The 144,179-nt window shown below is 42.7% G+C and overlaps 3 protein-coding genes across 4 annotated transcripts; all 3 read left to right on the forward strand.

Moving 5' to 3' along the window:
- Nucleotides 1–303: 303 nt before the first annotated feature.
- LOC110537469 (protein EURL homolog) lies at nucleotides 304–30,745 on the forward strand. Its single transcript, XM_021623530.2, has 5 exons — nucleotides 304–809; nucleotides 6,850–6,977; nucleotides 25,445–25,972; nucleotides 26,918–26,980; nucleotides 27,353–30,745. Exons 2-5 carry the CDS (start codon nucleotides 6,851–6,853, stop codon nucleotides 27,526–27,528), a joined length of 894 nt encoding a protein of 297 aa, XP_021479205.1. The 5' UTR covers nucleotides 304–809; nucleotide 6,850; the 3' UTR covers nucleotides 27,529–30,745.
- A 12,231-nt stretch (nucleotides 30,746–42,976) lies between these two features.
- Nucleotides 42,977–50,715, forward strand: btg3 (B-cell translocation gene 3). 2 transcript variants are annotated; one of them, NM_001165080.1, is given in 5 exon segments: nucleotides 42,977–43,064; nucleotides 43,664–43,873; nucleotides 44,063–44,200; nucleotides 49,704–49,887; nucleotides 50,019–50,712. In NM_001165080.1, coding segments are annotated over 4 exon segments (714 nt in total). In that variant the 5' UTR covers nucleotides 42,977–43,064; nucleotides 43,664–43,697; the 3' UTR covers nucleotides 50,235–50,712.
- Nucleotides 50,716–51,114: 399 nt separating this feature from the next.
- Nucleotides 51,115–111,049, forward strand: cxadr (CXADR Ig-like cell adhesion molecule). Its single transcript, XM_036937414.1, has 7 exons — nucleotides 51,115–51,297; nucleotides 91,007–91,176; nucleotides 99,178–99,382; nucleotides 107,285–107,440; nucleotides 108,049–108,171; nucleotides 108,345–108,483; nucleotides 110,651–111,049. Exons 1-7 carry the CDS (start codon nucleotides 51,246–51,248, stop codon nucleotides 110,934–110,936), a joined length of 1,131 nt encoding a protein of 376 aa, XP_036793309.1. The 5' UTR covers nucleotides 51,115–51,245; the 3' UTR covers nucleotides 110,937–111,049.
- Nucleotides 111,050–144,179: the final 33,130 nt, after the last annotated feature.

Raw genomic sequence — 144,179 nt, forward strand, 5'->3', positions numbered from 1 at the left:
ATTTGTTCTTAACTGACTTGCCTAGTTAAATAAATAAATAAAACATCTTTGTTAGAAATAATACTACATTTCCCTCAATGGAGTGATGCTGAATGTAAAAATTCTTATTTTACCACACTACAGTATAATTCTAGCATGGAATAGGTGTCATTGTTCGAAAGGAGTTCTTCTGTTTCCTTGTTGACAATAATGGGAATCCACCATAGTTCTTTTCATGAAAGGAATCCCCACGTGTGACTTCATGTGAAACGAAAATGAAAGGGGTGTTGGACAGTCCGGTCGTTGATAGATCAGTTTCTCTTCTCATATTTCGCTCGCTTCGTTATTAAAATCTGAATACCAAATTATAGCGTAAACATTTCCCCTATGTAATCATATTAGGTCATACATGTGGCTATTATTCTATTGTTCGAACAATTTTCCTCTATTCTGTTGACGATTGTTAAATATACCAAGTCTAAAGGGGTTTAATCAAGCGGAATACATTTGAAAAGGCTAATATAGAGCTCGAATAATGATGATCCTAGATCATACATCGACATAAAATTGTTTATTTATTTCAAAAGTGTGTAATGTATTATATATGCAGAACGATTTGCATTTAATCTGTATTGATATAATAACACACCCGCTGATGTATAAGTAGTTCGTTCCGAAAATGTGGGGGGTTTCCCCTCCACTGAAAGTAATGTGCTGTTCTGCGAGCTACCATCAACAACACTTTACTGCCCTACAGGCGCTCAAGGACTGAGGTAAAGGGAAACCAAATACCCGCGAATTCCCCTGAAGATTTGACAAAGGATTACAAGGTAAATGGCCGTTAAACAGAATAAATAGCTAGCTACATTGTATTACATTGCCATGTTTAATCGCTACTATAATTTTGTTTGGCTCCTGCTGGACATTATTGAACTTGACGACCAGATAATGGGTCACGATTCAGTTAACGTTATCTATGTTGGCTAGCACGGCTAGTCAGTACTGGCAGCAGTGTCAGAACAAGGTTTTGCTAGCAGCAACCTAAGTCGTCTACAGTAGCTAGCTGGTTAGCCATTCACTCAGCTAACTACGTAACTAGTTCAATGTGTTGGTATCTAGCTAGCACTGTAACGGACGCCGCCCGTACTATGTAGGGCTAGCTAGCTAGATGGTTAGTTTGGGAGCTAGCTAACTCTTGATCAGGACTCCGTTCAATAACAGTACGTTACACATGCCATTGAAAGAAGGGGTCTTTTATAGGGTTAGTGTTCCAACACAGTCATATCATCCACGCAGGGCCGGTTCTTGCCTTTCTGCAGCTCTAGGCGATAATATACTAGTAATAGTACAAGCATTTCGCTACACCCGCAATAACATCCGCTAAACACGTGTATGTGACTAATAAGATTTGATTTGCTATAGGTAAAAAATAACTGTTTTCCAGATGTTAGGTTAAATGTTGGTTCTGAATGAAAGGTAAAAAGGTATGTTTAAAATGCACATTTTCCAGGACATTGAAGATGCATCTTTTCAAGATGTTGAAATCGGTTCATATTAGGTTCTGGATGAAAGTTGAAAATACTCATTTTAAGGGGTACTAGAGAGTGTGCTATGGAATAGACGTGTTTTGTTAGAGCTCTGCAAAATTGAAACATACATATTTATCTTAATCTCTCACGGCCTATGATTTCAAATCATTGTCTGACAATATGACTAAAGGAAATGCCACCAAAAAAGGGGTCGTTAAACAAGATAATTTGGACGAGACACAACGAACCGATGTCAACATCGCTGACATACGATGTACGCACACTCAAAAGGTTCTACAGCTGCAACATCGAGAGCATCCTGACCGGTTGCATCACTGCCTGGTACGGCAATTGCTCGGCCTCCGACCGCAAGGCACTTCAGAGGGTAGTGCGTATGGCCCAGTACATCACTGGGGTAAAGCTGCCTGCCATCCAGGACCTCTACATCAGGTGGTGTCAGAGGAAGGCCCTAAAAATTGCCAAAGACCCCAGCCACCCCATTCATAGACTGTTCTCTCTACCACCGCATGGTAAGCTGTACCGGAGTGCCAAGTCTGGGACAAAAAGGCTTCTCAACAGTTTTTACCCCCAAGCCATAAGACTCCTACCCGGACTATTTGTATTGTGTGCCCCCCCCCCCAACCCCTCTTTTACGCTGCTGCTACTCTCTGTTTATCTTATATGCATAGTCACATTAACTGTACATTCATGTACATACTACCTCAATTGGCCCGACCAACCAGTGTTCCCGCACATTGGCTAACCGGGCTATCTGCATTGCTAACCAGGTTATCCGCCACCCACCACCCCCTCTTTTTACGTTACTGCTACTCTCTGTTCATCATATATGCATAGCCACTTTAACGATACCTACATGTACATACTACCTCAATAAGCCTGACTAACCGGTGTCTGTATATAGCCTTGCTACTCTTATTTTCAAATGTCTTTTTACTGTTGTTTTATTTCTTTACTTACCTACACACACACCTTTTTTTTCTCGCACTATTGGTTAGAGCCTGTACGTAAGCATTTCACTGTAAGGTTGTTGTATTCGGCGCACGTGACAAATAAACCTTGATTTGAGTTAGCTGAAGATACTTGCGCCCCACAGAACCTACCCCGATTGACCTACTAGCTGCTATAAACTCACAAAGCGGGAAGGTGGACACAAGGTTGGCTCATATCTCAGAGTCTTGGGACTTTGACTGAAACTGTGAAGGCAATCAAATAAAACTAAAACGTTTTTATTTAACTAGGCAAGTCCGTTAAGAACAAATTCTTAGTTGGGAATCCCTGTCACGGCTGGTTGATACAGCCTGGAATCAAACCAGGGTCTGTAGTGACGCCTCCAGCACTGAGATAGTGCCTTAGACCGCTGTGCCACTTGGGAGCCCGAAGTGCAGGGTGCACGAGGTCGGGCAAATGACAGTGGATCACGAGGCCAAAGTTCCCCCTTAACTACAACGGAGCCAGGGTGTCTTTCTGTCCAGATCTTTGGAGGTGATAAACCAACGGAAAGAGGATAATGAGTTGCACAAGAAATGCAGGGCTGCCAACATCCGATATGGATTCCTCTTCCCAGACCGAGGGATCAACATGCACGTTTGACACCCCAAAAGAGGCTGAACTGTTCTTTTCATTCAAGCTCCCTGGCTGAGTATACATAACTGCTGTGCCAAATATAGACCAGGGATGTTTGAATTTCCTGCCGATATCGGTCTTATCCATCAGAAGATCAGAATTTGGAACTTATAATGATGGGTGAGATTGTATTGTTTTATATAGCATTGTTTAGCCACCGACCCACTAACGTGACAGTTAAGTGTTATTTAGTCTTTGTTTACATGCAGAAAATCTATAGATTTAGATTAGGTTTTATGTCTTGTCACCCTAAGCTATGTTAGTTAATCAAGGAGTGCTTCATTTGGGGAAGTCACTCAGTAATGGGATGGGGTCTGTGTTTTATGTTCACTTTTAGTACAGGTGGCATGACAAGATCCCACATGTTTTGGGTTTCATATAACGGCAAGAATTTGCTCTAAAATAAGTAATGCCACATAGTAACCGGGCACAGCCATGCCTTCTTGCCTGTCCTACATTTCCTCATCTCCCAGCCCTTCTAATGTGATTAGCCCCAATGCTCCTCGCTCTTTTCCCCTTGCCCTGCTACAGTTTCTCCCTGCAGGCAGTCACTGAGTCCGAGGTGCTAAAGGAGCTCCTTAAACTTGACCCCAAATTAACATCTGGGTCAGATGGTTTAGATCCTTTAAGGTTACAGCCCCTATCATTGCTGAGCCTATCTCTGACCTTTTTAACCTGTCTTTACTCTCTGGGGAGGTTCCCATTGCTTGGAAGGCAGCCACAGTGCATCCTTTATTTAAAGGTGGAGATCAAGCTGATTCTAACTGTTATAGGCCAATTTCTATTTTTTCCCTGTTAATCAAAAGTTTTGGAAAAACCAGCCAGTTGACTACTGAGAAGTTTTCTTGATGTCTCTAGTTTCCGGTCAGGTTATGGATGTGTCACTGCAATCTTAATGGTCCTAAATAATGTCACCATTTCCCTTGATTCTAAGCAATGTTGTGCTGCTATTTTTATTGACTTGACCAAAGCTTTTGATACGGTAGACCGTTCCATTCTTGTGGATCGGCTAACATGCTGACTAGACCGCGCACATACATCTGCATTTTGATTTTGGCCCCCCACACCAGACACGATCAGGACACGCAGGTTGAAATATCAAAACAAACTCTGAACCAATTATATTGATTTGGGGACCGGTCGATAAGTAACCATTTCTGGCAACTGTATCTGCAATATATGCTGGGGACAATAAAAGGCCACTAAAATGTGCAGTTTTGTCACACTACACAATGCCACAATGTCTCAATTTTTTTATTTTTTGTATATATTTTTTTAGTTTTACCCCTTTTTCTCCCCAATTTCGTGGTATCCAATTGTTGTAGTAGCTACTATCTTGTCTCATTGCTACAACTCCTGTACGGGCTCGGGAGAGACGAAGGCTGAATGTCATGCGTCCTCCGATACACAACCCAACCAGCCGTACTGCTTCTTAACACAGCGCGCATCCAACCCGGAAGCCAGCCGCACCAATGTGTCGGAGGCTACACCGTGCACCTGGCAACCTTGGCTAGCGCGCACTGCGCCCGGCTCGCCACAGGAGTCGCTGGTGCGCGATGAGACAAGGAGATCCCTACCGGCCAATCCCTCCCTAACCCGGACGACGCTAGGCCAATTGTGCGTCGCCCCACGGACCTCCCGGTCGCTGCCGGTTACAACAGAGCCTGGGCGCGAACCCAGGGACTCTGATGGCACAGCTGGCGCTGCAGTACAGCGCCCTTAACCACTGTGCCACCCGGGAGGCCCCACAATGTCTCAAGTTGTAGTGTGCGATTGGCATGCTGACTGCAGCAAGGTCCACTGGAGCTGTTGCCAGAGACTTTTATGTTAATTTCTCTACCATAAGCCGTCTCCGTTGTTTTTAAGAGTTTAGCAGTACGTCCAACAGGCCTAACAACTGCAGATCACATGTAACCATGCCAACCCAGGACATCCACATTCTGCGTCTTCACCTTCCTCACCAGCCACCCGAACAGCTGATAAAACTGTTTGTTTGCACAAACGGCAAATTTCTGCACAAACTGTCAGAAACCATCTCAGGGAAGCTCATCAGCGTGCTCGTCGTCCTTACCGGGGTCTTGACATGACTGCAGTTAGACGTCGTAACCGACTTCAGTGGTCAAATGCTCACCTACGCTGGAGAAGTGTGCTCTTGAGGCCCATTGTCGTGCCATTCGTCCACCGCTATCACCTCATGTTTCAGTATAATGCACAGCCACATGTCGCAAAGATCTGTACACAATTCGTTCAAGCTGAAAATGTCCTAGTTCTTCCATGGCCTACATACTCACCAGACATGTCACCCATTGAGCATGTTTGGGATGCTCTGAATCGACGTGTACGTCAGCGTGTTCCAGTTCCCGCCAATATCCAGTAACTTTGCACAGCCATTGAGGAGTGGGACAACATTCCACAGGCCACAATCAACAGCCTGATCAACTCTGCACGATGTGTCGCACTACATGAGGCAAATAAATGGTGGTCGCACCAGATACTGATTGGTTTTCTGATCCACGCCCCTATCTTTAAGGTATCTGTGACCAACAGACACATATCTGTATTCAAAGACGTGAAATCCATAGATTCATGGATTTATTTAAATTAACTGATTTCCTTATGAACTTTAACTCAGTCAAATCTTTGAAATTGTTGCATGTTGTGTTTTTATTTTTGTTCAGTGTAGAATATTCAGATGAAAATCTGTCGCCAATTGGATGGGAACCTAGCTACTGATACTTGTTTTTTCCTGACTCTCTTGCCCCTCTGCAGGAGACATATGGTGAGCAATATGTTTGGAACATTGAATTGCAATAAAATCTGTCGTATCGCAATTGCTTATAGATTCGGAAGGATTGCAATACATATCGTATTGGCAATTAAAGTATCGTGATAATATCGTTTCGTAAGGTCCCTGGCAATTCTCAGTCCTATTACATACACATTTTCACTTTTTACCAGGAGTCGTTTTCAAATGTCAAATGATGCTGATAATATTTAGAAACAGTGTGAAAGAAGAATGGAAACCTAAAATGTGTGCCCCTGCTTATTCATTTTAATCTCATTTTGCAGTTTTGTTCTGTAATCCTTAGATAAACGCAGGGAAGACAAGTGTCCTGGAACAGAAATACTAACATTATATGCACATTGTAATGAATAACCCCCTTGGTTATCACATTCTGGAATGGTCACCTTATGTAAGCCGGGGTAAGCTAATTTACCATTTACATGGGTCACCAGACACACTATTTTCTTTCTCTGTGAGAGATCACTGTTGGGTCCTCGTTTACATGCCAGTACTCCTACGACTTTTTCATACGCGTTCTAAAAGTTGTTCCATCCTGTTGTCACCTGAAAATCAGCAAAAATCTCTCCTCTCAAAAAATTTGATTCCTATCTTCTTCAATGTCTTGATATTTCATGAGGCATAATGCTTACAGGGCACTGCCTTGAGCAAACCATAACTCTCGCTACTATCAGCATAGTAATGACATTCTCGTGATGAGCCACTAACGTGAGTGTTATTTTTCCATCTAACTAATACAAGCCAAGACGTTAGTTTGAAAGAGATTCTGTTCAAGAATGAAGGAGGACTCTTGACTTCCAACATTTGTTTTGACATTTAGATGTTGTGCAAGCCCTTCATGCCTCATGTCTTGCCATGTGCTCTTGTCTCTGTTTGTTTTTCAATTTGAGACAGTATGGACAAAGCGGAGCAGTTTGTCAACATCGACCTAAACGACGACAACATCTGCGGTGTCTGCAAGCTGGAGACCGACACGGGGACCATGTCCTTCTGCCATGTCTGCTTTGAGCTCAGCATCGAAGGTGAGCGAGGCGCCAGTCCCCAGGGCTTGTTGAGCAAGTGGGAATGAAGAGCAAACAAAAGTGGTCAATATACAGTGGGGTCTGAAATTGACACCCTTGATAATGATGAGCAATATTGACTGTATAAAATAAGTAATTATTTTAATCTATTACAATAGTTTTAGTTTAACAAGTAATGTATTTATTTTTCTCAAAGGTAGGTAGGTACTGGTCAAAATTGACACCCCTAAATATTCTTATAAATAAAGTAGTCAAGTTAAGTATTTGGACCCATATTCCTAGCACGCAATGCCTACATGAATCATGAATAAGGATGAGTGAGAAAGTTACTAAGGGGCAAAACTTGACATAGTTTTGTCTTTTTTTTTTTTACTGGCTACTTCTGCATTCTTGCAGGGCAGTACTTCAACCACTAGAAACTGTGTGTAGGCCAACTGTCGCACGCATGTTATGAGGCATATTTTGTACGTACGTAGCATTTATAAATGAGGCCCCGGGCGTTTACATTTGAAAACAGAGGTCTTTGGCCATGCACACCAGTGGTGAGATTTGCATCGAAAGAAGGATGCATAAGCAGGAAAGACCCCATACCTTCTGTAAAATATGGTTGTGGATCTTTGATGCTATGTGGCTATTTTGCTTCCACTGGTTGTTAAAGTCAACAGCATCATAAACTTGACCAAGTACCGAGACATTTTTGCCAAAAACCTGGTTGGCTCTACCAGGAGGCTGAAACTTGGTAACAAGTGGATCTTCCGGCAAGACGATAACCTCAAGCACACATCAAAATCCAGGTTTTTAAAATTTGATTGACCACAAAATCAACATTTTGCAATGGCCGTCTGTCTCCCGACTCAAATCCCATTAAAAACCTGTGGAATGAATTGAAAGGGCAGTCCATAAGCGCACACTAAGGATATCAAGGATCTGAAAAGATTTTGTATGGAGGAATGGTCTAATATCCTTCCCAATGTATTCTCCAATCTCATAAAACATTTGAGAAAAAGGCTCAGTGCTGTTATCCTCGCAGGGTGAGGTATTGTTTATAATCATTTTGACCCTCTATGTTTTTGAGAGAGAAAAAGTATTGTTAAACAAAATCTTACTCTGAGCAATTTCCCAATTTTGTTGCGCATTCAACATACACTATAGATAATCAAGTCTGTGGACACCCCTTCAAATTGGTGGAGTTGGCTATTTCAGCTACACCCGTTGCTGACTGGTGTATAAAATCGAGTGCACCGCCATGCAATCTCCATAGACAAACATTGGCATTAGAAACGCCTTTCTGAAGAGCTCCGTGACTTTCAACATAGCACCGTCATAAGATTTGGAGGATGCCAGGGGAAGACTACCTGCCCCAATGCGTAGTGCCAACTGTAAAGTTTGGTGGAGGAGGAATAACGTTCTGGGGCTGTTTTTCATAATTCTAGTGAGGGGGAATCTTAACAGAACAGCAAACTTTGTGGTAACAGTTTGAGGAAGGCCCTTTCCTGTTTCAGCATGACAATTTCCCCCGTCCACAAAGCGAGGTCCATACAGAAATGGTTTATCGAGATGACCTCAACCCCATTGAACACCTTTAGGATGAATTTGAACACCGACTGCGAGCCAGGCCTAATCGCCCAACATCAGTGCTCGACCTCACTAATGCTCTTGTTGTTGAATGGAAGCAAGTGCCCATAGCAATGTCCCAATTAGAGTTCAGCAGATTATGATTTTTCAATGCCGCTACTGATTATTGGAGGACCAAAAATTTTATAAGATACGTTTAATGCTAGCTAGCAACGTACCTTGGCTCCTTGCTGCACTTGCGTAACAGGTGATCAGTTTGTAGAGGCGTCCAAAAATGCTGATTACCGATTGTTGTGAACTTGAAATCGGCCCTAATTAATCGGCCATGCCGATTATAGCAGAAAAGGGGAGACCAACTCAATATTAATGCCTATGATTTTAGAATGAGATGTTCGATGAGCTGGTGTCCATGTACTCTTGGTCATATAGTGTAGCTCAGTATGTGTATTTTATGTAGTATTTTTTTTTGTTTGTTGCTCATCTTGATTAAGTGAGACAATAATTTTGGACCTGACTGTATGTACTTTGCATGCATTGAGCCTTTATCGAATCCCGGAACTGTGGGAATATATCCTGACTGAGAAAAGGGAATATATCCTGTTTGTTCCAGGTGGAGTTTTTATTGATTATTCTACTGCAGTAGAGTCCCAGAAAGAGCATGATTGTGGAGTTGAACATCATGTGCAGATGCCCCAGTCTGTCACAAAGTGTTACCATTGTTGCTCCACTGTGTGTCTGTATCCAGATAAGCCTGTATAGGCTATTGTCGCAGAGATTTGGATACAGCCTGTGCAGCCTCTGGCCATTTAGCAGTAGTTAAGAGGCAGCCAGGGATGGCACATGGGTGTGGGGTGGGGGTGAGGGCAGCAGTAATAATAGTGATATATGGGAGGGATCTGTGACTAGGCCCTGCTTTCTGTTGAATTTCTCCCTGGCCACGCTAGATGCCCACTGATCTTCTAGGTTAAATTCCTATCTAGGCTAATGCCCACGGCTCATCTGATTCTGCTTGACTTCATTAAGGTAGACCGGGAGGGAACTGCTCTCTGTCCAAGTTGCTCAGAGTAGAGGAGGCCACGCGTAAGTACAGGGTGTTTCTCAATATGCATACTAGCATGTTCCACACTCATGTTCAGAGTACACTCTCTGAGGAAGTTCTGTTTAGTACGTTCTTGTTAGGACGAGAGTGTGGAGAACGCATAAAACATTACATTTGAGAAGCAGTTAACTTTTGGGTCCTCCTGCCATTCATATTTTTTTACCAGCCAAAATATTTTTTCCCCTGTTTAGAATTACACCAACAAAACACATAAAACAGATGAGCACGCTTTGTAATGTTTATACAATTATTATAATACTAGTAAGAAGTAATGTGGTATATTTTAATTACATTTAAAAAAAACTTAACCAAAATAACACGAGTCAAACATTTTCACTTGCCCCTTTTAATGGTGGGAGGTTGTGGTAGCGTGACTCTAGTCATGGTTGTGCCTGTGAGATTGAGTCTGACTTGTAGAAGTGTGGTCTTCTCTTCCATAGCAGTTGAAACTCAAACATAGAAAAACAACCTAGCTTGTGAACAAATTAATGTAACTAGCCAAGAAACACAAGGACAAAGTCTCACTTCAGTAGACTTTCGTTTCAAGTAAATTAGACTAACTTTTATGCCTGTGCGCAGCGCTTATGAATATGAATCTTTCACTCAGCTCTTCATGTTCGCACAGTCCCCAGGCAGTGTTTCAGCGCGAGGTGGAATAGGCTATATAGGATTTGTAGTTATTTGACTTTGTGCGATTTAATTGACCAGCTATGAAACAAAACAACAGAAATACTTTGAAACCAGCTACTTTAGCATTTACTATAAATGTCATCATACTTTACTATTTTTATTCACATATGCCAGTGAAATGCTCACACTGTGGAGCCCTACCCGCAGGTGTCGGGTGTTAATTTTAGGCCCTGGTTGGTAGTGATGTTAATCGGTTAGCTGCCAAAAATGCATAAAAAAATGCAAAAATTGTCATCCTTGTTGGTCTATTGGGAAATCAATTGGCACGTGTGTATTTTTGTTGTCGTCGTGCATCTTATTTATCACGCGCACATCATACAGAGTCAAGTTTGAGGAGTGGAATAGCGTACCACCTGTCAGGCAGCTCGAGAACTCCTCAAAAAGCCTGTAGGCTACTGGAGTGAAACCTGCTGAATTAATTAATTTTTAAAAATGTTCGCGTCAAATTGGCAACCCCATCCTTTATGGGATTAATTGACAAATAAACAAACCATTGCAATAATTCAATATGGTTTTAAAATCCAGTCATTGCGCAACAATGCAATCACGTATTAACTTTGGTGGCTATGATTTACAAGGAGCTATTTTATTTCTCAATCTCAATTCGTCATTAAAACACGCATACCATTAATCTTTCGGGTACATAGGCTATATACAGTTCATTTGGAAAGTATTCAGACGCCTTGACATTTGACAAAGTTGTTTTTCCTCAATCTACATACAATACCCCATAATGACGAAGCAAAAACAGTTTTTTAGTAATTGTTGCACATTTATGAAAAATAGCTAATTCACATAACTTTTCAGACCCTTTGCTATGAGACTTGAAATTGAGCTCTGGTGCATCCTGTTTCCATTGATCATCCTTGATGTTTCTACAACTTGTTTGGAGTCCACCTGTTGTAAATTCAATTGATTGGACATGATTTGGAAAGGCACACACCTGTCTATATAAGGTCCCACAGTTGACAGTGCATGTCAGAGCAAAAACCGAGCCATGAGGTTGAAGGAATTGTTTGTGGAGTTCCGAGACAGGATTGTGACGAGGCACAGATCTGAGGAAGGGTACCAAAACATTTCTGCAGCATTGAAGGTCTCCAAGAACACAGTGGCCTCCATCGTTCTTAAATGGAAGAAGTTTGGAACCACCAAGACTCTTACTAGAGCTGGCCACCTGGCCAAACTGAACAATCGGGGGAGAAGGGCGTTGGCCAGGGAGGTGGCCAAGAACCCGATTGTTGCTGACAGAGCTCCAGAGTTGCTTTGTGAAGATGGGAGAACCTTCCAGGATGACAATCATCTCTGCAGCAGTCCACCTTTATAGTAGGGTGGCTAGATGGAAGCCACTCCTCAGTAAAAGGCACATGACAGCCCGCTTGGGGTTTGCCAAAAGTAACCTAAAGGGCTCTCAAACCATGAGAAACAAGATTCTCGGGACTGATGAAACCAAGATTGAACTTCTTGGCTTGAATGGCATCTGGAGGAAACGTGGCACCATCCATACGGTGAAGTATAATTGTGGCAGATTCATGCTCTGGGGATGTTTTTCAGTGGCAGGTACTGGTAGACTAGTCAGGATCAAGGGAAAGATGACTGGAGCGAAGCACAGAGATCCTTGATGAAAACGTGTTCCAGAGCGCTTAGGACCTCAGACTGGGTCGAATGTTCTGCTTCCAACAGGACAACGATCCGAAGCACACTACCAAGACAACGCAGGAGTGGCTTCGGGACAAGTCTCAATGTCCTTGAGTGGCCCAGCCAGAGCCCGGACTTGAACCCGATCGAACATCTCTGGAGAGACTTGAAAATAGCTGTGCAGCGAAGCTCCACATCCAACCTGCCCGAGGTTGAGAGGATCTGCAGAGAAGAATGGGAGAAACTCCCCAAATACAGGTGTGCCGAGCTTGTAGTGTCATAGCCAAGAAGACTCCAGGCTGTAATCGCTGCCACTGTTCGATAATGTCCTTTTATATCCATAAAACTTAGTTTTAGCTGGCGCGCTCCAGTCAATAATCCACCCAGTTTCCCTCCATCAAAATGCATACAAAATGAATCCCAAACGTTACTAAAACTTTTCAAAATAAGTCAAACAACATTTATAATCAAACCTGATGTACCCTAATACGTTAATAAAATTATAACATTTAAGACGGAGAATCGTTATTGTCTTTTACCTGAGAAAAATACCAAAGAACGCGCTCTCTTCCATGTGCTTGGAAACACTACAGCTATTTTTTGGGATGGTTTGTCCTCGCGGTTTCGCCTGCCATATCAGTTCTGTTATACTCAGACATAATATTAACAGTTTTGTAAACTTTAGAGTGTTTTCTATCAAAATCTACCAATTATATGCATGTCCTAGCTTCTGGGCCTGAGTAACAGGCTGTTTACTTTGGGCACACTTTTCATCCGGACGTCAAAATACTGCCCCCTACTCAAGAGAGGTTAAACAGTCAAAAATGACCTAAAACTAATGTTATGCAAGGTAGATGTCAATTCTACTTAGGTAGCTAGCTACAAATTCTTTGTGGCTAGCCAGTTAGCCCTATTGAATGGACTTACCATTCACTAAACCTTCTTCCAGCCAGGACAATGGCAATAAAGACAAAACAAGATTATTCATAAAGCAAACGTTTTACTTCATAATTATCAGCTAGATATATATGTGGATCAAGCTGACAAGATAGTTTAACAGGCGAATATGACCTACAACTAATGTTATGCAAGGTTAGATGTAAATTCTTTGTGGGTAGCTAGCTAAGTAACAGGAACGTTAGAAGCTAGCCAGTTTGCCCTATTGACTTACTATGTGCTTATGATTTACGCACACTACAGTCGGTATTGTAGGCAGGTAAACATGCCACCATTAACACAGTATGTATTTATTAACGTATCAAGATAAAATATTGTAGTCAGGCAACATATGAGATGTGAATGCACAACATTTAATTCAGAAATCAGTTTATTTTCTCACGCTACAGCTCAAATAATCAGCAGCATTAATTTCAAGAAAATTTGCATTGCTTTTACGTGATTCCGTCATATTCCTGTGACTACTTTCCGTTGAAGCTTGCATCTATGCATGCTTCAAAATATGTACAAATGGAGTACACATCCGAGAAGTGCCCTCTGTGCTCTGTTTCTCATACTTTGATTTGGACTCATCCAACCCTCCCATGCTCCAGTTTGCGTGCTTGCAGCACGGTAGTATGCATTTTGAGTAACACCCACAGTATCTCGCTCGCTCGGACTGTACCTCATGGGTGAATTAGTGCTGCTAAATATTCATCAACGCGACACCACATTCTCATCTACTAGGATAGATTTGATAGTTCAAGACAGATGATATCTAGGCCTACATGCTTGCACTGTTGTTGGAGGGTAGGTCTATAGGGCTGTTTGTGCGTGTCTAACCACTTTCAACTCCACACCCACAGCTTCCCCCTAACGTAGCACGAAGGATAGATGTTCAGGCTTGTCTGTTTTTAGCTGCTGACACGCACACTCCTTACGTGTAGCTAGAGTCAGACAACACACTGCACCGACACACAGCACTAACAAGCCCCCCCCCCCCCCCCCCCCCCCACACACACACACACACACTGTAGCTAGCAAGAAGACTTGTCAGGGTCCAGTGACAACATATCAACTAAAAAAGAGGCTGACGTTGACAGAGACACTTTCTTTTGTGGTCATTGAGTTATTGACTGTGGAAACCACACAGACAACAGGGCAGGTCCAGTAGGAGCAGTAGCAGTCTGTTGTTTTGAATAGGTTGGAAGAGGGAACTGTGCAGCCTGTCTGGCCCCTTCAGTGTGAAGAAAGGATATGAAGATCAAGCTCTGTTCTGTCATGTCTGAGTGTGCTTGCTTATGTTTGGTCTTAGAGGTCTACATGACATTTAATGCTCATGACATTCAGGCCCTACCCTACCCAGTCTGATTGCTTCCTCCAAATTTACGGCCCTGCCCTGCTGAATCAGAAATAACTTCCCCCATATCCATTAGCTGCTTGTCACTGTCTGTCCCCTGCTCCCTGAGCTGCCGCTCTGCGTGTGTGAGTGTCCATAGCAACGGCTCTGCTTTGGGCTTCTCAATGGCAAGACGTGAGAGAGCTGTTAGCTAGCTACTTTTCGTCACTCTAAACTCACAGAACATTTATTTTCTGTGTAAGTCTCCCCTGTCAGCTCAGACAGTGTTCTCAGTTATGATCTTAGTCAGATGTGACTGTACAGATACATTGCACAGCAGGGCAGAAGCAAATGTGTGATCAATTTAGTAATTCTTGAAAATGATATCCAAGAGCATTTGATGAAAGAACATGCCCTACCTGGCCCTAACCCAATGTCTAGTGTTGGGGGCCGTCCAGCTCAGGTCCGGTAGCAAAGCGCTAGTATGTTTGTGTCCATGTGCTTCTGTCAGTGGCTACAGCAGTAATGGTAGTGGCTATTTATACACTGCTACTTCAGTGCTAGCTAGGTGTTTTTCCTCTCCTCTGTTTCCTCCTGCACCAGCTGTGTGTGGCGATGCTTCATGGAGATTGGTTGCTGCACTGGGGCCCAGAGTATTAACACAGTGCAGACTAGAGGTCGACCGATTATGATTTTTCAACGCCGATACCGATTAAAAGCCGATACCGATTAATCAGCGTTTTTTTGTAATAATGACAATTACAACAATACTGAATTAACACTTATTTTAACATAATATAATACATCAATAAAATCAATTTAGCCTCAAGTAAATAATGAAACATGTGCAATTTGGTTTAAATAATGCAAAAAAAAAGTGTTGGAGAAGAAAGTAAAAGTGCAATATGTTCCATGTAAAATATGTGCCATGTAAGAAAGCTAACGTTTAGTTCCATGCTCAGAACATGAGAACATATGAAAGCTGGTGGGTCCTTTTAACATGATTCTTCAGTATTCCCAGGTAAGACGTTTTAGGTTATAGTTATTATAGGAATTATAGGACTATTTCCCTCTATACCATTTGTATTTCATTAACCTTTGACTATTGGATGTTCTTATAGGCACTTTAGTATTGCCAGTGTAACAGTATAGCTTCCGTCCCTCTCCTCGCTCCTCCCTGGGCTCAAACCAGCAACAAAACGACAATTAGCGCGCGCTAACTAGCTAGCCATTTCACTTCGGTTACACAAGCCTCATCTCGGGAGTTGATCAGCTTGAAGTCATAATCAGCGCAATGCTTGACGCACAAGGAAGAGCTGCTGGCAAAACGCACGAAAGTGCTGTTTGAATGAATGTTTACGCACCTGCTTCTGCCTACCACCGCTCAGTCAGATACTTAGATACTTGTATGCTCAGTCAGATTATATGCAACGCAGGACACGCTAGATAATATCATCAACCATGTGTAGTTAACTACTGATTATGATTGATTGTTTTTTATAAGATCAATTTAATGCTAGCTAGCAACTTACCTTGGCTTACTGTATTTGCGTAACAGTCTCCTTGTGGAATGCAATGAGAGAGAGGCAGGTCGTTATTGCGTTGGACTAGGTAACTGTTAGGTTGCAAGAGTGGATCCCCCGAGCTGACAAGGTGAAAATCTGTCGTTCTGCCCCTGAACAAGGCAGTTAACCCACGGTTCCTAGGCCGTCATTGAAAATAAGAATGTGTTCTTAACTGACTTGCCTAGTTAAATAAAGATTAAATAAAGGTGTATTAAAAATAAGAATGTGTTCTTAACTGACTTGCCTAGTTAAATAAAGATTAAATAAAGGTGTAAAACGGCACCCAAAAATACCGATTTCCGATTGTTATGAAAACTTGATATCGGCCCTAATTAATCAGCCATTCCGATTAATCGGTCGACCTCTAGTGCAGACAATGGAACATGACTATTACTGCAGTCCTTCCCTCACACCCCCAACAGTCTTCCAGGTCAGACAAGCTACAGTTTGATGTTCCTCTGTGGGAGAGATGAGGCTGTTTTTATAGTAGTTGTGGTTGGCTATAGCCTAGCCTATGTTTTGTCTCTGTCTAAGCCTTTTTATATTTGAGTTTAGGGGACATTTGAGCCATCTTTTTTTGTTTTTAAAGTGTTTTTTTGCACCTCTGAGTGCCACTCACCACAGCAGTGCGTGCTCATCCCTCTATGTAAATGGGATCCTGGGAGCTCTTTCAGAAGAGCACTAAACGCATTCAATATCCTTTGAAGATTTAACCAGCTATGAGTCAGAATACATACGTTTCACAGCTGGAGTTTGTTTTTCCCTGTAGCTGACAGGCCTCCGGCTGCTGAGTCAGAGTAGGCTAACCACCTGAGAGAGCCGCCACTCTAACCTGAGCCAACGTCAGAGACGAGAGAGGCTCAGTCGGACTTAATACAGTGGAATGATGGAGCTGATGCTGCCGCTATGTGCTGCTGTTAGGGGTCATTGTGCTGCTCTCTGGTCTAAACGAACTTCTCACCTTGAGGTGTAAACTGCTCTGATTAGCCTATGTTAAAGGCTGATCCCTCTGGTGACCTGGAAGGAGTTATGTGATCCTTCCTTAACCCATACGAAGTCCCATCCAGTTGACCAGCTCTTCAAAATGATGAATGTCTTAAATGGAGCTGCTAGGGTTGTGCATCTTTCCCCTTCAAGACGATTCGATAGATATCTAGGTACATTGGTTCCGATACGATACAGAAACTATACGTTTTAGTTTGAAGTGATTCAGTGCGATTCAGTTAGATTAGAGGAACGAATTGATGTGATCCGATGCACTAAAATTTGTTCCATAAACACATTCATCTTTCATTCTAAATTAAAATCTACTGCTGATGAAGCTCAGGAGCTGGCCCTCTGAGCTGGCATTTATTTATTTATTTATTTGTTTTTAGATCTATGGTCATGTAGACCTTAGCTGAGCCATAAGGGAAACTGGGAATCTACCACACCATCAGATAGGGGGAGCAACTTTTGATTTCAAATCACCATCGCCCACTAGCTCCTTTGTCATTTTTAGAGAGTAAAAGTGTTTATATAGCTAGTAATGTATTAATATTTATCTTTAAAAATAAACTATGACATAGCCAATGAGAGTATATACAGTGAGGAGAACAAGTATTTGATACACTGCCGATTTTGCAGGTTTTCCTACTTACAAAGCATGTAGAGGTCTGTCATTTTTATCATAGGTACACTTCAACTGTGAGAGACGGAATCTAAAACAAAAATTCAGAAAATCACATTGTATGATTTTTAAGTAATTGATTTGCATTTTATTGCATGACATAAGTATTTGATACATCAGAAAAGCAGAACTTAATATTTGGTACTGAAACCTTTGCAATTACGGAGATCATACGTTTCATGTAGTTCTTGACCAGGTTTACACACACTGCAGCAGGGATTTTGGCCCACTCCTCCATACAGACCTTCTCCAGATCCTTCAGGTTTCGGGACTGTCGCTGGACAATACGGACTTTCAGCTCCCTCCAAAGATTTTCTATTGGGTTCAGGTCTGGAGACTGGCTAGGCCACTCCAGGACCTTGATATGCTTCTTACGGAGCCACTCCTTAGTTGCCCTGGCTGTGTGTTTCGGGTCGTTGTCATGCTGGAAGACCCAGCCACGACCCATCTTCAATGCTCTTACTGAGGAAAGGAGGTTGTTGGCCAAGATCTTGGGATTCATGGCCCCATCCATCCTCCCCTCAATACGGTGCAGTCGTCCTGTGCCCTTTGCAGAAAAGCATCCCCAAAGAATGAAGTTTCCACCTCCATGCTTCACGGTTGGGATGGTGTTCTTGGAGTTGTACTCATACTTCTTCTTCCTCCAAACACGGCGAGTGGAGTTTAGACCAAAAAGCTCTATTTTTGTCTCATCAGACCACATGACCTTCTCCCATTCCTCCTCTGGATCATCCAGATGGTCATTGGCAAACTTCAGACGGGCCTGGACTTGCGCTGGCTTGAGCAGGGGGACCTTGCGTGCTCTACAGGATTTTAATCCATGACGGCGTAGTGTGTTATTAATGGTTTTCTTTGAGACTGTGGTCCCAGCTCTCTTCAGGCCATTGACTAGGTCTTGCTGTGTAGTTCTGGGCTGATCCCTCACCTTCCTCATGATCATTGATGCCCAGACCGATGGTGATTGACCGTCATCTTGAACTTCAACAGTTGTTGCCTTCTCACCAAGCTGCTTGCCCTATTTTCCTGTAGCCCATCCCAGCCTTGTGCAGGTCTACAATTTTAGCCCTGATGTCCTTACACAGCTCTCTGGTCTTGGCCATTGTGGAGAGGTTGGAGTCTGTTTCATTGAGTGTGTAGCTAATCCAAGTTGATAATTTTAAAAGACTAATTGATCATTAGAAAACACTTTTGCAATTATGCACAGCTGAAAACTGTTGTCCTGATTTCTTTAGACTAGTTGAGTATCTGGAGCATCCGCATTTGTGGGTTCGATTACAGACTCAAAATGGCCAGAAACAAAGGACTTTCTTCTGAAACTCGTCAGTCTATTTTTGTTCCGAGAAATGAAGGCTATTTCATGCGGGAAATAGCCAAGAAACTGAAGATCTCGTCAAATGCTGTGTACTACTCCCTTCACAGAACAGTGCAAACTGGCTCTAACCAGACTAGAAAGAGGACTGGCAGCTTCATTAAATAGTACCCGCAAAACACCAGTCTCAATGTCAACAGTGAAGAGGAGACTCCGGGATGCTGGCCTTCTAGGCAGAGTTGCAAAGAAAAAGCCATATCTCAGACTGGCCAGTAAAAATAAAAGATTAAGATGGGCAAAAGAACAGACACTGGACAGAGGAAGATTGGAAAAAAGTGTTATGGACAAATGAATCTGAGGTGTTCGGATCACAAAGAAGAACATTCGTGCGACGCAGAAAAGATGCTGGAGGGGTGCTTGACGCCATCTGTCAGTGCATGGTGGAGGCACTGTGATGGTCTGGTAGTGCTTTGGTGGTGGTTTAAGTGGGATATTTGTACAGGGTAAAAGGGATCTTGAAGAAGGAATGACCCAAAGCACAGCTCCAAACTATGCAATGACTATTTATGGAAGAAGCAGTCAGCTGGTATTCAGTTTGTGCTGGCCACTCCATTATAGTCACCAGATCTCAACCCTATTGAGCTGTTGTGGGAGCAGCTTGACTGTATGGTATGTAAGAAGTGCCCATCAAGCCAATCCAACTTGTGGAATGTGCTTCAGGAAGCATGGGGTGAAATCTCTTCAGATTACCTCAACAAATTGACAACTAGAATGTCACAGGTCTGCAAGGCTTTAGTTGCTGCAACTAGACAATTCTTTGATGAAAGCAAATTTTGAAGGACACAATTATGATTTCAATTAAAAGTCATTATAACCTTGTCAACATCTTGACTATATTTCCTATTCATTTTGCCACTCACGTCATGTGTGCTTTCATGGAAAACAAGGACATTTCTAAGTGACCCCTGACCTTTGAACGGTAGTACACATGCATGTTTGCATACAGATTGTTTCAAGCAAAACTATTCAGGTTCACCCTCAGCGATAATCTAAATGTAATGTAAGCCCTGATCGGCATGTAGCCTTCCTATAATTACGTTGGTTGTCACTCAACAAATAATGCCTAATATTGCGCAAGTCATTTTTATAAACATTTGACCGCTGTAGGTGATGTGCAGATGTGCCAAATCAGGAATATACCTCCCTCTCTTTGGTCAAGGTGCGACTCTACGCATAGCGCACAGTTTGACTAAGCTACTGATATTGTCTGGGGTTGTTTGACATTCAAAATAAATTGCAGATCAATGACTGTCAACATAATTACATACTTAGCTTGGCACTGGAGTGGACGCAGTTGTCACAAAAGATTAGGTATTTTCGGAAGGTAAAATAAGTAATTTGAACAAAATAAATTGTGGACCAGCGAATTGTAACACAGATTTTCTGACCGACGCATGCAACATTTGGATCGTTTTGGGTCCCAGGGACCAATGCACTCATATCTTAAACATTTGAACCCGGGGACTGATGCATATCGGTGAATCGTTACATCCTTAGGTGCCGTCCATGCTAAAATTTTTGGGCACTAGACCTCTCTCTATAGTTGGAGATTGAGAAACATGCTGTCTTTGCCGTAGCTGTGCCCAGAGCTACTATTCCACCACTCCACTGAGCATGAATGGCTTTCAGGGTATTTATTTTGGGGTGGTAAAGTGTAATCTGTGGCTTTCAGTACTAATTCCAGCTTTGGACCAAATGCCTTTTATGAATTGTGGTAATAGGCCAATGTTTTTGGAATACAGTAGAATATTTAGGCTAATACATTAATCATTTGCACCATATGCTGTTCAGCTCTATCTAGATGGACCTGCCTAAATACACTATCACCAGCGTATATGAATATGAATGCAACTTAAAAAGGTAATAGATGTCTGCTTAACCCACTATATGAACCTCTTGGGTTAGTTTTTGTTCACCCCAACCAGTTAAAAGCCCCTCTTCTTCCCCATCCACCACTTAGTAGAGCAGCGGCAGGACCAAAGTGTGACTAATTAACTCTGGTGTACTGTACAAATGTGAGCTCTGTCTGTGATCCAGGCTTAGCTCTGCAGCTGTTGACATCTGCGACACTTTCAGCCATGTCAAGTTCTATTTGGACATGATATCACCATGACCCCTGCCCCATTTTTTTACTACCAACCTGGCCCCAACGACTCCTAAACTGTGTCAATAATCGAATGTCCTTGCCCAATGTAGGCCTACACACACAAAAAGCAGTTCCCTATAGCTAAGGGAGTGTTACTAAGTAGGTTAAACCAACGTCACATCATGATAGAATTCAACTCATTTTGCCAAGAACACTATAAGGAACCGTGAGTTGTTTTCAGAAAACAGAATTTCCGTCACCTTTTGTTCTAAATTGCCTGTTAGTGACATTTACAGTAAACAACTGCACGTCTACAGTAGATTTACAATGGTGATATTCTATCGATCCTCTGAAACTAAGCCTGGCCATACCTCTAGAGACATAATCAGAGGTGTGGCCTACTATCTCCAGTCTAGGACAGCATTGATGAATAGTAGAGAAGGGAAAGAACAGGTTCTGATGGAGTGAGCGAGCCTGAGCCATGAGAATACAGGCTGTCTGGTCTTAGATTACATATGTTAAGATTAGGCCTACGGTTTCCATGACAGCCCCCACATTCACTGACCCTCCCGGCCTCCAGTCTGGAGAGTTGTGGCAAAGTGTGTTTGCTAAATAGACAGAGCATGATTAGATCAGATGGATAGAGCACGACTACTTTAGCGCCGAGGATTAGCGTTTACGATTGTCGTTAGTTACTACTAACCATGGCATGGTGACGCATCATTCTTCATGTAATGTTTGCCTGCTCTGTATATGCTCCCTTAGCTTTTACTCTGACACCATTCAATTCAAACAGGAGTTACCCTACTCACTGATTGTTTGCGTTTGCCTATCTATGCTCCCTTAGCTTTTACACAGACCGATACCATTCAAACAGTACTCTGACTCTGAGGGCATGGTGGATAGTTCACACAGTGCTCAGATGAGGTTGTTCTGTGGCTGCTCTGTGGCTTTGTTTCTCTGAAGGCCAGGTAAACGGCTTCCACTGGAGATGTGCTAAAGCCAACAAAAGGATGATTCACAGGCCTGTGTTCTGGAGCCTATTTCTCATCAGTGTCGTGCTTATGCCTCTGACGAGTTGACTGCCACTGCCGAAGACATTGACTCACCTCTGAATTGTGTGTGTGATAGAGAGTAGTGCTAGCTAGCTGCTAAGCTGCTTAGCACATGGCTGGGAGCTTAGCTCCACTCTGTTTGGCTGGTGGTACACTGCTCTGGTTGTCGGCCTGTGTTATTTTGTGATGGGACGAACCAGTCGGTGGTCGAAGCCTGATTATCTGATCGCTTAATACATGGCTTTTGGCTTGGTGGTTTATGAAGCCCCTGGTAACTGGTATGCAGGTTGGACTTTAGGAATGTTCAGTAGCCAGGGACACACACACAGTCCCAGACCAGCTCTCCAAGCCTCTAGAATTTTCTAGCCTCACAGCTTCCTCATGAGACTAATTCACCTCACAGCTGTCTGTTTCAGGGTACACACCAATATTATTGTATAGGCATAATTTGTCTTGTTCTTTAGTATAAACACAGTGTGCTTGTGTGCCGGTTGGTTAGCACAAGCTAGTCAGCTGATGATCATGTCTTAAAGCCTACAGCGTTGAACAACTCAATGCTTTTCTGTTTTCTGTGACAGGCAGCCACGCTGCCCACAGTGTCTGCGTTTTTTAGGGTTGGATGATTATATTGTGAATGGGTATAGATCCACGTACCGGTATGGATTTTTACAATATCATTTTATAACAATATTTTGATAGTGCTAAATTATACTGAACAAAAATATATAAACGCAACATTCAACAATTTTACTGAGTTGCAGTTCATATAAGTAAATCAGTCAATTGAAATAAATAAATTGGGGCCTGATCTAATGGATTTCACATGACTGGGCAGTGGTGCAGCCACCCACTGGAGAGCTAGGCCCAGCCAATCAGAATGGGAGTTTTTCCCCACAAAAGGGCTTTAGTACAGACAGAAATACTCCTCAGATCCATCAGCTGTCCAGGTGGCTGACCTCAGACAATGCCGCAGGTGAAGAAGCTGGAAGTGGAGGTCATCGGCTGGTTACACGTGGTCTACGGTTGTGAGGCTTGTTGGACGTACTTACAAATTCTCTAAAACTATGTTGGAGGCGGCTTATGGTAAAGAAATTAACATTAAATTCTCCGGCAAAGGCTCTGGTGGACATTCCTGCAGTCAGCATGCCAACTGCTGGGGTGGCAGGTATCCTAGTGGTTAGAGAGTTGGGCCAGTAACTGAAAGGTTGCTGGTTTGAATCCCTGAGCTGACAAGGTAAAAATCTGTCTTTCTGTCCCTGAACGAGGCACTGTTCCCCGTAGGCTTTCATTGTAAATAAGAATTAGTTCTTAACTGACTTGCCTAGGTAAAAGGTTAAAAATATATATATATATATATGCACATTTTAGTGGCCTCTTCTTGTCCCCAGCGCAAGGTGCACCTGTGTAATAATGATCGTGCTTCTTGATATGCCACACCTGTCAGGTGGATGGATTCTCTTGGCAAAGACAAATTTGTGCATAAAATGCGATAAATTAGCTTTTTGTGCGTATGAAAAATGTATGGGATCTTTTTATTTCAGCTTATGAAACATGGGACCAACACCTTACATTTTGCATCCATATTTTTGTTTAGTATGAATGAAAAGTTCTACAAATTGGACAACTTCGCTGTCAGTTTTGTCCAAGTTTGGTCCGAGTATAAAACTATAAGAATGGAGAAAAAAACAATATCACTAATTTGTTGCCATTCTAGGATCATGCACTAATCTTAACATATATTTAAAACTTTTATTATTCAGAAACATAAAATACTGCATCACCGCCATAAATTAGAAAAATATTGTGATATGATATTTTGGCCATATCACCCAGCCCAAGTGTTTGTTTGAGAACTGGGCTTGGCTAAAGTTCTTGGCCTCCACTTCCTCTTTTGTCTGGGAAATGGCTTCAGTTAAGTGTCTTCCTGTTGGCCCTGACATGAATGTAAAAGAGCAGGAAATAGCCTTATCACGTTGACATGATTTTAGTTTGAGCTTTCGTTTTTTTCATCCTTTATCTTAAAGCTGAGGCGAATGCTTTCTGATGACTGATATTGACTGAACTTTTGGGGGGTACGTTTATAGGCCTAGCACATTTAGACTCGCCATTTGGTGGCCGCATGCCATTACCTCTTCTATCTTTCCTGGAGAAGTGTCTGAGGTGAACCTACCTAACGAGCATCCGTCTTACTGCCTTGTACTCAGTCTTGACCTAGACCAATCCCCTAGCTGCAGGTTCCAGCACGTCTGTCTGCGTGATATGTAGGCTGAAGACGAAGCCTGTACAAACATGCTCGCTTGTTTGCTCACTTTCTCTCTCACAACACATGCACAAATGAACACACAACACTGTGTGCGCTCCATTCAGTGTTTACATGATTGCCAGTGTCCCTGGTTTACTTCAAGGTTAGTTTGACTTTGGATGTGGGGTCTGAGGTAAATTCCCCTGCATTTTCTCTGTGTGTTAAATGCGTTAGAGAGAATGGCCTCTTGCAGTCCAAATTGAGGAAGTGTTGTTAATCCCAGGTGATCCTTTCCCTCTGGGGAAGCTGGAGGTTCTAATATGACCCAACACTCAGTCTCTGGAGCGCTCACCGTCTCTGGAGCGCTCACCGTCTCTGGAGCGCTCACCGTCTCTGGAGCGCTCACCGTCTCTGGAGCGCTCACCGTCTCTGGAGCGCTCACCGTCTCTCACACCACAGCAGAGCAACTTCTCTCTTAATAGTTACTCAATGAGATTCTTCAGAATGATTTCAGAAACATCCTTAAACAGGAAGGTCTGCCTAAAACATTTATCTTTGAAAATGATGGTACTTAACTCTGTTCTTTTTACAAATTCGGTTGACCTGAAATGCATTAATGGGCTAGTTTCTTTGAAAAGCTGTTTTAGATATTGAGAAGATGATAGCTAGTCATTTAGGTTAGTCTGTGCTGGCAGGTCACTGCAATCTTTAGATAGTCCCTATTAAAATTGTAAATTCAATCCAGCATATATCTGTCCATTTTAAGATTGGTCAATCTCCCAGCCCTGCTCTCTCAATGGTTCAGAAGCTAAGCCCACTATAATCAGCTTTCCACTGGACATAAAAACACTTAAATCTGCCCATTTTAGGCTGCTTTCAATGGGTTTATTCCAAAAAGGAAATGTTTGTCAAATGCGGTAAGTCAGTACTGTAAGAGCGTTATAGTTTTATGTCCTTCTAGAACAGCATATAGAGCAGGAAATAATTGAAATCTGCAGTGACTTGACTTTGAAAAAAGAGCAAAGCCAACAGTACCTTTTCTTTTTTTACTGTATCATTTCAGTTCTTAGTCCTCTGTTTCCTAGAAATATGTCCCTCAGTTCAATACCTTGAAATACATATAGTATTTATTGCTAAACAGAACATGTAGCTAATTGTCTTCTCTGACTGATTGCTATGTGTCTCACTCTTGCTCTGCTTGCTGCAGGTGTGTCCCATGCGACCCTCCTGCACTCCAAATCCCTACGGGGTCACCGGGAGTGTTTTGAGAAGTACCACCTCATCGCCAACCAGAAGCTGTCCCGCTCCAAGGTCTCCCGCAGTGCCTACGAGGGAATGAAGCTAGCCCTGAGCCAGAAGATCAGCCGTATTGTTCAGTACGCCCAGAACAAAGACTCTGTCAGCTTAGAGGGAGGTCCGGGCCGCCGGGGGGGCAAGCACCAGCTCCTTTGCTACAGCCAGAATGGAGAACGTACACTTCTTCCTCAGTCAGACGCCCAAGTGCCTCGCTATACCCCATGCTGGAACCAGGGGACGGGGGCAGGAGGGCTGCCGGACTACGCCACAGGCATGCTGGAGTGCCACTCGGCCGAGGGGCTGGGGCTACTGGAGGACGGGCAGGGCCTGGGGGGCCTGTGGGGGTCCACAGGGAGGAGGGGTCTTCATAGCCACAGCCAGTGTTCTGGAGGAGACCACCAGCTGCTGCACTCAAACAATGGCCACAGCAGAGACGAGTGTGAGTTCTTTATACCAACTGTAATGAACACTAACTGGCTTCCTCTATTCCCAACACACCACACTGGCTGTGGTCAGATGTTCTACCCCTCTGTTCTCCAGAAGTGAGCTCTCTGCATACAGAATAAACATTGTATTGATGTTGCCTAAGCATGGGGCTAGAGGAAGCCTCTGGGAACGAGTGCACCATTTTAGGAGGGTAGAGAAGTCAGACTGTAGCCAGTGTTATTTAGCCCAGTCATCACTGGAGAGGCTTCAGGGGATCTGCCTTTCCTGCATACAGTCCCTTCATCAGAGACATCTCAAGGCTGGATCAGAAGGTGTCTGCCTCTGTGATGAATGGCATTGAGTGGGAGGAGGCGTGTTGAAAAGGGAGGAAACGTGGGAGGGAGACAGATGGGATGCGCCGCGTCCATTTCTCTCCTCCTGATCTGTTCTCTGATCTTTTTTTATATGGACTCCCATCTCTTCCATCTCCCCTACTACTCATTAATGGCACACAATACAATGTAGTGATGCAGGCAAGGGCTCAGTTTTTAGAGCATCCTCCTCACACATTCCTCCTTGACCACCACTTTCCCCCCTTTCCCCACACCATCACACTCCAGAGAAAAGCTTTCTCTCTCCTACCTCAGTGTCCACGTCCCGTCCCTGTAACAGCACCAATGTTTTTTGTGCCTGCTGCACGTCCTTTGGGAGAGAGGAGGGATAACTCCCAAGGACGGTGGCTCTTTCATGCCGTTGTTAGAATTCCATTCCTTTAGTAAATGATGACAGTGTAGCTATATGACTCTTCGCTCTGCGTAGTTCGTTGTTGCTATGTGTCAAGTCCCTGAGGTTGTGTTAGTTGTTTAGTTAGAGGACTGTTCTGAACAAGTTTTCTTTACTTTATCACACATGCTGTGTTGCTCTTGTTTTGTGACCCAATCTGTGTTTTATCTTCCAGTGATTAAAATGAGTGTGGATGAACTCCACCAGCTGAATGGCCAGCTCCTGCTACAGATTCAAAGTAAGAAATTCACTAGATGGCTATTAAAGTGTAACTGTGAATTATATATTTGAGTGCATGGGTTTGAAATGTCTCTTGTTTTAAATTAAATGGAAGGAAGTGAATATGTTGCATTATTGTTTTGTAGCGTCTCTACTGTGCTGGTGTCTTTGTCTTTGTGAGGTGGAATTATGTTTTGCTGATACTGTGTTGTTATTGCTGTCTGCCCTCTCTGCTTAATCTGTTTAATTGATTTCCTTGTTTGTCACAAATTGTTGTCTTTGTGTGTGGTCCCTGTTTTGCAATATACTGCTTTGCTCTGTGATCTGTCATGCCATCCAGTGTGTGTGTGTTAACCCTGTGCCATACTGATCTCTGCCTCCCCCTCTACAGAGGTGTTTGAGGAGCTGACGGTGGCTGTACAGGAGAAAGACTCGCTGGCGTCGGAGCTGCACGTTCGTCATATCGCTATCGAGCAGCTCTTCAAGAACTGTGCCAAGCTTCCCTGGCTGCAGATCAGCCGAGCCGGGTCCGGGGTCAAGGCCAGCAGCAATGCCCCCGTGGAGTGAGGGGAGTCTGGGGGTACCTACCTGGCTTGGCTGCCTCTCTCAGGGGGCTGGCTGGCTCACTCCCAGGGCTACAGACACAGGCTGGCCTCTAGCCAGTGCCCTTTGTATTGTGAAAGACTTGCTGCGTGGTGTGGTTTGTCGCAGATGAGTGAGAAATGGACTTGGCCTCCTCTCATCATGCTTAAGGCTTTCTGACTGCAGTACTTGAATAAAGGGCTTGAGGAAAGGCAATAAAATTGAAGGACCTTGGGAACCATCTACTTCCAAATGGAAACTGTGGGTTTTTGATCCCCTCTGTTGGTGGACCTGTTGCCTATGCAGATAAAGTATTTTTGAAAGAATGTCTATTCAAATGCATTTCATTCAGTGACGTGAGCAAGATCTTGTTTGCATATCTAGCTAAAGTTGTTTTCGTTTCACCAACATTAAATTTTTTGGTTTTCATCTTTTACATTTAGCCTTCTTTTGTTATTTTCATTACACCATTTCCTTCGCTCCTCAGCAAATATTTTGTTGACTTATTCTGCAGCTGTGGTAACTGTTTCTAAATGACGAGTGAGATTTTATTTTGTAATCTGTGCAGTGAAACCCACTCCTGAGGTTTGAAGATTCTGTTACATCACCCACAATCTAGTTCTAAGTGGAGGTGGGATTTTAGCCGTTTTGGATTAGGGTTGAATTGATATTTTTTTGGTTTTGTATTTTCATTTTTTGTTAGTGGCATGCTGCAAATGCTATTTTCTGATAGTCTTAACTTAAGTTCTCTCTCTTTTCAACTGGTAAGGTATTTTATGGCTGTCGAGCACAAGTCATGCCTGTAGTTGAACAAGGGAGTGACATGAAATACATGCTGAAAGCAGAGAAGGCCCGACTCTAAGCGTTATATGGTCCAATCGCCAAACCAAAGTATTTTATTTGCTTCAAGGCAGCAAATGTCAGTATTTATTATTTTACTTGTGGCCTACAAGTATAGGCCTCGCTAGACCAACTAGAATTGATAGTGAAATGCAATAGAATACACTGATACCAAATTCACCTGAAATGTGGCTCAATGACAAATGTGTGATTCTATAACATAGGTTTAGCTGTAATGTCCTCTGTTATGAACCGTTCAACACTTCTCCCCTGGTTTCATGGTCTGTTATGTTGTGTTATGAATGTATGCAATCAATTATTTTAATATTGTTTTTCTCTTCTGGTTTTGGGTTTCAAATGTGATTTGGTTTGTACTTATTTTATTTATAATTTTAGCCAATTATTTTCTGGGGGTAGGCCTATGCCTTGTGGAGTTCAAATTTATGGATATGTGAACTCAAACTAGACTGCCGAGTCCTGTTTTATCTTAACAGGATGTGTCCAACAATTACCCTTGCCTCCTGCTTTAAGGGCACTGATTGGAAGGAACCAATATAGCTGAAAGAACCCAAATAATGATTTGTTTCACCTATCCAGCCTGGTCAGATCGGTGATTTTGAGAGAGAAAAAAAGTGACAAACAAGTGAACTATTCATGAACATTTGGGTAACAGCTGTAGTAAGAACATGATTTATTTATGTTTAGACACCCTCAAGTGGTGGTTTAAAATTACTGCAGAGGTTCTTACCACTGAAGTGGAGCCTCTTGGGATAGTTCTATAATTGGCCCAACATGAATTTGTATGTTTTGGGAAGAAAGAAACACTTATAATCAGGTTGTGATGTATTTGAACCTCCCAATGTCAGTCACCCTCTTTATAAGAGATAAGATTTGACCCCTTTGGGGTTTACACAAAAGGTTTTTAGCTCTGCTTTGTCTCATCCTGGTTTTGTTTGGATTAATAGGTGTGTTCTTCTGAGCATGAGTTACTGATTTCTAGATACACTTAAAATAAGGGCTGTTTCTTGTAGACTTCCCCTGGTGTGACATTTTGATAACCAGGTAAATCTCTCAGACAAGGTTACTTATCAATATATTCGGCTCTATTTACTCTGAATCGAAAATGCTAATTTGCGTCAAAGTAGACATGCAAAACTACAAATCCCTGCAAGCTCCTGCACGTCATCTCAAGCTGACACGTTTGCTAACATGTATTGTCAGTTTAAAACTTGCTCGACAGTTCACAGAATTGTCGATTTTTAAAGAAATGTAGCCAATTTATTAATTACTATATTTAGCTAACATTAGATACTTAATCCAGAGATTCTTACCTTTGCCTCGATTCTGCAGTCTCACCAAGATCATGCCATTTGTAGTTCTTCATGATAGCCACATTAGCAGCTAATTTAGCATTTCGTTTTTGGGAGGTAAATACAGGTGAATATATTGTTAAAAGTTGCCTTGTCTTAGAGAGATTTACATGGTTATAAAAACATCACACCAAGGTAAGCCTGCATGAAACAACCCTTATTTTTAGTGTTTCTAAAAATCCACTACGGGGAAAAATTAATGGTAGAAGAACAATATGAAACATTTCCCTGTTTGACTGCTTGTCTTCATGGGTATTATGACTCATACTGTGGTACTCTATAGTGTACTTATACCAGGGGATGGGGTGCCATTTCAGATTTGTCCACTGAGTGGTTTGTAGGTTTTGTAAAAGTATATGTCTGAACGGTTGCTTCCCTGGTTGGAAAGACCTGTGAGCCACCTGTGTCTGTCTGGGGTAAATGTCCATTAGCTGTGTGTGTATCTGGAAATGTATACATACATACCCGTTACATTGCTTTCCCCTTTCTGCTAAATTTGACTTGACTCATTATTTACTTGGTCTGATATACATTAAAGGGATAGTTATACCAAATTACAAAATGACATTGCTTTCCTTACCCAGTAAAGTATGACAGCAATCCATGTTTTGTTTTTACTTCCCTGTCACTGTTTCCCGCATTTGGCATATTAGTTTTTTTGCGCATCATTTCGATAGTATCTCAAATGTAACTTTTATAGATGATTTGAACATGATGTGCAAAAAATGCTAAAGTCAGTACCAGGACTTGAATGGGATTTGTGCCACAAATGCAGGTGCCAGGAAAACTTAACCGAAGCATGGATTGTTGTCATACATTGTCCAGTATGCCATTTGGGTGAACTATCCTACATATAGTAATGTGTGAACTATGCCTGTGCTGTGTGGGTTTCTTTGTAGAAAATGTTTATTTGTGGAGCTGACTGCCTATATGAATTGTCTAAATTGTTTTGTATTTTTTCCAAAATATTTCAATAAAATATTTTTCATACATTTTCTGTTTGTCATATTGTCTGAATAGATGTAGGCAAGGTATGACAACAATTGAGTTCGCTACAAAACAACTTATGAGATCATGTTATGGAATCTAGTAAATTAACAATTGTCTCTAATCAGAGCCCCCAGTCAACAAGACTAAAAAAATGCGAGTCCAAATCAAGACCATGATTGTAATTTTGTCAAATCACCACCACAGAGTTCAACATGTCTAGTATTTCTGTGTTCATATTTCAGAACATATGGATTATTTAGACATTCTATATTGTGAAAGAATGCATGCTGAGGGAAAATAATCTACAAATAATTGTTCCCCACTGTGTTTGGGTTAATAATGAGTGCCTTCTACACCTTCAGAGAAGGGCTAGGGATTTATACAATTGTTATTATAATTACAAAATGATTTTCAATTATGTTCTGATTTAATCTCTTCAGTTTTTTCTGTAAAGGAAAGGGTTGAAGAGAAAAAAAATCCAATCAGGATTTTTCTTTGCTGGTCTCTATGGAGATACACCTAGCTAGCTAAATCAGCCATTGGCTAGGCCAATAGAAGCTAGATAAAGGCATCTGCCATTCAACTGTATTAGGGAAACATTTTGGAGTGACAGTGGAATCAACCAATCACATTTTGACTTAATGGATGGGACCGTTTTTACAAAAATGTATGGAAACTGCGGCCTTCTTGAAGGTCAACAGGTCACTGCGCAATAGTGAGCAGTAGTTTCCCACAGTCTAGCTAGCTTTTGTTGTCGGCTAGTTTGCAGCGGCTGCAGCAGGTGTTGTCAAAGAAGATGTTGTTGCTAGTTTGTTAGCTTTTCCCTTTTCAAGAATAACAGTGCATGCTGTTAGCCATCTCTTTGAAAATAACTTGTGTGTGAAACATTGTTGCATTTAATGTGGAACTGACCATTTTAGCAACATGAAATCTTATTTAAAAATGTTCATATACACCCCAGAGAAGAATGACACTTAAAACAGAAAATCTGACAAGCGACCACTTAGATATGGTAATTTTAATAAATTCTTAGAATGTTTGGGAATTGTGTATACTACATTTGGACAGTTAATAGACACTGCAGTAAATAAAACCGAATAAAAACATCTGTCTTGTCAGGACCAGAGTCTACACAGACCAGTGCGCTATAGCCAATCTGAGCTACCGTAGGCCTTTATTCAAACAAGTAATTTGCCTCACGGGCCTGACATCATTCACTTTGAACCATACTGTGTGTTTACAGGCAGTTGCAATAGCGCGACTTTAGATCATTAGAACACATTCACCAAAAGCCACAAAATACACCTGAATGGATTTAATGCAAATATGTAAACAACTTACATATTGGAACTTTACAGTCCTATGGATCAAACAACTATGAAAAGGTAGACTCTCTCTCCCTCAGTTATGGACATCAACAACAACAAGATCAACAACTAATGCTAGCCAGAGTAAGATGAGTTCAAATCTAAACGAAGGAAGATTAGATAAACCCTCTCAAACCTTTTCATCTAGTTGGCCGTCAAAATGCACTGATAAACAAAAAAAGTTAGTCACTCACCCACTCCTCTAATGGAATGACATGACATCCTCCTAGCAGTATGTGGACACCCCTTCAAATTAAGGGATTTGGCTATTTCAGCCACACCCGTTGCTGACAGGTGTATAAAATCGAGCACACCGCCATGCAATCTCCATAGACAAACATTGGCAGTAGAATGGCCCGTACTGAAGAGCTCAGTGACTTTCAACGTGACACCGTCATAGGATGCCACCTTTCCAACAAGTCAGTTAGTCAGATTACTGCCCTGCTAAAGCTGCCCTGGTCAACTGTAAGTGCTGTTATTGTGAAGTGAAAATGTCTAGCAGCAACAACGGCCATAGCAGCTCACAGAAATGGACCGCCGAGTGCTGAAGCGCGTAAAAATCGTCTATGGTCAGTTGCAACACTTACTACCGAGTTCCAAACTGCCTCTGGAAGCAACATCAGCACAATAACTGTTCGTCAGGATCTTAATGAAATGGGTTTCCATGGCCGAGTAGCCGCAACACAAGCCTAAGATCACCATGCGCAATGCCAAGTGTCTGCTGGGCTGGTATAAAGCTCGCCGCCATTGGATTCTGGAGCAGTGGCAATGTGTTCTCTGGAGTGATGAATCACACTTCACCATCTGTCAGTCCGACGGTCAAATCTGGGTTTGGCAGATGCCAGAAGAACGCTACCTGTCCGTATGCATAGTGCCAACTGTAAAGTTTGGTAGAGGAGGAATAATGTTCTGGCGCTGTTTTTCCATGGTTCGGACTAGGCCCCTTAGTACCAGTGAAGGTAAATCTTAACTCTACAGCACACAATGACATTCTAGACGATTCTGTGCTTCCAACTTTGTGGCAACAGTTTGGGGAAGGTCCTATCCTGTTTTAGCATGACAATGCTACCATACACAAAATGAGGTCCATACAGAAATGGTTTGTCGAGATCAGTGTGGAAGAACTTGACTGGCCTGCACAGAGTTCTGACCTCAACCCCAGCGAATATCTTTGGGATGAAATGGAACGCTGACTGAGAGCCAAGCCTAATCGCCAAACATCAGTGCCCGAACTCACTAATGCTCTTGCGTATGGAACGCCGTTTGGGTCTTTGCATGTCAAAAAAGATACCCATCAAAATAGCACCATTTCACAGTCAAATAATATTTTAATTTGACAAGTCAAATAACACAACTATATTGTAGAATGTTGTGTGCTGAATTTGCATGTGCGCCACCAAGCGCCACCATTACGATCACTGTCAAAGCTGTACAATACTGCGTTGGTAATATGGCATTATTTGTTCTACCGAACTCGAAAACGTCTGTGTGAGCATTTGAAATTAGATCAGTTTCAAACGAGCAGGATTAAACATTTTGGCTAATATCTTTGATACAGATGTTATTATCAACTTCTAGGGTAGCTAGCTAGCTTTAGCGTGCTACCTAGCAATCACCAATGCAACCAGCCTGAAACTGCAGTCATTTTAAATATTCTTAGCAATGGTTTAGGAATCTATGTGACTAAGTATTAGCTAGGGGGCCACTTGTTGTTCTCCAATTAAAATAACTAGCTAGCCAGCTACTTAACTCTGTTGCCCAAAACGAACGTTATAAACAGACAGCTAGCTTAATCAGGCTAGTATGGCTTTACAGGACTGGGTTATGTGTTGTGAAGCTAGCCACAATAAGGATTAGCCACAATAGTGGAATTTGCATTTTGCCTTCAAAATAAAAGTTTATCTTTTAAAGTGATTCATGTCATATTTAGACTAGATAATCTTAAACAAGGTTGGAGTGTTGGAATGTGGAGTATTAAAATGGAATATGAGTCTACTCGGTGACACCCACAGAACACAACTGTGAAGAGTTTACGCAAATATTAGCATCGTAGTAGCTCTTATTGAGGGACTTTGACCCACAAGGGTGTGTGCTCAGCCCCCTCCTGTACTCCCTGTTCACCCATGACTGCGTGGCCATGCACGCCTCCAACTCAATAATCAAGTTTGCAGACGACACAACAGTAGTAGGCTTGATCACCAACAACAACGAGACAGCCTATAGAGAGGAGGTGAGGGCACTTGGAGTGTGGTGTCAGGAAAACAACCTCTCACTCAATGTCAACAAAACAAAGGAGATGATTGTAGACTTCAGGAAACAGCAGAGGGAGCACCCCCGTATCCACATCAATGGGACAGCAGTGAAGAAGGTGGAACGTTTTAAGTTCCTCTGCGTACACATCACGGACAAACTGAAATAGTCCACCCACACAGACAGTGTGGTGAAGAAGGCGCAACAGCGCCTCTTCAACCTCAGGAAGCTGAAGATATTTGGCTTGTCACCTAAAACCCTCACAAACTTTTACTGATGCACTATTGAGAGCATCCTGTCGGGCTGTATCACCGCCTGGTACGGCAACTGCACCGCCCACAACCGCAGGGCTCTCCAGAGGGTGGTGCGGTCTGCACAACGTATCACCGGGGGCAAAGTACCTGACCTCCAGGACACCTATAGCACCCGATGTCACAGGAAGGCCAAAAAGATCATCAAGGACAAAAACCACCCGAGGCACTGCCTGTTCACCCTGCTACCATCCAGAAGGTGAGGTCAGTACACGTACATCAAAGCTGGGACAGAGAGACAGAAGCTATTTTTCAGTCTCAAGTCCGACTGTTAAACAGTTATCACTAACACAGAGAGGCTGCTGCCTACATACAGACTTGAAATCATTGGTCACTTTAATAAATGGATCACTAGTCACTTTAATAATGCCACTTTAATAGTGTTTACATATCTTGCATTACTCATCCCATATGTATATACTGTATTTTATACCATCTATTGCATCTTGCCTATGCCGCTCAGTCATTGCTCATCCATATATTTATATGTATATATTGTTATACCATCCCTTTACTTAGATTTGTGTGAATTAGGTAGTTGCTGTGAAATTGTTAGATTACTTGTTAGATATTGCTACACTGTCAGAACTAGAAGCACAAGCATTTGGCTGCACTCGCAATAACATCTGTTAACCATGTGTATGTGACATAACATTTGATTTTGATTTGATTTTTGACTGTGGGAAATCACCTCCCCAGTCAGCCTATTGTGCGTATTGACATTGATTTTGCACTGTACAGCCTTACCTAAGGATTGGGGATCAATGAAATGGGATATCAGTCTACTCAGTACCAAAGTGCTTTTTTCCCAAAGTCATCCTCAGAGTTATCAGGCTCCAAAACATCCAGGTTGTATTGTTTTTCCTCTGGAATCGTGTTCAATACACTTAGTAGGTTGACTGGTATAATACATGTGGCTCAATTCACAGTGGTTTCAGAGTCCCACAATACGAGCTATGACGCTAATGTTCTCTGGGTGTCACTGAGTAGACTGATACCCCATGTCATTGATCCACAATCCATAGGTAAGGATGTACAGTGAAATAAGTATGCCCCCAATGCAATTCTAAAGTCTGATTTTTATCAAATGAACAAATTATTGTCTTTTGGTGCATTTATATAAGAACATTCCAAACTTGTAGCATGATCTATTATTCCATTATGGCATGATTCCACTATTTGTATTCATCTGTATGACTTTCAATTAGATAGCTCTGCATCTGTCCTCGTGCTGCTTTTGATACCATCGATCACCACATTCTTTTGGAGAGATTGGAAACCCAAATTGGTCTACACGGACAAGTTCTGGCCTGGTTTAGATCTGGAAAGTTATTAGTTTGTCTCTGTGGATGGTTTGTCCTCTGTTGTTTTCATTATATATTTTATCTCTTGGTGATGTCATTCAGAAACATAATGATAACTTTCACTGCTATGCGAATGACACACAGCTGTACATTTCGATGAAACATGGTGAAGCCCCAAAATTGCCCTCGCTGGAAGCCTGTGTTTCAGACATAAGGAAGTGGATGGCTGCAAATGTTCTACTTTTAAACTCGGACAAAACAGAGATGCTTGTTCTAGGTCCCAAGAAACAAAGAGATCTTCTGTTGAATCTGACAATTAATCTTGATGGTTGTACAGTCGTCTCAAATAAAACTGAAGGACCTCAGCGTTACCCTGGATCCTGATCTCTCTTTTGACGAACATATCAAGACTGTTTCAAGGACAGCTTTTTTCCACCTACGTAACATTGCAAAAATCATAAACTTTCTGTCCAAAAATGATGCAGAAAAATGTATCCATGCTTTTGTCACTTCTAGGTTAGACTACTACAATGCTCAACTTTCCGGCTACCCGGATAAAGCACTAGAATCTTGACTAGAACCAAAATATCTGATCATATTACTCCAGTGCTAGCCTCTCTACACTGGCTTCCTGTTAAGGCATGGGCTGATTTCAAGGTTTTACTGCTAACCTACAAAACATTACATGGGCTTGCTCCTACCTATCTTTCCGATTTGGTCCTGCCGTACATACCTACACGTAAGCTACAAGACGCAGGCCTCCTAACTGTCCCTAGAATTTATAAGCAAACAGCTGGAGGCAGGGCTTTCTCTTATAGAGCTCCATTTGTATGGAATGGTCTGCCTACCAATGTGAGAGACTCAGACTCGGTCTCAACCTTTAAGTCTTTACTGAAGACTCATCTCTTCAGTAGGTCCTATGATTGAGTGTAGTCTGGCCCAGGAGTGTGAAGGTGAACGGAAAGGCACTGGAGCAATGAACCACCCTTGCTGTCTCTGCCTGGCCAGTTCCCCTCTCTCCACTGGGTTTCTCTGCCTCTAATCCTATTACAGGGGCTGAGTCACTGGCTTACTGGTGCTCTTCCATGCCCCCCTCGGAGGGGTGCGTCAATTGAGTGGGTTGAGTCACTGATGTGATCTTCCTGTCTGGATTGGCGCCTCTCCTTGGGTTGGGCCGTGGAAGAGATCTTTGTGGGCTACACTCAGCCTTGTCTCAGGATGGTAAGTTGGTCTCCCGACCCCTCCTGTCTCAGCTTTTATGCTGCAGTAGCTTGTGTCGGGGGGCTAGGGTCCGTCTGTATTTCTCCTGTCTTATCCGATGTCCTGTGTGAATTTAAGTATGCTCTCTCTAATTCTTTATTTTCTTTCTTTCTCTCTTTCTCTCTCTGAGGACCTGAGCCCTAGGACCATGCCTCAGGACTACCTGGCCTAATGACTCCTTGCTGTCCCCAGTCCACCTGGCCGTGCTGCTGACCTGTTTACCGGACGTGCTACCTGTTCCAGAACTGCGGTTTTCAACTCTCTAGAGACAGCAGGAGTGGTAGAGATACTCTGAATGATCGGCTATGAAAAGCCAACTGACATTTACCCCTGAGGTGCTGACCTGTTGCACCCTCGACAACCACTGTGATTATTATTATTTGACCCTGCTGGTCATCTATGAACATTTGAACATCTTGGCCATGTTCTGTTATAATCTCCACCCGGCACAGCCAGAAGAGGACTGGCCACCCCTCATAGCCTGGTTCTTCTCTAGGTTTTTTTCTAGGTTCTGGCCTTTCTAGGGAGTTTTTCCTAGCCACTGAGCTTCTACACCTGCATTGCTTACTGTTTGGGGTTTTAGGCTGGGTTTCTGTACAGCACTTAGAGATATCAGCTGATCTAGAAGGACTTTATAAATACATTTTATTTTAGTTAATTTTATTTTGAGAGCAAAAAATGGATGGTCTAAATCCACAACAATGCTTAAACCACATCACCACCATTCACATGTTAGGGGGCACTTAGAAATGTCTGTGTTTTTGAAAGAAAAGCACATTTTTGGCCATTAAAATCACATCAAATTGATCAGAAATGCAGTGTAGACTTTATTAATGTTGTTAATTACTATTGTAGCTGGAAACGGCTGATTCTTTTAATGGAATATCTACATAGGCGTACAGAAGCCCATTATCAGCAACCATCACTCCTGTGTTCCAATGGCATGTTGTGTTAGCTAATCTAAGTTTATCATTTTAAAAGGCTTGATCATTAGAAACCCCTTTGAAGTATGTTAGCACAGCTGAAAACTGTTGTACTGTGCTGATTTTAAATAAGCAATAAAACTGGCCTTCTTTAGACTAGTTGAGTATCTGAAGCTTCAGCATTTGTTCGTTCAATTACAGGCTCAAAATGTCCAGAAACAAAGAACTTTCTTCTGAAACTTGTCAGTCTACTCTTGTTCTGAGAAATGAAGGCTATTCCATGCGAGACATTTCCAAGAAACTGAAGATCTCGTACAACGTTGTGTACTACTCGCTTCACAGACTAGAAAGAGGAGTGGGAGGCCCCAGTGCACAACTGAGCAAGAGGGCTAGTACATTAGAGTGTCTCGTTTGAGAAACAGACAACTCGCAAGTCCTCAACTGGCAGCTTCATTAAATAGTACCCACAAAACACCAGTCTCAACGTCAACAGTGAAGAGGCGACTCTAGGATGCTGGCCTTTTAGGCTTTTGTTTTGTACACTGCTGCTACTCACTGTTTTTCTATGCATAGTCACTTCACCCTACCTACATATTATACAAATGACCTCAACTAAGCCCTGTACCCCCTGTACGTAGCCTCATTATTGTATTACTTTTAATTTTTTTGTTTTCTTACTTGAGCTTATTTGGTAAATATTTTCTTAACTCTTCTTTAACTGCACTGTTGGTTAAGGGCTTGTAAGTAAGCATTTTTCACGGTAAGGTCTACACTTCTTGTATTCGGCGCATGTGACAAATAAAGTTTGATTTGATTTTAATCTGACTGGGTGGACTTGTCATATCCAACCATTTCTATGCCACTGATGCAAACAGCACATGACGAAAATTGCTCATCACTAATAGCTTACTAACCAACACTTCGGACTTAACATTTTCAATACCTGGTTTGCATACTAGGCTATGTGTGCGGCGCGGAAGTGAATATATTTCACGTGCTTTGCAATTGTGTAGGCTACTTTGTGCATGATTTCTCTGTTGAACTACATAATTGATAAATCGTATACCTCCACGACATACTTTGATACGCATCAATAGGGAATAAGAATGGACTAAATGCAATGGCCACTAAAACAAAAGTGGGCATACGGTTTATACCTGCGTAAACCCTACATTACACCCTTCGTGTTTAGAAAAAAGTGCTCTCCTACATGAGTGCGCTGGTATTACGGTTGCTGTCCTTTCAGAATCACGAACCTGTCACACACTGAAGGCCTATAGGTTCGCCACTGCGCAAACATGTCTACAAAATATATAACGGCTGATAAGATAATGTTTATTTTTTTCCTCGCCAATTTCGATTTTGCCTCATCGCTGCAACTGCCCAATGGATATTAAAATTATATTTTAAGAAAGGAGTGCATATACGGTCTGGCGAAGAGGTTTCATACGCTAACTGAATGGAGACTGATAATTAGCTTCCCTATCAAATCTAAAAAGCTCAAATAGAAAACCGAAGAAAATGAACATCAATGACAAATGGTTTGATGAAGAATGCAAAAATCTAAGAAAGAAATTGAGAAACCTGTCCAACCAAAAACATAGAGACCCGGAAAAGCTGAGTCTACGCGTTCACTATGGTGAATCACTGAAACAATACAGAAATACACTACGGAAAAAGAAGGAACAGCACGTCAGAAATCAACTCAATGTAATTGAAGAATCCATAGACTCTAACCACTTCTGGGAAAATTGGAAAACTCTAAACAAACAACAACACGAAAAATTATCTATCCAAAATGGAGATGTATGGGTAAACCACTTCTCCAATCTTTTTGGCTCTATAACAAAGAATAAAGAGCAAAAACATATACACGATCAAATACAAATCTTAGAATCAACTATTAAAGACTACCAGAACTCACTGGATTCTACAATGACCTTGAATGAGTTACAGGACAAAATAAAAATCCTCCAACCCCAAAAGGCCTGTGGTGTTGATGGTATCCTTAATGAAATGATCAAATATACAGACAACAAATTCCAATTGGCTATTCTAAAACTCTTTAACATCATCCTTAGCTCTGGCATCTTCCCCAATATTTGGAACCAAGGACTGATCACCCCAATCCACAAAAGTGGAGACAAATTTGACCCCAATAACTACCGTGGAATATGCATCAACAGTAACCTTGGGAAAATCCTCTGCATTATCATTAACAGCAGACTCGTACATTTCCTCAATGAAAACAATGTACTGAGCAAATGTCAAATTGGCTTTTTACCAAATTACCGTACAACAGACCGTGTATTCACCCTACACACTGTAATTGACAACCAAACAAACCAAAACAAAGGCAAAGTCTTCTCATGCTTTGTTGATTTCAAAAAAGCCTTCGACTCAATTTGGCATGAGGGTCTGCTATACAAATTGATGGAAAGTGGTGTTGGGGGTAAAACACATGACATTATAAAATCCATGTACACAAACAACAAGTGTGCGGTTAAAACTGGCAAAAAACACACATATTTCTTCACACAGGGTCGTGGGGTGAGACAGGGATGCCTACTGTTTGCTGATGATCTCGTGCTTCTGTCACCAACCAAGGAGGGCCTACAGCAGCACCTAGATCTTCTGCACATCTTCTGCACAGACCTGGGCCCTGACGGTAAATCTCAGTAAGACCAAAATAATGGTGTTCCAAAAAAGGTCCAGTCGCCAGGACCACAAATACAAATTCCATCTAGACACTGTTGCCCTAGAGCACACAAAAAACTATACATACCTTGGCCTAAACATCAGCGCCACAGGTAACTTCCACAAAGCTGTGAACGATCTGAGAGACAAGGCAAGAACGACATTCTATGCCACCAAAAGGAACATAAATTTCAACATACCAATTAGGATCTGGCTAAAAATACTTGAATCAGTCATAGAGCCCATTGCCCTTTATGGTTTTGAGGTCTGGAGTCCGCTCACCAACCAAGACACCAAATTGAGACTCTGCATGCAGAATTCTGCAAAAATATCCTCCGTGTACAACGTAGAACACCAAATAATGCATGCAGAGCAGAATTAGGCCGATACCCACTAATTATCAAAATCCAGAAAAGAGCCGTTAAATTCTATAACCACCTAAAAGGAAACGATTCCCAAACCTTCCATAACAAAGCCATCACCTACAGAGAGATGAACCTGGAGAAGAATCCCCTAAGCAAGCTGGTCCTAGGGCTCTGTTCACAAACACAAACACACCCCACAGAGCCCCAGGACAACAGCACAATTAGACCCAACCAAATCATGAGAAAAGAAAAAGAGAATTACTTGACATATTGGAAAGAATTAACAAAAAAACAGAGCAAACTAGAATGCTATTTGGCCTTAAACAGAGAGTACACAGTGGCAGAATACCTGACCACTGTGACTGACCCAAACTTAAGGAAAGCTTTGACTATGTACAGACTCAGTGAGCATAGCCTTGCTATTGAGAAAGGTCGCCTTAGGCAGACATGGCTCTCAAGAGAAGATGTGCTCACTGCCCACAAAATGAGGTGGAAACTGAGCTGCACTTCCTAACCTCCTGCCCAATGTATGACCATATTAGAGAGACATATTTCCCTCAGATTACACAGATCCACAAAGAATTCAAAAACAAATCCAATTTTGATAAACTTCCATATCTACTGGGTGAAATTCCACAGTGTGCCATCACAGCAGCAATATTTGTGACCTGTTGCCACAAGAAAAGGGCAACCAGTGAAGAACAAACACCATTGTAAATACAACCCATATTTATTCTTATTTATTTTCCCTTGTGTACTTTAACCATTTGTACATTGTTAAAACACTGTATATATATATATATATATATATATATATATATATATATATATATATATATATATATATATATATATAACATTTGTAATGTGTTTATTGTTTTGAAACTTCTGTATGTGTAATGTTTACCGTGAATTTTGATTGTTTATTTCACTTTTGTATATTATCTACCTCACTTGCTTTGGCAATGTTAACACATGTTTCCCATGCCAATAAAGCCCCTTGAATTGAACTGAATTAATTATGAGTTTTTTACTCGGCTGGTCTTGGGAAGAAATTACGAGTCCTGAATGTCCCGAGATCGAGTCAAGCCCGAGTACAAATGTGTCCGAAACCGAGACACTCAATATATGGTCTCGAGGACCTGGAGCCCTCTAAACCTTTTTTGATAACTCATAATCCAAACTAAGTACAGTCTTCTACAAGGGTTCTACCCACTCTGATTTGATACATACAGGCCGATTTAGATGAAGGTTGACCACCCCCCTGTGGATATTTAAAAAAAAATGTATTTCACCTTTGCAGTTGTATTTTGCTTCGTATAGGACGTGTACTAATAAGGAAGCGCAGTGTAATTTTGGAGCAGTTAAAATATAGTACGCTTTTTCATAGTTTCAAACAACATTATTACATCCCCATTTACATTCTTTAACTTTATTTTGTAGCTGAAGGATGATTTCAAGTCAGCCATTTTAGTCCCGTTGCTCAATGGGGATGACGTCAAACCGTCACTAGTTACCACAAAATAGGCTATATCGTAACAATTCATTAAAACAAAAACGTGCTTTTTTGTCTTAATTTAAGGTCAAGGTTAGGCATAATGTTATCAGTTTGGTTGCAGTCTGGTTTGTAAATCATAATAAAAAGAGACATTGTAGAAATAGGCGGGGTTTAGCCACAATTATGACTCTGTGACTGTAATAACTAGTGACGACCGTGACGTAAGGGCTAGTCCAGAAAACGCGCGCACCGCTTCCTGGGGCAGGTTATGCTCTCATGCGGAGGTTCAGACTTTCATGAGCTAAACTGGCAACAGTTTTCCATATGGTGATGAACAGCAATTACGGTAATATGATGGCCTTTTAATTGTTATTTTGGATAATCAAATAACATGTTTTGATGTGTAGTTTACAAAGTTTACTTAGCTAGTTGCCCGAAGAATGTATTATTAATAGCATGTTTTTTTAAAAACTGTTTCTCTTGAGCTACAGTAGCTAGCTGGGATGACGTTAAGGATACTTCACTTGAAAAGTTTTGTCACAAACATCTGCAATTAATATAAACATCGGTTATGTATATAGTTTTTACGTTTTTGTCTGGGTTTTGTTGTTGGCGAACACTGAGTTAGCCAGCTATGAATGATTGATTGGCAGTCACATGGCTAAACGGAAATAATGCATCACAGCGCGCCTTTCTGGAAAATGTCCCGCCAGACTGGAATGTCGTTTGGATTCAGCAATGGTTAACCCACTAAATTAGCTGAATATTTACTATTCAACGAATTCTTGTCGGATTGTTTTGCGTTGCTAGGTAGGCTTTGCTTGCTACATAGTTCATGTATTTTGGAGATTAATTGATGGATGAAACTGCTGTTTCTAGGCTTTTAACTTGTTTGTGAGTTTACTGTTTCTAGTCAATTTGTGCTACTATTCCTCATATTTCCAGAAGTTCGACCATCGTTACAGCACATCAGTGAAACATGATGAAGAAAGAGATTGCAGCAGTGGTGTTTTTCCTGAAAAGACTGATCAAGAAGGTGGAAAGGTTGGATACCCAGAAAGTGGACTTGTTTGTGGAGCGGTTGACTGTTGCCCTGCAGGAGAAGTTCAGGGGGCATTGGTATCCTGACAACCCCAGCAAAGGACAGGCCTTCAGGTAACTGACTATGAATCAGATGCCGGTCTGTGGCCTTGCTCCCCCTATCTTGATTACCATATCAGTAGCTTTATCAACCTCTAGTCTAGGGCATCATGCCCTATGAAGAATTAGGGTATATTTTGGATATGCAGCGATATGAATGATTGGAGTTATTGAAGGTCTATTGCATACTCTACTACTTTGCAGGTGTATTCGGGTGAACAGGTTGCAGAGGGAGGATCCAGAGCTGCTGCGGGCCTGCCAGGAGAGTGGGGTTCAGTACAAGGACCTTGGCCTGCCCAGAGAACTCACCCTGTGGGTGGATCCAGGGGAGGTGTGCTGCAGGTCAGTCTTAAAAGCATTGGCTGGAGGGAGTGTACACTTTGGGAGATTGGCAGTCTCAGGGTTCGCACAAGGTGCTCGAAGTACTCTGAAATTCAAGGACTGGAATACCTTGAAAATCAGACATTTTCTCAAGTTGGTACTTGAATAAAAATGAGCAGGAAATCTTAAAATATGTTAATATAAATAATATTACATGTATTGGTCTTAAGAATTAATTTCCAGAAGTTAAATATTTTTTTTTTTAGCTCACGTGATTTGTGCTCAGGTTGCCAGGTGAGTGCTCATACCACTCACACTGCCACTCAACCAGGCAGGTACAGAACTGACTGATGAGGCGCCGCCAAAACGTCACATCGACAGCTAAAATGCCGGACAAATGTAGGTTAAATCCTGCTTGGCAGGATATTGATGTTTTATGAATGGGTTTTGCCGGACCCAACCAACCCACATCATGCAAGGTGTAAAAAAATGCATCAAAGATGTTGACATTGTGAGCATGGGTGAATCTGCCCCGAAGAGCTACATGAAGGGGGAAAGACCTAAAGCTGCAGCCCGGGCTGGCATCAGTTCTACATTGAGACTTTTTCTTTGCAACAACCTCCAGAGCTTTAGCAGCAACAGCACAACCAGACTAACCGGCAAAGAAACGTTTCAAATGTGAATGACTTCTGTTAGCTACATTTGAATAATGGAAAGAGCTAGCTAGCCTACTAGCTAACGTTAGCAGGCTAGAGTTTACCAGCTAGCTAGTTAGCTAATAAAACTATGTGAACTGAAGCTGTAGTATTACTACATTTCTAGGTAACTATAGCACTTTATCTATGCCTCGTTCAAGGCTGTTGATCTGGGATATTGAGTGTTGAATGATTTTTGTGCACACTGATGTTAGCCAACTTGGCTAAAATAGTGAGCTAACTAGCATTGAGTAGTCTGTTTGCAAACATTTGGCTAGCTAGTTAGCTTGCAAACTCTACCACTGTGAATTTCTGGATACAGAACAGTACATTTTTTCCATCAAAGCCAGCCAAGATCTGCTGACTAATGAACTAGCACCATGATTCAGCAGCATTGTTTCTGAAAGTAGTTTCCACAGCTGCACCTAATGGCAAGCTATAACGTTAGACATTTAATACATTGTTTAAAGATAAGTGGTTTTAATTACCATTGTTCTATTTGTTTGTTTAATGTCTGTTCTAAGGTAATATAGCTACAGGCATTGGTTTGAAGGGGACATTTAAAATGTATGTAGCATAGGCTGTGTTTAAGGGTTGAAGATTAAATGTAAGAGGTAGTTGGATATACACTGAGCGTACAAAACATTAAGGGGATCTTCCTAATATTGAGTTGCACTACCAAGTTTACATACACCTTAGCCAAATACATTTAAACTCAGTTTTTCACAGTTCCTGACATTTAATCCTAGTAAAAATTCCCTGTTTTATTTTAAAAATGTGAAATGTCAGAATAATAATAGTGATTTATTTCAGCTTTTTATTTCTTTCATCACATTCCCAGTGGGTCAGAAATGTACACACTCAATTAGTATTTAGTAGCATTGCCTTTAAATTGTTTAACTTGGGTCAAATGTTTCGGGTAGCCTTCCACAAGCTTCCCACAATAAGTTGGGTGAATTTTGGCCCATTCCTCCTGACAGAGCTGGTGTAACTGAGTAAGGTTTGTAGGCCTCCTTGCTCGCACACACCTTTTCAGTTCTACCATACATGTTCTATAGGATTGAGGTCGGGGCTTTGTGACGGCCACTCCAATACCTTGACTTTGTTGTCCTTAAGCCATTTTGCCACAACTTTGGAAGTATGCTTGGGATCATTGTCCATTTGGAAGACCCCTTTGCGACCAAGCTTTAACTTCCTGACTGTGTTGAGATGTTGCTTCAATATATCCACATAATTTTCCTACCTCACGATGCCATCTATTTTTGTGAAGTGCAACAGTCCCTCCTGCAGCAAAGCACCCCCACAACATGATGCTGCCATCCCCGTGCTTCATGGTTGGGATGGTGTTCTTCGGCCTGCAAGCCTCCCCAATTTTCCTCCAAACATAACGCTGATCATTATCGCCAAACAGTTCTATTTTTGTTTAATCAGACCAGAGGACATTTCTCCAAAAAGTACAATCTTTGTCCCCATGTGCAGTTGCAAACTGGTCTGGCTTTTTTATGGCGGTTTTGGAGCAGTGGCTTCCTTCAGGTTATGCAGCCTTTCAGGTTATGTCAATATAGGACTTGTTTTACTGTGGATAGAGATACTTTTGTACCTGTTTCCTCCAGCATCTTCACAAGGTCTTTTGCTGCTGTTCTGGGATTGATTTGCATTTTTCGCATCAAAGTGGGTTCGTTTCCAGGAGACAGAGCGCATCTCCTTCCTGAGCCCTATGACGACTGCGTCCTCCCATGGTGTTTATGCTTGTATACTATTGTTTGTACAGATGAACGTGGTACCTTCAGGCGTTTGTAAATTGCTCCCAAGGATGAACCAGACTTGTGGAGGTCTACCGTTTAAAACATGTTTTTTCATTCTGAGGTCTTGGCTGATTCCTTTTGATTTTCCCATGATGTCAAGCAAAGAGGAACTGAGTTTGTAGGTAGACCTTGAAATACATCCACAGGCACACCTCAAATTATGTCAATTAGCCTATCAGAAGCTTCTAAAGCCATGACATCATTTTCTGGAATTTTCCAAGCTGTTTAAAGGCACTGTCAACTTAGTGTATGTAGACTTCTGACCTGCTGGAATTGTGATACAGTGAAATAATCTGTAAACCATTATTAGAAAAATGACTTGTCATGCAAAAAGTAGATGTTCTAACCGACTTGCCAAAGCTATAGTTTGTTAACAAGAAATATGTGGAGTGGTTGAAAAATGTGTTTTAATGACTCCAACTGTGCACTCAGTATGAATGTCAAGTAAAGGGGTATTCCATTACAAATACAACCTAACATGAGTAGAATTGTATTGCTTTCGGAATCCTCCACCTGAGTTCAAAGCTCTCTTCACGGGTCCGAAACAATGATTCATGATGCGCAGAGATCCTATGGTCAATGAAGTGTCGCCCACTACTCCTGCAAAAGTGCAGAGGACAATGCCACAATTTTCCCCTGGATGTTTCCTGACAGTGCTAATGCCAATTCATATGCCTGTACGGAGGAGAACTGCCTACGTGATCAATCATGGTCTTGCGCCTTACTTTCGGCACCACCTCCTGGACAAGTTGCTGAAAAACGATGGTTATGTGCTGCTTTTTGACGAATTGTTGAAGAAGAAAAAAACCAGTTTAGCTGAAAGATGTCCACGTAAGGTATTTAGACCCTGCACGACCAACAAGGTTACCACACTACCTGGACTCATCCTTCAAGGGACATGGCACAACTAAGGACTGTCTCTCCAGAGCAGACAGATAAACTTAACATGTCTCACCCCCTATACATTTCGATGGATGGACCAAATGTTAGGTTTTTACAGAGAATTCACATCTGCAAGGACATATTGGGCCATGTTCCTTGCGGTGTCCACAAAGCGTTTTGAAATGCATTTGACTGATGAATGATGTCCCTGCAAGACGGGATTATTTTGTGACAAATCACAGGCTTCTCATTTTTCCCTAAAGTTGTGTGGACATCGTTGGGTAGAAAACAGAGGTTTCAACCAGAGGTTTTGCCAAACCTAATAACATTTGTACAAGCAGTCGAAAGCAGAAAATCCTGCAGAACACCGACATGCTGTAAAGGAAGTGATAGCAGACACTTATCCTACAGGGTTCGCACAAGGTGCTTAAAGTACTTGAATTTGGCACTCTGGAATTCAAATACTGGAATACAGTTACAGTATTCATCCCCCTTGGTGTTTTTCCTATTTTCTTGCATTACAACCTGTAATTTAAATGGATATTTATTTGGATTTCATGTCATGGACATACAAAATAATCCTAATCTTGTGAGAGAGAAAAAAAAATGTTAGCCCCCCCCCCCCCCCCCCCCCTTTAAGTGTCACATGATCTCTGTATGTATGTATGTGTGTGTGTGTGTGTGTGTGTGTGTGTGTGCGTGCATGTATGTTCTGAAACGTACCAGAGTCAGAAACACCAACAAGCAAGGGGCACCATGAAGACCAGGGAGCTCTCCAAACAGGTCAGGGACAAAGTTGTGGAGAAGTACAGATCAGGGTTGAGTTAGATAAAAAAAAAATGAAACTTTGAACATCCCACGGAGCTCAGTTTTTATAAAAATGAAATATGGGACCACAACAAACAAGCCAAGAGGGGGCCGCCCACCAAAACTCACAGACCAGGCAAGGAGGGCATTAATCAGAGAGCCAACAATGAGACCAAAGATAAGCTTGAAGGAGCTGCAAAGCTCCACAGCTGAGATTGGAGTATCTATCCATAGGACCACTTTAAACCGTACACTCCATAGAGCTGGGCTTTACAGAAGAGTGGTCAGGGGAAAAAATAAGTAAACATGCTTGGTGTTCGCCAGAAGCCATGTGGGAGAGTCCCGGTACTCTGGTCAGACGTGACTAAAATTTGATCTTTTTGGCAATCAAGGAAAACACTGTCTGGCACAAACCCGACACCTCTCACCTCTTCAATAATTTGTGGCTTCAAATTATTGCTGCTACAGTTTATAAATAAAATGATTCACATATTGTGATATCAATTAAACAATGTTACATGGCATCAGTGGTGTAAATTTCTTAAGTAAAAATACTTTAATGTAGTTTTGGGGAGTATCTGTACTTTACTGTTTATTTCTGCCAACTTTTACTTTACTACATTCCTAAATAAAATAATGTACTTTTTACTCCATACATTTTTGACACCCGTTTTGACAGAAATGGTCCAATTCACGTACTTATCAGGAGAACATCCCTGGTCATCCCTACTGCCTCTGGTCTGGCGGACTCACTAAACACATGCTTTGTTTGTAAATTTATGTCTGAGTGTTGGCGTGTGCCCCTGGCTATTCATCAAATTAAAAAAGATATATTTGTGCCCTCTGGTTTGTTTTAATATAAGGAATTTGAAATGGATTATACTTTTTACTTTTGATGCTTAAGTACATTTTATCAAATCTATTTACTTTTGATACTTAAGTATTTGGTTTTAAGTATACTTAAGGCTTTTACACAAGTAATATCACTTTTACGAGTCATTTTATATTAAGGTATCTTAACTTTTACTCCAGTATGACAATTGAGTACTTTTCCACCACTTTTTCCACGACCTAGAAACAACTGCGTAATAGGAACTACTACAAATTTATGGTCCTTAAATAAATATTAGTGCTTCAAAAAGTACTTAAGCCCTTGAATTTGACTTGCCACTGTCTGTACAATCCCGAGTCATTTTTGAAGCCTTTGTTCCATTGTTTACCACTTTAACTACACCATTCATGTTCAATCCCTCTGGGTCACCAGTCGAGGCACTAAATTGTTGATATACATTCAGTGACAAAGAATTGTCTTGTTGGCTTCTTTTCCTCGTGCAGATATGGAGAGAGAAACCTTGCTTTCACTGTTGCCAGTTTCTCTGGTGATGACAAAGAGGATGTGACCAGCGCTGTCGAGAGGGTGACATCTGACTACCACTCCTGTTCCTCCTCAGACGAGGATAGTGGCCTCAGGGAAACCCGTCCTCCCCCTACCTTCCCTCAAAATCGCCATAAATACCAGGTACAACCAGTAACGAATATAGAGGTTGCAACAATTTCGTGTTCCATACAGTCTTGTCTGAAAACCTCCTTGGTTGGCTCTGACAATGGGGGAAATATAATTGAAATTGACCAATGTTTTATTGTTCAAAGGTGATCTACCCAGCTACTCCTTTGTGGCGTCCTCCAGTGCCCAAGCAGAAGATGTGGCCGGGTAAAGGATATAATGGACCTCCACGTCCTCCTCACTATGACTTCAGAACTCAAGGTAGACCCACCCAGCCCTTCAGACACAACGACTGGGCCCCACCTGGCCACAGAAGGTGGCACGGATACTGGGGTGGCACTCCAGGCCTGGCTCACTGTTAGGGACCACGCAAGTGTTGCTGTTAGTGTTAGCCTGTTCCAGGTTCCCTGAGCTGTGAAAGGGTGTCCACTAGAGCAAGCAATATAGTTCTTGTTAGAGGAGAATGAGAGGGCAAACTAAAATTCACTAACATGACTGACCACATTTTTAAAAACTATTTTAGTAGTTTAATAGTCACTCTGGAAACTCTTGAATTTGTTTAATTCTTTTTGTGATAAGAACATTAACTCTTTGCACTTTAGATCATTTGTAATCGTGTGAGTAAAGGAATCTACAGTTGTAATGGAGAAGGAATATTGGAATTTGTATTTTCATGTATTTTATAGCTATGAAGATATATGTACTGTATTTATATTTGATGGATAATTGTATGTTACCTACTGTACTGTCCATCAGTTATGTTCTGAACTTATTTATTCAGTTCACTCATGAATTGTGCCAACCTCTTAAATTATGAGACATTAAACAAATTTTCAAATCATACTCTGTTGCTGTTTTTATATATATTTGAATGCTTGTTGCCTTCATCCCATAGGCTTACAGTAAATACCATATTATATGCAAATACAATGATTGTCTATGGCAGACAAATAATGTACATATTTGTATTACACCTGTTGAATTCAGACGTTCTGATCAAATGTGTGCACTGTCATTATAGACCTACATTGTAAAGCTTTTCACAACTATATTTTATAACTTTAACTTGTCTTGTTCTGTGTTTCAAAGTTCAGTAAATGTACTATTTCTATAACCATTGATTAGAAAGCTGTCCAGTGTTGTGAACGCATGTAATACGGCAGGGGGCGTGAAAGTGCCTTCGAAAACACGACTTTGGTACCCTCCGGAAATCACGTGTCTGGACTCCAGCTCTCCTATAATGCACCTGCTGAGGCGTAGAGGGATCGGATAGTTTTGATGCTTCGGGAGAGTGCTCTGACAGTCGGAAGCACCGCATAAGTTTATTTTTCACCTGTGTTTTGAAAGAAAATTATTGGAATAGACCGAAAGGAATGGATTTCACGATACCCCACCTCTGCTGTGTATTGATTAGTCTTATCGCAGGTAAGTTTGGCGTCCACCGGCTACTTAAAAAAAAATCTTACATTTTCATAAGCGCGAGCGAAAATGGAGTGCTGGCTAGGAGCACCATGCTAAAAAGTTACATATTTGCGAATAAAATAACGATCTGGTTGTCTGTTCTATTTAATATGTCAAATAATTACTTTATACTAATTTGCTTACGCCTGTTTTTACTTATATCGAAAATGTCTAGCTAGTTTAGCATAGGAAGTTTGATAAAATTTTGAATAACGTCAGCTAACTAAATAACACTTGTCAAAATGTGATAACACAAATTATATCCTTGAATTCTGGAATCCCAAATGTAGACGCACTGTGCATAAAGTAACGTAGATATTTATTATTGAAATGACTGGAAATGCGTTTGACTTGAATAACATGTATATGCTTCAACACATGGTTTATTGAACTCACATATTATGGATAATATGCTAGAACAGTATTTATTTTTTACAGTAAACATATTTGCTAAATTGATATTGGTTGCATCGTGGTGAGATTTGTTTTCCCTACAAGCTGCAAAGCATTTTTTAACGCTACCTAGTTGTTTTTGTTTTGCAACTGGTAGTTAACACACACAATAGCCTGATCCGCCTTAAAACCTGTAAAGGGCTTCAAAGTGCTGCGTTTTCTGTCTGCCATCTGCCAAGACAATTTAAACTGTATTTCCCCCCCTCCCTCCCGCGCTAGGCAGGAGTCTGAAGGTCTTTAAATGACTTTTAGGTGCTTTCTAAACCCAGACAGAAATGCATTTTAATCACATGTTGGTCGCTGAGTATCGACCAGATTTATGTCCCTGAAGTATATTCTTACTGTATGTGAGTGGGAACTTTCTACGATTAGGCCAACAGTAAGTGTAGCCCATTTGGTATTAGTTTTCTTTAGTCTCATGGATGGAAAACAGAGGGCCTAATTCGTTTTAATTCACAATCCTTCACCAGTTATTTGTTGAGGTCCATTTTCTCCTGACTGCTAATAATATCCCACACTTCTGTCACTATTCCTTCCCAAAGTAATATGCCACTACAACACACAATGTCCTGCTTATATGAATCAGTGATGAAAAAAGATTGAGGCCATCGACTCATGTAGGTGGCTCTGATTGAGGCGTGTTAGATGCATTGGTATCATAAAACTGTTGAAATGGGTTTTGGCTCTCACATCATCTAGTTGGGATGGAAATCACCCTCTTATCAGCAGGTCAGGCGATTCAGATGGGTTGTTAACATTGATTACCTATAAAACTAAACAATACAGCTAAAACGTTTGTCAACTGGGATGCACTTTAGACAGTGTGTATTATTGAGAGTGGGGAGCTCACTGCTACAGGGGAATTCAGCACTCCTATTATTATTTGTGTGTCACTTGTAGCTTGTTGCTGTCCTGGAATTTCGACTGAAACCAGCCCCTCCCTCTCTCACCACAAAGTGAAACTATGGTACTGTAGATGGATTGTGTTACTATTAGTATCAGCCTGTGTTCTGTAGCTCAAAGGTTCCCTGCACTTTTAAAGTGGAGCTGCCACTGTGGATGGAGCCATGGTTATAGGGCAATGATATCCCGCACCACTGGTTACTGATAAACCCCTGCAATAATGAAGTGCTTCGTTTACACAGGCAGGCACAACTCTTTCTGCTGTGTTAAAGCCCTGGCACAGTGTGGGTAATGTTTAAAGGTCTGGTTAGGGGTGTCGTTATACTTGCCCACCAGTGCATTGTTCTGTAATGCAATACATTTTTGTACATGAGTAGAGGCTCATTACCATAATAATGTCTTCATGTGCTCATCATTTGGGGTGCTCATCCTCTTCCAAATGGTGATTCAATGCAACTAGGACATTTCTAGCTTATATGTTAAACTTCATGAAGCTTTCATTATTTTATTAGGTCGACCTAAATGCTTCAACAAAAACATTTACAAGCAAATATCATACTATATAAAGCAAAGGATGTCTAGCAGGGTATAGTTAGTTTCCGGAGATGTGATCTAACGGTTTCTTAAAACCCTTCATATAGACTAGCTTTGCCTACTGAAACAAATACGTTTTTACAGGGAGCTCAATGTCAAAGGTGATTCTCTTTTTGAGGCTTGTGTCAAGACAGTGTCCAAGGCACTTCTGTGTTTGTCATATCAGAGACACATTCTCTATATCTTCTCCATAGTCCCTGACAGCCCTGTCTAGTCCTGGCTGAATTAAGCAGATGCCAGTAGACATCCTCCAGCCAGTCAGCACTTTGATGTTTGTTTAAGTTGTGGGGCCTGGATTGTTATTTTCTCTGAAACCTGAGGAGGCCTCCTGTAGAGCCGGCTCTGGCCAGCTCTGGTCTCCCCCCCTTCACCCCTGGCCTACTCTGCTCCCCTTCATCCCTGGCTGTGGACTGGTCATTGTTGAGTGAAGCTTGGGACCTAGGATAAGGTAAATTCAGAGAGACTCAGAGTGCAGAAGACCAAGGATGTTGTTGTTACCTGATAAGCTTGCTGCACTCCACTCCCCGCTGGGAGCTCATTGCTAGGATACCTTTTCTAAACATGCAAATCAATTATAATTTGTGGGCCGAGTACTATAGGTGTCAACTTTACAGTGAAATGCCTACTTACGGGCCCTTTCCCAACAATGCAGTTAGTAATGAGTTAAAAAGTAAGACAAATTTGCTAAATAAAATAGTAACACAATAAAATAACAATAATGAGGCTATATACAAGGATTACCGACACCGAGTCAATGTGCAGGAGTACAAGGTAGAGGTAAAAGTGACAAGGCAATCAGGATAGATGATTAACAAAGTAGCAGCAACATAGGTGAAGAGTGTGTTTGTGTGGGGTTTGTATTCTTGTGATTGCGTGTGTGTGTTGAAGTGTCAGTGTAATGTGTGTGGGTAGAACCCAGTGAGTGTGCAAGAGTCAATGCAAAAAATGAAATAAACCTGTCAGTACTAATAGTCTGGGTAGCCATTTGATTACCTGTTCAGTAGATCCTGGGGGTGTCTGTTTATATTGGTGGGTCTGAAGGGATTCCTTTTGAGTCACTCATCAAAACAAAATTCTTTGACACAAATGCATTTTTTAATGTTCACTTAGTCTATTGTTCGCTGATCATGGCCAGGGTGAGGTTCTTTTGACCTAACTTAAACTCACCCTTTCCGATTTCGACTCACTACATTATGATATGCTTGTTTATCTCAAAAAGTATTATGGGGTTTCAGGCATCCAGCCAGCCTAGTTTTCAGTTCTGCTGTCTGAAAGAAATTGAGATATATTTGTTCAGAACATATTGTTCAAGAACATATCATTTTATATTTGATGGTTTGGAAAGTCTGGCCCTTGGAAAAATCTAGAAAGTGACATGGCAAGAGCGATAAGAGAAGGCATTTCTGTACTGTTCAACCTGCGCTATGCATGGACACAATGTAGACGAGCAGCTTTGGCTTGAGGTCATGATTTCACATTCAGTTCTTGTGTCCTGGCTGAAACAGACCCATCCCTCCTCTCACTTCAAATACGCTCTGGTAGCAGCCAGCTTCCCCTCCAAACCAAAATCTGCCCGCCCGGTCCCATTCACTCTGCCCGAAGCTCCTTTCTTTATTAGAAAATAAAGCAAGAACACGTAGAGTCAGATTGCACTCCAGGGACACCGCTGCTGTGTTCTCCACAATCGAATGATGAGAATGAAAGCACATGAATATTCAGAGACCCAGGCGGACCCTAAATATTTTAACATGCCGAGTCGCGCAGGCTCCTTGTCGAGTGACGACTCTTGTTCCCTCGTCTGCTTGGGAGTGCGAAACGATGCTGATCCCTTAACCCGAGCAAACCCGGTTCCTTTAAAATAAAATACATTTTCGATTTAGAAAGCAAGTGGACCATTTTAAGGCATGCCGATTGCATTCCATTACGGACAATGATAATGATTTAATAGTAGCTCATGTTTTCAAGCCCTGTTTTTAAAGGCTGGTGGTGAGGCCAATGTTTTCAGAGTTATTCACTGGGAGCAACAATTCTGCCTGCCACTGGGCCGGCATCCAAAGCACTACACGGAGAGATGTTGGTAGCCCTTCACTTGAACCCTCCTGGTCATTTTTGTATTAACAGATGGTGTTAGTAGTCATACCAAACTTGTTTGAACTTCTGGCCAATTATTGAAGAGTTGGTCATCTTGACCATCAATGTTTTAATGAGGGCATAAAGTGATGTGTCACTAAGATGTGATTGGTAAGAGAGAAGGTGAGATTGGAATGGGGTCGTGCCAGGACAACAACCTCAACGTGAGCAAGACAAAGGAAACGATCGTGGACTACAGGAAAAGTAGGGCTGAACACGTCCCCATTCACATCGACAGGGCTGTAGTGGAGCGGGTCGAGAGTTTCTTGCTGTTCACATCGCCAACAAACTATCATGGTCCAAACACACCACGAAAGCCATGAAGAGGGCACGACAACGCCTTTTCCCCCTCAAGAGACGGAAAATAGTTGGCATGGGTCCCCAGATCCTCAAAAAGTTCTACAGCTGCACCATCGGGAGAATCCTGACCGGATGCATCACTGCCCGGTATGGAAAATGCTCGGCATCCGACCGCAAGGCGCTGCAGAGGGTAGTGTGTACGGCCCAGTACATCACTGGAACCAAGCTTCCTGCCATTCAGGACCTATTATACTAGGCGGTGTCAGAGGAAGGCCCCAAAAATGTTGTGGTAAGGTCCTGTTGTATTCAGCGCATGTGACAAATACAATTTAAGTTGATAAAACGTACTGAAACAGGGAGGGACTACCTGGACTAAAATAAACACTCCTTTTATTTTTGTTTATTGCTTCCCTAATGATCACAATCCAGATGTGCCAAGTTGGTGGACGTGCACTTATGAACGGACCAGGAGGCAAGAATTTTTCTGCTCTCTCCCCCTCCCATAAATAAAAACAAGGCCACGGTGCTGCTGGCTCTCTCCACTCCCATCAGTCATCATTAGGCCGTCGGTCTGTTAAGACGATAAACACCCCGCCACATGACTGGGCCACTCGATATTCACATATGCACAGCCCCTCAACGCCCTCATCCCCTAATGAGGAATAATGGTCACCCTGACGGATAAATGGCTAACTGTGACGGAAATGGGATTTTTCAAATAAATCTCTTTTGATATTTATCACACAAACTGCCCTACTGTAGTTGAATGAATCAGCTAAAGGACCCATGGAGCTTTATCTTGCAGAACTTCTTTGCCATATTTGGGCCATCTTTTGTTATCCACTTCTCCTTTATTTAAAGATGGCGCATGGATTTACTGTCAATGGCAGAATCCTGAGGTCAAGTGTGCAGGTCTCTAAAAACCTTAAATAAATCTGCCTCTTTTCCTTTTATTCCTCGATAGAATTTCTGGTAGATTATACAACGAGTGGGTCTAATGCTGATTGGTTAAAAGTGCATTCCAGCGGGTGTCTATTCCACAAATTACCACCGGCTAAATCTATGAAGTTAAAATGCCTATTTACTCTGTTCCATCTGACTGCGCAATCCGCTGTCTCATCAGCCCAGGCAGGGAAGTTATAAACTTAATCTCCACTATAAAAAAACATCTAGACATTATCTCACATTTCTTTTCGACTAACATCTCATTTTTCAACAGCAGAGATTTGTATAAACCTTTGTGTCGCTAGGAAATTTGCAACATTGTTTCAATTCGATCTCCAACTGTCCCATAGTAATGAACGTGTAGGGGTCGGGACGAGAGGCAGGCAGCGCTTCTCAGCCAGTCGAAATCATGATTCAGCTGGCATAATATTTATGGATATATACAAAGAAATGTCAATTGAAAAAAAGGTAAAACGAAACAAAGTGCAGCTAGTTTGCAGTCTTTCCAGCTACAGTTGTTGAAGTTATTGTGTCCTAACAAGAGAACACATTTTCTATGCCAGGTGAAATCGTGCCTCTTTAGCTCATTGTTATGGATGTATCCAAATGAATGCCTCCAGAAAACAGCTTAAACAAATGCAGCTACTGTTGTTATTCTGTCTGCACTGTTTGATGTGACTAACACTTCGATCACACCGACAACGTCATTGCATTTTGGTACACCAGAATTACATTGATTTCCAATAAAACGCTGCGTTTGCCTTGCAGCATTGCGTTGCAGAGGCAGTTGCGAACCAATAGAACGAACGACCAGCCGGCTTGTGTAGCAACCCTAGATTTTTGTCGGGACTATTTATTGTGGAAGGATGAAATAGGATGAATAAATCAAAATAACATTTTGAAAATGAAAATATGTCAGTCATATGTTGGTAACCCGTTGTTTAAAAGTGATAATGCCCGAGAAGCCGGTGTTTGGAGGATATATCGACTTTCTCTGGCCTAACAACACCTGTGCTACTATATCCTCCAAACACTGGCTTCTCAGGCATTATCACTTAAAGGTAGGCCTACACAATGGATCTGAAACTTAAAAGATGCTGTTAATAGCTTGTGGAGTGTGGAGTGAGACAAACATAAGCCTTTCTAGATTGTTTGTGTTTAGTCTGAGAAGATGGCAAACCTCAAGTCAACACACAATGTACAGGTAACTGCCAACATAATGGAAACACTTGAGTAAATGAGGGATACAACATGTATTGAATGCAGGTGCTTCCACACAGGTCTAGTTCCTGAGTTAGTAAGTAATTAACATCCCATCATGCTTAGGGTCATGTATAAAAATGGTGTGTAGGCCAATATTTTGGCAAGAGATGACAATGCCCCCATCCACAGGGCATGAATGGTCATTGAATGGTTTGGAAAGCATGAAAACGATGTAAGCCATATACCATGGCCATCTCAGTCACTAGATCTTAGCCCAATTGAAGACTTATGAGAGATTCTGGAGCGGCTCCTGAGACTGCGTTTCCACCAACAAAACACCAAATGATGGATTTTTTTTTGTGTGGAAGAACGGTGTCTCATCCCTCCAATAGAGTTCCATACACTAAGCCATAGACAAGTTGCATTGAAGCTGTTCTGGCTTGTGGTGGCCCAACACCCTATTAAGATACTTTATGTTACTGTTTCCTTTATTTCGGCATTTACCTGTACATTATTTTTGAGGAGTGCTTTCAGAAGCAAACAGATCAGTAATGTCCCCAGCTGGCTGTCATATTAAGGCTCTTTGTGTTTGTTTAATCCTCTCAGGGAATGTTGCTTTTCTGAAGATGATGTTCATCAGTCCAAATGAAGTGTCTTCAGATGAGTAAAAGGAACAGGACTCACTGCTTTGAACAGGGTTGATTTCTAAACATAACTTCAGCCCAAAGGCTAAGGACAGCCCCTCCCGATCCGCTTGGTTTAACTCAGGTTGTTCGGCTTATTAAGGACATTCATGTACATGATTCTAGTATTCTAGGTTAATACAGGTCTCTTCCTTCGCTGTGCATGTTGGACCACCACAGTGTGATGGTACACAATGCGACAGGCCTTGCCCCAGGGTTCTGCATCTGCAGGTGTTTGTGAGCAGTCAGCTGCTCCCTCCCTACCTGCCAGCTAGATCCTGACCAGGTCTCTCCTGCACAAAAAAAGACTAACCCGGAAAAATAAAAATATAATAAAACGGTTTCCACAGAAGACTACCTCTATCTATTCCCTGGCATATTCAAAGCAGGAATCCTAGCCATGCAGTCATTGAGCAGCCTTTTAAGGTGTGTGTAATATTGTTAACATGTCCACACATTGTCTTTTACACAGCGTAGGCTATTATATATAATATCATAATACTATCTCTTCCAGCGGTAAGCCCCTCTCCCACTAAGAACAGCTAATTGCAAGTCTAATCTTAAAATATGGCTCAGAAAATAAGCAGCGCAGGCAGGTGGGGCTGGATTAAAGAGTGGAAGGGGGAGTTGAAGCAGCTGTTGGAGGAGCCATTTTTAGCGCCTGTATCTCATTGAGAAACATTATGCATTGTTGACTGGCAGCACACGGGGGAGAAAGGCAAATATGCACAGACTAGGTTAAAAGCTTCTTCCTAGACTCAAAGCTCCCCCTCTACTCCTACCCTCTGGCATTGGTTTTCAAGTCATTCCTTGTTTAGTGTTAAATCGATGCAAATGATTATTATTACGTGTATGTATCTGTAAATGACCCCTGTTTTCATGCCAAAGTGATTTGTTTCCCCCAGATGACTTTTAATATGCTCACATTTCCTTTTTTGTCCTTTTTATTCTGATTACTCTCCACGAGTGTGATTGCGTTCACTCTTTAGCTGTGATTCCACAAAGCTGGGTAACTGTATCATGACATTTTACAGTATAACCTTTTGTTAAGAGCTCTAATCTGTTCTGACTTGGGAGTATAAATAAATCAGGCAGAGCTTTCATGTACTGTCATCAAAGAGCATTACATTTCAATTTCTGATTTCTTGAATTCAAGGGAGGTTAGCTTTAGAGTGGCAGAGTGAGTGTGGAGTACAAAGCCCTGGTATAAATGTTTAATTTCACCTCTTAATGGGTTTTCAGTGCATTTTAAACAAGTTTCATTCGAATATATTAGTACTCTATGACCTTAATCACTTGCATGTTCTCTGGTTTTGTAACATAATAGTAATATATTTTATTGCAGACACTTGTCGAACACGACTAACTGTACAGTGAGTATTTGATCACTATGGAAATAAGAGCTTGGCGTTGGTAGTGCCACACTCTTACCAATTTAGCCACAATGTAATATGAAGGCACAAAGAGGTGACTGGGTGGAAAACATAATGTGTGACTTAGCCTATGGAATTATTTACTGGAGTTGAGGTCAGAACAGAATTTGGTATATTCCAGTTAGCTGGGGACCAAATGTTCACTCGCATCAAAACAAAAATGATAACATTTTATTGTTCTTGGAATTCAGGGAGTTGCTATCGCAACATGGAACACTGTTTATTACGGTCAAATGCCAAACAATGAACAAGGAGTATTTGACAAATATTTCTGTAAGTAAACTCAGTGTATCACTTCTGAAATGGGTAGAGACCCATTATTTTAGAACGTTTTGCCCATGTATTTATAAGTGGGGAAAAATAGCCAAGGTCAACAACACAATAGCTGATTACATGTGTTACACAAACATCACACGTGTTACACGTACGTTCCATTTCTTTAGATTGTCCAGGGTAATGTTACATAGTTTACAAAACATTCATAAAACTATTCATGTTTGCTACATTCGGTAGCTTCAGTGCTTTCAGAAAGTATTCACATCCCTTTACTTTTTCCACATTTTGTTGTTACAGCCTGAATGTAAAATTGATTCAATTGAGATTGTCACACAATACCACATAATGTCAAAGTGGAATTATGTTTTTAGACATTTTTGATAATTTATAAAAAATGAATTACATTGAGTCAAGTATTCAATCCCTTTGTTATGGCAAGCGGAAATAAGTTCAGGAGTAAAAATGCACAAAACAAGTCCACATAAGTTCTCTGGACTCACTCGGTGTACAATAATAGTGTTAAAATCGTTCTTGAATGACTAACTCCTGTCTGTACCCAACACACAATTACTGTATCTGTAAGGTCCCTTAGTCGAGCAGTGAAATTAATACACAGATTCAACCACAAAGACCAGGGAGGTTTTCCAATGACTCGCATCGATGGGTAAAAAAAAGAAGCTGATATTGAATATCCCTTTGAGCATGGTGAAGTTATCAATTACACTTTGGATGATGTATCAATACACAGAGTCACTACAAAGATACTGGCGTCCTTCCTAACTCAGTTGCCAGAGAGGATGGAAACCCCTTGGGATTTCACCAAGGCCAATTAGTGATTTTAAAACTGTTAGAGTTTTTAAAGGTGCTACACACTTTTTGCACTGTAATTTCAGAAAATATCCATAGTATATGCTGATAGTAACAGTGTTTCACAGTATTACTTATCTGCCAGTGAAGTGATTGGCTGCGATATTCGCCTATTGATATTTTGCAGAAATTTGACGCTTTTTCCATTTCAGTTTATGTAAGGAAACAAACACTGAATAGTGTAAGTAATCATTGTACCATCTACATTGCTGTGAAATATATTTTCAGTAATGCAAAATATTGTTTTTACAGCTGTTTTGAAGCTGATGGATCAAAACACAAGATAGACCTAAAGAATATTTGCGTTCTTCATTTCCCATCACACAATGTTTCATTATGAAGCTTACCCATAGTCCCCAGTCATGTGGTGTTTGTTTACAAGCAGACAACATCGAGAGACCGGAGACTTGTGAGTCGCTCACTGTTGTGCAGCACTCTCCAGGTGATCTTATTGAATTACGGAATTCACAACTAAATGTTTGCCAGCTAGATATTTTATAAGTAATAAGTAACGGTCTAAAATGTGCTAAATGCTCTGCAGTTGTGCATTTGGTTTGCTAATTTAGTAGCTATTTAGCGATCTAGCTAAGTGGTTAGCTTCTTACAAAAAGTTAATTAACAAATACAAAATCAAGTTTATTTTGGTAACAGCAGAGAATCCCCCCCTGGGTCGAGCCTTGCTGTCTAATATTTGTTTTGTGTGTACAGCAAACTGTGAGTAGCATTTTTTAATTACTTGTATAACTTTGAGCTGGGATGTCGGTCTTGCAAGTACTTTAGGTCAGAACTGTGTAATCTCTGCAATGCGCTCGTTAGCATTCTCTATGGGATTTTACATGTACTTTATAGCATTGCTAACCTTCGGATTCCAGAGGCTGTGTGGTTTCAAAATAACAAATTCACCTTTCAGCTGTACAATAACCTAAAACACAAGGCCAGATATACACTGCAGTTGCTAAACAAGACGACATTGAATGTCCCTGAGTGGCCTAGTTACAGTTTTGACTTAAATTGGCTTGAAAATCTATGGCAAGACTTGAAAATGGCTGTCAAGCAATGATCTACAACCAACTTGACTGAGCTTGAAAAATTTGTGCAAAGCCTTTACAGACTTACCCCAAAAGACTCACAGCTGTAATCGCTGCTAACGGTGATTCTAACATGTATTGACTTGGGGGTGTGAATACTTATGTGAATGAGATTTCTGTATTTCATTTTGAATACATTTGCAAAATTTTCTAAACATGTTTTCACATAGTCTTTATGGGTTATTGTGTGTAGATGGGTGAGGAAAGAATCAATTTAATCAATTTTGAGTTCAGGCTATCACACAACAAAATGTGGAATATGTCAAGGGGTATGAATACTTTCTGAAGGCACTGCTACATGCGCTCCTCATACAGTTGTATAGTATGTTTATGCTCCTTTCCTACCTGATGACTAACTTACCAGACTGACCCAGGGTGCTCTATAATCAGTGTAGTGTTGTCTGTCTGGACCACTCACGGCTCAGCTCTTTTAGATGTCATTAGACCTGGAGAGTTACCAGATTGTCTGGGAGTGTTGAGCTGTGTGCACCCAATGTTAAAGCAAAGCACTCATACCTGGCTGCTAGATTTTTTTCTATCAATTAATATAGTTTCAGATTGAGGCATAAAACTTCAAGGTTGGTAGGTTAGCTGCACTGACCTTGTGAATTTTGTTTCTGTTGTTGCTGTCCAAGCATAGGTATTTCATACAATGGAGGTTTTTTGCCTTGATTGATGAGTGGGAGGCTAACATTGTTAAATTGTGTTGGACAACAACGGCTATCTCGGTGGGTGTTCCCTGGGGTGTTTGACAACATTTGGCTAGTAGTAATTCAGGTCATGGCGGGTGTATTTTTAGTGAGTAATGCTTCACTGTGAGGCTGTGAAAGATCAATTTGTTTTTCAGTCTTGTTGCTGATAAAAATCAGTGTGTGATGACGTAGTGCACACAATGTACGTTTTCTCTTAAGTTTTCATATGCCGAATAAAAATGTCAGGATGTTTCCATCGCATTTTTAACTCTACCAATGGCTTTGTCACAAATTGTTGCGTTAAATGGCAAATATACCTACTCTGGTCTTGGCACGTGCGCTCTAGCAACCGCTTGCAGATACAGTGTGAGTATAGCCTACTTGATGACATTATTATGGTCAAACGGCAGCCAAGCATCGCTCATCATGTCACTAGAATAAGACTCTCGATATTCATTGTAAAGGAGCATCAAAATCACTATGCACTTTCACCACCCTGTGAAGTTCATAACTTATTTCATCTGTAGCCTAATAAACTGCATGGTTTCCCGTGTTGTAGTTGGAGGACCATACACCAAGTTTACTTCAATAGGATGGTAATTATACAGTGCATTCGGAAAGTTACCAGACTTTTCCCACATCTTGTTAGGTTACAGCCTTATTCTAAAATGTATTAAATAAAAACAAATCTTCATTAATCTACACGCAATACCCCATAATGACAAAGTGAGAAAAAAACCCAGATACCTTATTTACATAAGTATTCAGACCCATTGCTATGAGACTTGAGCTCAGGTCCATCCTGTTTCCATTGATCGGCCTTGATGTTTCTACAACTTGATTGGCACATTCAATTGATTGGACATGATTTGGAATGGCACAAGATCTCACAATTGACAGTGCATGTCAGACCAAAAACCAAGCCATGAGGTCGAAGGAATTGTCGAGGCACAGGTCTGGGGAGGGGTACTAAATCTCTGCAGCATTAAAGGTCCCCAAGAAAACATTGGCCTCCATCATTCTTAAATGGAAGAAGTTTGGAACTACCAAGACTATTCAAACTGAGCAATCGGGGGAGAAAGGCCTTGGTCAGGGAGGTGACCAAGAACCCGATTGTCACTCTGACAGAGCTCCTGAGTTCCTCTGTGGTGATGGGAGAACCTTCCAGAAGGACAACCATTTCTGTAGCACTCCACCAGTCAGGCCTTTATGGTAGAGTGGCCAGATGGAAGCCACTCCTCAGTAAAAGGCACATGACAGCCCGCTTGAAGTTTGCCAAAAGGCACCTAAATGACTCTGACCATAAGAAACAAGATTCTCTGGTCTGATGAAACCAAGATTGAACTCTTTGGCCTGAATGCCAAGTGTCACGTCTGAAGGAAATCTGGCACCATCCCTACGGTGAAGCATGGTGGTGGCAGCATTATGATGTGGGGATGTTTTTCACTAGCAGAGACTGGGAGACTAGTCAGGATTGAGGGAAAGATGAACAGCGCAAAGTACAGAGACATCCTTGATGAGAACCTGCTCCAGCGCACTCAGGATCTCAGACCCGAGCGATAGTTCACCTTCTAACAGGACAATGACCCTAAGCACACAGCCAAGACAATGCAGGAATGGCTTCAGGACAAGTCTCTGTATGTCCTTGAGTGGCCCAGCCAGAGCCCGGACTTGAACCCGATCAAACATCTTTGGAGAGACCTGAAAATAGCTGTGCAGCGACGCTCCCGATCCAACCTGACAGAGCTTGAGAGGTTCTGCAAAGAAGAATGGGAGAAACTCCCAAAATACAGGTGTGCCAAGCTTGTAGCGTCATGCCAGAGAAGACTCAAGGCTGTAATCGCTGCCAAAGGTGCTTCAACAAAAAACTGAGTAAAGGGTCTGAATTTGTATGTAAATGTGGTATTTCAGTTTACATTTTTTATCAATTCTAAACCTGTTTTGCTTTGTCATTGTGGGGTATGGTGTGCAGATCAATGAGGGGGAAAAACAATGAATACATTTTAGAATAAGGCTGTAACTTAACAATGTGGAAAAGGCGTCTGAATACTTTTGAATACACTGAATACAAATATTTGCGCATAAAGGCGTTTCCACTGACATTTCTCACATAATAAATTTGACTTTAATGGACAAAAAATGTGCTTTTCTTTCATAAACAAGGACATTTCTAAGTGACCACAAACTTTTAAATGGTAGTGTATATTCTACAGAGACTCGTGCCCAGAAAGTGTTTCACTTCCAAATGTATTTGATTTGTAGGCTTGGGTACATCACCTTTTCCTCCTTCCTTTATCCAGTAGACTAGTGTCAGTTCTGCTTTGCTAGATAATAAAATGGCATTTCTACAGCTCCTAATTTCAGAGGCAATTCTAAGCAAATTTCATGCTCTGGAGTCCATTTGAAATGGCTACTGAATGTCAATGTATATTACTTTCTGTGTATTTGTCATGGAACATGTTGCCCCCTGCGGCTAAAGGGTAATTGCCAGCCTTTTACAGGGTTTCCACAGCGAACCACTGAGATAGGGTCAGCCCGTCCTATAACGTTTGTCAAGACTGGGATCAAAACCACAACCTATAACCGATTCACCGGTCATATCCTGGACCTTTGTGCTCCCTTCAAGCTCTGAGCTCTGCGGCTTTAAGGGTCTTAGTGCGTTTATCTCTGCCGTCCAGATTCTCCCGTCTCCTCTTTATATCAGTCTGACAAGCCTCATCTCACACACGCTGCAATACAACGCAACATCAAGAATAAATACATCAAAGACTAGATGTCATGACAGAATCACAGAGGGAGGGGGGAGCGGACAGTGGGAAAAATATTTTTGCAATATCGCTTTGTGCAAGATTGCTTAATTAAAGCTTAATTAAAGATTGTTTTTCTTGCTTCTTGTCACTCACTCACTGAATAAGCCAGGCAAGGGGGTGGGGGTTGGTACATTCAGGCCTTCTCGTCATGTTCAGGCTGACAATGAGAGCTGGAGGAGGGATGAATATACCCAGTGGGCTCAGCTATAATGGCAGCTGACAGACTCTGTGGCTCTACGTAATGGGCCTGAACACTGGGGTGTGTTTAGTTTAGTCCACCTGGCTGGCTGATGCCTTGGAGTCCACAGAGTGGGGATACTACGGTACTCAATAGCGTAACGGGAGCTTGAGTTTCCCTAACTGTGAAGAGAGAGGAAAGGGATACTGCTGTAGTCATAATGATTATCAGGACAGCTTAAAGCGGGCCTGTTATCTTTTGACAGAGCTTATCTTGATGTCCTGTTGTATTTTTTTTTAGTCCAGGTCCCAGAGCATGCATTCACCCTGGTTAGAGAGAGTCTGGAAGAGACTGGATGAGTGGGCTTTGAGAGGGAGGGATGCTGCACATCCATTTTGAGGTGATATTGATCTTTTGTGCTTACTAGGTACTTTATCAATACACCATTTGCCAAAGCCCCATCATTGGAAATACATTTTTTTAATTGAATTGTGTAGGGTCCATTTCCATCTAAAAAGACCCATGAGAACCAACAAGTGAAGTAAATTAGAGCATGTCAAATGATAGCAGAGTTTATATTTTTGAGAAATTAAGGCATATTTTAATTTTTCTACCATTTTCCATCCAAAAAATTATGAATAAGGCTTTGATTTTTGGTCAAACAGATGGAAACGGGGTCTTAGACAACATCTACCAGAAAAACTATTTAAAAGGTATTAGAAATAGATCAAAGCATAATAATGTAAGTAAAGATCCATATTTGGTTTTGGATAAATTATTTGCCTTCTGTAAGTTTAAGAAACATTGCCTTGTGCCTTGTAATTCTGTTACCAATAACCGTCATCTTAAAAGTAGGTACACCTACCAATTAGTTCGTTTTATTTAAACTCATAATTATTTTACAAACTCGGTAATGGAATTAGAAGTATCTGTAACAGAATTACTGCAGTTGAATTGTCATCTGGTGTTCAAAGCGGGACTGTTTTTCAGTCGGGAAAACTCCTTCCTCTCTCTCTCACACACACTCGCTCTCTTGCTCTCTCTCTAACAAGCATCCTCACCCCCTGAGCACCGGACATCCATGGACGTAGAAATTTGGTCAGTCCGCCCTTGTCGGATGAGCTCTGAACCAATCATATATATTTCACAAGTTTGGAGAGTACAGTAGAACACATTGGACAGTGTAGTGGACAGTGTAGTGTAGTGTACTGAACATATGTGCTGTGATGTCCAAACTTGGGAAACAGATGACTATGATTTTGTCTGATCCGGACCAACCAAATGTGATCTTGTTTGGGGTCATTGCACATTACAATAATAATGTGTAGGATAATGCCCAAATACGCAAAAGAAGGATATTGCATATTTCTGCCTTTGTGTATACATATTCACCATGAAGAGAAGGTTGTTCATATCCATATTTATGCATTTCTGTATAGTACAAGTCAGGGGCCCATGATGTCAAGTCAAATCGTAATTCCATTGCCAGATGTAAATCCACTTCACCTACTGTAGGTCAATGTGTCGTCATAGCTGACACCCCACCCCATTCTTTCTGCAGACATATTTTGATTCTTAATTCGGAGCAGATATTTAAGAGTTTTTGGAAAACGTGGTCGCCTAAAAAACTGATGGAGATTTTACCTTAATTCCAAACTTTTGCGCAGTTGTTTCAGTAAATGTGTTTACCGTGGAATTGCCCTAAGCTATATGTTGCCAATACTAGTCGTAGACTACCTACCTAGCCTACGTCACATGGACACACACATTCATGATGTTGTGTGTATTTTGTCTGATTATGTCCAGAGGACCATCATGCAACAACCTGGGGTGTGGACCTATATTTAGACCAGAATCTGGGAGGGGGAAGCATGAGGAAGACGGACTCATCCATTGACTGCTCCTAGCCAAACCGGCTGACAGTAATGGATGCTCCTCTGCGGTGTAAAAATAGGTTACTGTGTAAAATATGCATAGAATAGATGTTAATAGCTTAATCTGCATGAAATAATATGCATAATAATGTGTTTTAACAACATGAAACACATAAGATTTCTGTTGCCCTAAATATTTATATTAAATTAAATCAATTTAGTTAGACACCCTGGACCCTCTCCAATTTGTAAACTGCTACAAGCAGATCCACAGATGGCTCTGTTGCACTCCACACGGCCTATGTCCTGACACGTAGCACCCAGGCGGTGAGGGTAAGCAACAACACATCCACCATGCTGACCAACACTGGGGCCCCTCAGGGGTGTGTGCTTAGTCCCTCCTGTACTCCCTGTTCACCCACGACTGCGTGGCTGCGCATGACTCGCAACACCATCATCAAGTTTGCTGATAACACGACGGTGGTAGGACTGATCACAGATGACGATGAGGCAGCCTATAGGGAGAAGGTCAGAGACCTGGCGGTGTGGTGCCAGGACAACAACCACTCCCTCAACATCAGCAAGACAAAGGAGATTATCGTGGACTACAGAAAATGGAGGGGTGAGCACGCCCCCAAAGACATTGATGGGGCAGTAGTGAAGCGTGTTGAGAGCTCCAAGTTCCTCGGTGTTGGCATCACTAATGAACATGGGCCACAAGCATGTCTCTTCTTCTTTTTGGCATTCTTTAGTAGTGGTTTCTTAGCTGTAATTCATGCAGTCTCCTCTGAACAGTTGATGTTGAGATGTGTCTTTTACTTGAACTCTGTGAAGCATTTATTTGGGCTGCAATCTGAGATTAAGTTAACTCGAGTGAAATTATCCTGTGCAGCAGAGGGGTCTTCCTTTCCTGTGGCGGTTCTTTAAATTTTCCGGATTGACCGACCTTCATGTCTTAATGTAATGGACTCTCATTTCTCTTTGCTTATTTGAGCTTTTCTTGCCATAATATGGACTTGTTTTTTTCTAAATAGGGCTTTCTTCGGTATACCACCTCTACCTTGTCTCAACACATCTGATTGATCAAACACATTAAGAAGGAAAGAAATGCCACAAATTAACTTTTAACAACGCACACATGTTAATTGAAATGCATTCCAGGTGACTACCTCATGAAGCTGGTTGAGCGAATGCCAAGAGTATGCAATGCTGTCATCAAGGCAAAGGGTGGCTACTTTAAAGAATGTGTTTAACACTTTTTTTTGGTTACTACATGATTCCATATGTGTTATTTAATAGTTGTGATATCTTCACTATTCTACAATGTAGAACGTAGTAAATATACAGAAAAACCCTGGAATGAGTAGGTGTGTCCAAACTTTTATAGATCATTTTTTTTTATCTTCAACTCTGCATTGTTGAAAAATGACCTGTAAGTAAGCATTTCACTTTTAGTTTTACTAAGCATGTGCAAATAAAATTTGATGTAAAAAAAAGTATGTGTTCTTTAAAAAAGATAGAAGAGATCCTGCCGTAGTTGTCTCTAGTTGAAGATTCCTCTTCCCTTTGGGAGTATCCTAGTTCCCTAGTAGTATTTGGATGGAACCAGTTGTGCTTAGTACATCAAGTCTTTGCATACCTCTGTACTGCACTCTTCACATAGCCTAGGCCTCCCATCCTTTGTGTTTGGCAACCAACCACCACTGTCTTTACCCCTCCCTTTGTTTGTGTGTGTTGACTTCCTCATAATTGGGCTTAAAGGGATACTTCGGGGTTTTGGCAATGAGACCCTTTATCCACTTCCCCAGAGTCAGATGAACTTGTGGATACCATTTTTATGCCTGTGTCCAGTATGAAGGAAGTTAGAGGTAGTTTCGCGAACCAATGTTAACTAGCGTTAACACAATGACTTGAAGTCAGCATGCAGATACCCATAGACTTCCAGTCATTGCGCTAATGCTAGAAAATTCAGAAGTATCCCTTTTAAGTCAAACTGTAGGGTCTTAGTGGACACGTGTAACCTGAAAGCCCTGTCTGTAAGTATGCTTCATCTAGCAAACACTGCCGGCATGCCTCAGTTTCTATCATATCACGTAAAGGAAAAAACTAATCTCAAAAACTGACCTGCCCTGCTATAACCTGACCAATTGCCTTTTTGCTGCTTGTTCTATCAGAGTAGATACCGTGGGGATGAGTAAAAGAGTTTGACACATTTCAGACATGGCTGACCTGTGTCTGTTGAGCTGCGGAGATGTCTGAGGTTAAGCCGAGACCCCTTTTCAGGCCAGCCAGCCCGTCGGTCTGTCCCCCTTTTCCTAAACTTCTGTTATTAATACGTTTGAGAACCAGGCTTGTTATGGGTGCTAGCGAGGACTCTTAATCCTTAACTGAGCCCTGCATTGCAAGGATGAATGTTCTGGTATGATATTCACACTTCGTCAGTCTAAGTTGGTTACGTCTCTTCTGCCCCCTCCTCCAACATCCATTAGGGACTGTCTTGAGAAACATTTTTCACAGCATTCCATTTTCAAATGAACCCACAGATTGCACACAAAGTTTTAATAGAAACACAAGGTCCAATTTCCCTATTCCTCTAAAGGGGTTCCGGAATACATTTTTAATCATCTGTACACTACAAATTGACCACAAGTAATCCCAAAAATAGATTTCAAATAGTATAATATCATATCTTGATTGTATTGAGACACAATCACAAAAAGCACATGGAATCGGATATTTCAAGCCACATTTCAAGCCACCTTTGTAGGTGGCTTGAAGTCAGATACAAATCTGATTCCTGACCATATGACTTGTGGCTGAATGGTCAAAGCTGATTTATTTCCCCTTAAGACTGTTATTTGACATTTTATTTTGTTGCTTGCTAGCTGCTCTGTTGACAACTACCACATTCTTGTCAAACTAACTAGTTTCATTGTTTACAAGCAAATTAGTGAATGAGCTAAACAGCTAGCTAGCCTGATCATATTGTCTTTTTGAGGCTAATTATTCTTACACTATGATTTTGAACATTCAGAGCAACTGGGAAACGTCTATGACAGGCATCGTTGTTATGTAGCAAGCTAAGGTGACATCTGAGTGATAGTAACCACGAGCACCACCACCAATCAGTCTACACTACCCGTCATGACTATGACAACTAGCGTAGCCATATGACTGCTGTCTGAACACACACACATCCAATTTGGTCACTTGTAACATGCTGTTTAGACGGTCAGTATTCCAAAACTGATTTGAGCATTAAGGCCTGCAATGTGCACAAGGCTTTTGTCGACTGCCTGTTATTTTTTCAACTCCCTGTCTGTTGTCTGCGTTTCCCTCTCTGATGTAGCGCGATGTTGTGTGACTCCATTGGCCCTCTGTCTGAATGAGGCGACTGCGGTCAGCAGTATGGCTCTGTGTTTGAACAGTGACGCTTAGGGCATTGTGCCTTAAGGCCCGGACAAAGGCTGGGGGATAGAGCTGAAGGATAGTGCTGGGGTGCAGAGAGTGACAGACCTGGGCCCTATCAGGGACTATTTGTTTTGGGGGATGGGAGGTAATCTAGGGTGAGCAGAGGAGGGATCTATTTTACCCCCTGTCCATAGCTCTTCCTGTGTCTGGAGAGAGCTATGGGATACAGGCCAAAAACACGTGGCTCTCATTTCTGCTCTAGTTGGAATTGTTGAAGCATGAGTCAGAAGGTGCCTCACCTCCTGGAAATTCTCTCTCTGCCTGCTTCCACTTCCCCAAAGTTGGTAGTCATGGATTCTAATTCTCTTGCTCACTGTCTCTTTCACTCTCCTTTCTTTTTCTTGTTTTTTTTAATCGCCAATAAATATGTGATCCTTTACCAAACTTATACTGAACAAAAATATAAACGCAACAATTTCAAAGATTAAACTATGTATGTATGTATGTATGTATGCGTGTATGTATGTATGTATGCGTGTATGTGTGTATGCGTGTATGTATGCATGTACAGTGCCTTGCGAAAGTATTCGGCCCCCTTGAACTTTGCAACCTTTTGCCACAGTTCAGGCTTCAAACATAAAGATATAAAACTGTATTTTTTTGTGAAGAATCAACAACAAGTGGGACACAATCATGAAGTAGAACGACATTTATTGGATATTTAAAACTTTTTTAACAAATCAAAAACTGAAAAATTGTGTGTGAAATTATTCAGCCCCCTTAAGTTAATACTTTGTAGCGCCACCTTTTGCTGCGATTACAGCTGTAAGTCGCTTGGGGTATGTCTCTATCGGTTTTGCACATCGAGAGACTGAAATTTTTCCCCATTCCTCCTTGCAAAACAGCTCGAGCTCAGTGATGTTCACAAATGCTCTCCATCCAACATCAGTTTTCAGTTCTTTCCACAGATTCTCGATTGGATTCAGGTCTGGACTTTGACTTGGCCATTCTAACACCTGGATATGTTTATTTTTGAACCATTCCATTGTAGATTTTGCTTTATGTTTTGGATCATTGTCTTGTTGGAAGACAAATCTCCGTCCCAGTCTCAGGTCTTTTGCAGACTCCATCAGGTTTTCTTCCAGAATGGTCCTGTATTTGGCTCCATCCATCTTCCCATCAATTTTAACCATCTTCCCTGTCCCTGCTGAAGAAAAGCAGGCCCAAACCATGATGCTGCCACCACCATGTTTGACAGTGGGGATGGTGTGTTCAGCTGTGTTGCTTTTACGCCAAACATAACGTTTTGCATTGTTGCCAAAAAGTTCAATTTTGGTTTCATCTGACCAGAGCACCTTCTTCCACATGTTTAGTGTGTCTCCCAGGTGGCTTGTGGCAAACTTTAAACAACACTTTTTATGGATATCTTTAAGAAATGGCTTTCTTCTTGCCACTCTTCCATAAAGGCTAGATTTGTGCAATATACGACTGATTGTTGTCCTATGGACAGAGTCTCCCACCTCAGCTGTAGATCTCTGCAGTTCATCCAGAGTGATCATGGGCCTCTTGGCTGCATCTCTGATCAGTCTTCTCCTTGTATGAGCTGAAAGTTTAGAGGGACGGCCAGGTCTTGGTAGATTTGCAGTGGTCTGATACTCCTTCCATTTCAATATTATCGCTTGCACAGTGCTTCTTGGGATGTTTAAAGCTTGGGAAATCTTTTTGTATCCAAATCCGGCTTTAAACTTCTTCACAACAGTATCTCGGACCTGCCTGGTGTGTTCCTTGTTCTTCATGATGCTCTCTGCGCTTTTAACGGACCTCTGAGACTATCACAGTGCAGGTGCATTTATACGGAGACTTGATTACACACGGGTGGATTGTATTTATCATCATTAGTCATTTAGGTCAATATTGGATCATTCAGAGATCCTCACTGAACTTCTGGAGAGAGTTTACTGCACTGAAAGTAAAGGGGCTGAATAATTTTGCACACCCAATTTTTCAGTTTTTGATTTGTTAAAAAAGTTTGAAATATCCAATAAATGTCGTTCCACTTCATGATTGTGTCCCACTTGTTGTTGATTCTTCACAAAAAAATACAGTTTTATATCTTTATGTTTGAAGCCTGAAATGTGGGCGCGCGCACGCACACACACACACACACACACACACACACACACACACACAGTTGAAGTCGGAAGTTTACATAAACCTTAGCCAAATAAATTTAAACTCAGTTTTTCACAATTCCAAATATTTTAATCAGAGTAAAAATTCCCTGTTTTAGGTCAATTAGGATCACCACATTTTAAGAATGTGAAATGTCAGAATGATTTATTTCAGCTTTTATTTCTTTCATCACATTCCCAGTGGGTCAGAAGTTTACATACACTCAATTAGTATTTGGTAGCATTGCCTTTAAATTGTTTAACTTGGGTCAAACGTTTCGGGTAGCCTTCCACAAGCTTCCCACAATAAGTTGGGGGAGTTTTGGCCCATTCCTCCTGACAGAGCTGGTGTAACTGAGTCAGGTTTGTAGTTCTCCTTGCTCACATGCTTTTTCAGTTCTGCCCACAAATTTTCGATAGGATTGAGGTCAGGGCTTTGTGATGGCCACTCCAATACCTTGACTTTGTTGTCCTTAAGCCAATTTGCCACAACTTTGGAAGTATGCTTGGGGTCGCTGTCTATTTGGAAGACCTCTTTGCGACCAAGCTTTAACTTCCTGACTGATGTCTTGAGATGTTGCTTCAATATATCCACATCATTTTCCTACCTCATGACGCCATCTATTTTGTGAAGTGCACTAGTTCTTCCTGCAGCAAACCTGCCACCCTCGTGCTTTACAGTTGGGATGGTGTTCTTTGGCTTGTAAGCCTCACCCTTTTTCTTCAAAACATAACTATGATCATTATGGCCAAACAGTTTCATATTTGTTTCATCAGACCAGAGGACATGTCCCCAAAAAGTACGACCTTTGTCCCCATGTGCAGTTGCAAACCGTAGTCTGACTTTTTTTATGGCAGTTTTGGAGCAGTGGCTTGTTCTTTGCTGAGCGGCCTTTCAGGTTATGTCGATATAGGACTTCACACGATCCTTTGCTGCTGTTCTGGGATTGATTTGCACTTTTCACACCAAACCACTTTTCACACGTTCATCTCTAGGAGACAGAGCGCGTCTCCTTCCTGAGCGGTATGACGGCTGCGTGGTTCCATGGTGTTTATACTTGCGTACTATTGTTTGTACAGATGAACGTGGTACCTTCAGGCGTTTGGAAATTGCTTCCAAGGATGAACCAGACTTGTGGAGGTCTACAATATTTTTGGATTAGTTCTTTTGATTTTCCCATGATGTCAAGCAGAGGCACTGAGTTTGAAGGTAGACCTTGAAATACATCCACAGGTACACTTCCAATTGACTCAAATTATGTCAATTAGCCTATCAGAAGCTTCTAAGCCATGACATAATTTTCTGGAATTTTCCAAGCTGTTTAAAGGCTCAGTCAACTTACACTGAAGCCAAACCGGCTGTGCACCATTGTGCATACATTTTATTTTGTCCCCCTACACCAAACGCGATCACGACACGCAGGTTAAAATATCAAAACTAACTCTGAACCAATGACATTAATTTGGGGACAGGTCGAAAAGCATAAAACATTTATGGCAATTTAGCTAGTTAGCTTGCACTTGCTAGCTAATTCGTCCTAATTAGCTAGCTTGCTGTTGCTAGCTAATTTGTCCTGGGATATAAACATTGAGTTGCTATCTTACCTGAAATGCACAAGGTCCTCTGACAATTAATCCACACATAAAACGGTCAACCGAATAGTTTCTAGTCATCTCTCCTCCTTCCAGTCTTTTTCATCTTTGAACTTATATGGTGATTGGCATCTAAACTTTCATAGTATTACTACACCGTCCGGCAACACAGTTCGTCTTTCAATCACCTGCTTCTATAAACCAATGAGGAGATGGGAGAAGCAGGAATTGCAGCGCGATCTGCGTCAGAAATAGGAATTTCTTATATTTTAGCCCTTGGCAACGCAGACTCCCCTGAGCAGTGTGGGTGCAATAATTGAATAACATAGATTCCTAAATTAATTTTGCGAGCGGTGTGGTCAGCCTGTTAGTGTATGTAAACTTCTGACCCACTATAATCGTGATACAGTGAAATAATCTGTCTGTAAACAAGTGTTGGAAAAATGACTTGTGTCATGCACAAAGTAGATGTCCTAACCGACTTGCCAAAACTATAGTTTGTTAACAAGAAATTTGTTGAGTGGTTGAAAAACAAGTTTTAATGACTCCAACCTAAGTGTATGTAAACTTCCGACTTCAACTCTCGTGTGTGTGTGTGTGTGTGTGTGTGTGTGTGTGTGTGTGATCTCAGTCAATTATTTATTAGGGCCTGATCTATGGATTTCACATGACAGGGAATACAGATATGCATCTGTTAGTCACAGATACCTTAAAAGAAAGTCTGTATCTGGTGTGACCACCATTTGCTCATGCAGCGCGACACATCTCCTTTACATAGAGTTGATTGGGCTTTTGATTATGGCCTGTGGAATGTTGTCCCACTTCTCTTCAATGGCTGTGCAAAGTTGCTGGAATTGGCGGTAACTGGAACTCCGTCGATCCAGAGCATCCCAAACATGCTCAATAGGTGATATGTCTGAGTATGCAGGCATTTTCAGCTTCCAGGAATTGTGTACAGATCCTTGCGACATGGGGACGTGCATTATCATGTTGAAACATGAGGTGATGGCGGCGGATGAATGGCATGACAATGGGCCTCAGGATCTCATCACGGTATCTCTGCATTCACATTGCCATCGATAAAATGCAATTGTGTTTTTTATCCGTAGCTTATGCCTGCCCATACCATAACTCCAACGACCACCATGCCGCACTCTGTTCACAACGTTGACATCAGCAAACCGCTCGCCCACACGACGCCATACACATGGTGCGGTTGTGAGGCTTGTTGGACGTACTGCCAAATTCTCTAAAACAACATTTGAGGCGGCTTATGGTAGAGAAATTTTAAATTAAATTATCTAACAACAGCTCTGGTGAATGTTCCTGCAGTCAGCATGCCCAATTGTACGCTTCCTCAACTTGGGACATCTGTGGCATGTTTGTGTGTCAAACTGCACATTTTAGAGTGGCCTTTTTGTCCCCAGCAAAGGGTGCACCTGTGTAATGATCATGCTGTTTAATCAGCTTCTTCAGGTGGATGGATTATCTTGGTAAAATAGAACTGCTCACTAACAGGGATGTCAACAAATTTGTGCACAACATTTGAGTGAAATAAACTTTTTGTGCATACGGACCATTTCTGGGATCTTTTATTTCAGCTCATGAAACACGGGACCAACACTTAACATGTATTTTTGGGGGTATTTTTTTACCCCTTTTCTCTACCCAATTTTGTGATATCCAATTGGTAGTTTCAGTCTTGTCCCATCGCTGCAACTCCCATACCGACTCGGGAGAGGTGAAGGTCGAGAGCCATGCGTCCTCAAACACCCTATCAAGCCACACTGCTTCTTGACATGCTGCTCGCTTAACCTGGAAGCCAGCCGCACCAATGTGTCAGAGGAAACGCTGTACACAACCCTGCCACAAGGAGTCGCTTGTGCGCGATGGGACAAGGACATCCCGGCTGGCCAAACCCTCCCCTAACCCAGTATGAAGCTGGGCCATTTGTGCACCAGTCATGGGTCTCTTGATCGCGGTCGGCTGCAACCCAGCCCGGGATCGAACCCGGGTCTGTAGGGACTCCTCCAGCACTGTGGCACAGTGCCTTAGACCGCTGCGCCACTCGGGAGGCCAACACCTTACATGTTGCGTTTTATATTTTTATTCAGTGTATATTTAAAGATCAAAACACCAATTCTAAGAAGAATCATTGCAATAAGCTGCTTTATCTACATCTTTGCATGTTTGGGAAGATTGTACTGTAGCCTATGTGGACAGATGTGAAGCCACAGGCTAGTGGTCAGCGTCTACTGACCTTATACATTCAGTGAAGCCACAGGCTAGTGGTCAGCGTCTACTGACCTTATACATTCAGAGTCTGCAATCTCCCAGAGGGAATGTGATGATTTACAGCCTCATAAATCAGCCATCTGGGGTCTGTGCGTGTATGTGGTTTTACTATCCTTGTGGGGACATTTCTCTGGTCCCCACAAGAACAAAGGCTATTTAGGGTTAGGCTTAGGGGTTTGTGGTTAAGGGTTGGGGTTAGGGGAATAGGATTTTTAGTGGGAATCAATTGTTTGGTCCCCACAAGGATAGTAAAACAAATGTGTGCGTGACACCATCGCACCGAACTCCTAATGACCCAGCCTCCACAGGACACGTTGTCGTTCTTACGCTGTTAAACTTCCTAGTCTTATGACGTATTCACTCAGCTATTTCTAATGGGAATGTGAGATAACAAGTTTCCAAGACACCTGACCGACTGCCATTTTACCACTCCTTGTCACTGTCAGTGACGTTGACCACTATGGAATGTGCTGGAGCCTGCTAACTAAAGTTATTTTTAAACTGTAACTTGCACCGTTCCACACTATTAGTTCAACTTTAACTCAAGGATCTATACCACTCCTCTGCCTTTAAATGTAATTTATGCCCTGCTTTCCACCAGCTTGAAATGTACCGAACCGTAAAGCATTGTTGTAGTTTGAACTACTTCGACACATTCCATTCCATTACTATTCTTTTCAATTCATCCTCAGTTGGCATTGTGTGTTTAGTAATCTGTCACAGGGAACTGTTTTTCACATTTTTCACAGGAATGAAGATGACACAATTTAGTAATTACTTCAGCAGTTAGCTCTGGAGAAAACACACTGAATGTGTGTATGTTTTGTTTGCATCCCCCCCTGCCTCCAACTAAATCTACAAAGACTTGTTTTTTCTAAACAAGGTAACATACTGGAGTCTCTAGTGATACCTCTGGACGATTTCATAATTAAACCCACTCCTCTCCTTTGTCTTTTCATCCTGTCCCCCACTGGCTGTTGTCTGTGTTTGTGGTTCCCATGGAGGTGTTATCAGGGCTCCCTGGGCTGGCCTGGCCTGCTGCCTATCAGCCCGTCTCCAGAGTCTACCTCCCCCTGTCCTGTCGCCAGCACACGGCACACACTGTCCCTAAGGTGTGTCTGTCTGTGTGTTCAATGAGAGCACAGGGGAGTGGGGAGGAGGGACATGAGAGGGGGCGCTGTTATCTGACTGTCCAGGGTGCTTAGATAAATTAACTCCCTTCTTTTTCCTCCCCATTTTGTGATATCCAATTGGTAGTTACAGTCTTGTCCCATCGCTGCAACTCCCCTATGGACTCGGGAGAGGCGAAGGTCGAGAGCTATGCCTCCTCCGAAACACGACCCTGCCAAGCCGCACTGCTCCTTGACACAAAGCTCGCTTAACCCCAGAAGCCAGCCACACCAATGTGTTGGAGGAAAGAAGTCAGCTTGCAGACGAACATCCCGCCACAAGGAGTCACTAGAGTGCGATTGGACAAGGAAATCCCGGTCAAACCCTCCACTAACCCAGACGACACTAATCTTGCGCTGCCTCATGGGTCTCCCGGTCACGGCCAGCTGGGATCAAACCCAGGTCTTTAGTGATGCGTCAAGCACTGCGATGCAGTGCCTTAGACCCCTACCCCACTTAGGATGCGAACTCCCCATTAGCTATTGCAAAAGCAGCAGAATGTAGTGTTTTATCTCCAGAGCAGAGACTGAGGGTTAGACAAGCAGCAGCTGTTGAAAGCCAGCCAAATTGTAAGATGATAATGCAGAGCAGCTTATAAATAAGCATCTATTCCTCCCAGGGACATGGTCTTAGGGAGTCAATGGAGTAAGCAGTCTTTCGCCTTTTGATTACTGGACCATTTAAGGGTGTGTGTGTGTGTGTGCGCTAGAGGCGTCTTGTACTTTTCACTACTTATTTGCTCAGCATATGCCGTTATCCAAGTCTGATTAGCATATTACCCCTTAACAAGAAAAACAGCAAATGTATTCTTAAGTGAATTAGGCTACATACGGCCGTGGCCCTGCTACTACTTTATTAGCTACTGCTACTAGGCCTTCTGCAACACACACACACACCTATTTCTCAGGGCAGCAGAGACGGGCTGTTAATAGTAATAATTCCAGGCTCCTTGGTAAGGCAGGTTGTCACAGCTGAGGCTGTCACAGCTGAGGCTGTCACAGCTGAGGTCAGTGTCATGAGGATGTCCTCCTGATGTCTCATTGTCAGCCCTGTAATGTAACCCTGGAAACATTTTCTGGATGTCTTTAATCCAGTGGGACTAAATGCATACACTCCCATAGGCATGCGTTCCTCAGTGCTCTGTTTAATGTACTGTAGTGGGGAAGTAAAACATAAGTCATTTGTCAATTATGTCCAAACAGCCTTCAGGTCATTCGTTCTGAGAATTGATGACATTGCCATGTGGGTACCTGGCTAGCTGAGCGTTCAGCCTGCATTATAGCGCATTGTGTATGAATCACCAATTAGCCAACACAAAACAAACCACAACCCACAGAACACTGAACACATGCAGATATGCTACAAATTGGATTGGCTTCACTCGCTGGGGAGATGTTTGGCGGTTGGTGGAGCAGCGTTCATGTTCAACAGTTCTAGTGCCATGAAGTCATGTCCGTTATGCATAGGTCAGGCGGAGGAGTTGACAGGCTTCAACACGGTCACAGAGGGTCTGTGAGCAGAGCGTTAATGGAAGAAGTGTTATCAGTAGCTCTTTAATTTATTCGCTACAGGGGCCCCAGACTGCCATGAGCGCTTAATCCCAGCAGAGCAGCGACAGAACAGACTCAGCCCACCCAGGAAAAATAATGTGGCGCCAGCCACGCTCGCTATTCAAAAGTCCTGTCACTGAGGGCTCTACTCAGCTAAGAAAGGAAGAAGCTCCTATCTATTGCGGCCCTAAAATAACTTCCTCTTTTCTTGAAAATGTTTCTTTATAAGAACAAAGACCAAATCTCAATGTTTTTAGTTTTTTTTAAATGACGGTATCTTGCTGTCTCAGCGTGAGGAGCAGGATGTTGTCTTCCTATCAGATCCACAAACATATTCCCCCTCCAAACACACACACTTGTTTGTTGTCAGTCACCCACTTTTCTTCTTGACAGAAGAATTGTAGCTATACATTTTTTCTAACAAGACCTCTCAAAGTAATACGGCTTTAACTTGGTGTTTTTACACAAACAGACGGAGGAGACATGTTCTTCACGAGACACTTTTGCAGAGATACAAAGGTTACCTCAACAAAAGTAAACACACACTAGCAAACACACTCTCACCCTGCCTGACATGCTTTCGTTCTCTACATGCTTGTTTCCGCATCGTTAGCCCTGGAGCCTGAAACAGCCTGGTCCTAGAGACCTATAGCCTCAGTCTATAAGACCCATATACACACACTGAGGCTCTTTTGGGTGGCCTCAGCCAGACTATGTAGCCAGCGGTTAATCAGAGGTCTTTATCTTGGCTAGCAGAGCCAGAGCAGGGCAGATAGAGAGACTGTCGTTGGGCTTTAGCCTCTAGGGTTTATTAGTGTCTGTTGGGTCTAGTGTTGCTGCTGCTACTCCCACTGCTGCACTGCTTAAACTCACTTCCTACTCTAAGACCTCTCAGGATCAAACCGGTTCAGTGACTTACAGATGCCAGCCAACGCCATTATGAAATATTGTAAGTCGATAAGGAGGATAAGAGAACACAACAGCGTTCCACCACTGATAGAATGTGTTCTACTGTGAGGACATGATGCTGCTCCAGTCATATCACGCGTTGTCTCACTATTTTATCTGTGTACGTGCGTGTAGGCACTGAGAATGTGTGAGAATGTTATCTGTGCTAGAAAATTGTTTTCTTAGTATAGTAGCTAGCTGTGTCGAGTGCATAGGCACAGAAAATCTGTAATATGCTGACTGACATTATTTTCATCATGAACTGAAAACAACATGGTTTTAGTTGTTGTCACTGGCACTTCAATTTGTGGTTGCTTTCATTGGTCTCTATCCTCCAGGCCCCTGTTTAAGATCTCAGTTTTAATAAAGGCATCTCCTTCCCTTGGCTGGATTCCAGCCGATGATTCTTCCTTCCTTTACCACAAAGATAATAAACCTCTGCGCAACATGTCATTCTTTTACAAATCCCCATTCTTCCTTCCTCCCCCTGCTTAGCCTTTCTCTCTCTTCTTTCACCTCCCCCCTCTCCTCTCTCTCAAGTGTCATAGCGGCAGCAGCATTCTCGGTAGGATCAGTTGCCAGGAGACAGGATTCTCTCCACATTGTGCTGTTATAAAGGGGGTCTACAATCAGCACGACTGGGGAGAATCTGGGGCCCTGGAGACCTACACTCCACATTCAGGGGTGTAGGTGGGAGGACTGCTGGGGGGACAGAGGGAAGAGTAGAGGGGGTGTACAGGGTGGGGTTGGGGAGGCTCTGACACACAATTCCCATCAGCCAGTGCTGGTCGCCATGTAATCCTGCTGGGAAATGCTGTGTCAGACAGACACAATTTGTGGGGGAGAGGAGCCAGTCACATGGAGGGAAGCAGGCATGAATAGTCATTTTAATTAGCTAATCAGTGTACCTCTGTTCCCACTGTTTGCTTCCCTCCCCCTCTAGACTCACACTCAACACACCGCAACAGGAGGCAGGCAGTTCCCAACTAATGTGGTCACAATTTTGCAAGGATTGTGTGTGCATTTACCCACATTTATCAGCAGGTTCATCTTCATAGTGGTCCTTTTCTTGAGACCGTAGTAATAGGTTCTTTTATCAACCTCTATTTGCCGTTAGAGACCAGAATCGTTTCCCTGAGCCAGGCTGCCATTACTCTGAATAAAGATAGAAGGAAATCCCATATTATAAACTTGGTGGTTCAAGCCCTGAATGCTGATTGGCTGACAGTTGTGGTATATCACCCCGTATACTATGCGTATGACAAAGCATTTATTTTTACTGCTCTAATTATGTTGGTAACCAGTTTACAATAGCAATAAGGCACCGCGGGTGTGTGTTGCGGAGTGCCTGGATACAGCTGCTAGCCGTGGTATATTGGCCATATACCACACCCCTCGTGCCTTATTGCTTAAATATAAGCCATTGATTACGCACACACACACACACACACACACACAGAGCCCTATCCCACTGGGCCTCAGTCACAGCACAGTGGAATAAAGGCCATTTCCCAATCACTTGCCTGTGTGTGTTCAGTGTTAATCAGTAACTACCAACCTCCGTCTGTCTGTGTCAGTGTTATGCAGGGTAGGCTGTTTTGTTACTCTGGTGTAAGTGGGTGTTGTAGCGAGGTGATTATGTTGAAATTATGTTCCAGCTGTTGGAACATCCACGTGTCATAGAACCATAGAACGGTTCTCTCTGGCAGCGCTGGGTTCCACCTACTTAGTAAGAATTGTTGTCCTTCATTGTTATGGCTCTAGTTGCCACGTGAAAGGATCTAGCATAATCTATCCGCCACTACTTTCATTGTCCGTAAATAAATATTGTTTCCCATTTCGTGTTTCATTGTTATTTACTTCCTAGGAATTGATTTCCCATCGGCTTATCTAGCAGATAATCTTTGGTCAGAGCTCATTGTCATGCTACACCATGTGATGCCAGTTAATTCCCATTCTATTGCTTGTTTATTAAAATGATTGTTTAGTGTGCTCATATCTCCAATCTCCATTACAGTAATTTGAATGGTCTATGAAAAGCCACAGCCATCTGGGTGTTTTTATATGTAGTGTGAAAGATGTCCTGAATGTCTTTTCACTACATTAATTACGAAGGGACTTGAGCAGTGTAGAATACAGATTGGCTCATAACCCATTAGCTTCACTTGCATTTTTATGTGGCTATTACTGGCTAAATCAGACACGTCCCCCGCCTTTCTGCCCAATGGTTGCAAGTGGAGTTCAAAGTGTCTGTCTGGTGGTTGAGGGAGAGGGAGAGGGGGCGAGATTTTTTTTAATGTCAGTTGACTACTTTCCTTTTTACTTCTGTAGTTTGAGGGTACTGTATAGGCACGTTTCCAAACACTGGGAGTAGGCTATTACCCAAGGGAGAGGGGAGAAGAGAAGGGGAGAGGTAGTGGAGGTAGCATACTTATCAGAATTGCCAAAAACCGGATATATCCGCTTTTCAGGGATACAGCTAATTCAATCTAGCTTCCTTTTCCGGTGGAAACCTGATGTGGGAACTCCGCTCAGGCTTTTTCTTTTACGCCTGCTACGTTAGGATAGGGAGGTAGTGTTGGTCATACATTTCACTGCACTGTTTTCATCTGAACCCTCATAACATGCATGGCAGATTTACTGGAAAGCTTAAATGTGATCAGATGATGGCATGAAATATCACTTTTCCCCTAGTGTGCGTGTGTATGGTGGTTGAGAGGGGGAGAGACGTCCATGAGTATCAACTGTAATAAAGACAAAAGCAGCCCAAGGTCATCGATGTCCCAGACTCATCAATTAGATAAAAAACAACTACATTGGTGCCCCCTGATAAAACGTCAAAGAAAACAATTCCCTGATAAACAGTTCCAGGTGAATGGAATTTGTTTTGAAAATGTCATTTCAGTTTTTTTCATGTAGGCTGTTTCTCTGGTATTCACTGATGCCTGATGATAAATGCATACATAGCTCTGTCACATAGACGTCAGGCTCTCTGTGTTGACTTTGATAGACATTCATCTCACTTTGTTTCTATTGCTCTCATTTCACTGGCGTTGTTGTCTGCTGCTCAGGGCTGTGACTGAGTCGCTGTGAACAAGGACGTCTGTCAGATCCAATGGACAACAGAATCAGCTACCGCAGCAATGTGGGGTTCATGGCTGTTAGAGCTTAGTGTTCTGTGACCATATAAAATGCTCAGAGGGCCTTCTCGCTCTCCACAATAGCGGGTGTGACTGAGACTGGGCTGTGTGGTGTGATCCCAGTCTGTCATGCCCCAGAGGGAGGTGAGGCGATGGGGTTGGAGATTGAGATGATGAGGGTCTTGAGAGCAGTGAGGGCGGTGCACCTGTATCACTAACTAGGCCAAACCTTCAGGACTAGACAAACAGGCTCCAGGAGGTTGGCAGCATCATTGTGCTGACAACACTCTCACCACAAACACAATGTGCCTTCAGTTCAAAGAATGACACAAGGGATGTTCCAAGGGTAATTTAAGGGAATTCCACTCCTATTTGCATTGTGCTTTTCATTCTTGTTCAACCTCCTGTTAATTGTGAACCATTATGTAATGGGGACTATACTGTGTGTGTGTATAGGGTGTGTGTGTGTGTGTGTGTGTAGTTTTCTCATCACCATGGAAATTATAATTTGGGAGCTTTGTATATGTGTTATGATATCCCTTGGCTGTCTAGGGTGGAGAAACATCTGCAACACACAACATCCCTCCACATTGCAGACAAACGAGGGGAGAACAGAAAACGGACTTTCAGCATATAGGCTTCATAAAGCATTCATATAGGCTTCATAAGCACTGCATAAATGGGTCACAAATCATCTGTAACCATATTTCATGCTCTATAAATGATGAATAAATGTGAAATGTATTGATGGTTGTCACAGTTATGCCACATGAAACTTTATAGAGCGTGATATGGTTATAGGTTGATTTGTGAAGCATCAATGTAGTGCTTTATGAAGATACCCTTCAAATAAAGCAGGACTGAAAATTCTGTGTCTTATGTCTTCTGTTGGGGTTCTTGGATGCTGCGTGCCCCCTAGCACGACAGGCTCCTACCAAATCAAAATGTATTGGTTACATACACATATTTAGCAGATGTTATTGCGGGTGCAGCAAAATTCTTGTGATCCTAGCTCCAACAGTGCAGTAGTATCTAACAATTCACAACAATACACACATCTAAAAGAATGGAATTAAGAAATCTATAAATATTAGGACGATCATGTCGGAGTGTCATTGACTAAATACAGTACAATACAGTATATACATATCAGATTAGTAAAGCACTATGTAAACATTATTAAAGTGGCCTGTGATTCCACATCTATGTATATAGGGCAGCAGCCTCTATGGTGCAGGGTTGAGTAGCCGGGTGGTAGCCGACTAGTGATGGCTATTTAACAGTGGCCTTGAGATAGAAGCTGTTTTTCAGTCTCTCTGTCCCAGCTTTGATACACCTGTACTGACTTATGGCTGATAGCGTGGTGAACAGGCCGCGGCTCAGGTGGTTGATGATGATTTTTGGCCTTCCTGTGACGACAGGTGCTGTAGATGTCGTGGAGGGCAGGCAGTGTGCCCCCGGTGATGCGTTGGGCAGATCGTACCACCCTCTGGAGAGTCCAGCGATTGCGGGTGGTGCAGTTGCTGTACCAGGCGGTGATGCAGCCCAACAGGATGCTCTCAATTGTGCATCTGTAAACGTTTGTGAGGGTCTTGGGCCAGGCCGAATTTCTTCAGCCTCCTGAAGTTGAAGAGGCACTATTGCGTCTCCTTCACCACACTGTCTGTGTGGGTGGACCATTTCAGATTGTCCATGATGTGTACGCCGAGGAACTTGAAGCATTCCACCTCTCCACTGCGGTCCTGTTGACGCGGATGGGGTGTGCTCCCTCTGCTGTTTCCTGAAGTCCACGATCAGCTCCTTCGTTTTTATGTTGGCACCACTCCGCCAGTGCCTTCACCTCCTCCCTGTAGTCTGTCTCGTCATTGTTGGGGGCGTGCATGGCCACGCAGTCATGGGTGTAAAGGGATTGGGTGTAAAGGGCCCCTGTAAAGGGCCCCTGTATTGAGGATCAGCAAAGTGGAAGTGTTTTCTAACTTCACCACCTGGGGGCAGCCCGTCAGGAAGTCCAGGACCCAGTTGCACAGGGCGATGTTCAGTCCAAGGGCCCCGAGATTAACGATGAGCTTGGAGGGTACTATGGTGTCCATGTAAGCGTCAGTGTTTGGCTTCTGTCTATTTGAGCTCATCAGTCTGTTGGTAATCCTGTCGAACGCGGCTTGTGTAGTGGAGCTGCATAAGTGTTGCTCTCGACTTTCTGGAGGATCAAGTTTTGAAATCAGTGGAATTAGAGTATGTTAGCTGAAGAGATGGAGAAAACACCAGTGCACATTGAACGTGGTTTGTTAGCTCCCAGCACTGTGGCATTGTTGGCACTGTGTTTGTTGTTTAACTAGCTAACGTTAGCTGGCTGGCTCGTTAGCTAACGTGACGTGTGTGAACTTACACTTAAGCTAGCTAGGTAAACAATGAACCTAGCTATGTCTTAAGCTAAAGTGTACTGTTAGCTAGGTAGCTAACGTTAGCTGGCTGGCTCCCTAGCTGATGTTATTCGTATCCCAGAGCTGTTTACAGCCTAGCTAGCTAACATTGAACCTGGTTGGTTAGCTCCCAGCACTTTTTATTTTTTATTTTACCTTTATTTAACTAGGCAAGTCAGTTAAGAACAAATTCTTATTTTCAATGACGGCCTAGGAACAGTGGAACTGCCTGTTCAGGGGCAGAACGACAGATTTGTACCTTGTCAGCTCGGGGGTTTGAACTTGCAACCTTCCGGTTACCAGTCCAACGCTCTAACCACTAGGCTTCGCTGCCGCATTGTTGGCACTGTTCATTGTAGTTTAACTAGCTAACGTTAGCTGGCTGGCTCGTTAGCTAACATTTCAGTGTGTACAACACCCGTTGAATATGGCCGGTGTCAGTAAACGTCTGCAAAAAAGCGTAATGAAATTGTTGCCAGCAGAGCTGGTTAGGCTGTTTTCATGTTATCCATGGGTAAACAAATCATCTTCAGCTTGAAGTGTGTGCCCCGAGAGCGTAACGAGATGCTTAAAACATTCAAAGGCCATTTTCTCAAAAGTGAGGTTCATCAACTTTTTTACATTTTTATTTACCCCTTTTTGTGGTATCCAATTGTTGTAGTAGCTACTATCTTGTCTCATCGCTACAACTCCCGTACGGGCTCGGGAGAGACGAAGGTTGAAGGTACACAGCGCGCATCCAACCCGGAAGCCAGCCGCACCAATGTGTCGGAGGACACATGGCCACCTTGGTTATCGCCCAGCCCGCCACAGGAGTGGCCGACCAAGCCCTCCCCTAACCCGGGCGACGCTAGGCCAGTTGTGCGTCGCCCCACGGACCTCCCGGTCGTGGCCGGTTACGACAGAGCCTGGGCGCGAACCCAGGGACTCTGATGGCACAGCTTAACACCCTAACCACTGCGCCACCCGGGAGGCCCCGTTCATCAACTTTCAAAGTATAATTACTTTCCCATTGTTCCTCAAATGCAGTGTGTGATATACCATTTTGTAGAGTCTCTACTTTTATCCAATGTTAAAAAAAAAACACAATTTCAAATTTTGCTACATAGGCTGAATCCAGGTGGTTAGTCACAATTGCCCTGGGGGGTATGAACAAAGAATCCAATTCGGGGAAAGTTGTAATGCTGGTGACTTACCGCCGCTCTGATATCCCAAAGTTATTTCCGGCTGTATGTAATAACACAAAAAACATTCTGGGCTAATAATGTAAGAAATAACACACAAAATACTGCAAAGTTGCTTAGGAGCTAGAAGCAGAGCAGCCGTGTATGTCTGCGCCATCTCCTTATCGCCCTACCACCAAATGACACACAGATTACTTTAAAACATTGGGCTGGCAGAACAAGCAGCAGGGGCGTACGATTGATGAAACTCACTCGAGGTCTGAACTGCCCATGGCCCGCATCCAAAACCTGCTCCAGCTCCCTGCTTACTTTTAGATTACAGAATGCAGTTTCAACCCAGGCTCTGGTCTCGTGTGCGTGTGTGTGCGTGTGTGTGTGCGCGCCTGTGTGTGTGCACTAATTCAGATTTGTTTCACCAGGTTGTAGTAAAAATGTATTTTCTGTACACACTATCATTTCAATGCTATTGAATTATACACAACTAGTAATCTGTGAGCCACATCGAGGGGATAAAGCCTAGCAGACTAGTTTAAAAAAAGCTGCAATTTTAGTTTTGACAGTGGAAGGCGACTGACTGTCAAAAGGATTTTTCGATGTGGCGGCAGCATGTGACAACTCCATTCTCTATGGACTGTGGTTCCATGTTGAGGGCTTAAAGCTCTTATTGAATTGAATGGAGAAAATCTTTAGCTCCGTTGATGTCACCAGGAAAATATGTTTATTCATTCTAAGAATAACTCCTTGAGAAACATGATGCTCCATTTGGGTGATGAGCAGAGCTACACTTTTATTTATTTTGATACATAACCTATTCAGTCTGCTTTATTATAAACCTCTTCCCTGTGTAGTTCACATTTTACAAAGATGTGTTTTGCCTTTATTGAAGTAGCACTTGACCTCATAATAACAATTTTATGAAGGCTCTATTTCAAAGATTTGAAATAATCCAGTTAACCAAAATACTGATTTTAAACCTTAAAGTAACTGTCAAGTGAAGATATGACTTTTAAATGTTGTTATTATTCTGTTAACTCATACTCAAATAATGTTGTTGACTCATCCTATACTCGTATTTGTGTCCAAACCATAAATTGGAGAAAAACCCTACCTCAAAGTAGGGCTGGACGATACGCCCTAAAACTCAAATCTCTATTATTTTTTTCAAACCGTCACGATATATAGCTTGTTTAAATATATATATATTTTTCTCTCTAAATAAGATTTGTTGTACAATTTAAAGGTCAAATAGACCTCATTTAAAACAGTCAGCAATAATCTAATGAATTTACGGTTTGTGAAATTATACCTAGACTGAATATATGCTTTCCACAACCGTAAAACATTTCCATTTCAGTCATTTAGCAGACGCTCTTATCCAGAGAGACTTCTAATTTGTTTTACCTAGTCGGCTCGGGGATTCGAACCAGCGACACTTTGGTTACTGGCCCAAAGCTCTTAACCACTAGGTTCAATAGTTTTACCTGCTTTTTTTGCAATAATCACTGATCTGGCTTTCGGGTCTGTCTATAAAAATGCCCTTTTTTGTTACAAATTTAACCAGAACCATGCACAATGCACATTCATTAATCATGTAGCAGGTATTATAGAAAATTAACACAGGTCTCATAAACAATCTCACAAGCACCATCCCTCATGCTAGTGAGTAGCCAGCTAATACTTTACTTACATTTCAAGTTTAGCCAACTTTAATCTATTTGCTATATATCAGTGCAAAACAGTTGAATTGTTATGAACACACCTTTCTGTCTCCAACTGTTTGATCAGCAGGATAGCCTATCCACTTAGTTCAGATGTTGAAATCAAGTGGCCTACCTTATTTCTCAGAATAAAAACAAGCTGCCAATTTGTTATATTTTATGCTTTTGCACGTTTAAAACAGAATAAACAAATGGTATAACAATATTTATTTGACAAAAATGCTGCTAGCAGTACGTGGTACCGTAATGCGCGCACGACAAACTGGGCATGCATTTTCCAGAATGAATGTTTATTGGTACATCTGCTTTAGTAGTGTCTGCTCTGCTTGAAATTTGAGGAGATGCAAGATTAACTTCTCTATTACAGGAAAATAATGTCTCAATGTGTTTTGGTGTCCATGTGAATGATTCTGTTAGACCGAACCTCAAATGCAAATAGCCATTTGAAATCGCTTGTCAGAGAAGAATAAGTGATCTCTCATCTTGTTGTTGTGAGTGGTAGAGGGAGGGGCTTTGGGGGTGTATGTAAACCATAGAGAAAAAGACAAAGCGAGATGTTTCTCTCTCACCAAAATATGTCCAAAATAACCCCAATGCGTTTCTATGTGCTTATTTTGAACATAAGCTTGTCGCTTGCCTTCCTGCCTTTTGGGACAACAACTCCTGTTGTTATGGTGGAGACATGAGCATCTCGTCATTATATACAGATCTCTGGTGTAAATGGTAAGGTGCACAGTACAGGAGGAGCAATCGAGACAACCAAAAAGACCACATGAGAAGAAGTGGACATAAATACTAATAAAAACAAAAAATACAAAAAACCTTGATTCTGAGATGCAGGCATTTGGAATATCGCGAGAACATACATTTTTAATTAATTTTATGTATCGCCTAGCCCTACCTCAAAGTTGCGTCTACATTTTAGTCATATAGTAGACACTCTTATCCAGAGTGACTTACAATTAGTTAATTCATGTTAAGATGGCTGGGTGAGACACACATATCAGTCGTAGCAAGTATATTTTCCCCCTAAAATAGTTAACAGCAAAGCCAGTGCTCTTTTTGTTTCTCTTTTTTTGTGGGGGTGCCGTGGGATTCATTTAAGATACCCATTATCAGGGAGGTGGGAAGGCCAAGAGACCAGGGGTGGCAGAACGGAGTGCTGTGGTTGGGGAGTAGAGTTTGAGCACATATAAAACTAAATGATAAAACGTGTATCTCAAACAATGTGTCTCAAATAATGTGTCCTCAAATAGGATGATGTCATCCTCGTGAGCAGGATGAGCTTGCCAATCGGCGGTCTACTCGTATTTAATATTTTTATGACTGGTATACGCCCACACAATTGTGACACGAAAAGCTGCTTGACTGGGCTGAGGAAAAAAACTATTTCACTCGTATTATAATTAATTTTAGATCATATTTGATAGAAATGTGCTAAAACTGGACAGTTACTTTTAACTGAAACATAAGTGTAAACAACGAGGCACTCAGATGGAATCCTGATTTGTTTTAGAACTAACATCATAGACTTAGTCATTCTAATTCGATCTTTAGCCCCAATGTGCTAATGAAGGGAATGCCATGCAATCAGTGTGTGCTATTAGGCTAATGATCTTCCTCTCCCTCCCTCTCTGTGTCCAGGTGTAGCCCATGGCCTGGAGATCACGTCCCAGGGACCCACGTCCATAGAGAAGGCCAGCAGTGAGAGTGTCAAGCTGGATTGTCAGTTTTCTCTGGCCCCTGTGGACTCTGGCCCCCTGGACATCGAATGGAGCCTGCTGGCCTCCGACAACCAGAAAGAGGACAAAGTGGTGTGTGTTTAATGGGGTCCTACCGAGTGGTGTTTGTTCTTTCATCCATGAAACAAGGGTTTGGGGGTTATTCCTTCTTTTGGTATGTCAGATTTCATCTAATTGTGTTGGAACTATCCAGTGTTTCAATGGAAGTGTTATGTGAGAGCTGGGACATAAACCAAAAATGACTGACATTGGCTTCCTTTTAGCGAAGCATTGTGTGTACGTCAGTAATTTTAGTTGATTTAGCTACACAAAACGTTCCTGTAGATTATTCTAAAACCATTATTTGGTCAACAGTAATAGTCTATGCATTATGTTGATTCTGCTATGAATGCATCTGCCTGTCCCTCTTTCACTGTCGGCTGCTGACTCTCACTCCCTCTCCCCACTGTGTGCACGGAGGAGGGCGAGATGCATTCTGAGAAGCACAAAATGCTATTGAGGGAAAAATACTGTTCTTTTTACAGAGAGGAGAGTCGCAGCTTTCTGTCAGTGTCTGTATATATAATGTATTTCTCACCTCTGGTTTTGATGTGCCTAAGGACCGAATAGGCCTACATCATATAGCCTAGCAATGGAACGTCTAGCTAAGTGTTGTGAATTCCCACTTCCTCAGGTGGTGAGTAATGTAGCCTATAGTCCAATATGCACAAAGATGACGGCAAATTCTCTGAAGAGACAAAAATATATCTGATCATTCTGGATCCTATTTTGACAGGTAGGACCTCAAAATGCATGCATTTCCTGGATATGTTCGATGAAATACAATACATGACCAAAAGTATGTGGCCACCTGCTCGTCGAACATCTCATTCCAAAATCATGGGCATTAGTATGGAGTTTGTTCACCCTTTGCTGCTATAACAACCTCCACTCTTCTTCAAAGGCTTTCCACTAGATGTTGGAACATTGCTGCGGGGACTTGCTTACATTCAGCCACAAGAGAATTAGTGAGGTTGGGCACTGATGTTAGGCGATAGGCCTGGCTCATAGTCGGTGTTTCAATTCATCCCAAAGGTGTTCGATGGGGTTGAGATCAGGGCTCTGTGCAGGCCTGTCAAGTTCTTCCACACCGATCTCGACAAAGCATTTCTGTATGGGCCTCGCTTTGTCCACTGGGCGTTATCATGCTGAAACAGGAAAGGGCCTTACCCAAATTATTGCCACAAAGTTTGAAGCACAGAATCGTCTAGATTGTCATTGTATGCTGTAGCATTAAGATTTCCCTTCACTAGAACTAAGGGGCCTAGCCCGAACAATGAAAAACAGCCCCATACCATTATTCCTATTCCACCAAACTTTACAGTTCGCACTATGCATTTGGGAAGGTAGCGTTCTCCTAGTATCCGCCAAACACAGATTCATCCATCGGACTGCCTGATGGTGAAGCATGATTCATCACTCCAGAGAACGCGTTTCCACTGCTCCAGAGTCCAATGGTGTTGAGCTTTACACCAAACCATCCAACGTTTGGCATTGCGCATGGTGATCTTAGGCTTGTGCACGGCTGCTCGGCCATGGAAACCCATTTCATGAAGCTCCCAACAAACATTTATTGTGCTGACGTTGCTTCCAGACTTCGTTTGGAACTTGGTAGTGAGGGTTTTTTATATATACAGTTGATGTCGGAGGTTTTCATACAGTGGGGCAAAAAAGTTATTAGTCAGCCACCAATTGTGCAAGTTCTCCCACTTAAAAAGAGGAGAGGCCTGTAATTTTCATCATAGGTACACTTCAACTATGACAGACAAAATTAGAAAATAAAATCCAGAAAATCACATTGTAAGATTTTTAATGAATTTATTTGCAAATGATGGTGGAAAATAAGTATTTTGTCAATAACAAAAGTTTCTCAATACTTTGTCATTGCCAACAAAGGGTATATAACAGAGGTCAAAACATTTTCTGTAACTCTTCACAAGGTTTTCACACACTGTTGCTGGTATTTTGGCCCATTCCTCCATGCAGATCTCCTCTAGAGCAGTGATGTTTTGGGGCTGTTGCTGGGCAACACAGACTTTCAACTCCCTCCAAAGATTTCCTATGGGGTTGATCTGGAGACTGGCTAGGCCACTCCAGGACCTTGAAATGCTTCTTACGAAGCCACTCCTTCGTTGCTCGGGTGGTGTGTTTGGGATCATTGTCATGCTGAAAGACCCAGCCACTTTTCATCTTTAATGCCCTTGCTGATGGAAGGAGGTTTTCACTCAAAATCTCACGATACATGGCCCCATTCATTCTTTCCTTTACACGGATCAGTCGTCCTGGTCCCTTTGCAGAAAAACAGCCCCAAAGCATGATGTTTCCACCCCATGCGTCACAGTAGGTATGGTGTTCTTTGGATGCAACTCAGCATTATTTGTCCTCCAAACACGACGAGTTGAGTTTTTACCAAAAAGTTATTTTGGTTTCATCTGACCATATGACATTCTCCCAATTTTCTTCTGGATCATCCAAATGCTCTCTAGCAAACTTCAGACGGGCCTGGACATGTACTGGCTTAAGCAGGGGGACACGTCTGGCAGTGCAGGATTTGAGTCCCTGGCGGCGTAGTGTGTTACTGATGGTAGGCTTTGTTACTTTGGTCCCAGCTCTCTGCAGGTCATTCACTAGGTCCCCCCGTGTGGTTCTGGGATTTTTACTTACCGTTCTTGTGATCATTTTGACCCCACGGGGTGAGATCTTGCGTGGAGCCCCAGATCAAGGGAGATTATCAGTGGTCTTGTATGTCTTCCATTTCCTAATAATTGCTCCCACAGTTGATTTCTTCAAGCCAAGCTGCTTACCTATTGCAGATTGTCTTCCCAGCCTGGTGCAGGTCTACAATTTTGTAGACAGCTCTTTGGTCTTGGCCATAGTGGAGTTTGGAGTGTGACTGTTTGAGGTTGTGGACAGGTGTCTTTTATACTGATAACAAGTTCAAACAGGTGCCATTAATATAGGTAACGAGTGGAGGACAGAGGAGCCTCTTAAAGGTCTGTGAGAGCCAGAAATCTTGCTTGTTTGTAGGTGACCAAATACTTATTTTCCACCATAATTAGCAAATAAATTCATTAAAAATCATACAATGTGATTTTCTGGATTTTATTTTCTAATTTTGTGAGGAAAACCTCATTTTTTCTGTCATAGTTGAAGTGTACCTTTGATAAAAATTCCAGGCTTCATATTTTTAAGTGGTTTAACTTGCACAATTGGTGGCTGACTAAATACTTTTTTGCCCCACTGTATGTGTGGTAAGGAAAAACTCCCACACAACCCCCATGACAATAAAAACAACCGTTCATCTCTTTTACTTGGTGCATGTTTTTAAAGCGTTATAAAATATCCCACATGGGTTTGAGTGTGTGGCATCGCTCTTTCAGTGTGTGCAAGCGTGCACTGTGCATGCTCATTAGTGCGTGAGAAGGGGTTTGTGGGGGTGTGTCAGTTGGCTCTTTGACCTCACCCACCTGCTCTCTGCATGGTACCTCTATTGAGTGGAATGCCACCTTCCAGCCGTGCTGTGAGAACCCGGCAGCTCTGTGTACAGGCCGCGTCATCCCTCTGTAGTCTGGAGGGACTACAAGGCTGCTGAGAGAATAGACAGATCCACATAGCCCATGCATTGCCTGAGGACATGTAGCTAGAAGCTTATAGAGGGATAGATGGCCTCACTCCAGGCCTCTGAATGGTGGGCGAGTCTCTCCTGTGTCTCTCCGTTCCACTCCTCCTCTATTGATGCCTCTGCATCCTCTCTCTATCTCTCTCTCTCCTTGTCCCCCATGGCCTGAGTTTTTTTGTTGTTGTCCAGGGCTAGAAGAAGATCAGTAGGAGCCCTTCATTAGCTGTCCCTCTCACCATTCCTCCCTGGCTCCTACTTCCAGCCCAGCCCTGCTCTCTCCTCTCCCTCCATTGTCTCTGCAAAATTCTTCTTTTTTTTTAAATTGGGGAGCAGTGCCTCAGGAGAGCTCTATTTGTTTTTGACCTACTTCATTTGATTTAGAATGGGAACCACTGATGATTAATTGGGAGGGGTGGGGGTGGAAGAAGTGGCGTATTTCCCAAAAAATAACATTATTATTATTATTATTATTATTATTATTATAGAGCCGTCATTGTACTCCCCAGGTTTGGCATTTCTGTGTAAAGACTACAATGCTCATGTGGATATAACTGTAGAACCCAGTTGTGGGTGGTTTTCCGTTTGTGGTCTACCTCCTCTCTAGTTGTACTCAGCTGTAGACATGTTCTGAATGTTCCATACTCAGAGTTTAGCTTCACTGCTCATTATTTTAGTTTTGACGTTCATTGCGCATCAAACTGTCTCCAATCTTTTACAAGGGCCGCAATCTCACCAGACCATTTCTTCATTCACAACGGCCAAGTTTCTATCTTCCTCTGAGCGGGTAGATATTAATTGTCCAATCAGAGGGACACTCAGTGCATAGACAGACAAACACACGCACACAACCTACTTGCGCCCTGGTGGGGTGATGTCATGTCTATTATCAGTAATTAGTGGCCTGTTAAGTTCAGTGGCTACAGGGCTGGATTGGTGTATGTGCCCAGTAGGATTAGTGCTGGAAACCCAGAGCTGGGGCTACTGGCAGGCTGGACTACTGGACGTCCAGAGAGCGAGAAGGGGGAGGGGTGATGCTGGGGCTACGCTGTACTGGCAGGTTGGACTACTGGACGTCCAGAGAGCGAGAAGGGGGAGGGGTGATGCTGGGGCTGCATTGTACTGGCAGGCTGGACTACTGGACGTCCAGAGAGCGAGAAGGGGAGGGGTGATGATAGGGCTGGGGCTACATTGTACTGGCAGGCTGGACTACTGGACATCCAGAGAGCGAGAAGGGGGAGGGGTGATGCTGGGGCTACACTGTACTGGCAGGCTGAACTACTGGATGTCCAGAGAGCGAGAAGGGGAGGGGTGATGATAGGGCTACATTGTACTGGCAGGCTGGACTACTGGACGTCCAGAGAGCGAGAAGGGGAGGGGTGATGATGGGGCTACATTGTACTGGCAGGCTGGACTACTGGACGTCCAGAGAGCGAGAAGGGGAGGGGTGATGCTGGGGCTACATTGTACTGGCAGGCTGGACTACTGGACGTCGAGAGAGCGAGAAGGGGGAGGGGTGATGATGGGGCTACACTGTACTGGCAGGCTGGACTACTGGATGTCCAGAGAGCGAGAAGGGGAGGGGTGATGATGGGGCTACATTGTACTGGCAGGCTGGACTACTGGACGTCCAGAGAGCGAGAAGGGGAGGGGTGATGATAGGGCTACATTGTACTGGCAGGCTGGACTACTGGACGTCCAGAGAGCGAGAAGGGGAGGGGTGATGATAGGGCTACATTGTACTGGCAGGCTGGACTACTGGATGTCCAGAGAGCGAGAAGGGGAGGGGTGATGCTGGAGATACACTGTACTGGCAGGATGGACTACTGGACGTCCAGAGAGCGAGAAGGGGAGGGGTGATGCTGGAGATACACTGTACTGGCAGGCTAGACTACTGGATGTGTGGTACTGATCTACTCTGCTGGAAGGGGGGAGGAGATGGAGGGAGAGTAGAGGATGGGATATATGACAAAGGGAGATAAGGGGAAGTAGCAAAGGAGAGGGAGTGGAGGAGAGAGGAGAGGAGAGGATGGAATGGGAGGCGTGAAGAAGATATTGAGTGTAGAGGTAGACTGGAGGGGGCGGACCCTTTACGTAACACTCCCTATGACAGACTACTTTGAGTTTGCACAGTCAAACTGGCATTTTTGTATTTCTAAAGTAGGGAAAAAACAATGCACTGCTTGCATCAGATAATTCATTTTGGAGTTGTTGTCTGTTTATTTCGTATGTCCCTACATATCCGAATTCAGGGAATAAGTGAACCATAGCTAATGCACCTCTTTGTTGGCCTGAAATGCCATGCAGAGATAATTAGCATTTAGCGCTCATCGCGGGGACATTACAGATAGGCTGGAAGCAGGTTGCGACCTGAGTATTGTATTCTCAACTACGATAATGGTAACTACAGTCATGAAAATACATTAATGATAGTTGCCTTTAGCGCTATATTCTCAAGGTTAGCTGGGAGAATGGAACGGTAGCTAGCTGCTTCAAATTCCTGGTGGATTGATAAAGGTTTGTGTCCTTGAGGAAAGCACTAGAGCTTTGTTTACTGAAGAAAATCTGACATGAAAGTGTAGTGGTTCAGGTTAAACCTTGAGATTCAATTTGGAGCCAAGGTACATTTCTGAAACTGACTATAAGGGCACGGCTGAGTCAGGAGAAAAGCCCGACTTGACCAAAGACGCAAGAACACTGTCGACAGAGTCAGACAGACCGGGACATTGAGTGTAGTGTACACAGGTGATGCCACTCCCTGTTTTGCTTCTCAAATTAGCCCCACCCTCTCCGTGCAGGGGAGTCACATGACGATGACCTCATCTTTATATGGCCCCATGTAAGTAACCAAACCCTTGTCTCACTCCTAGTGCTGCTACAACTAGTATAATAGAGGTTGTTTCCCTTTTTTATTTTTTACTATTTTCTTTATTAGTTCATTACTATTTAAGGTGACTTTAAATGTCCACAAAGGTGCCACCCTAACTAATACAATGTACTATTATAATTATGAGAAGAGGTCCCTTAGTGCAATATTTGCCCTCAGAGACTTTCAGTCTGTCCTCACCAGATGGATACTGTAGTACTGGTCTACCTGTTCTGAATCAGAACTCCGGAATGAACGTGTCCTTGTTTTCAACTCCGCTTGTCTGTTTCTCTTCTCACTAACGTCTGCCCTTTGCTTTCCAGTACGTAGGATTTATATAGGATTTGTTTTATTGAGCCACGTTATTACATGTGGTATGTACAAGATTGTAGTCTGTGTGTGTCTGAGATTGTGTCTCAGTGTCAGAGGGAGTGCTTGTTGCCTGTCTTTACCCCAGTGCCTCAGGCAATTTAATTTCCTCTCCTCCACCTTCTCTCATCGCTTTGTTATTGCTGCCTTTGCTCTGATCCCAGTGAAGTTAGTTTCAGGGCTCCATGTCTCTCCTGGGATCCAGGTGGAATGCATTACGGTTTACGTGGCTAATAGATACAAGATGTAGCTTAGCCTACACAGCCTTGGCTTGGCAGCCCTGCCGTGGGGTCAACAACAAGGCTCCCCAGCCGAGCTGTTAGACATCTCACAGCCCACCATCCCTCCGGTTCTCTTTCTCTTTGTTTTCTTTTCTCTCGCTCCCTCACAGCCCACCGTCTTTCCGTTCTGTTCGTCTCTCTTTCTTTGTTTTCTCTTCCCTTCCGCTCTCCCTTGGACCTCTGTGTTCATTAGGAGGCCTGTTTTTCCTCTACTCTCCTCCAGTGCGTGTGTATGATGGTGATCACTGCACACAACACAAGCACCCGTCTCTGACAAGCTCCATGGAAAATGTAGAATATATTTGTGTATGTGTTGTCTGCCTGCGATGTGAGAGAATTGTTTAGCCCTCCCTCCCTCTTTCGTGCCGTGGTTGTGGTGTTTTGTTTACTTTGCCTCCGTGCTGCTCGTGTGCGGCTTGTTGTCCGTTGGCTCCACCTTGACTCCATCTTCTGGCTTCTCCTCTGAGCGCTGTGTCGGAGGGGAGGGGGAGAGACAGACGGGGGTAGGGGAGATGAAGGTAGGGCTGGGGGCTGCTGCTGAGCTCAGGTCATAGCGCTCTCTCTTTATGTCTCTGTTGACACAGCAGGTGTTGCTTTGACTCCACAGTAGGGCTTTGTTTGTTCCGTGCCATAGCTCAGCAGCACAGAAAAGAAAGGTCAAAAACAAGCCAGAGCCAGGCATAGGACATTAGGGAGATAACAATACACTGACTCTTCATTTCAGTGTCTGTTGTTTTAGTAAACAGAGACAGGGGGTGGGCTTTGCACTCACTCTTAATAACCAGCTTTGACTTGTTTTTCTGAAAAGTTGTAACTCCATTACACCCAGCTATCTCCCTCTAATTCTCGGCCTATTCCCTCTCTTTCCCTCCATCATGTTCTCTTCCTACCTCCACCCCCAGGTGATCCTGTACTCTGGGGACAGGGCCTATGAGGACTACTACCCTGCAGTGAAGGGGCGGGCCCACTTCAACTCACCTGACCCGAAGAATGGCGACGCTTCCATCAACCTGACTGGTCTGAAGTCCTCAGACACGGGGACCTACCAATGCAAGGTGAAGAAGGCCCCGGGCATCCGCAGCAGAAAGATGCTACTGACCGTCATGGGTGAGTGGGTTGCCATGGATTACATTTTAAACAGGCGCTACTCTGCTATCTACAGTTGAAGTCGGAAGTTTACATACACCTTAGCCAAATATATTTAAACTCAGCTTTTCACAATCCCTGACATTTAATCCTAGTAAGAATTCCTTGGTTAGGTCAGTTAGGATCACTTTATTTTAAGAATTTGAAATGTCAGAATATTAGTAGAGAGAGTGATTTATTTCAGCTTTTATTTATTTTATCACATTCCCAGTGGGTCAGAAGATTACATGCACTCAATTAGTATTTGGTAGCATTGCCTTTAAATTGTTTAACTTGGGTCAAATGTTTAGGGTAGCCTTCCACAAACTTTCCACAATAGGTTGGGTGGATTATGGCCCATTCCACCTGACAGAGCTGGTGTAACTGAGTCAGGTTTGTAGGCCTGCCTGCTCGCACACGCTTTTTTCAGTTCTGCCCACAAATTCTCTATGGGATTGAGGTCAGGGCTTTGTGATGGCCACTCCAATACCTCAACTTTGTTGTCCTTAAGCCATTTTGCCACAACTTTGGAAGTATGCTTGGGATCATTGTCCATTTGGAAGACCCATTTGCGACCAAGCTTTAACTGATGTCTTGAGATGTTGCTTCAATATATCCACATAATTTTCACTCATGATGCCATCTATTTTGTGAAGTGCACCAGTCCCTCCTGCAGCACAGCACCCCCACAACATGATGCTGCCACCCCCGTGCTTCACGGTTGGGATGGTGTTCTTCGGCTTGCAAGCATCCCCCTTTTTCCTGCAAACATAATGATGGTCATTATGGCCAAACAGTTCTATTTTGTTTCATCAGACCAGAGGACATTTCTCCAAAAAGTACGATCTTTGTTCCCATGTGCAGTTGCAAACCGTGGTCTGGCTTTTTTATGGCGATTTTGGAGCCGTGGCTTCTTCCTTGCTGAGCGCCCTTTCAGGTTATGTCGATGTAGGACTTGTTTTACTGTGGATATAGATACTTATGTACCTGTTTCCTCCAGCATCTTCACAAGGTCCTTTGCTGTGTTCTGGGATTGATTTGCACTTTTCGCACCAAAGTACGTTCAACTCTAGGAGACAGAACGCGTCTCCGTCCTGAGCGGTATGACAGCTGCGTGGTGCCATGGTGTTTATACTTGCATACTATTGTTTGTACAGATGAAAGTGGTACCTTCAGGCATTTGGAAATTGCTCCCAAGGATGAACCAGACTTGTGGAGGTCTACAAAATAAATTCTGAGGTCTTGGCCGATTTCTTTTGATTTTCCCATGATGTCAAGCAGATAGGCACCGAGTTTGAAGGTAGGCCTTGAAATACATCCACAGGTACACCGCCAATTGACTCAAATTATGTTAATTAGCCTATCAGAAGCTTCTAAAGCCATGATGTCATTTTCTGTAATTTTCCAAGCTGTTTAAATGCACAGTCAACTTAATGTATGTAAACTTCTGACCCACTGGAATTGTGATACAGTGAATTGTAAGTGAAGTAATCTGTCTGTAAATAATTGTTGGAAAAATGACTTGTCATGCTCAATGTAGATGTCCTAACCGACTTGCCAAAGCTATAATTTGTTAACAAGAAATGTGTGGAGTGGTTGAAAAACAAGTTTTAATGACTCCAACCTAAGTGTATGTAAATTTCCGACTTCAACTGTATCTGTTCAGTAAAACCTCCAAGCATAATGCCTTTTAAAGGGTGCATGTGGCTCACTAGAGAAGTGTTTATGCAATACCCCTCTAGAATGGCGTTATGTTTAATAATCCTAGTGGTGTGTGTTGATCTAGCATTTTCCTTGATATTGCAAGCCAATTCAATCCATATACGGTAGGGAAATGGCTGTCAATATCAGATGACATCAAAATAGCTTATTAAATGTAGTTAAGTGTTGTCAAATGTACATTAATGCTGCCTTGTTCTGAAATGATGTATGCTAAGTGTTTTGCTTTGCAATTAAATGATGGTGTGATTGATGAGCATCACACATAATGTAATGTCGCCTCAGCCAGCTGTTTCATTGTTGCTAAGTGACAGTAAAGTAGTGTAAAATGAAGTGATACGGACTCAGCTAGCTAACTGCATATCATACATGACAGTGGGTATAGAATAGGCAGAACATTCATAGTGATGTCTGCGCAAACAGACTTGCCGTGTATGGCTGCTCGGTGAGTCAACTTTACTCTGAACATACAGAAAGTCAGTCAGCATATTTACATATGAAAAGCAGTGTGGGCTGACGGCTGTGGTCAAACAACATATGAACTGTTATTAGAGCCCCGCACTGATGAAGGATTTCTCATAAACACTGTGTTTGCCTGAATAAAATGTGATTAGGACACAGTTGTTTTCCTGGTTAACCACATCTGAGAAACTGGTTTTGTGACATAATCTGTTGGTGTTATATTTACCTTCCTTTACCAGGAACTATACGAAAACAACCTGTCTTTTTAGCCATTCCTTTACGCCAGCAAGGCTGGCTCGAAGCCTCTCTCAGGTCTACAGGAAGGAAGGTTAGATTTGTTCAGTGTACCTGAGCCAGCCAAGGAGAGATGGGCTTGAGCTGACTAGAGCAAATACCTAGGCAGGCAGATGGTGATGGTCCTTAGGGAGCTGTGCAGAGGAATTTCTTGGCCACAGAGCTGGTCATCTAGTGTCTTTACTAGTTTAGTGCCGCCGCCTGGTAGTGGGTCTGACAGGCCTAAAGGCATTGGCCCCTCGGGCAGAGCTATTCCTATTCTAGAGGAGAGCAGTGTGACAAGGAGACAGGAAGACATCTTGCCTGCGCCGCAGTTTACCTTCAGGTCAATATCGTCACCAGAACGTAAATGCTCCCGAGCGCATTGGCAGGGACGGACACGGTCACACTCTCTCAGGAAGTAGACACACACACACACACACACACACACACACACACACACACACACACACACACACACACAGGGGCATTTGTCCTGAGTGCAGGTAACGTTAGGAGCTGTGTGCGTGTTGTCTCCCTGTATGAAGATCGACAGTGAAGGTAACAGAAGGAGAGGGCACACCTGCAGTCAGTACAGCACACCGGACAGGCATGTCAGCAACCCTCGCAACTGATCAGTGTCTGCCGCTGCCTCACTACAGTTTTCGGCAGCCAATCACAATTCCTCTCTCCCTCACCTTAGTCCCAATCACTATCTCATTACTCATACACCACTACAGTATTTAACATGCCAATCGCTCTCTGACCTGAGTCCAAACAACCAATCAGCCATACCTAGACCTCTCTAAAGCCAATCTTTCTGTCTCCCTGGCCTCAGTCCCAACCGATCCCTCATTGTCTTTATTGCCACCCTACTGTGGTCTACCACAATGTATCACTCTCCCTCTATCTATACTGTGTCCTATCAGTTCCTCAATGTAGTCCACCACAACCAATACATCTCCTTATCTTCAGCACTTCATAATACACCACATCCATATAGTCCACCACAACCAATACATCTCCTTATCTTCAGCACTTCATAATACACCACATCCATATAGTCCACCACAACCAATACATCTCCTTATCTTCAGCACTTCATAATACACCACATCCATATAGTCCACCACAACCAATACATCTCTTTATCTTCAGCACTTCATATTACACCACATCCATATAGTCCACCACAACCAATACATCTCTTTATCTTCAGCACTTCATAATACACCACATCCATATAGTCCACCACAACCAATACATCTCTTTATCTTCAGCACTTCATAATACACCACATCCATATAGTCCACCACAACCAATACATCTCCTTATCTTCAGCACTTCATATTACACCACATCCATATAGTCCACCACAACCAATACATCTCTTTATCTTCAGCACTTCATATTACACCACATCCATATAGTCCACCACAACCAATACATCTCCTTATCTTCAGCACTTCATATTACACCACATCCATATAGTCCACCACAACCAATACATCTCCTTATCTTCAGCACTTCATATTACACCACATCCATATAGTCCACCACAACCAATACATCTCCTTATCTTCAGCACTTCATATTACACCACATCCATATAGTCCACCACAACCAATACATCTCCTTATCTTCAGCACTTCATATTACACCACATCCATATAGTCCACCACAACCAATACATCTCCTTATCTTCAGCACTTCATATTACACCACATCCATATAGTCCACCACAACCAATACATCTCTTTATCTTCAGCACTTCATATTACACCACATCCATATAGTCCACCACAACCAATACATCTCCTTATCTTCAGCACTTCATATTACACCACATCCATATAGTCCACCACAACCAATACATCTCTTTATCTTCAGCACTTCATATTACACCACATCCATATAGTCCACCACAACCAATACATCTCTTTATCTTCAGCACTTCATAATACACCACATCCATATAGTCCACCACAACCAATACATCTCCTTATCTTCAGCACTTCATATTACACCACATCCATATAGTCCACCACAACCAATACATCTCTTTATCTTCAGCACTTCATAATACACCACATCCATATAGTCCACCACAACCAATACATCTCTTTATCTTCAGCACTTCATAATACACCACATCCATATAGTCCACCACAACCAATACATCTCCTTATCTTCAGCACTTCATATTACACCACATCCATATAGTCCACCACAACCAATACATCTCCTTATCTTCAGCACTTCATATTACACCACATCCATATAGTCCACCACAACCAATACATCTCCTTATCTTCAGCACTTCATATTACACCACATCCATATAGTCCACCACAACCAATACATCTCTTTATCTTCAGCACTTCATATTACACCACATCCATATAGTCCACCACAACCAATACATCTCCTTATCTTCAGCACTTCATATTACACCACATCCATATAGTCCACCACAACCAATACATCTCCTTATCTTCAGCACTTCATATTACACCACATCCATATAGTCCACCACAACCAATACATCTCCTTATCTTCAGCACTTCATAATACACCACATCCATATAGTCCACCACAACCAATACATCTCCTTATCTTCAGCACTTCATAATACACCACATCCATATAGTCCACCACAACCAATACATCTCTTTATCTTCAGCACTTCATAATACACCACATCCATATAGTCCACCACAACCAATACATCTCCTTATCTTCAGCACTTCATATTACACCACATCCATATAGTCCACCACAACCAATACATCTCCTTATCTTCAGCACTTCATATTACACCACATCCATATAGTCCACCACAACCAATACATCTCTTTATCTTCAGCACTTCATATTACACCACATCCATATAGTCCACCACAACCAATACATCTCCTTATCTTCAGCACTTCATATTACACCACATCCATATAGTCCACCACAACCAATACATCTCTTTATCTTCAGCACTTCATAATACACCACATCCATATAGTCCACCACAACCAATACATCTCTTTATCTTCAGCACTTCATATTACACCACATCCATATAGTCCACCACAACCAATACATCTCCTTATCTTCAGCACTTCATATTACACCACATCCATATAGTCCACCACAACCAATACATCTCCTTATCTTCAGCACTTCATATTACACCACATCCATATAGTCCACCACAACCAATACATCTCCTTATCTTCAGCACTTCATATTACACCACATCCATATAGTCCACCACAACCAATACATCTCCTTATCTTCAGCACTTCATAATACACCACATCCATATAGTCCACCACAACCAATACATCTCTTTATCTTCAGCACTTCATATTACACCACATCCATATAGTCCACCACAACCAATACATCTCCTTATCTTCAGCACTTCATAATACACCACATCCATATAGTCCACCACAACCAATACATCTCCTTATCTTCAGCACTTCATAATACACCACATCCATATAGTCCACCACAACCAATACATCTCCTTATCTTCAGCACTTCATATTACACCACATCCATATAGTCCACCACAACCAATACATCTCCTTATCTTCAGCACTTCATATTACACCACATCCATATAGTCCACCACAACCAATACATCTCCTTATCTTCAGCACTTCATATTACACCACATCCATATAGTCCACCACAACCAATACATCTCCTTATCTTCAGCACTTCATAATACACCACATCCATATAGTCCACCACAACCAATACATCTCCTTATCTTCAGCACTTCATAATACACCACATCCATATTGTCCACCACAACCAATACATCTCCTTATCTTCAGCACTTCATAATACACCACATCCATATAGTCCACCACAACCAATACATCTCTTTATCTTCAGCACTTCATAATACACCACATCCATATAGTCCACCACAACCAATACATCTCCTTATCTTCAGCACTTCATAATACACCACATCCATATAGTCCACCACAACCAATACATCTCCTTATCTTCAGCACTTCATATTACACCACATCCATATAGTCCACCACAACCAATACATCTCTTTATCTTCAGCACTTCATATTACACCACATCCATATAGTCCACCACAACCAATACATCTCCTTATCTTCAGCACTTCATATTACACCACATCCATATAGTCCACCACAACGAATACATCTCCTTATCTTCAGCACTTCATAATACACCACATCCATATAGTCCACCGCAACCAATACATCTCTTTATCTTCAGCACTTCATAATACACCACATCCATATAGTCCACCACAACCGATCTCACACTCTCTACAGTATCTGTCTCAAGACATTATTTTCATACTTTTACCTCCTCTCGTTCATATCACCCCCCCCCCCCCGGTCCATCAGCACTCATTTAATTTCTCTTCCATTTCTCCTCCCCTCTCTCGTTCTGTCCATCCTGACCCCCTGCCTTTTAGTGCAGCGCACAGCCCATACTAATCTATTGGCTGCCGTGTCCCACAGGACCGGGCTGTCTGGTGTTAATCCACATGGTTCTGCCTGATAAGTCCCTGTCCCTGATCTCCCCTCCCTCTCCTCTCTCTCCCCTCCCTTTCCCTGGGCTTTGTTGTTACAGCGCCCATTACCAAACCATGATGTCAGCGCTCTAGCAGAAAGCTCTATCCGAGAGATGCACACAGAGAGAGACAGAGAGATATACACACAGATGCACACACACATTCACACACGGCCAATCAGGCTTCCTAAAGACGACAATATTTAGAATGCCCCTCCACCTCCCACCCCTGGCTTAGTACCCATACCTCATCCCACCCTCTCCAGCAGACAGACAGTCTGTCAGTTGGTCTGTTCATCTTTGACTTGCACTGGATCCGGCCTGGTTTCAATTTGGGGCTTTGTTTGCTTTTGAATTCTCATCACATCTCCTGCCAACAGACTGAGGAAATTGTTTGCGTACACTTGGCTTTCCCAGAGAGGCCCTACCCCGTGTGTGTGTGTGTGTGTGTGTGTGTGTGTGTGTGTGTGTGTGTGTGTGTGTGTGTGTGTGTGTGTGTGTGTGTGTGTGTGTGTGTGTGTGTGTGTGTGTGTGTGTGTGTGTGTGTGTGTGTGTGTGTGTGTGTGTGTGTGTGTGTACGTCACTCTCCAATCTTCATCATCTTTAGTGACAGCACCTGTAATAACAGCAGCTGTATCAATTACCCTGATTACTGCTCTCATTATGCTGATGACTGCTGCTATGAAGGGGACACACACACACACACACACACACACACACACACAGAGAGCTCAGCAACCTGCCAGGGGGGTGTGCATTGGAAAATCAGGAAGGGTTTGTGTAGCTTCAAGCTCATTTCTGTTTTCCGCCATGTATTCCATCTCTAATAGCTTATGCCCTCTCCCTCTCCCCTGACAGTGAGGCCGTCCAAGCCCAGATGCTCTACTGAAGGCCCCACCCAGGAGGGTAAGGACGTGGTCCTGAGGTGTACGTCCAGTGAGGGGACCAAGCCCCTGCAGTACACCTGGGAGAAGACCAGTGACAGCAAGATTCTGCCTGCCTCAGCTGTGCTAGGTAACACACACAGGATGTAATTATACACCGAGTATATCAAACATTAGGAACACCTTCCAAATATTCAGTTGACTCCCCAAGTTGGCTGGATGTCCTTTGGGTGATGGACCATTCTTGATACACACAGGAAACTGTTGAGCATGAAATACCCAGAAGCATTGCAATGCAATATTTGACACAAACCGCCGGGCACCTACTACCATACCCCGTTCAAAGGCACTTACATTTTATGTCTTCTGAATGGCACACAATCCATGTCTCAATTGTCTCTAGGTGTAACAATCCTTCTTTAGCCTGTCTCCTCCCCTTCATCTACACTGATTGAAGTGGACTTAACAGGTCACGTCAATAAGGGATCATAGCTTTCATCTGGATTCACCTGGTCAGTCTGTCATGGAAAGAGGTGTTCTTAATATTTTGTATTTATTGAAGATTTTCACAAAACACAATGTGGTTACACAAGTTTTCACCATCCTCAGATGGAGCAGATGATTTCAAACAGAATGGCTATTCACTGCCAACTCAAGTAAATGGACAGAAATGTTTCCAATTTCTTTTTGGCTTCCTGAATGTGCCCCTGTAACCTCTCCCCCTCTCTATGTCTGTAGACCCTGTGGGAGGCACCATGAATGTAAGGAACGCGTCCATCAGCTCCTCAGGAACCTACCGCTGCACTGCTAAGAACCACGTGGGCATGGAGGAGTGTATTCTACAGCTTGGCATCACTCCCCGTGAGTCCCTCACCACCCCCTAATTCACCTTTATCTGCTCTTTAATTGAAGAATGTCAATGTTTTAATTTATCTGGCGTGGATTGGTGCTTGGACCTGTATTTGCTGTATGGTGGAATTGTGGAATTTTATCATGTATCATGTATATATTTTTTTTAATGATCTGTGGTCTAGCACCCAACACTGCTGGTATCATAGCTGGAGCCATCATCGCTGTGCTGCTGGCCCTCATCATCATCGCCATCGTCCTCTTCTGCTGCTGCCGCGCCCGCCACAGGAAGAAGTACGAGAAGGAGATCTCTTACGAGATCAGGTACGGTCACTGCATTATTACACCATTGTACAGCACTGGCATTAACTGCATCCAACTGCTATTAGATTAGATGTGTTTGTCAGATGTTCACAGACATTTGCTTGACAAAAATGAACTGCGATAGAATAGCCAGACATAGTAAACATACACATTAATGAAGAACAACAGAAATGACAGTTTAATGACTTGACCCCTCCCTTCCCCATAACATAACTACCCCCCGCCCTCATATACTCAATATTGCACATCCCCTTGGTGTCCAGGTCACTGAGCATTGCACATAATGTCATTGCACAACACTAACTTTCAATGTCCGTGATTCCACATATAACCACATATACAGTACATTACAACTATCTTAATAGCATTGTGGGAAGAGTGTATAGGTTCCTCTAAAGGTTGTCTTTTATTTCGGTAATTTGGCTGCTGTAGCCTGCAATAAATCAAAGAAAGCGTGACCGTGCCACGTTCTCTGGCCCCAGCTCCTCCCTATCCGGTCACGCACACAGCAAAGGACACGGAAAAAAGGTTGTCGCACCATCAGCTTTTTTCCCCTTCTTCAAATAAACGTCTGTTAATCAGTTTGGGTTTTTTATTTGTTCTGTGGTTCCTGTGTCTGTCCTGCCCAGCCCCCCTGGACACAGTGTTCCATCCACACAGCATCCTCTCTCTCTCTCTCTCTCTCTCTCTCTCTCTCTCTCTCTCTCTCTCTCTCTCTCTCTCTCTCTCTCTCTCTCTCTCTCTCTCTCTCTGTCTCTGTCTCTGTCTCTCTCTCTGTCTCTCTCTCTGTCCCTCTGTCTTTGGGTCTGCTAGCATCAGCCTGGACACAGTGTTCCATCCACACAGCATCCTCTCTCTCTCTCTCTCTCTCTCTCTCTCTCTCTCTCTCTCTCTCTCTCTCTCTCTCTCTCTCTCTCTCTCTCTCTCTCTCTCTCTCTCTCTCTCTCTCTCTCTCTCTCTCTCTGTCTCTCTGTCTCTCTGTCTCTCTCTCTCTCTCTCTCTCTCTCTCTCTCTCTCTCTCTCTCTCTCTCTGTCTCTCTCTCTCTCTCTCTCTCTCTCTCTCTCTCTCTCTCTCTCTCTCTCTCTCTCTCTCTCTCTGTCTCTCTCTCTCTCTCTCTCTCTCTCTCTCTCTCTCTCTCTCTCTCTCTCTCTCTCTCTCTCTCTCTCTCTGTCTCTCTCTCTCTCTCTCTCTCTCTCTCTCTCTCTCTGTCTCTCTGTCTCTGTCTCTGTCTCTGTCTCTCTCTCTGTCCCTCTGTCTTTGGGTCTGCTAGCATCAGCCTGGACACTGTCTATCTGCCTGGCAGCACAGTGGAGCACCATAAGAATTAGCCCAATGAGCACTGTGTCAGTCCTGGCACACACACACACACACACGGCGGCACGTATACAGACACTAATACACGCTTAGGGATATTAATGCATACACAAACACTTGTGCACACACATTTACCAACATATTCAAAGCCACTGGCCCCTCAGGCTGTTTGATTGAGCTCTTTAATGGATTATTGCAGGTTATTATGTGTTAATTGTGTTGCTCTGGGAGTAGAAAGGGGTTGGTGGGAATGAATGTTGCTTAGTTACCACTGTTGAGAATATTACTGTGGCTGATCAGAGCTGGCACAGCTAGAACTACATTCCATCGTCACTAGCTATAATCTTTTTCAATACCTTTCACCCACTCTGTCTGTCCCTTCTCACTCTCTCCGTCTGTTTTTCTCTCTCTCCCACACTTTCTGTCATTCTGTCTCCCTCTGTCTGTCTCTTTCACTCGCCTCAACCTCTCTTTCAGTTAGTCTGTCCCTTCCCTCTTTCTGCTCGTCCTCTCTGTCTGTTTCTCTCTCTTTCTGTCTCTCTCCCTCTTTCTGTCTCTGTCTCTTTCACTCACCTCACCCTCTCTCTTTCAGTCAGTCTGTCCTCTCCCTTTTTCTGCCTGTCTCCTCTCTCTGTTTGCCTGTTTCTCTCTTTCACCCCCTCTTTCTCTCTCTCCCACCCCATTCTGTCTCTCTGTCTTTCTCTTATATCAATCTTATATCATTGTTGATCTCTCTCTGACTCTGTCTGGCTGGACAACTAGGTGAAATCCCAAGTGAATGTGAAAGGGGAGTGGAAAAGCTTGTCTCGTCTTGTTTACATGCCCATCTCACTCTTTTCCCCCCTCTCTCAGAGAGGACGTTCCCCCTCCGAAGAGCCGCGTGTCGACGGCTCGCTCTTTCACCAGCGTGGGCAGCCAGCGTTCCTCCCTGGGCTCCATGTCCCCCTCCAACCTGCATGAGTACGCCCTCAAGCCCCAGTATGACAAGATCCCCTCTGTGGAGGAGTATGAGAGACCCCCCAGCCACACACCCCTGCCACCGCCTGTCGCCAGCAAGATAGCCGGCCGTAACCTCAGCCGCATGGGCGGCATCCCCGTCATGATCCCCGCCCAAAACAAGGACGGCTCCATTGTGTAATGGAGAGAGAGCGAAGGAGAAAGGGAGGGTTTGGGACTGGGGGACACTAGCCAGAGAGGAGGTGGGGGGGCTGGTCTGGCAACTGGAGAGATGGAGGGGTGGGACAGGGGGACACTAGCCAGAGAGGAGGTGGGGGGCTGGTCTGGTAACTGGAGAGAGGGAGGGGTGGGACTGGGGAACACTAGCCAGAGAGGAGGTGGGGGGCTGGTCTGGTAACTGGAGAGAGGGAGGGGTGGGACTGGGGGACACTAGCCAGAGAGGAGGTAGGGGGCTGGTCTGGTAACTGGAGAGATGGAGCGGTGGGACTGGGGGACACTAGCCAGAGAGGAGGTGGGGGGGCTGGTCTGGTAACTGGAGAGATGGAGGGGTGGGACTGGGGGACACTAGCCAGAGAGGAGGTGGGGGGCTGGTCTGGTAACTGGAGAGATGGAGGGGTGGGACTGGGGGACACTAGCCAGAGAGGAGGTAGGGGGCTGGTCTGGTAACTGGAGAGAGGGAGGGGTGGGACTGGGGGACACTAGCCAGAGAGGAGGTAGGGGGCTGGTCTGGTAACTGGAGAGATGGAGGGGTGGGACTGGGGGACACTAGCCAGAGAGGAAGTGGGGGGCTGGTCTGGCAATTGGAGAGATGGAGGGGTGGGACTGGGGGACACTAGCCAGAGAGGAAGTGGGGGGCTGGTCTGGCAATTGGAGAGATGGAGGGGTGGGACTGGGGGACACTAGCCAGAGAGGAGGTGGGGTGACTGGGCTGACTGATTTTATGTCCTCCACCACTCATCATCAGCTGTGGTGCCGTACTGAGGAGAAAAGAGATGCAGTACTGTACCATATCACATCAGGCCCACTATGAACTATTTACTGAAGGCAAAAAACAACAGATCCTTTTATGAATTTTACTTCCTGATCTTTCTGATAAGCAGACACAAAAATACTAGGGTGGCTAGCTACATTTTAATGGTCAATTCAGAAATGTTGCTTTGTACATAGTTGAATGCATGGTGCTTTTTAATCTAGCTGGCCCGGTCCCTAGAGATGTGTGCAGAGCAAACCAAGGTCTCTGATTGGCCTATGGTGGGTTTGTACGGTGAAAGTATGACAGCTGTATTGATGTGTTTCTGGGCGGAGGAAATGTACAGTCCTACTCCACAGTCTTTGGATGAAATGCCAAAAATATAATCAGACAAAGGTTTATGTCAAATCTCTCAGTAACATTTTTTAAAATATTTTTCATATTTGACAATAACCCCTCCACACACACATTTGTTTAATCTATTTTAAGAATAGGGATTGCCGAAGGGATTCAAGATTTCTGCTTTTCAAATTAGTTTGTTATCATGTGGTTACCTTTATAAAGATGTTCATGGTTGGACTGGCTGATGTAATGGGCATGTTTGCCAGCCCTGAGAGCAGTTGACCATTTGAATGGTCCAGCTTGGGCTGGGAGGGACGGACGGTCAGGGTTGGTCAACGGCACATGGGGAGGGGGGAGTTAAGCCACCCCATCTTGTGATTGGTGGATTGTTGTTTCTTTGCCAGGCTTACACCCCATCTTCTCCCTTTCTCCCTGCCCCTCTCTACAAGTTCCTAGAACAGGCAGTGTGTTGGAGAATAGGGGGGTGTGGCTTCACTGAACAATCATATTTGATTGTGTTTGACTGCCACCAGCTCAGGCCCCCAACCCTTCTCACCCCACCAGTACACCCCTCCCCCAACACACATTTTGTATTAGCAGGATGACTGCGGTTACACTGTTTGCTATTATTAACCCTCTCTGTTGTTTAACCATACAACCAAAAGGTCTCCCCACAGTCGTTCCCAGAAAACATTCTGGATTTGGAACCGCATACCTAGAATTCAATATCGCAATGAACCACCTCTTTCAATGGTCATTATTAAGTTTAGTGGTTCGTTCATGCACCACCATTTGTGAAGGATAAATGAAGGATGTACATGTATGTTACAGTATGTTAGTAAGTATGTTACATGATATATGGAAGGAAGTGAGTGTTAAGGGGAAGAAGTAAACATTAGAATACTGAGTCACAGGTGTTCACAGGTTTAGGCTGCACCTACAGTACAGTAACTGTTCTCTAGGGTTCCCATGCTGTACCCTAGCTCTATCACGCAGTCAGTCACAACAGGCTGGTCCCAGTCTTACTCACAGCCCCAGTGCTTCTGCTCAGCCCAGATGACTTGTTTCTGTGATTGACATCACTGTGCCTTGTCTGTACTGACTTGTATCACACACACATACTGTTGTAGCCACAGGCCCCTAAGGAGATGTCTATGTCTCAGTGGACACAGACACCTCCCTGGTTGTGTGCTTGCCTTTTATTGTTGATGTGCGCCATACATGTATGTTTTGTAGCCAACTATCATTGCCATGTATGGTGCTTGGCACAAGAGTTGGCTTCAGTACTTATAGTTTGGCTATAATGGACCTGTAGTACCAGGCCTACATCGGGCATAATAACCAGTCCACTTTACATGGTTCCAGATCCTGTGTAATACTGCATCGCAGTTTACATTAGCTCTGTATTTAAACTGTTGTACTGTTTTAAAACATTTCCCAAACATTGACTCATACAGTTGTTGCTTCTTTTTTAATTCATTATTTAATTTTTTGTTTTATTTGTATGAAGGCTTTGGTTGTACGTGTAAATGTACTGTAAATGTGACACGATCTCTAGAACTTATCCCACCACACTTACTCTAGTGCTCTGTATGTATAATGATGCTCTGCAGTACTTTGCTTGGTTAATGTGTATCTACAACATGATCGCTGGGTGTTATCAATAACAGTAGAGGGTGAAAGCCTGCTCATTCAGCTGGGCACTATAGCTCTGTTTCAGGATCCACATTAGCATCTTAGTTAGAATGAATATGAATGATTATTTGATGCATCAGCCATGTTATGGATTGTATAAGTTTGACATGGATGTGTGTGTGTCCAGATTCTAAATAGTATACTAGCATGGTTATTGTAACAGAGCCCGTTCTGCGTGTGAATATAATGTGGTAGATTTGGGGTGGAGGTGATGGGTGTAGAGCACTTTCTGAATTGTACAATAGTCCCGCGCCTCTCCTCATTGTGGCAGGTGTAACTTCACACCCATGGGACAGCAGCCACATCCTCCTGCTGCACCGAGGCAGGATGTGAAGTAAAACCCACCCCATGCACTACCCCAAGGTGGAAAAGCTGTCAGTTCTCTCCAAGCCCAGGGAACTGAGTGTGTATGTGTCTGAATGTCTGGAGGGGGCCCAGATATATATATATATATATATTACTATTTTAGTAGAATAGACCTTCAACTGCTGACAAACTGTACAGAGTCATATTGTACAGTCCCTCTCAACTCCGGAAATTAATGATAAGAACTACTAACATGATATTTACTGTAGCTTTTAAAAGAAGTGTACTAATATTGTATTAATATTGTTTGTTTGCACATTGTGTGATCAAACCTGTTTTTTATTTTTCTTTGTGTGTCATTTTTGTGCTGTATTTTTAAATAATAAAAGGACATAAAATGAAAAAAAGAGTCCTTTCCTTTCCATAGCAGCAGCTGTTGACTTTGTCTTAAATCGTAGTGCTTTTCTCTAACCAGGTCTCAGCAGCCAGCCTATCTTTATCCTCTGGAGCCCTGGCTGGCCTCCTGCAAGGTTCCACTCTGATTAATTTTAATCGAGCAGTGATTTTCACCCCTCACGCCAGTTGAGGTGACTTTCTAACCTCTAATGACTATAATTAATCAATGAAGCACAGAGGCACTACGATCAGAAACCGCAGCTCCATTGAAACAGGCAGCACTAGAGCATTACGTATATTAGCCTGATTCGCACCATAGGGCCGAGCTGTACTGGACTGGCCTGGGTACGCATCCACCAGAGTTGCTTGAGCCATGCTGGAAAGGACCATGTGAAAATAAAATATCAGAGCCAGCACAGCCTGGTTCGTCTTGGGCATATCGCTTGAATCAAAACTGTGTAGGGGAGAACGGTGGAAATTGTAACAACTTGAATTTCTCCAAACATAAATAAGCTAGAGTAATGAAACTCACTCAGTACATACCTGTTTAGGTGTCTCTCCCTACTAGAAAGGTTTTTGCCAAATATATAAATTTGCTCGTTTTATAAGCAAATGTTTGCTTTTTAGGGGTGAACTTAGTTTTTTCCACCGGCTGTATATTTTTTTTGTACTGTCCAATATTTCAAACTAGCATAAGGTTCATCACCATGTTGGCTAAATGTCACAACTCTCTTGAGTTTGACTGCTAAGGTTGGGGGCAATTGTAACGGAGTGTTAAAATGGCCCTGAGCCAAGCAGCCAAATTATTTTAAAAAACTATTTTCATTTTAAGATATGAATTATACCAATAATAACTTTAAATAGCCTTGGTGTCCTGTAGAGTGCCAAAGAAGTTGTAAACAGATATGAACTGAGAACCATCAGACTGTTTTGAGACTGAATGCCCAAGCACAAATGGGTATAACTGTAAATATTGGTCAGGTACATAAAAATACATATTTCTCACAAAATCATTACATACTCTGTCTGATATAATTCATAAACACATTTTTTTTTAAGGGAAGTGCACTAAAGTGTACAAATTTCTCTTCTTTCCTGCCTAGCAATTATTTGCCAGCCTCTAGCTAACTCGACGGTTAACCCATCAACTTCTAGTGAATTTTTGTTTTCATTTCAACAATTTACAGCTCTCTGCCCCCCTGATTGCTGAATCATTAACCTATATTTTTAACCTGACGGTTATATCTGGTACTATCCCCAAGATTTGGAAAGTGGCCCATAAAATATTAGAATCCTTGATTCCTTCTCAGCTGAGATCTTTGTTATCTTTGAAATGTATTTCTAAATGTACATCAGTTGAGTTTTTATACCAGGTCATAGTACTATCTCTGCTGCATCCCTAGTTATAAATGATGTGTTTAACTGTATGGATAAAAGGCAACATTGTGCTACCCTCTTCCTTGACCTGATACGTTTCATCACTCACTGCTAATTCAGAGGCTTTCCTCAATCGGCCTGGAGTAGGCTGCATGTAACTGTTAAAAAAAATGACTTGACAGATCGAACTCTATGTGTATTGACTGATGTTGTTAAATCAGGTTTTCTGGACATTACAAAAAGGTGTCCCACAGGGGTTGATTCTGGGTCCTGTACCTTTTACTGTATACGTTAACAATATTAATTGGGAAAAATTGTAACTTGTAAACGTATGCTGATGATCCTGTGGTGTATGCTATTGCCCCCACAGTTGACCAGGCTCTATCTGAACTACTGTCTGCCTTCATTCTATTACAGAAAAACTTTGATCTGAAGTGAATATTAAATGCATAAAAATAACTGATTTTAAGCATATGTACTTTGGATTATGTCCATATCGATCTTGTCCCTACTTGACATCTATACAGATATTTGTGTATTTTAAAAAGCATATTGAGAAGTTGAGGATAAAAATTGGCTTTTTCTATCAAAATATGTCTGCCTCTCGCCAAATAGAAAGCAAATGATTCAGTCAACAGTCCTATTGGTCCTAGACTATGGCGACTTCATATGAACGCAGCTGCCACTTCATAAAAAGCAATTAGATGCAGTTTATCATAGCGCACTGTGCTTTATGATAGGCAACTCTTGTTGCACTCATCACTGCATTCTCTACTGGAAAGTTGGTTGATTTTCACGTAGGTTATTACATTGCTGTTTTCATTATAAAGCCCTTTTATAAAAAGTACCTAACGTCATTGCTAAAGAACATTTTGAAGCTGATATACCTAACTCAGTAAGAGACCAAAGGAATTTCCAGAGTTAACATCGCTGAGACCGGGGTAACTTGTAACATACACACTCAGTCTCAGCGATGTTAACTCAGGGAATTACTTTGGTCTCTACTGAGTTAGGTATATCAGCTTTAAAATGTTATGTTCTGGTGCCTCTAGGGCAATTCAGAAAGCTGATAGAGGACCTTTTTAATGATGAATGTGTTTGTTTTTTAAAGACTGTTTTTCTTTCTGCTTGCATTTTGTATTCATGTTGGTGTTTTTTCTGTAATTAATGTATAGTATTAGTCAAAAGTCTTTATTTTTACTATTTTCTACATTGTAGAATAATAGTGAAGACATCAAAACTATGAAATTACACATGGAATCCTGTAGTAAGCAAAAAAAGTGTTAGAAATCAAAATATATTTTATATTTGAGATACTTCAAAGTAGCCACCCTTTGCCTTGATGACCACTTTGCACACTCTTGGCAAGGAGTTCCCACACTTGTTGGCTGCTTTTTCTTCACTCTGCCGTCCAACTCATCCCAAACCATCTCAATTGGGTTGAGGTCGGGTGATTGTGGAGGCCAGGTCATCTGATGCAACACTCCATCGCTCTCCTTCTTGGTCAAATAGCCCTCACACAGCCTGAGGTGTGTTTTGGGTCATTGTCCTGTTGAAAAACAAATGATAGTCCCACTAAGCGCTAACCAAATGGGATGGCGTATCGCTGCAGAATGCTGTGGTAGCCATGCTGGTTAAGTGTGCCTTGATTTCTAAATAAATCACTGACAATGTCACCAGCAAAGCACCATTACACCTCCTCCTCCATGCTTCACGGTGGGAACCACACATGCGGAGATCATCCTAATCTGTGTTTCACAAAGACACGGTGGTTGGAACCAAAAATCTCAAATTTGGACTCATCAGACCAAAGGACATCTTTCCACCAGTCTAATGTCCATTGCTCATGTTTCTTTGCCGAAGCAAGTCTCTTCTTCTTATTGGTGTCCTTTAGTAGTGGTTACTTTGCAGCAATTCGACCATGAAGGCCTGATTCACGCAGTTTCCTCTGAACAGTTGATGTTGAGATGTGTCTGTTACTTGAACTCTGTGAAGAATTTATTTGGGCTGCAATTTCTGAGGTGCAGTTAATTGCCCATTTCTGAGGCAGGTAACTCCAATGAACTTATCCTCTGCAGCAGAGGTAACTCTGGGTCTTCCTTTCCTGTGGCGGTCCTCATGAGAGCCAGTTTCATTATAGCGCTTGATGGTTTTTGTGACTGCACAAAGTTCTTGAAATGCTCCGTATTGACTGACCTTCATGTCTTAAAGTAATGATGGACTGTAATTTCTCTTTGCTTATTCTTGCCATAATATGGACTTGTTTTTTTACCAAATAGGGCTATCTTCTGTATACCACCTCTACCTTGTCACAACACAACTGATTGGCTCAAATGCATTAAGAAGGAATGAAATTCCACAAATGAACTTTTAACAAGGCACACCTGTTAATTGAAATGCATTCCAGGTGACTACCTCATGAAGCTGGTTGAGAGAATGCCAAGAGTGTGTAAAGCTGTAATCAAGGCAAAGGGTGACTACTTTGAAGAACCTCAAATATAAAATATATTTTGATTTGTTTAACACTTATTTAGTTACTACATGATTCCATATGTGTTATTTCATAGTTTTGATGTAAAAAATAAAGAAAAACCCTTGAACGAGGAAGCATGTCCAAACTTTTGACTGGTACTGTAATTCAGGGCTTATCTGAAAAACATACCTTGGTATTAGTATGACTCCCTGATAAAATAAAGATAAAATCAAAACTGAATAAAAGTGTGTTTATTTAGTACATTTTTTAAGTGTTATATTTGACCCCAACTACTGTTTGGCACGGAGCCAAATGTAAAGTCTGGACTATTCAGATTTAAATCAATATTGTGATTCAACCGTTTTATGTACAGAGATTTAAATGGTATGAATGATTAGGAGACAGATGCAAATTTATTCTATAAAAAATGACTGGCCTAGTTCAAGCGGTCTCAGCAATAGAGTAAAAGGCCAAAAATGTTTAATTGCCCCGTCTCCCCCTACTCCAGGGCTGGTTTGACTTTAGGGAACAGGGGAGTAATGTCTTTGCTCTGTGTTTCGCACACTGACTTGTCCTATAGCCCTTCCTGACTCATTGTTATTCCTCTGCTATAGTGTAGTACTTTGCCCTCTCACAACACGTCATCACTCCTCTACTCGGTGAAAGGACTGAGGGAACACTAGAAGTCAAAATTGACTTAGCCACTTTCAATTATAGACAATTTCCTGTCCTAGTTAATGTGGTTGCTAATTATTGGCATGGCGAGTCACAGCTAATAAGCAGCGTGGTACAAATGAGCTCCGATAGCAGCTCAACTGAGTTGGATACAGTGGAGTAACTAAGATTAATGATTTGGATGGATCAGGCATGTTATGAATTGTAAAAGTTTGACTTTGATGTGTGTGCATCCAGATTTTTAAAATCTGTTTTTATATTGCCCTCTTGCTCATGATTTTGACATATTGGTAGCTGGATCAATAGCTCTGAGGGTCTGTTGTGTCTGTCTGGGTAGGCAGGCCGAGTGTTTCACTGGTGGCCAATAAACTGACTAAAGCAGAACGTCCATAACTATAATTGGGTGCTTGTTAATGGATAGGACCCAAGACCATTGATCTGATCTGCGGTGAGTGTTGAAATCAATCATGGACCCTAATGACTGGACCCGATAGCTCTCTAATTACACACACGTACACACACGCGCACACACACATTGGGCTATGCAATGGGTTTGTTTATCTGGCCTTGAATTATCAGTCATAGCCATCATCATAATAGTCCGTATGGATTGTCTACTGGCATAATAATTACACTTTTAGAACTGTGTATTCACAACATTCATTCAAAAGACATTCAGTAGCTGTCGCCTATATTGCATGTGGGAGTGGATTTATGGGGTAATGTATGCACCATTCCATTCTCATTTAATTCCCTAGTCCCATTCTGTCTTTAATATATTTGATTGAAATGTCTTTTCTCATTCCAGTTTCAATATGTGACTAATTCTACCTCCTCATACAAAGAGAGAGAGGGAAAAGACTGGCATTTGTTAAGCACCTGGGGATTTGTGCGACCTACCTCCCCTGCTCCCTCCCTTTTGCCTGCTAGTCAAGGTATTAATTGTTAGCACATATCGGGGTTTAGGGGGGAGAGGGAGAGAGTGCTTATTGGTTCTCCAGGAGGGTTTCCTTGGCAACGTTATCTGGTTGTACACAGTCTAAGCCGGCTGCGTAGCTGGATGATTTATCCTGTAATCGTAATTGCTCCCTGCTAACAAAAGGACCCTCTAAAAGCATTGGTCTAATCAAACTTACTCTCCTCCAATTTGTCACTGCCTCACCTGCTGCCGCCGCAGCAAAGCCGTGCAGATTTTAGCAACAGTAATGTTGGAGGGAGAAACAATTCTACCTTATGTAATGTGTGTAGAAATCCTCCCTTTTTAGACCAGAATCATAGTCACGGTCACTGTGGTAGAGGGAGGGAGTTTACACCACCATCCACTCCCAACATATTGCATTTAGAATGGTGGTGATTTTCCCAGCTGCTGAACACTCATTAGTCATATCCTCCCTCTTCCCAGCCATTCCTCCTGTTTTATCTCCTATTCCCAGAGGGGGAGCACATCGCCTCACTACCATTTGGCTACTAGTATCATCTAGCTTAGCTAGATCAAGGATCATGTGTTTTTAGCTGAAGCTCATTAACTAAAGTCACCTCATAACCCTTAGTGACTAGACATTTTGGTGACCGATATGCAACTTCTAAAGAATGACATCCAGGTTGCTTTTACAAGTGTTTCCTGTAGTTACTGTACTGTATGGAGCACTACAGTGAAGTTAGGAACAGGGAAGTTAGGAACCAATATACACAGGCTGTTAGGACAGCAAAGGCTAGCTTTTTCAAACAGAAAATTGCATCCTGCAGAACAAACTCCAAAAAGTTATGTGACACTGTAAAGTCCATGGAGAATAAGGGCACCTCCTCCCAGCTGCCCACTGCACTGAGGATAGGAAAGACTGTCACCACTGATAAATCCACGATAATTGAGAATTTAAATAAGCATTTTTCTACAGCTGGCCATGCTTTCCACATGGCCACCCCTACCCTGGTCAAAAACCTTGTACCCCCCACAGCAACTTGCCCAAGCCTCCCCCATTTCTCCTTCACCCAAATCCAGATAGCTGATGTTCTGAAAGAGCTGCACAATTTGGACCCCTACAAATCAGCAGAACTAGACAATCTGGACCTTCTTTTTCTAAAATTATCAGCCGAAATTGTTGCAATCCCTATTACTAGCCTGTTCAACCTCTCTTTCGTATCATCTGAGATTCCCAAAAATTGGAAAGCTGCCCCAGTCATCCCCCTCTTTAAAGGGGGAGACACTCTAGACCCAAACTGCTACAGACCTATTTCTATTCTACCCTGTCGTCCTAAGGTCTTCGAAAGCCAAATTAACTTCATATGGCTTCAGGGGCAGTATTGAGTAGCTTGGATGAAAAGGTGCCCAGAGTAAACTGCCTGCTCCTCAGTCTCAGTTGCTAATATATGCATTTTATTTTTTTACATTATTAGTATTGGATAGAAAACACTCTGAAGTTTCTAAAACTGTTTGAATGATGTCTGTGAGTATAACAGAACTCATATGGCAGACAAAAACCTGAGAGGAAGTCCAAACAGGAAGTGGGAAATCTGAGGTTGGTCGATTTTCAACTCAGCCCCTATTGAATACACAGTGGGATATTGGTTATGTTGCACTTCCTACGGCTTCTACTAGATGTCAACCGTCTTTAGAAACTTGTTTGAGGATTCTACTGTGAAGGGGGAGAGAATGAGATAAGATTGAGTCAGAGGTCTGCCAGCAGTTACGCGCTGGTCACGCGCATTTCACATGAGAGGTAGCTCGCACTCCTTTGCTTTTCTGAAGACAAAGGAATTCTCCGGTTGGAATATTATTGAAGTTTTATGTTAAAGATTGATTCTATACATCGTTTGACATGTTTCTACGGACAGTAACGGAACTTTTTGACATTTCGTCTGCAACTAGTGAACGCTCTTTGTGACTTTGGATTTGTTTACCAAACACACAAACAAAAGTTGCTATTTGGACATAAATGATGGACATTATCGAACAAACCAAACATTTCATGTGGAAGTGCATTCTGATGAAGATCATCAAAGGTAAGTGAATATTTATAATGTTATTTCTGATTTCTGTTGACTCCAACATGGCGGATATATCTATTTGTTTTCTGAGCACCGTTCTCAGATCATTGCATGGTTTGCTTTTTCCGAAATCTGACACAGCAGTTGCATTAAGGATAAGTTGATCTATATTTCCATGTCTAACACTTGTATTTTCATCAACATTTATCATGAGTATTTCTGTAAACTGATGTGGCCTTCTGCTATATCACCGGATGTTTTTGGAACTAGTGAACATAAAGCGCCAATGTACACTGAGATTTTTTTATATAAATATGCACTTTATCGAACAAAACATAGTCCTATGAGTGTCATCTGATGAAGATCATCAAAGGTTAGTGATCCATTTTATCTCTATTTGTGCTTTTTGTGACTCCTCTCTTTGGCTGGAAAAATGGCAGAATTTTTCTGTGACTTGGCGGTGACCTAACATAATCGTTTGTGGTGCTTTCGCTGTAAAGCCTATTTGAAATCAGACACATTGGTGGGATTAACAACAAGATTACCTTTAAAATGGTATACGGTACATGTATGTTTGAGGAATTTTAATTATGAGATTTCTGTTGTTTGAATTTGGAGCTCTGTACTTTCACTGGCTGTTGTCATATCAATCCCGTTAACGGGATTTCAGCCCTAAGATTAACAAACAGATCACCGACCATTTAGAATCCCACCATACCTTCTCCGCTATGCAATCTGGTTTCCGAGCTGGTCATGGGCGCACCTCAGCCACGCTCAAGGTCCTAAACAATATCATAACCTCTATCGATAAGAGACAATACTGTGCAGCTGTATTCATAGACCTGGCCAAGGATTTCGACTCTGTCAATCACCACATTCTTATCGGGAGACTCCACAGCCTTGGTTTCTCAAATTACTGCCTCGCCTGGTTCACCAACTACTTCTCAGACAGAGTTCAGTGTGTCTAATCGGAGGGCCTGTTGTCTGGACCTCTCGCAGTCTCTATGGGGGTGCCACAGGGTTCAATTCTTAGGTCAACTCTTTTATCTGTATACATCAATGATGTCGCTCTTGCTGCTGGGGATTCTCTGATCCACCTCTACACAGACGACACTATTCGGTATACTTCTGACCCTACCAGCACCTGCCCACCAGTCCAGCATCACTACTCTGGACGGCTCTGACTTAGAATATGTGGACATCTACAAATACCTAGGTGTCTGATTAGACTATAAACTGTAGACTCACATTAAGCATCTGTCACGACTTGCACCGAAGTTGTTCCCTCTCCTTGTTTGCGCGGTGTTCGGCGGTTGACGTCACCGGCTTTCTAGCTGCCACCGATCCATGTTTAATTGTTCCTTTTGTTTTGTCTGTTTTACACACCTGGTTCCCATCTCATGATTATGTTCCTTATTTAACCCGCTGGTTTCCCTTTCTGCATTGTGCATGATTGTCTTTCGTGTGTTGGAGTTCGTATCCTGTTTTGTATTTGTTTTATAACGGGATTTTTGTTCCGTTCTCGGATGTAAAATACAGTGGTTTTACTCTTACCTGTGTCCTGCGCATGACTCCTTCGCTATCCTCTAGATAGACTCTGACAGCATCTCCAATCCAAAATTAAATCTAGAATCGGCTTCCTATTTCGCAACAAAGCATCCTTCACTCATGCTGCCAAACATACCCTCGTAAAACTGACTATCCTACCGATCCTTGACTTTGGCGATGTCATTTACAAAATAGCCTCCAACACTCTACTCAGCAAATTGGATGCAGTCTATCACAGTGCCATCCACTTTGTCACCAAAGTCCCATATACTACCCACCACTTCCTCCTTTGGCCGCCTTTCCTTCCAGTTCTCTGCTGCCAATGAATGGAACGAATTGCAAAAATCACTGAAGCTGGAGACTCATATCTCCCTCACTAACTTTAAGCACCAGCTGTCAGAGCAGCTTACAGATCACTGCACCTGTAAATAGCCCATCCAACTACCTCATCCCCATACTGTTATTTTTTGTTTGTTGCTCCTTTGCACCCCAGTATCTCTACTTGCACATTTGTCTTCTGCACATCTATCACTCCAGTGTTTAATTGCTAAATTGTAATTATTTCGCCACTATGGCCTATTTATTGCCTTAACTCCCTTATTTTACCTCATTTGCACACACTGTATATAGACTTTTTTCTATTGTGTTATTGTCTGTATGTTTGTTTATTCCATGTGTAACTCTGTGTTGTTGTTTGTGTCGCACTGCTTTGCTTTATCCTGGACAGGTCACAGTTGTAAATGAGAACTTGTTCTCAACTAGCCTACCTGGTTAAATAAAGGTGAAATAAAAAAATAAAAAATAAAACAGTGCTTGGGGTGTAGACTAGAGGACGATGGTGGTCAATGGATCAGTATGACATTATAATTACTACCAAGGACATCATTAGGCCAGCCACACCACAGGAATGGAGAATGCACTGCGCGAGGGGAATTATTTAAATCAGAGAGCTGCTCTTCACTTCTGTTCCATATGGTGGTGAAGGAGAAAATTATGTTTAAGAATCTGGAGAGGAGAGGAGGAGATCAGGTCAGCGGCAGACAGACTGGGAAGTGAGGGTGGGTGAGCTGGTTTAATATCCTGTCAGTGGTGTGAATCACAGCAGGCATGCAGGGAGAGATCGCAAACACTCTGATCTCCTGTCAGTGAGACAGAGCTGCTATCTGTACATCTACATCCCACAGCAGCAGCTCAGCTTCATGGTGTTATGTGTAACTTAGCTAAAGTTTGGAGGGAAAGACCACACCTGAAACATTTACAACTCCTCCCCTCCCACTAATCAATCAGTTTACTACTCCTCCCATCACCAATCAATGCCTGTATATACACTTACCCTACCCAGTTCCTGTTATTGTAATATTTTGTTGCATTTCGCACCCACTCCCATCAGGTCTTGTTCACTAAACCTCTAACTTTTGTTTCTCGCTGTTGCTACTAATCTGATATGTAAAAAACAACACTTGTTCTTAGTTAAGGCTGACGTTTATCTCAACAAGTAGCATCTCAAAATACAACGGAAATAGAACCCCCACATCACCTAGTAATTTCTGACAAAAACACATCAACAAAATAGACTATCCAATCCATTATACGAATCATGGATGCTATACTAGACAATCAGTGTGGAACACAACACTCACATCAAGGACTAGCAAGCTACCTGCCTTCCTGACAATTCCTTCCCGCCAAACCAGCCAGGTCAGGTTTGAAGACATTATTCACCTTCGCGTGTCTGCGGCCCATTCTCAAGAGTGCTCTCCCATAGGCAGCCTAGCAATTAAGAGCGCTGGACCAGTAACTGAAAGGTCACTGGTTTGAATCCCAGAGATGACTAGGTGAAAAATAGGTTGATGGAACCTTGAGCAAGGCACTTAACCCTAATTGCTCCCGTAAGTCACTCTGGATAAGAGTGTCTGCTAAATTACTAAAATGTAAATGTAATGCTTCCCCCAGCGCTCTGCCCCGACTCGGCCCCACTAGTCTTTGTCCCGGCCTTTGAGCCAGCCTCATAAGGCTTCGACCCAGACTTCACTTGTCTTTAACCCATCCCGGTCGGCCATTGACCCAGCCAATATTTTAAAGCAATAAATCAACAGAAGCCTACAGCTTGGGTCTCCAAATTTCCTCCTAACAAATTATGAGGGCATACAATTAAAACACTGAATATAGGCACAGCTATTTATAGCCTACTTCACTGTGGAAAAAGGGCCGCAATACAATATCATGTTGATATGACATTCAGTTTGCTGCCATATGACTGGTTTCACTGTCACGGACTTCCGCCGAAGTTGGCTCCCCTGCCTGTTCGGGCGGTGCTTGGCGGTCATCGTCACCGTCCTACTAGCCGCTACCGAACCCTTTTGCGTTTGTCTGTTGGTTTTGTCTTATTAGTTTCGTTTTTTGAACCCTGCTCTCTGCGCCTGATTCCAACCCACCACTCCTAGTAGGCTGTGACATTCACAGTGGTCTCCAGGGATCATAAGGAAAAATCCTCTAAAATCAAATCAAACTGTATTAGGCACATGCGCCGAATACAACAGTGAAATGCTTATTTACAAGCCCCTAACCAACAATGCAGTTTTAAAAAATACGGATAAGAATAAGAAATAAAAGTAACAAGTAATTAAAGAGCTGCAGTAAAATAACAATAGGGAGACCATATACAGGGGGGTACCGGTACAGGTATGCGGGGGCACCGGTTAGTTGAGGTAATATGTACATGTAGGTAGAGTTGTTAAAGTGACTATGCATAGATGATAACAACAGAGAGTAGCAGCGGTGTAAAAGGAGGGGCAATGCAAATAGTCTGGGTAGCCATTTGATTAGATGTTCAGGAGTCTTATGGCTTGGGGGTAGAAGCTGTTTGGAAGCCTCTTGAACCTAGACTTGGCGCTCCGGTATCGCTTGCCATGCGGTAGCAGAGAGAACAGTCTGACTAGGGTGACTGGAGCCTTTGACAATTTTTAGAGCCTTCCTCTGACACCGCCTGGTACAGAGGTCCTGGATGGCAGGGAGCTCTGTAGTGCCTTGCGGTCGAAGGCCGAGGAGTTGCCATACCAGGCAGTGATGCAACAGGATGCTCTCAATGGTGCAGCTGTAGAACATTTTAAGGATCTGAGGACCCATGCCAAATCATTTTAGTCTCCTGAGGGAGAATGGGTTTTGTCATGCCCCCTTTCACGACTATCTTGGTGTGTTTGGACCATGTTAGTTTGTTGGTGATGTGGACACCAAGGAATTTGAAGCTCTCAACCTGCTCCACTGCAGCCCCGTCACTGAGAATGGGGGCGTGCTCGGGCGTCTTTTATCTGTAGTCCACAATCATCTCCTTTGTCTTGATTACGTTGAGGGAGAGGTTGTTGTCCTGGCACCACATGGCCAGGTCTCTGACCTCCTCCCTGTAGGCTGTATCGTAGTTGTCGTGATCAAGCCTACCACTGTTGTGTCATCTGCAAACTTAATGATGGTGTTGGAGTTGTGCCTGGCCGTGCAGTCATGAGTGAACAGAGAGTACAGGAGGGGACTTAGCTTATTGATGAGCTTTGAGGCCCTATGGTGTTGAACACTGAGCTGAATAGCATTCTCACATAGGTGTTCCTTTTGTCCAGTTGGGAAAGGGCAGTGTGGAGTGCAATAGAGGTTGCATCATCTGAGGATCTGTTGGGGTGGTATGCAAATTGGAGTGGGTCTAGGGTTTCTGGGATAATGGTGTTAATGTGAGCCAATGCAAGCCTTTAAAAGCACTTCGTGGCTACAGACGTGAGTGCTACGGGTCGGAAGTTATTTAGGCTGGTTACCTTAGTGTTCTTGGGCACAGGGACTATGGTGGTCTGCTTAAAGCACATTGGTATTACAGACTCGGACAGGGAGAGGTTGAAAATGTCAGTTAATCAAATCAAATCAAAGTGTATTTGTCACATGCGCCGAATACAACAAGTGTAAACCTAACAGTGAAATGCTTACTTACAGGCTCTAACCAATGGTGCCAAAAAGAGGTGTGTGTGTGTGTGTGTGTGTGTGTGTGTGTGTGTGTGTGTGTGTGTGTGTGTGTGTGTGTGTTTGGGTAAGTAAAGAAATAAAACAGTAGAAAGACATTTGAAAAAAGAGTTGCAAGGCTTTATACATACACCTGTTAGTCAGGGTTATTGAGGTAGTATGTACATATAGGTATTGTTAAAGTGACTGTGCATATATGTTGAACAGAGAGTAGCAGAAGCGTAAAAAGAGGGGTTGGCGGGTGGTGGGACACAATGCAGTCAGCCCGGTTAGCCAATGTGCGAGAGCACTGGTTGGTCGGGCCAATTGAGGTAGTATGTACATGAATGTATAGTTAAAGTGACTATGCATATAAGATAAACAGAGAGTAGCAGCAGCGTAAAAGAGGGCTTGGGGGGAGGGGGGGCACAATGCAAATAGTCCGGGTAACCATTGGTTACCTGTTCAGGAGTCTTATGGCTTGGGGGTAAAAATTGTTGAGCAGCCTTTTTGTCCTAGACTTGGCACTCCGGTACCGCTTGCCATGCGGTAATAGAGAGAACAGTCTATGACTGAGGTGGCTGGGGTCTTTGACAATTTAAGGCCTTCCTCTGACACTGCCTGATGTAGAGGTCCTGGATGGCAGGCAGCTTTGCCCCAGTGATGTACTGGGCCGTACGCACTACCCTCTGAAGTGCCTTGCGGTCGGAGGCCGAGCAATTGCTGTACCAGGCAGTGATGCAACCGGTCAGGATGCTCTCGATGGGCCTCCCGGGTGGCGCAGTGGTTAAGGGCGCTGTACTGCAGCGCCAGCTGTGCCATCAGAGTCCCTGGGTTCGCGCCCAGGCTCTGTCGTAACCGGCCGCGACCGGGAGGCCCGTGGGGCGACGCACAATTGGCCTAGCGTCGTCCGGGTTAGGGAGGGATTGGTCGGTAGGGATCTCCTTGTCTCATCACGCACCAGCGACTCCTGTGGCGGGCCGGGCGCAGTGCGCGCTAGCCAAGGTTGCCAGGTGCACGGTGTAGCCTCCGACACATTGGTGCGGCTGGCTTCCGGGTTGGATGCGCGCTGTGTTAAGAAGCAGTACGGCTGGTTGTGTTGTGTATCGGAGGACGCATGACATTCAGCCTTCGTCTCTCCCGAGCCCGTACGGGAGTTGTAGCAATGAGACAAGATAGTAGCTACTACAACAATTGGATACCACGAAATTGGGGAGAAAAAGGGGTAAAAAAAAAAAAGGATGCTCTTGATGTTGCAGCTGTAGAACCTTTGGAGGATCTCAGGACCCATGCCAAATCTTTTTAGTAAAAAGAGGGGGGGCACAATGCAAATAGTCCAGGTAACCATTGGTTACCTATAGGCTTTGTCGTGCCCTCTTCACGACTGTCTTGGTGTGTTTGAACCAATCTAGTTTGTTGTTGATGTGGACACCAAGGAATTTGTAGCTCTCAACCTGCTCCACTACAGCCCTGTCGATGAGAATGGGGACGTGCTCGGCGCTCCTTTTCCTGTAGTCCACAATCATCTCCGTAGTCTTGGTTACATTGAGGGATAGGTTGTTATTCTGGCACGACCCGGCCAGGTCTCTGACCTCCTCCCTATAGGCTGTCTCATCGTTGTCGGTGATCAGGCCTACCAATGTTGTGTCGTCAGCAAACTTAATGATGGTGTTGGAGTCGTGCCTGGCCATGCAGTCGTGGGTGAACAGGAAGTAAAGGATGGGACTGAGCATGCACCCCTGGGGAGCTCCAGTGACACTTACCAATTGGTTAGCGCATGCTCATACTACACGTCCTGGTAATCCGTCTGGCCCCACGGCCTTGTGCATGTTGACCTTTTTAAAGGTCTTACTCACATTGGCTGCGGAGAACGCGATCACACAGTCTTCCGGAACAGCTGGTGCTCTTATAATTGTTTCAGTGTTATTTGCTTCGAAGCGAGCATAGAAGTTGTTTTAGCTTGTCTGGTAGGCTTGTGTCACTGGGCAACTCTCGGCTGTGCTTACCTTTGTAGTCTGTAATGGTTTGCAAGCCCTGCCACATCTGCCAAGCATCAGAGCAAGTGTAGTACGATTCGATCTTAGTCCTATATTGACGCTTTGCCTGTTTGATGGTTCGTCGGAGGGCATAGCGGCATTTCTTATATGCTTCCGGGTTAGAGTCCCGTTCCTTGAAAGTGTCAGCTCTAGCCTTTAGCTCAGTGTGGATGTTGCCTGTAATCCATAATTTTGTTGGAACGATGTCATCGATGCACTTATTGATGACGCCAATGACTGATGTGGTGTAGTCCTCAATGCCATTCGAGGAATCTCGGAACATATTCCAGTCTGCGCTAGCAAAACAGTCCTGTAGCTTAGCATCTGCTTCATCTGACCACTTTTTATTGAGCTAAACGGATTTAAGTTTCCCTGCATTAAAGTCCCCGGCTACTAGGAGCGCCGCCTCTGGGTGAGTGTTTTCTTATTTGCTTATGGCGGAATACAACTCATTCACTGCTGTCTTAGCGGTCGACCGATTAATCTGAATGGTCGATTAATTAGGGCTGATTTCAAGTTTTCATAACAATCGGTAATCAGCATTTTTGGACACCGATTATGGCCGATTACATTGCACTCCACGAGGAGACTGCGTGGCAGGCTGACTACCTGTTATGCGAGTGCAGCATGAAGGAAAGGTAAGGTGCTAGCTAGCATTAAACTTATCTTATAAAAAACAATCAATCTTAACATAATCACTAGTTAACTACACATGGTTGATGATATTACTAGTTTATCTAGCTTGTCCTGCGTTGCATATAATTGATGTGGTGCCTGTTCATTTATCATTTAATCACAGCCTACTTCGCCAAACGGGTGATTTAACAAGCGCATTCGCGAAAAGAGCACTGTCGTTGCACCAATGTGTATGTAACCATAACCATCAACACCTTTCCTAAAATCAATTCACAAGTATATATTTTTAAACCTGCATATTTTGTTAATGTTGTCTGCAAACATGAATTTATTTTAACTTGGAAAATTGTGTCACTTCCATTGTGTTCTGTGCAACAGAGTCAGGGTATATGCAACAGTTTGGGCCGTCTGGCTCGTTGCGAAATGTGTGAAGACCATTTCTTCCTAACAAAGACAGCCAACTTCACCAAATGAGGGATGATTTAACAAAAGCACATTTGGAAAATATCAATGCCTTTCTTAAAATCAATACACAGAAGTTTATGCCATCCGTTAGATAAAATCTGTTCCTTATTTCACTGAAAGAATAAACGTTTTGTTTTCGAAATGATAGTTTCTGGATTTGACCATATTAATGACCTTATACCTTGACCACACTGCTCGCGTCTGTAGGAATATGTAGGAATGTATGTTATTGCTTTTTATTGCACCCACACTGCTCGCACACGCCAACGAGTGTCTGCGTTGCCAAGGGCTAAAATAGGAGTCATTCCTATTTCTGACGCAGATCGCACTGCAAGGCCTGCTTCTCCCATCTTCTCATTGGTTTATAGAAGCTTATACCCATGGGGGTGATTGAAAGAGAACTGTTTGCCGGTTTTCGTGGTAATACTATGAAAGTTTAGATGCCAATTACCATATAAGTTAAACAATGAAAAGGCCTGGAAGGAGGAGAGATGACTAGAAATGATTCGTTTAACCATTTTTATGTGTGGATTAATTGTCGGAGTAGAGGACCTTGTGCATTTCAGGTAAAATAACAACCTTATGTTTATATCCCAGGACAAATTAGCTAGCAACAGCAAGCTAGCTAAATAGGACAAATTAGCCAGCAAGTGCAAGCTAAATTGCAATAAATGTTTAATGCTTTTCGACCTGTCCCCAAATTAATGTCATTGGTTCAGAGTTAGTTTTGATACTTTAACCTGCGTGTCGTGATCACGTTTGGTGTAGGGGGATAAAATAAATGTATGCACAATGGCACACTCACGCAGCCGGTTTGGGTTCTGTGTAAGGCTCGTATTTCTGTGTGTGATTATATTATAATTAAGTCTATGATTTGATAGAGCAGTCTGACTGAGCGGTGGTAGGCAGCAGCAGGCTCGTAAGCATTCATTCAAACAGCACTTTCCTGCATTTGCCAGCAGCTCTTCGCTGTGCTTCAAGCATTGCACTGTTTAGGACTTCAAGCCTATCAACTCCCGAGATTAGGCTGGCAAAACTAAAGTACCTATTAGAACAACCAATAGTCAAAGGTACATGAAATACAAATGGTATAGAGAGATATAGTCCTATAATAACTCCAACCTAAAACTTCTTACCTGGAAATATTGAAGACTCATTTTAAAAGGAACCACCAGCTTTCATATGTTCTCATGTTCTGAGCAAGGAACTTAAACGTTAGCTTTTTAACGTGGCACATATTGCACCTTTACTTTACTACTTTCTTCTCCAATACTGTGTTTTTGCATTATTTAAACCAAATTGAACATGTTTCATTATTTATTTGAGACTAAATTGATTTTGTTGATGTATTATATTAAGTTCAAATAAAAGTGTTCATTGTTCATTCAGTATTGTTGTTATTGTCATTATTACAAATAAATATATAAAAATCGGCCGATTAATCGGTATCAGATTTTTTTGGCCCTCCAATAATCGGTATCGGCGTTGAAAAATCATAATCGGTCGACCTCTAGTCTTAGTGCTAGCCTCAGTCTGTGGTGGTATGTTAACAGCTATGATAAATACAGTTGAAAACTCTAGGTAGATAGTGTGGTCTACAGCTTATCATGATATACTCTACCTCAGGTGAGCAATAGCTCGAGACTTCCTTAGATATTGTGCACCAGCTGTTACTTACAAAAATACATAGTCCTGCAGGTACAGCGTATAACCAGCCAGCTGTATGTTGATAGTGTCATTGTTCAGCCATGACTCCGTGAAGCATAAGATATTACAGTTTTGAATGTCCCGTTGGTAGTTTAATCTTCCACGTAGGTCATCTATTTTATTCTCCAAAGATGGGGACACATAAAACGTCAGCCTTACAATCCCCTTCTTCAAACGGATTGCTCATTTACCTAGCTCTTATCATTCGCTTTTATCAATTTATAAATTACAGTGCATGGAGAATGCTGTTGTTTCTATTGGATAAAAGAAGGATGCTTTTTCCACTTGGAAATGGTAGGTTCGCTCGACCTTTTTCGTGGTCTGTAGACACACCTTCACACGCCTCCATTTCTTTGATCTCCACACCAAACGTGCATCTTGCTGGCACTGATCATTTCCCCATGCTTAAATTCAAGGTTAGAATACTGTTAAAGAGAAAAGTGCAAAAAAGGAATAAAGTTACATTTACACATGCTTAACTCAGGTCTGAATTTCCTCCCTAGTAAATCACAGATTGGAAACTCAAATTAGCCCTGGCTCGCTACTCACCCTGGAGATCACAGACCCAGACATTAGACCAGACCTGCTGGTTCAAATAGTATTGGTTTCTTTGACATTTTAATTGATTGAGCCTGTCTGGCCGGGCTGGGTTTGTTCTTTTTGGGTTTATTTCATTGGTTCCATTGTGCCCAAGCAAGGTCAATCAAGCTCAGATAAAGTAATTGAAAGAAAACCAATCCTATTTGTAACCAGGTTCCCTGAACCCTGACAGTGCCCTCCCCATGACAGTCTTTTACACAGTGATTTGTGCTATTAATCTGCACCTCTGCTGGACTCAATTACAAGTGATCAACCTCCAATGCCATGTAATCAGGAGGGTACAATGGCAAAGGGAATAAAATGTAGACTTGGCGACGGAATGTGATGCGTTTCCTTTTTCCTCGCCTTGATTGGGGTCATCTCTGTTATTACCATGGTGATGTCAATGATGTATCTGTGTGTTTATGTGTGTTTGCGTGCATGTCTGTGTGTGTCCATACACTGTGCAGTACCATCACCCTAAGTCGCCACAGTATGGGTCGTAGGTCAGGGTGGTGATTTAGTCATATAGGGCCATCCCTCTCCCTCCATGCCCCCCTGGAAATGAGAGCAGCCCACCCCAAGCTTTTTCCAACCAGGAAATTAGAGTGCCCTGTCCTTCCTTCCTTCTCCATGCTGCACACGTACTGCTGTCCAGCATCACAGATTGAGACCTCCCTGGTCCCCTCAAGCTTACCCATCAGGGCTCGATCGGACACGATTCAAAGGGTGATGGGGGTTGGAGGATCGCAAGGTGATTTTGCTGCCCTCAGGAGAAAGATTGTATAAATTGTTTTCATGTACTGTAGGACCCAGTGGTTCCAGGGTACAGAGAGGGGTAAGAGAGCAGACGTGATCAGAGGGAAGATGAGACTGTGGGGCACTAGACCATTAGATCTGACAAACAGAGAATTTGATTGGGTGGAGGGATCAAGGAAAGGAAGAGTTACTCTGCAGGAATCTGCACTATATACAGCAAATCTTTAACACTTAATTTTAATATGTAATTACACTAACAAGTATTGTAATTAATTATAATAATTAATTGTTACACTGCACTAACAACAAACTGGTGGTAATTGCAGTCTGTAATTACAGAGGTGAAACAACGAATGCTTTTCACCACACTTACAAATGCTCACATTTCCGATTGCATCTGAATGCACAATTTTTCAGCCTGCACAAACCATGTTACATGTGTTAGCCAACTGAAAAACAAGGTTTTGGGCAAAATCCAGACATTGGCACTAAAGAAACAAAGTGTTGTAGACGAGACAAAAAAAACATCCACACAGGAGAGAGAAGGTAAGTGCTATCTAGCTAACTGGATAACACAACAACTAGGTAGCTAGGCCGAGCTACTGTATAAGCCTAAACCCTAAATGATCGATATCATGATAATGATGATGACTAGCAGAGATATCGGAGGAAGGCTTCTAATACCGTCTCTGATGATAGCTAGATATCTAGCTAGTAGGCTAATTGTAGAGTGGCTTTGGTAAATTGTCATACATTCTTCTTCTCTACCACAGATTCCCACAAGGTCTGACTCCAGGATGGGAAAATTCTTACAAGAAAAACAATTATGAAGACAGACGTTGTCGATTTCCATTGTTCCTTGTAATGTTAAAAAGGGGAGGAAAGACAATCCCGTTTTCTCTGAATTAGCTAACGTTTGCTAGTTATGGTACTCACCATACTTACTATAGTCCTAAGATTTGTCACCAAATAGTTATTTTATGTTATTGAGTAGGCCTATATCTTTGTTTAATCTAATTCATCAAGTAATTAATCCAACAATTACACTCCTTATTAAATGTAAGGTATTTTTACATGTTGCAAAAACGTTGGGTAAAGTTGAAGCTCATCTTTTGTTTGTAGGTGTTTTCCCTTGGTAATGAGTAGAACAGTTATCACGTGTGCTCCCTCTCCGGTTACCAGGCTGCTCGTTATGGCGATTATGCTGTCACCAGCATAATGACACTCACCTGGACTCCATCACCTCCTTGATTACCTGCCCTTTATATGTCACTCCCTTTGGCTTCTTCCCCAGTCGTCATTGTTTCCTGTATCTGTTTCATGTTGGTGCGCTGTTCGTGTTTTGTTCATTTATTAATTAAATGTATTCACTCCCTGAACTTGCTTCCCGACTCTCAGGGTACATCGTTACAGAATGAAGACTCAACAAAGGGAAACATCAGGGAGTGTTTTTTTCTTGTTTGTTTTGGTTTTGGAGGTGATTCCGGTTCCGAGTGTCGAACCGGAGCTACCTGAGAGGCCTCAGCCTGTTTGTCGGGTTCCCCTGCCTCAGCTGGCTCGACAGGTTGCCATACCTCAGCTGGCTCGACAGGCTACCATGCCTCAGCTGGCTCAATAGGCTCCCATGCCTTAGCTGGTGAACTGAGGCAACCGGGGAGGTCTCAGCCTGCTCATCAGGCTCTCATGCCACAGCCGGTTCCTCAGGTTGAGGCGACTGGTCCGCTCCGGATCCCCGTGATCGTCCCTTTGGTTGGCATCCTGCGGCTGGAGCCGAACGCGCCGGGAGGGGATACTGTCACATATGCTCTCTCTCCGGCGCTCTAGATCGTCATGCTCCCGCACCTCAGCCGGATCAACAGGTTCCCGCGCCTCAGCAGAGGTGACCGGTCCGCTCCTGATCCTCCGGATTGTCATATTGGTCGGCATCCTGTGGCTGTGGCCGCACATCGGGGAGGGGGTACTGTCATGTTTGCTCCCTCCGGCCTCTAGGTCACCAGGCTGCTCGTTAGGGTGCACACCTGTCACTAGCGTTATGCGCATATTGACACTCACCTGGACTCCATCACCTCCTTGATTACCTGCCCTTTATATGTCTCTCCTTTTGATTTCTTCCCCAGTCGTCATTGTTCCTGTTTCATGTCGGTGCGCTGTTGTGTTTCTTGTTTTGTTTATTTATTAATGAAATGTATTCACTCCCTGAACTTGCTTCCCGACTCTCAGCGTACATTACAACAGTAAGTACATGGTAATTTCTCATAGGTCAATGTGCTTGGGTACATTTATGTAGGGGTAAAAATTACTAGGCAATCAGAATATAATAAACATATTGGGAGGGTGGGGGTCAGTGTGTGTGTGTGTGAGGTTATGTAGTCTCTGTGTGTTGGAGTGTCAGTGTAGTATGTTGGAGTGTGTGGGTAGAGTCCAGTGAGTATACATAGAGCTGGTGCAAGAGTCAGTGCAAATAAAAATAGGGTCAATGCAAATAGTCAGGGTAGCCATTTGATCAACTGTTCAGTAGTCTGTTGACTTGGGGGTAGAAGCTGTTCAGGAACCTTTTGGTCCCAGACTTGGCGCTCCGGTATCGCTTGCCGTGCGGTAGCAGAGAGAACAGTCTATGACTTATGTGGCTGGAGTCTTTGACAATTTAGGGCCTTCCTCTGACACCGCCTGGTACAGAGGTCCTGGATGGCAGGGAGCTTGGCTATGCAGGTAGCGTACTATATAGGTACACAATAATTACAAGTAAATACCCCTCAAGATACACTTCATTTTAACTAGCTACAGCCTGTGTAACATCTAGTAATTACATTGTACTTAGGCAGATATTACATGTACTCTGTGTTGTACTAGTGATTATCATCCCACTTGGATTGCGCTTCCAGAAGCTCTAAAATGAGGGCCAGGCTGTTAGGATGGGAAATGTAATATATAAATACATATTATTACAAGTAAGTACCCCTCAAGATACACAGGATTTAGCTAGTTAAAATGAAGTGTAACACCTAGTAATAACATTGTACTTAGGCAGATGGTACATGTACTCTATGGTGTACTAGTGTGTATATCCTCCCACTTAGATGGCAAGGAGGTACAAGTTGCCATAATGGTAAAGTGTAAAAACAAATTGTAATTTGGGATGACACTGGTATGACAGATCCCAGTCAGTGAGGTTGACCTACAGACGGGTTAGGAGACAATGTCAAGAAATCTATGTGCGTTTTATGGGACAGAAGGCAATGTGTTGTTATGGTTCTGGATGGCCAGATAGCTAGCAACAATGACTAGAAACTGACATGTAGTGAATCGAAAGTGGCTCGTTTCAGCTCATTTGATCTTGTTCTTGATACCATGTCTTGTTTTGAGGTGTTTTTGACTGTCACGTATATGCTTATGGCAAAAAGAAATGCTAGCTTGCTAGCTAACCAACAACTATAACAGTGTATTTGAGAGACAAGTGCTCATTGTGCAACTTTATGTTTTACATCAACAATCTAAGCCAAGCCCGGCTGTTTTGCCTCATAGTTGCGCACGTATTGGTTTTGTTGCTAAACAACCAACTCATCTACAGTGGGGCAAAAAAGTATTTAGTCAGCCACCAATTGTGCAAGTTCTCCCACTTAAAAAGTAATTTTCATCATAGGTACACTTCAACTATGACAGACAAAATGAGAAAAAAAATCCAGAAATTCACATTGTAGGATTCTTTTTCTCCCCAATTTCGTGGAATCCAATTTCTTGTCTCATCGCTAAAACTCCCGTACGGGCTTGGGAGAGACGAAGGTTGAAAGTCATGCGTCCTCCGATACACAACCGCTGCTTCTTTAACACAGCGCACATCCAACCCGGAAGCCAGCCGCACCAATGCGCCGGAGGAAACACCGTGCACCTGGCCACCTTGGCTAGCGTACACTGCGCCCAGCCCGCCACAGGAGTCGCTGGTGCGCGATGAGACAAGGACACCCCTACCGACCAAGCCCTCCCTAACCCGGGCGACGCTAGGCCAATTGTGCGTCGCCCCACGGACCTCCCCGTCGCGGCCAGTTACAACAGAGCCTGGGCGCGAACCCAGGACTCTGATGGCACAGCTGGCGCTGCAGTACAGCGCCCTTAACCACTGCGCCACCCGGGAGGCCCTCATTGTAGGATTTTTAATGAATTTATTTGCAAATTATGGTGGAAAATAAGGATTTGGTCACCTACAAACAAGCAAGATTTCTGGCTCTCACAGACCTGTAACTTCTTCTTTAAGAGGCTCCTCTGTCCTCCACTCGTTACCTGTATTAATGGCACCTGTTTGAACTTGTTATCAGTATAAAAGACACCTGTCCACAACCTCAAACAGTCACACTCCAAACTCCACTATGGCCAAGACCAAAGAGCGGTTAAAGGACACCAGAAACAAAATTGTAGACCTGCACCTGGCTGGGAAGACTGAATCTGCAATAGGTAAGCAGCTTGGTTTGAAGAAATCAACTTTGGGAGCAATTATTAGGAAATGGAAGACATACAAGACCACTGATAATCTCCCTCGATCTGAGGCTCCACGCAAGATCTCACCCCATGGGGTCAAAATGATCACAAGAACGGGGAAAAAAAATCCCAGAACCACACGGGGGGACCTAGTGAATGACCTGCAGAGAGCTGGGACCAAAGTAACAAAGCCTACCATCAGTAACACACTACGCCGCCAGGGACTCAAATCCTGCACTGCCAGACGTGTCCCCCTGCCAGTACATGTCCAGGCCCGTCTGAAGTTTGCTAGAGAGCATTTGGATGATCCAGAAGAAGATTGGGAGAATGTCATATGGTCAGATGAAACCAAAATATAACTTTTTGGTAAAAACTCAACTCGTTGTGTTTGGAGGACAAATAATGCTGAGTTGCATCCAAAGAACACCATACCTATTGTGAAGCATGGGGGTGGAAACATCATGCTTTGGGGCTGGTTTTCTGCAAAGGGACCAGGATGACTGATCCGTGGGGCCATGGGGCCATGTATCGTGAGATTTTGAGTGAAAACCTCCTTCCATCAGCAAGGGCATTGAAGATGAAACATGGCTGGATCTTTCAGCATAACAATGATCCCAAACACACCGCCCGGGCAACGAAGGAGTGGCTTCGTAAGAAGCATTTCAAGGTCATGGAGTGGCCAACCCCATAGAAAATCTTTGGAGGGAGTTGAAAGTCCGTGTTGCCCAGCAACAGTCCCAAAACATCACTGCTCTAGAGGAGATCTGCATGGAGGAATGGGCCAAAATACCAGCAACAGTGTGTGAAAACCCTGTGAAGACGAAAAGAAAACGTTTGACCTCTGTCATTGCCAACAAAGGGTATATAACAAAGTATTGAGAAACTTTTGTTATTGACCAAATACTTATTTTCCACCATAATTTGCAAATAAATTCATTAAAAATCCTACAATGTGATTTTCTGGATTTTTTTTTCTCATTTTGTCTGTCATAGTTGAAGTGTACCTATGATGAAAATTACAGACCTCTCTCATCTTTTTAAGTGGGAGAACTTGCACAATTGGTGGCTGACTAAATACTTTTTTGCCTCACTGTATATCTGTTTCAAGTTAACCCAGAATGTACACTTTTGGGGGATAGTGCTAGGGCCAACATTGAGTGGTAATTTTGAAGAGTAAATTCCCAGGTAGGTAATTAGAGCCTATTGAGCCTCCAAACGTTGTGATCTTGAACATCCAGAACATCTGTCAATGAAAGAAAACCTTGTGACAGTTGTAACTGAAGTGAATGCATCTGAGAAGAAACAAAACACAAAATTGATGATTTTTTTTGTAAACTTGCACTTCGTAACATGCATGATAACAAGCATTCGTGTCAGCTCCCCTATCTATTTTTGCAGAATCTAGCAGCTGCACCAAATAACCAGTACCCTAATGATGCACCATCCTCGTGGTTTCGTGTGAAAAGGTTATTGTCTGGTCTGGAATGACCCCTGTAGCCTACATGCTAGAAACTGTAGAAAAAGTCTCTTCAAACATTGTTTTCACGGATGAAGTATAATTCCTACTTTGAAATTACATTCACACTCACAGATAACATGCAAGCTTTCACAATATGCAAGAGCTAGTGCTCCACCTTGTAGAAAATCTCCTCTGCTCCTCTAGCTGATATTCATGAATCTCATGAGGAACTCATAACAGGTAAGAAAAGCTAAATCATTGTGAACACTACACACATTATCCCTCTCCTCTGCCTATTCTTACACGACCGCTTTCTCCAACTTCATGAATAAAGAATTGTTTGCTTGGCACGGCTGAGGAGCGATGTCATGCAAATTAATGTGCCTGGCGACGATCAATAATTGATGTATTAAAGCCCCTCGTCTCGTCAAGGCTGGAATGAGTCTATCTGCTTAGTATTGGCTAGTTGTATAAGGACCAACTACTGCTGCTAAGTTAATTCATCAAGCAGGAATCCAATTCCAAGACCTGTGTTTGCTAGTCTACCACAGTATGCTGTTGTTGTACTGTCTACTGGCATTGAAATGACGGTCTACGGTCTACTGGCATTGAAATGATTTAAACCTTAAACATTTACAGAGAAACCATACTGATGCTGGAAGATTCGTGTTGAGCTATTCCTCTCCTGTGTGGTGTGTGCTATTTCAAAAATGACTTTCAGTAGAACATAACAATGTAGCAGTCTGTCTGATGACCTTGTAGGTTTTCAGAGTAAAAGGATTGCCCAAAGGGAGGCTGCATGTAAATACTCAGCCAGTGTGCACATTTTGACCATAAGCTGGATGTCAGGTACCTCAGGCTGATTTAGGTTCAAACAAGAAACCCCTTCCGCTACTAAGGGCTTTATTCAATCTGTTTCGAGATAGAAATGAAAAGTTCATTTCAGATGGAGCAGGCATATTGGTTTTTGCTCTGACATGCACTGTCAACTGTGGGACCTTATATAGACAGGTGTGTGCCTTTCCAAATCATGTCCAATCAATTGAATGTATCACAGGTGGACTCCAATCAAGTTGTAGAAACATCTCAAGGAGGATCATTGGTTCTATTTAATCTGTATAGTGGACGTTCAGCACGGTATACGCTGTATAGTTGACAGTGCATGTCATAGCAAAAACCAAGCCATGAGGTCAAAGGAATTGTCTGTAGAGCTCAGAGGAACAAATCTGGTGAAGGGTACCAAAAAATGTCTGCAGCATTGAAGGTCCCTAAGATCACAGTGGCCTCCATCATTCTTAAATGGAAGAAGTTTAGAACCATCAAGACTTTTCCTAGAGCTGGCCGTATTTTTTATATGTTTGCAAGTAGGCAGCAGGCAATAATTTCCTTTCTTTTTCGGCATCAGACATGCCTAACTCTCACTTGAAACATCATTTTTGTATTTAACAGGCTAAATGACACATGATGTTAACATATGAACCCAACGTGATCTGTTCTCCCCGGACGCCGAAGACGGGGATGTCGATTAAGGCAGCCCTCCACACCTCTCTGATTCAGAGGTGTTGGGTTAAATGCGGAATACACTTTTCAGTTGAATGCATTGTTGTACAACTGACTAGGTATCCCCCTTTCCCTTTTCTTACTCTTTGTAGTGTATGACATTTTCAGATTTAAATGATCATTTTGATGTACAGAAATACTTTTTCAAAGTAACTTTAGTCAAGTAAACTATATTTTTCTCAATGGTAGCTTAACTTCTTTCAGTGTAAAGTGATTGAAAGCTTGGTAAACTGTATTTTCAGTATAGCTTTCCTGCCACTGCACAATGAACATAGTGTTGTACAGCATCTCCCACATACCATATCTCTTGTATTTTTCCTCATCAACTGTCACCGTCCTGCCCATCCTTTCTCAAAATATGCAGGCAATAATACAAAGGAATTTCTATTGTTCTAAACTTTGGGCCAGATTCCAACTGAACCTCCCTTAGCAATGTTTATGCAGTGTTTGTTTGCTCAACTACACAGATACACGCCATGTCTTATTTCTGAAAACTGGGTGCATTTAGGTCTGGTGTGCATTGAGGTCTAGTGTATAGTACCTATAGCAAAGAGGTAGGTTGACTACAGTTCCTAATGGAAAAAAAAGTATGTTAAATGCTATTGTGCGAACAATGCAATGCATGTTGATTGAATACTGTCTTACAATCTCTGTTATGCATATTGAAGTCAAAAGGCATAACATTTTCCGTGCACATTACCACATGCCTCTCCTCTCTAGTGATTTAAGAACTGTACAAAATAAATATCTTTCTAGCATCACTTTCATTTTAATAGCTGGAGCACCAGCCGTAATAGAGCTCAGATTAATGAGAGCGTTCTGTTTATAGCCTGTTTCTCTGAGGGGTGAACAAACATCAGGGGAACATTACCACGAGACTGCCAGGGATATTTGACCATTTATAAGCAGGGAAGTATGTTTAAGAGAGTTGGAAGGAGCGTGTTCGTTTGGATGTGATTAGGATGGTTGTCAGGGGAAATATTCTGTGTATTCCCACCTAATTGTCTTTTCTATAGATTTATTTAGGCTGAAATGGGCAGTCAGTGCATAGGATAGTAATCGGCTACAGATTATGCATCTGAGGGAGTACATTTTAAACATGTTTAAGTTTTTAGGCTCTTCTGAGGTTCCTATGGGGTATTCTGGGCCCTTCCCCTGCCACAGAATATCACAATCAGAAACCACTATAATCGCAACCTATGAAGAAGGAGGGAAAAATAACTCTTAGTGAAGCTTATCACATGGCCTCCACACAAATGCCTGGCTACCTCTACTGCTGTCAGTACTACCAGTATGGTTAGGGTTATGACTACCTCTACTGCTGTCAGTACTACCAGTATGGTTAGGGTTATGACTACCTCTACTGCTGTAAGTACTACCAGTATGGTTAGGGTTATGACTACCTCTACTGCTGTAAGTACTACCAGTATGGTTAGGGTTATGACTACCTCTACTGCTGTAAGTACTACCAGTATGGTTAGGGTTATGACTACCTCTACTGCTGTCAGTACTACCAGTATGGTTAGGGTTATGACTACCTCTACTGCTGTAAGTACTACCAGTATGGTTAGGGTTATGACTACCTCTACTGCTGTAAGTACTACCAGTATGGTTAGTGGTATGACTACCTCTACTGCTGTAAGTACTACCAGTATGGTTAGGGTTATGACTACCTCTACTGCTGTAAGTACTACCAGTATGGTTAGGGTTATGACTACCTCTACTGCTGTAAGTACTACCAGTATGGTTAGTGTTATGACTACCTCTACTTCTGTCAGTACTACCAGTATGGTTAGGGTTATGACTACCTCTACTGCTGTAAGTACCGCCAGTATGGTTAGGGTTATGACTACCTCTACTGCTGTAAGTACTACCAGTATGGTTAGGGTTATGACTACCTCTACTGCTGTAAGTACTACCAGTATGGTTAGGGTTATGACTACCTCTACTGCTGTCAGTACTACCAGTATGGTTAGGGTTATGACTACCTCTACTGCTGTAAGTACTACCAGTATGGTTAGGGTTATGACTACCTCTACTGCTGTAAGTACTACCAGTATGGTTAGTGGTATGACTACCTCTACTGCTGTAAGTACTACCAGTATGGTTAGGGTTATGACTACCTCTACTGCTGTAAGTACCACCAGTATGGTTAGGGTTATGACTACCTCTACTGCTGTAAGTACTACCAGTATGGTTAGGGTTATGACTACCTCTACTGCTGTAAGTACTACCAGTATGGTTAGTGGTATGGCTACCTCTACTGCTGTAAGTACTACCAGTATGGTTAGTGGTATGGCTAGCTCTACTGCTGTAAGTACTACCAGTATGGTTAGTGGTATGGCTAGCTCTACTGCTGTAAGTCCTACCAGTATGGTTAGTGGTATGGCTAGCTCTACTTCTGTAAATACAATGTATTACTAGTTTGCGGTTAGGATTAGGGTTATGGCTAGCTCTACTGCTGTAAATAGTAGGCCTAGTATTACCAGTCAAGGGTTAGGGTTAAGGGTTAAGGCTTGGCTGTATGTGCGTGTGCACGTATGTCCATGTGTTTATGCTTTTATGTGTGTATTTGTATTATCTCAAGGTTCTCTGTTTACTTCTCACCAAAGTCAATGTAAGGTTAACACTCCCCCACCGCCTTTCTCTGTTTGCCATACTCCTGCTCTTCCAGTTTGACAGCATACATCGCTGCTGATGACAGTGGTGTACATTTCCACTTCAACAAAATACCTGCCAGACTGGTTCTTTCTATTTATATGAAGAAGATGAGGTGGAAAGACATGAGCACAACTCTACTGCAAGTAATTATATTCTGGGAGCTCTCTGCTTTTTTGTCCCTCTGTCTGCGCTTTTGACATAATTTTTATAAGACTTTGTCTCCATCTAGTGTTTGAGCAGGAGAGCACACATTTTGAATGAAACCATTTTATGAACTGTTCTCCATACATACTAAACTTTTCAGAGATCAATGCCATGGTGTTTAAAACAAAACAAAATTATACAAACAA

The sequence above is a fragment of the Oncorhynchus mykiss genome, chromosome 12, assembly GCF_013265735.2.
Source record: "Oncorhynchus mykiss isolate Arlee chromosome 12, USDA_OmykA_1.1, whole genome shotgun sequence".
Classification (NCBI taxonomy): domain Eukaryota; kingdom Metazoa; phylum Chordata; class Actinopteri; order Salmoniformes; family Salmonidae; genus Oncorhynchus; species Oncorhynchus mykiss.

Bases quoted from the DNA above. Each gene is read 5' to 3' on its own strand.
- LOC110537469 (XM_021623530.2), top strand. From the start codon at position 6,851: ATGGACAAAGCGGAGCAGTTTGTCAACATCGACCTAAACGACGACAAC. The intron at 6,978-25,444 runs GTGAGCGAGGCG...TGCTTGCTGCAG, and splicing joins CTTTGAGCTCAGCATCGAAG to GTGTGTCCCATGCGACCCTC. The intron at 26,981-27,352 runs GTAAGAAATTCA...CCCCCTCTACAG, and splicing joins GCTCCTGCTACAGATTCAAA to AGGTGTTTGAGGAGCTGACG.
- btg3 (XM_021622431.2), top strand. From the start codon at position 43,698: ATGATGAAGAAAGAGATTGCAGCAGTGGTGTTTTTCCTGAAAAGACTG. The intron at 43,874-44,062 runs GTAACTGACTAT...ACTACTTTGCAG, and splicing joins AGCAAAGGACAGGCCTTCAG to GTGTATTCGGGTGAACAGGT. The intron at 49,888-50,018 runs GTACAACCAGTA...TATTGTTCAAAG, and splicing joins AAAATCGCCATAAATACCAG to GTGATCTACCCAGCTACTCC.
- cxadr (XM_036937414.1), top strand. From the start codon at position 51,246: ATGGATTTCACGATACCCCACCTCTGCTGTGTATTGATTAGTCTTATC. The intron at 99,383-107,284 runs GTGAGTGGGTTG...CTCCCCTGACAG, and splicing joins GATGCTACTGACCGTCATGG to TGAGGCCGTCCAAGCCCAGA. The intron at 108,484-110,650 runs GTACGGTCACTG...CCCCTCTCTCAG, and splicing joins GAGATCTCTTACGAGATCAG to AGAGGACGTTCCCCCTCCGA.